The 117,763-nt window shown below is 34.2% G+C and overlaps 15 non-coding genes across 15 annotated transcripts; all 15 read right to left on the bottom strand.

The window, feature by feature from the left end:
• Positions 1–5,391: 5,391 nt before the first annotated feature.
• On the bottom strand, positions 5,392–5,507 carry LOC149777054 (U5 spliceosomal RNA). Its single transcript, XR_016416328.1, has one exon. It is a non-coding gene; the product is annotated as a U5 spliceosomal RNA (small nuclear RNA).
• An 18,248-nt stretch (positions 5,508–23,755) lies between these two features.
• LOC149777053 (U5 spliceosomal RNA) lies at positions 23,756–23,871 on the bottom strand. Its single transcript, XR_016416327.1, has one exon. It is a non-coding gene; the product is annotated as a U5 spliceosomal RNA (small nuclear RNA).
• A 6,101-nt stretch (positions 23,872–29,972) lies between these two features.
• LOC149777052 (U5 spliceosomal RNA) lies at positions 29,973–30,088 on the bottom strand. The gene has a single exon (XR_016416326.1). It is a non-coding gene; the product is annotated as a U5 spliceosomal RNA (small nuclear RNA).
• Positions 30,089–36,227: 6,139 nt separating this feature from the next.
• LOC149777051 (U5 spliceosomal RNA) lies at positions 36,228–36,343 on the bottom strand. The gene has a single exon (XR_016416325.1). It is a non-coding gene; the product is annotated as a U5 spliceosomal RNA (small nuclear RNA).
• Positions 36,344–42,474: 6,131 nt separating this feature from the next.
• LOC149777050 (U5 spliceosomal RNA) lies at positions 42,475–42,590 on the bottom strand. Its single transcript, XR_016416324.1, has one exon. It is a non-coding gene; the product is annotated as a U5 spliceosomal RNA (small nuclear RNA).
• Positions 42,591–48,725: 6,135 nt separating this feature from the next.
• Positions 48,726–48,841, bottom strand: LOC149777049 (U5 spliceosomal RNA). The gene has a single exon (XR_016416323.1). It is a non-coding gene; the product is annotated as a U5 spliceosomal RNA (small nuclear RNA).
• A 6,119-nt stretch (positions 48,842–54,960) lies between these two features.
• LOC149777048 (U5 spliceosomal RNA) lies at positions 54,961–55,076 on the bottom strand. Its single transcript, XR_016416322.1, has one exon. It is a non-coding gene; the product is annotated as a U5 spliceosomal RNA (small nuclear RNA).
• Positions 55,077–61,211: 6,135 nt separating this feature from the next.
• LOC149777047 (U5 spliceosomal RNA) lies at positions 61,212–61,327 on the bottom strand. The gene has a single exon (XR_016416321.1). It is a non-coding gene; the product is annotated as a U5 spliceosomal RNA (small nuclear RNA).
• Positions 61,328–79,890: 18,563 nt separating this feature from the next.
• Positions 79,891–80,006, bottom strand: LOC149777046 (U5 spliceosomal RNA). Its single transcript, XR_016416320.1, has one exon. It is a non-coding gene; the product is annotated as a U5 spliceosomal RNA (small nuclear RNA).
• A 6,119-nt stretch (positions 80,007–86,125) lies between these two features.
• On the bottom strand, positions 86,126–86,241 carry LOC149777045 (U5 spliceosomal RNA). The gene has a single exon (XR_016416319.1). It is a non-coding gene; the product is annotated as a U5 spliceosomal RNA (small nuclear RNA).
• A 6,123-nt stretch (positions 86,242–92,364) lies between these two features.
• Positions 92,365–92,480, bottom strand: LOC149777044 (U5 spliceosomal RNA). Its single transcript, XR_016416318.1, has one exon. It is a non-coding gene; the product is annotated as a U5 spliceosomal RNA (small nuclear RNA).
• A 6,123-nt stretch (positions 92,481–98,603) lies between these two features.
• Positions 98,604–98,719, bottom strand: LOC149777043 (U5 spliceosomal RNA). The gene has a single exon (XR_016416317.1). It is a non-coding gene; the product is annotated as a U5 spliceosomal RNA (small nuclear RNA).
• A 6,121-nt stretch (positions 98,720–104,840) lies between these two features.
• LOC149777042 (U5 spliceosomal RNA) lies at positions 104,841–104,956 on the bottom strand. Its single transcript, XR_016416316.1, has one exon. It is a non-coding gene; the product is annotated as a U5 spliceosomal RNA (small nuclear RNA).
• Positions 104,957–111,085: 6,129 nt separating this feature from the next.
• On the bottom strand, positions 111,086–111,201 carry LOC149777041 (U5 spliceosomal RNA). The gene has a single exon (XR_016416315.1). It is a non-coding gene; the product is annotated as a U5 spliceosomal RNA (small nuclear RNA).
• A 6,121-nt stretch (positions 111,202–117,322) lies between these two features.
• LOC149777040 (U5 spliceosomal RNA) lies at positions 117,323–117,438 on the bottom strand. Its single transcript, XR_016416314.1, has one exon. It is a non-coding gene; the product is annotated as a U5 spliceosomal RNA (small nuclear RNA).
• Positions 117,439–117,763: the final 325 nt, after the last annotated feature.

The raw sequence follows: 117,763 nt of genomic DNA, 5'->3' as shown, positions 1-117,763 counted from the left end.
TCCTCTCTCGTTTCGGTAGTGGTACGCAGCTTAGATTTCGGCTTTTGAGGTATAGATTTCAGGAAAATTAAATTGAAAACTCTTTGTAAAATGAGCATCAATGAGTTTCTCTTCCTACTGCTAAAACTGCTTCTCTGTTAGATCCAACTCGCGAAAAAGGCGCATAACATATTCCCATGTTGTTGTTGTGGGAATAACGCCATTTTTCAGCACGTGATAGGCTATACATGGCGGCCAGTATAAATAGTGGCATAAGAAACTGGAGAAAACCTCGGGAAGAGCCACCGACTCACGAGAGGCTAATGGCAACCTTTCTCATATACACACATAGACCGACCCCGAGACCCGAACCACGTGGATCGAGATGAGATGGCAGTGATTGGTAAAGTCGAGCGCTTTAGAACACTCGGCCATCCGGGTTCCCGTTTAATTCCATGTAGTTTAAAATTAGCATTTAAAACCTTAATACTTACGTGTAAATTCTTCATTTCTTTTAAGATATGTCACCTGCTGTGATACATCGCCAGCATTGAAAATTATTTTCTGTCGGAAACGTGTCATGCCGTTTTCATAGATTTGTATGTTTTGAGTTTAAATGAATGCAGCCGGTGTTACTATCCATCAAAAATAATAGTAATACAAAGTTTATGTAAGTAACAACTCAGATTTCGTTAGAGATTTTCAATCACAAATACATAAAAGTAGCTAGAAATACGAGGCCTCCAAAGTTGCATATTAAAACTTGCTGGTACTCTGTGACATGTGAATGGTTTTAAGATTGTTCTTTTTGAATTATTTTTAGGCAGCCATAGTCAAAAAAATTTCCTTAATGTTATTTCGTCTGTTTTGCTTTAATTTGGTTTCGTTAGATGCCTCAAGGAGCAAATCTGAGCAGCTTTGATCATTAATGAAATTGTAAAGCCGATGTAATAAGCCTTTCCCAAAGAATTTCTTAATTTCTTAGAATTAGTTCGAAGATGAAATATACCATGGCACATGCTCATAGGTAGAGAAAAAAATAATGAACAGATCACAACAAACAAACAAAAAACCCCAACCATGTTGCCACTTGCACATGGACGTAAGCTTATGGTGCTTTAGGTTCGTTGATATTAGACACACACACACACACACACTGTTTACTCATATTCAGCGTGATGTTGTGAGTTTGACGCCATTTTCCAACAATAACAAGAAAAAAACAACTTGCATCTTTCAAATGCAATTAATATTACAGTACCTTCGGTTCTTTGATTTTCAGTCAAAACACACACACACTCGTGCATGTATATACACAGGGCGTTTTTACTGCAGACGAGTTTCAAATATACACTTAACAGATCTTAATTTCCAAAACTTTGATACATCTAGTCCACAATCGTTAGATCACGCCTCTTTTTATTAGCGGATTGATTATTCAGATTGGTTTTACTGGGTTTAATGCCATTTTGCAGCACATGATTGGTATATATATGAACGCTAAATTGATACACTTTGGATGACCATATGCAAATATAATACTTGTACATACATTTGCATACATATTCCACGCAAACTAGACCAGCAAGTAGATCATCGCTTCTTTTGTTTTTTTCTGACACTACCGGTAATGTCAGGGGAGAAAAAAGAAGAAAAGGCGGAGATCTACTTGTTGGTCTAAAAAGCAAACGTGCATCTACATACATGTATTTGAATAAGATCACATCAAATGCTAAATTCATAAACATAAGATAATGTTACTTACTTCCAAACACACATGCATACCATATACATGTGAGATAAAGAGGACAAAATAGAAGGTATGATGCGAGAAAGTGACGTGATAACTAACATACTTCTGGTCCAGTAATATTCAGGGAACATAATATTCCTGATAAACTCCATTTGTCAATAAATCGAACAAGGTCAGATCCATAAGGACATAGAACACAATTAATTTTACTCTATGTTCTCTACATTTGTTTCTCAATACTTCTTAAATCCCTAAAAAATGCATAAATATAACTCTTCTGTCACCACCAAAATGAGAGGAAGAAATATTCTAAAAATAGACTTGAACTACATCTATTGGTACTGAACTGGATGTACTAATTGTGACCTGATTCCTGACAGGCCCAATTTGTTATGGCCAATTTTAGTCAAACTTTTATATTTGCATGCCACACCTATTTCAATTTTATACATGAAGTCTTTTTGAATTTTATTACAAACAAGACACGTGACACCTTTCAGAAAGTGTGTAGTGCTGGTGTTCCACAGGGTGCAAGTTTTGGTCCAAGTGCTCTTGAGAAACCAAAACTTAATTTGCTATATCTTCCTTAATTATAAGAATTTTTCAATGCAATGAAAACCTGAATGTACAAGGCCTCTCTGAGAATATGTTTACAATTTGAAATTATTGATAAAGGAAATTTAAATAAACATTTAAATTTTAAAAACTACATTTTATTGAAAATATAAATTTTCCTACAAGTTTTAAAATTCAGTTTGACAAATTTTAGACAGCAAAGTTGACTAATACATGGTATTTAAAACAAATGGTAGCTTAAGTCTGTACAAGTGATATCATTTTTCCCAGGGTTAGTGAAGCAACACAGCTCATAGTGATTTTGGCAGCAAACCGCAATATGCCTGTCCAGATGCATATAGGTGTAGACACTAAAGAAACAGTGACAGGTGCTATGTTCCACATATTGTGTCAGGTACGTAGGCAGTTGTTTGTATAAGTAATAGCGCACTCAGATTTAAAGTTCGGATGGGACCACTACCATGTTGTATAGCAAAAATGCATTCCATTTCAATGTCAATAACTACAAAAGGTGACAATGGGATAGGAAAATACAGTTTCTAGGGAGGCTCTACCTTACCGAAAAATGGTGTTATTCTCTCTCATGAAGACCTAAGCCATGTCTTTGTGGTGCTATATATCAGTGTGGTGATATGAACTAATCATGGTCACTTATGACAGTACACTTCACATGTCCTTATGAAACCTTGCTATCACCACCGGACTACTGGAGAGCTTCCAAACTGATCCAACTCTAACATTTTGTTCCAGATACAATGTTAGACCTGAAAAGATATAACATGTCTCACTTGATTCTAGAAAACAGTAAGATGTAGGTAAATGAATTTAAAATGTGTTCGATATGGTGATTTCAAAATAACATTAAGGTTGCAAGCATGGGAAAAATATTAAACATGACAGACTGACACTCAAAAAGGTGAAGCGATGACCATGTATTAAAGTGATAAATTCATCCTAAAAATATATGGGGTTTCTAGAAGCATATTTAGCCATTTACAGGTTAAATAGCAAATCAGGTAGACTATGTATCATACAGTTTAAGGCAATGTTGGGGCGGTGAGGTTTGATCATTGGTGCAAACATTAGTACATACCAGTATACAGGAAGGTCAATCGACAATGTAATAAATTAAAATATATGACTATAAGCGATCTTATTCATGAGGGAAATAACAATTTTGGATATTGCAGATGAATACAGCAAAATGTGGCCACACAGATCAACTATAGATACCAATAAATCCTATATCGTCAACTAAATGTGAAATTCTGATCCCCAAAACGTGAAAACCAGGATGGACATTTACATATGTGGGACATATACAATGTACTTGTTAAGATCAAATGTGCAAACAAAATTCAAATGATCTGTTTCAACATTTATCATTAAGAGTGTTGGTTACCAATTATTAAACTCAATGATTCAATGGAATCAGATATCAGCTGATGCTACAATACTGCACACTGTCATAGTACTAAATTGAAATATGTTATCATACATAGGCCTACTCATGATGAAAATAACATTTTGGGATATTTTCAGCGCACACAGCCAGAAATGGGCCTTACAGATTCACTATATGTACAATGTCAGCCTATATGATGTACTGAATGTGAACGTTTGATCCCAAACATTCTAAAATATATGAATATTTGTTCATGTGGGATATGTAGCTATCGCAAAATCAGTTGTACAAAGTTAAATTCAAATAATCTGTTTGAATATTTCTTATGCAATCTTTAGAGTGTCAGTTAACAAATATTATTAGTAATTAATAATGCATAAAGCAAGATGGATCATCAGCATTCCCATAACATCATATAGGCCACAATGCTGCACTACACCAATCAATATCGTAACCAAACTGAACAATACAATGGAATGCATTTTGTGTTCAGCTTATATTATTTTGCTGTTTTCTTACATCCAAGGGTAATATACATGGGGAAAGTATATTTTATCCCTTTGAACTGTATTTCATTCTGGGACAGTTTAAAATGATTTAGTAGAGAACTTGACTAGGTTCTAGTATAAAGTTTTCATCTCTGTCCTCTCACTAAATACCCTATAACTATGTTTGTAAAAAATTACTGAAGGCCATACAAGCAGATATGTGTTACTCAGGAAGTGACCCCATGATAAACACATAAATTAACTGCTTGGACCCCTAATAATTACTTTGAATGACCAATACAAATTGGAATTTTGTCTTCGTGTATTTTAAATGATGGTCTCATTTTGACTTACAAAGATATTTTCTCTGACAAAATTTGACAAATATCCAACATTGGAACTTATATATGGTGTAGGAATATTTACATGCTGATATCATTTAATATCATTTCAACAAATATTATATATTTTGGAGTAAATGTTTTAATTTTTTATACTTCTTTTTAAATTTCATTTAAATTTTTCAAAATAAAACTTAACTTTTTATTTCTAATTTCATTCTACTGTTTTTCAAAGTCAATATACATAACATATTGAAATTTCATGTGTCGTTCATTAATAATAAAGATTTAATACCAGTTTAATCTTTACTCAAATACTGCACTGACAGGACATAGCACAATTAATTTTGTTATATGTTCTCTACATTTGGTTCTCGAGACTGACATTTCCACTGTGTGACAATCAGTACAAATCATATGTTAATCTAAAAATACCTTCACGGTGAAGTTCTTGCCAAAGGTTTTTTTGAGAGGCTGGACTGTCAACAGAGCAGTATGTAAACAGAACACATATTTCACTTCCGGATCATCACCATGGCCTTATTACTGACTATGCACTATCGCCGAAATACACATGGAAAACCACACCTGAGCTCATATTCTCAAGAATAAACAATGACCTTTAAATCCCTATCAAAATCGCATAAATATAACTCTTCTATCACCATGACAATGAGAGAGGAATAAATGTTCTAACAATAGACTAGAACTACCTTTGTGAGTACCGAACTGGAAGTACTGAGACCTGATTATATAATCATCGGTTACTATCTTCCATTTGGATCTGGTTAGAAGAAAAGAGAACAAAATGCTAAATTTGAACTAGAGGTTTACTTTAATTGAATTGGTACCTCACCAAAGTGAGGCTTCAAAGAATGGTCTATAGACTCATTAAATGTTCCTCTCCACGGTAATCTTTAGTAAAAGGCGAAAGATTAATACGATGTGAAGAGAAACCAGAGTAATCATTATACTTTCACGCTTTATTTTGAAGAGAAATAGTTTGAACTTTCCAAATGCTTTTGTAAAGACGATAGTGGAATGGTTATGTCTACAAAGATCCAAAAGGGTCATAGTTTTCAATATACAGTGTCATTTTGCTATTGGCTATTTTGAATTTCAGTGAAACCCATTTATTTTCTTTATACTGGTAGAAAGGATACTAATGAATATTTCTATATTTCTTGTCGTGGAAAAGGCAGGGGGAGTTAATTTGACAGTAAAAGGGATGTAATCCACATTCGTTAGATGTTCGAGTTATCGAGATGGATTATAACTACCTATTTATACATCAGGAAAAGATTACTAATTTGGAAAAAAATAACAGGTGTTTTATTCATATAGGAAATCAAAATTTACTTGAAGAAAAAAAATTCCATTTTAGATTAATGCAACGTGTGGATGTTTCAGATGTTTGGGATATCATCTGTCTTCTCCGAGGAGAGCAATGTAGACCTTAAACCTGGCATATGTACTAGCAAACTAGGGTATGTTATACCAAGCTTAGACCATTAACTGTCTTTATTGCGTTTGGTACAATTCCAATAGGTGGTCCACACATGGTTAAGTAAAGATTCAGACATGTTTAGGCTGCCGTTAATGAAATTGAGTCGCAATTATTACTTCCGGATCAGTACCCACAAAAGTAGTCCCAGTCTATTTTTAGAGCATTGTTTCCTCTCTCGTTTCGGTAGTGGTACGCAGCTTAGATTTCGGCTTTTGAGGTATAGATTTCAGGAAAATTAAATTGAAAACTCTTTGTAAAATGAGCATCAATGAGTTTCTCTTCCTACTGCTAAAACTGCTTCTCTGTTAGATCCAACTCGCGAAAAAGGCGCATAACATATTCCCATGTTGTTGTTGTGGGAATAACGCCATTTTTCAGCACGTGATAGGCTATACATGGCGGCCAGTATAAATAGTGGCATAAGAAACTGGAGAAAACCTCGGGAAGAGCCACCGACTCACGAGAGGCTAATGGCAACCTTTCTCATATACACACATAGACCGACCCCGAGACCCGAACCACGTGGATCGAGATGAGATGGCAGTGATTGGTAAAGTCGAGCGCTTTAGAACACTCGGCCATCCGGGTTCCCGTTTAATTCCATGTAGTTTAAAATTAGCATTTAAAACCTTAATACTTACGTGTAAATTCTTCATTTCTTTTAAGATATGTCACCTGCTGTGATACATCGCCAGCATTGAAAATTATTTTCTGTCGGAAACGTGTCATGCCGTTTTCATAGATTTGTATGTTTTGAGTTTAAATGAATGCAGCCGGTGTTACTATCCATCAAAAATAATAGTAATACAAAGTTTATGTAAGTAACAACTCAGATTTCGTTAGAGATTTTCAATCACAAATACATAAAAGTAGCTAGAAATACGAGGCCTCCAAAGTTGCATATTAAAACTTGCTGGTACTCTGTGACATGTGAATGGTTTTAAGATTGTTCTTTTTGAATTATTTTTAGGCAGCCATAGTCAAAAAAATTTCCTTAATGTTATTTCGTCTGTTTTGCTTTAATTTGGTTTCGTTAGATGCCTCAAGGAGCAAATCTGAGCAGCTTTGATCATTAATGAAATTGTAAAGCCGATGTAATAAGCCTTTCCCAAAGAATTTATTAATTTCTTAGAATTAGTTCGAAGATGAAATATACCATGGCACATGCTCATAGGTAGAGAAAAAAATAATGAACAGATCACAACAAACAAACAAAAAACCCCAACCATGTTGCCACTTGCACATGGACGTAAGCTTATGGTGCTTTAGGTTCGTTGATATTAGACACACACACACACACACACTGTTTACTCATATTCAGCGTGATGTTGTGAGTTTGACGCCATTTTCCAACAATAACAAGAAAAAAACAACTTGCATCTTTCAAATGCAATTAATATTACAGTACCTTCGGTTCTTTGATTTTCAGTCAAAACACACACACACACACACACACACACACACTCGTGCATGTATATACACAGGGCGTTTTTACTGCAGACGAGTTTCAAATATACACTTAACAGATCTTAATTTCCAAAACTTTGATACATCTAGTCCACAATCGTTAGATCACGCCTCTTTTTATTAGCGGATTGATTATTCAGATTGGTTTTACTGGGTTTAATGCCATTTTGCAGCACATGATTGGTATATATATGAACGCTAAATTGATACACTTTGGATGACCATATGCAAATATAATACTTGTACATACATTTGCATACATATTCCACGCAAACTAGACCAGCAAGTAGATCATCGCTTCTTTTGTTTTTTTCTGACACTACCGGTAATGTCAGGGGAGAAAAAAGAAGAAAAGGCGGAGATCTACTTGTTGGTCTAAAAAGCAAACGTGCATCTACATACATGTATTTGAATAAGATCACATCAAATGCTAAATTCATAAACATAAGATAATGTTACTTACTTCCAAACACACATGCATACCATATACATGTGAGATAAAGAGGACAAAATAGAAGGTATGATGCGAGAAAGTGACGTGATAACTAACATACTTCTGGTCCAGTAATATTCAGGGAACATAATATTCCTGATAAACTCCATTTGTCAATAAATCGAACAAGGTCAGATCCATAAGGACATAGAACACAATTAATTTTACTCTATGTTCTCTACATTTGTTTCTCAATACTTCTTAAATCCCTAAAAAATGCATAAATATAACTCTTCTGTCACCACCAAAATGAGAGGAAGAAATATTCTAAAAATAGACTTGAACTACATCTATTGGTACTGAACTGGATGTACTAATTGTGACCTGATTCCTGACAGGCCCAATTTGTTATGGCCAATTTTAGTCAAACTTTTATATTTGCATGCCACACCTATTTCAATTTTATACATGAAGTCTTTTTGAATTTTATTACAAACAAGACACGTGACACCTTTCAGAAAGTGTGTAGTGCTGGTGTTCCACAGGGTGCAAGTTTTGGTCCAAGTGCTCTTGAGAAACCAAAACTTAATTTGCTATATCTTCCTTAATTATAAGAATTTTTCAATGCAATGAAAACCTGAATGTACAAGGCCTCTCTGAGAATATGTTTACAATTTGAAATTATTGATAAAGGAAATTTAAATAAACATTTAAATTTTAAAAACTACATTTTATTGAAAATATAAATTTTCCTACAAGTTTTAAAATTCAGTTTGACAAATTTTAGACAGCAAAGTTGACTAATACATGGTATTTAAAACAAATGGTAGCTTAAGTCTGTACAAGTGATATCATTTTTCCCAGGGTTAGTGAAGCAACACAGCTCATAGTGATTTTGGCAGCAAACCGCAATATGCCTGTCCAGATGCATATAGGTGTAGACACTAAAGAAACAGTGACAGGTGCTATGTTCCACATATTGTGTCAGGTACGTAGGCAGTTGTTTGTATAAGTAATAGCGCACTCAGATTTAAAGTTCGGATGGGACCACTACCATGTTGTATAGCAAAAATGCATTCCATTTCAATGTCAATAACTACAAAAGGTGACAATGGGATAGGAAAATACAGTTTCTAGGGAGGCTCTACCTTACCGAAAAATGGTGTTATTCTCTCTCATGAAGACCTAAGCCATGTCTTTGTGGTGCTATATATCAGTGTGGTGATATGAACTAATCATGGTCACTTATGACAGTACACTTCACATGTCCTTATGAAACCTTGCTATCACCACCGGACTACTGGAGAGCTTCCAAACTGATCCAACTCTAACATTTTGTTCCAGATACAATGTTAGACCTGAAAAGATATAACATGTCTCACTTGATTCTAGAAAACAGTAAGATGTAGGTAAATGAATTTAAAATGTGTTCGATATGGTGATTTCAAAATAACATTAAGGTTGCAAGCATGGGAAAAATATTAAACATGACAGACTGACACTCAAAAAGGTGAAGCGATGACCATGTATTAAAGTGATAAATTCATCCTAAAAATATATGGGGTTTCTAGAAGCATATTTAGCCATTTACAGGTTAAATAGCAAATCAGGTAGACTATGTATCATACAGTTTAAGGCAATGTTGGGGCGGTGAGGTTTGATCATTGGTGCAAACATTAGTACATACCAGTATACAGGAAGGTCAATCGACAATGTAATAAATTAAAATATATGACTATAAGCGATCTTATTCATGAGGGAAATAACAATTTTGGATATTGCAGATGAATACAGCAAAATGTGGCCACACAGATCAACTATAGATACCAATAAATCCTATATCGTCAACTAAATGTGAAATTCTGATCCCCAAAACGTGAAAACCAGGATGGACATTTACATATGTGGGACATATACAATGTACTTGTTAAGATCAAATGTGCAAACAAAATTCAAATGATCTGTTTCAACATTTATCATTAAGAGTGTTGGTTACCAATTATTAAACTCAATGATTCAATGGAATCAGATATCAGCTGATGCTACAATACTGCACACTGTCATAGTACTAAATTGAAATATGTTATCATACATAGGCCTACTCATGATGAAAATAACATTTTGGGATATTTTCAGCGCACACAGCCAGAAATGGGCCTTACAGATTCACTATATGTACAATGTCAGCCTATATGATGTACTGAATGTGAACGTTTGATCCCAAACATTCTAAAATATATGAATATTTGTTCATGTGGGATATGTAGCTATCGCAAAATCAGTTGTACAAAGTTAAATTCAAATAATCTGTTTGAATATTTCTTATGCAATCTTTAGAGTGTCAGTTAACAAATATTATTAGTAATTAATAATGCATAAAGCAAGATGGATCATCAGCATTCCCATAACATCATATAGGCCACAATGCTGCACTACACCAATCAATATCGTAACCAAACTGAACAATACAATGGAATGCATTTTGTGTTCAGCTTATATTATTTTGCTGTTTTCTTACATCCAAGGGTAATATACATGGGGAAAGTATATTTTATCCCTTTGAACTGTATTTCATTCTGGGACAGTTTAAAATGATTTAGTAGAGAACTTGACTAGGTTCTAGTATAAAGTTTTCATCTCTGTCCTCTCACTAAATACCCTATAACTATGTTTGTAAAAAATTACTGAAGGCCATACAAGCAGATATGTGTTACTCAGGAAGTGACCCCATGATAAACACATAAATTAACTGCTTGGACCCCTAATAAATACTTTGAATGACCAATACAAATTGGAATTTTGTCTTCGTGTATTTTAAATGATGGTCTCATTTTGACTTACAAAGATATTTTCTCTGACAAAATTTGACAAATATCCAACATTGGAACTTATATATGGTGTAGGAATATTTACATGCTGATATCATTTAATATCATTTCAACAAATATTATATATTTTGGAGTAAATGTTTTAATTTTTTATACTTCTTTTTAAATTTCATTTAAATTTTTCAAAATAAAACTTAACTTTTTATTTCTAATTTCATTCTACTGTTTTTCAAAGTCAATATACATAACATATTGAAATTTCATGTGTCGTTCATTAATAATAAAGATTTAATACCAGTTTAATCTTTACTCAAATACTGCACTGACAGGACATAGCACAATTAATTTTGTTATATGTTCTCTACATTTGGTTCTCGAGACTGACATTTCCACTGTGTGACAATCAGTACAAATCATATGTTAATCTAAAAATACCTTCACGGTGAAGTTCTTGCCAAAGGTTTTTTTGAGAGGCTGGACTGTCAACAGAGCAGTATGTAAACAGAACACATATTTCACTTCCGGATCATCACCATGGCCTTATTACTGACTATGCACTATCGCCGAAATACACATGGAAAACCACACCTGAGCTCATATTCTCAAGAATAAACAATGACCTTTAAATCCCTATCAAAATCGCATAAATATAACTCTTCTATCACCATGACAATGAGAGAGGAATAAATGTTCTAACAATAGACTAGAACTACCTTTGTGAGTACCGAACTGGAAGTACTGAGACCTGATTATATAATCATCGGTTACTATCTTCCATTTGGATCTGGTTAGAAGAAAAGAGAACAAAATGCTAAATTTGAACTAGAGGTTTACTTTAATTGAATTGGTACCTCACCAAAGTGAGGCTTCAAAGAATGGTCTATAGACTCATTAAATGTTCCTCTCCACGGTAATCTTTAGTAAATTTTTTTTTTTTTTTTTTTTTTTTTGGGGCACCAGACAGATGCCCCCCCTATCCTAATTACTTAAAATGTTTATGTGTTTGGGTATTCCCCCTGATATGTTGTTTTGTTTTATTCCATATTTTTGGAAGGTGAACTTAGGAATTCGGGTATTTGTTTGGTCCTTAGTGTATCTACAGAGGAGTCTACCCGAGAGTGATTTAGTTTATCCTCTCGGTTTAACTTCCTCTTTCAGTTTGTTCAGTGACCTTGCTAGGGTCTCCTACTTCCCGTGTATGCTATATGTTTGTGCTATGTGTTTTGTATGTTATAATATCTTTCTGTTGGGATAGCTGTTAATCAAATTCTTGTAGTGTATAAGTTTTCCTACTATATTCCGTTTTGAATATCACGGAAAAGTTTGTATGTAATTTTGAATTTCGAAGAAAGGTGATTTCCCCTTAGTTTTGAATCATAAAGATTCTTATATATGTCATATATCTCCTTTCTTAATAAGATAAGACTGAGCTCCAGGGAGGGTTCACATTTTTTTTTAATTAATTATGCTTCTCCTCCCTGGAGTGGTCTATCTTGTATTTATAAATGTGTCTAATTAAGTTCCAAAAAAAAAAAAAAAAAAAAAAAAAAAAAAAAAAAAAACTTTATAAATTAAAGAGTGTTAGTGATAGGATCGAAGGATTTTATTTAAAGTTTTATATTTCTAAGAGGGGATCTTTTCCAGATTCTGCCATGGGCCTGTTCACTTCGCGTAGCGCCATGTGACATAGCCCCATGGCCTCATCATCTGTACTTTCCCTCTTGAAATTTATCTAATCTATGTTTGAAATTTAATGGGTCCGCATATTTTAATAGTATTCACTATAAAGCTAGTTATTTTGTATAAGGTTTCTTTATTACAGTCTCCGTCTAAGTATAATAGGTTTTGCGGCTTAAAAGAACTATTTTTATTTATTTCATTTATTATTGTAGTTCTTTCCTTTAATGTTTCTTTACAATTTAGAATTATATGTTTTTTACTATATACCCCTATTTTGCACAGCGGACATTTTGGCGGTACTCTGACCATACGCCGTCTCGCTGCCACCTCTCCTGTCAACCATGCATCGTGCATGTATTTGAAGGCGAGGCTTTGTACTTTTAGAGACCCTAGTCTAGACCAGTGCCCCCAGGCTTTTTTCCAGTTTACATATAGATTTTCTTTTTCTACTTTTGGTATAATATTTTTGGTCATGTCATTTCTAATCCAATCGTATGAAAGTTTTTCGTCCATGTCCCAAAATTCTTTTTTATCCCTATACTTCATTAATAATTCTTTAATACTTCTATATTTCCTTGGTACTTCTAGCAGTTTCATAACATTATTATTTTTGTATATTCCCTCCCTGTTTCTTAATACAAATCCAAACCAATATATGTATATCCCTTCCCATGGTAATTTTGGAGCGTCGCTCAGTCTTTTAAATCTATTTAATATATTAGTTGTTTTTAGTATTAAAGGACTTGGTAGTCCTAAACCCCCTAATTCTCTATTTTTGTATAAAATTTCTTTTATTACATAGTGAAGTTTAAAATCCCATATATAGTCTATTATTGGTTTATCTATATCATTTAATATTACATTATTTATGTTTGTTGATTTCATTATATAATTGAGATTACTGTACATATAAGTTCTGGCTACTTGTGCTCGTTCCATTAAACAAAACGGCGTAAGTGCCCAGATGTCAATATTCCGTTTAATCTCCCTTTCCATTTTTTTACAGTTACCTTTCTCTTCATTTTTGCCAAAGCACACTCCAAGTGCTTTAACGGTATCTTTGAATATGTAGGCAGGTATGCTTGAGTGCATGCCCCGCCAGTTACCTATCTCTAATATTTCTGTTTTGTCATGATTTATTTTTGATCCGGATGCTTGTCCAAATTTCTCATATTCCTTTATTAGGTGTTCAAAGGATTTTGGATCATCTATAAAGTTTGTGCAATCGTCTGCATGTTGCAGCATTTTCACTTCATCTGTAATATTTGGAACTTTTATACCTTTAATATTTTTGTTTAGTTTTATACTAATACTCAGCATTTCAATCGCTATTACGTATAATAGCATCGATAGTGGGCACCCCTGCCGCACTGATCGCTTTATGTCGAATTTATCTGTCATGGTTCCATTATTTTGTACCCTCGACGTTATGTTTTCATATAATATCTTTGTCCAGTTTCGGAAAGGCTCTCCGAATCCAAATTTTTCTAGGACTTTTTGTATGTAATTATGCTCTATTCTATCAAAAGCTTTTTCTTGGTCAAAAAGTACCATAGCAGCTTTTTGGTTCCTATTCTGTAGATGGTCTATTATTGTACTAATATTTAGGATATTGTGTTGTATATCTCTATTTTTGGGCCCGCAGGTTTGGTTTACGTTTATAATTTCCCCTATCCCCTTCTTAATTCTATTACATAGTACTCTACTCAGTATCTTATAGTCTGTATTGAGGAGGGAGATGGGCCTCCAATTTTTTAAATCCTCCCTATCCCCTTTCCCCTTATATATTAAAATAATAATTCCCTCCTTCATTGTATCTGTCATCCCTTTATTCCGTAGATAAATGTTGTTATATAACCATTCAAGAATGGGCAACAACTCTCCGCAGAATGTCATATAGAACTCTGCGGAGAGTCCATCTCCTCCTGGTGATTTCCCCTTGTTCATTGAGTTTATACTTTCTAGTATTTCCTCTTGCAATATAAACTCATCACATTGTTTTTTAAATTCAGGATTGATTTTATCACAGGGTATTTGGCTTAAGTAATTATCTATTTCATTATCTGTTATCTGCTGGGATTCATAGAGTTTGGTATAATAGTATTTAATTTGGTCCATTACTTCTTCTTTCCCGGTCAAAGTTGTTGTTGTTGTTGTTGTACTATTCTTAATTTTATTCATATTTTTATCTCCCCCCATTCTTTTTTCCTCCCTTTTATATAGTCCTTCTGCCTTTTTGTAAATTCCCGTATATTTCCCTGCCCTAATTTCTCTACCCCTATTTTCTATTTTATTTATGTCCTCCAATCTGTTTTTTAATCTAGTTTCGGTATCATAGGTATTATTTAAATTTCCCATTTGGTATCTAATCGCTTCTTTTTCCATTTTTAGTTTCCTACTTTTTATTCTACTGTAATCGATCGCAATTTCTTTAGCTTTTCTTTTAAATTTCTCCCACTCTATAATTATATCCGCATTTTCTATACTTTTAATTTTATTTATTTCAGTTTGTATAAGTTGTATAAATTCGTCATCTTTTAAAATTGAGTTATTTAACATCCATCTCCCTTTTCCCCATACTTCCCTAGTTTTAATTTCTATTATCATATTAATAAGTTTATGGTCAGAAATTTTAAAATCAATGATGTTAGTTTCTTTATATACGTCTTTATCATAATTGTTGCAATAAAATTTGTCTATGCGACTCCCTTTGTTTGTTTTGTATTCATATGTATATTGTTTTCTTAATAAATTTTGTATCCTATATACATCTATCAATTTATATTTTTTTATAAAGAAATCCATTTCCGGTTTTATCCTAATATCATTCGGCGCTAAATTCCCTTCTCTATCTATATTTTCGCCTACCCAGTTAAAATCCCCCCCTATAATTATGTTTTCTGTAGAGAATTTCTCTATATATTTACTAAAATGTTCCAAAAATATTTTCTTTTGATCCCTATTCGCTGGCATATAAACATTGATTATATGTATTTCATCCACTACCACATGCATCATCCTTCCCTTAAAAACATTCCCTACTTCCATTATATCCCATGCTAGTCCCTTTTTGTTTTTAAATAGAATTGCCACCCCCCCTCTTACATCACTGTATACATAATCACTATTTATTAAAACTCCATTCAACCTACTCTCAATTAATGTTTTCATGTTACCTTTAAACCCGTTGTGTGTTTCTTGTATAAGTAACACATCATATTTAAGATCTTTTTCAAATTTTAATATTTTTTCTTTACTTATGCCATTTACATTTATTGACAGGAGCTGCAAGTTTTTTCCCTCCATTCCTGTCATATACCAGGGTGTTGCTTTCCATATCTTTCTGGTTATTTATATGTTATAATTTATTTGTTTTATTGAGAAAATTCGCTAGAGGGGGCACTGGTTTCCCCACCCCCCTGTGTTGATCCCATAGTGCTACCACTCTCGGCCGTAGTGTTGCTTGTGTTTTGTAATGTGCTCTCTGTGTTAGTGCTCTCTGTGTTAGTCGTTTGAATTGTTTGGGTTGATCCTTGTATCTCCATGTCCGTGTCCATGTCCGTGTCCGCTTCCATTTCGTTTGTCATCTCTCCACTATTCCCCTTCTCATCTCCTTCTGGTTTTGTGTTATCCTTTTCTTCTTCCTCACTATCCTCTCCTGACTCGGTTTCTACTATTCCTTCTTTCCTCTCTTCTTTATTTTGTTTCTTCTTTGAGGTTGATCTCTCTTGCGGTGATATTGTGTCTGTCTTTCTCTTTCGTCTCCCTCTCTTTGGCATTGGCGTTGAGGTTAGTTGTATTGGGGTCTCTTCTTGTTGTGTGTGCTCTATCTCCAGGGCTGTAAACCTGTTGGTTATAGGTATCCCTTCTTCTGGTTGTATTTCTGCTTTCCCAGTTTTGTTTGGACTTAGGTACCCCTCCCAGCCCAGGGTCTTATGGTGTTCTATTTTTGTGATATCTAGATCAGGAAGTGTTTGGATTGTTTCTTCTCTTTCTCTGACCGTTCTTATGAGATTTAAGATCTCCTCTTGGTGTTGTTGTTGATTAGGTGGTTGTTGTTGTTGTGTTTGCTTTCCTGCTGTTTCTTCTTGCTGCCCTCCAGGGCAGTCTCTAGGGCCATGCCCTGTGTAATGGCAGAGGGGACACGCTCTGTCATGTTCTGATCCTTTGTACCATGTTTTCAACCTGAATCCCAGCACATAGAAGAAGATTGGTACTTTCTTCGCGTCGGCTTTGCTGACGTATATAAGTCTGATTCCCGACTTAATTGGGGCAAAACCCCAGATAGTGGCCATCTTATGAGTAATAACTTTGATTCCCATCTTCTTTTGTAGCTTTTCTATCAATTCTTCAGAGCTCACTTCTAGAGGCAATCCCATCACGTGTACCTCTATCGCCCTTGGTTCGATGGTTCTGATGAAGGGCACTGTTTTATAAATTTTTGCCTTCATCCCCTTTACGGTGATTTCTTCTCCTTCCAACAGCGGCTCATCCTTTTTGGGGTATATTACATATTTTTTCAACCCTCCGTTTTGTAAAGCCTCAATTTTCCCTATATCTATTCCGGCGGTGTGCAGCGCCATGAGCACTTCGCTTTGTCTAGGTGCACTCTCCGCCTCTTCAAAGTCAATCGTCTGACACCCGGCTGGGTGATTGACTATCATCCTATTTTCCTCAATCACCGTCTGAAAGTACTTCTTGATCTTGGATCCTGGTCTGTCCATTTTGGTTGTTGTGTGCGCAACCGAGAATGGGTCGCACTCTACTGTTAATTTTTATATTTACTCCTAACAGGTTTTCAATGTTAGCAAGCTGGTCAATGGTCAAAATATATTTAATTATCCTATGATGTATCCTATTTGGCTACTATCTAAACATATACAGGTGCAAAGGCTTGCCCCTATTTATGTATATGTTGAAAATCGCTCACTCTGTCTTACTGCTCTTAATCCCAGCCGGGACTATGTAGGCAGCAATGCAGAATAAGTTCAGATGTTATGAAAAACTATTTCAATATCAATAATCCAAAAGTTGTTAGTATAAACCTTTTACCTTTCTTCTCTACTCTTGCTTTGTACGCGCCATTGCTATAAGTGACTGTACTTCTCAACAAGGAGTGTAAGAATCTTTAGTAAAAGGCGAAAGATTAATACGATGTGAAGAGAAACCAGAGTAATCATTATACTTTCACGCTTTATTTTGAAGAGAAATAGTTTGAACTTTCCAAATGCTTTTGTAAAGACGATAGTGGAATGGTTATGTCTACAAAGATCCAAAAGGGTCATAGTTTTCAATATACAGTGTCATTTTGCTATTGGCTATTTTGAATTTCAGTGAAACCCATTTATTTTCTTTATACTGGTAGAAAGGATACTAATTAATATTTCTATATTTCTTGTCGTGGAAAAGGCAGGGGGAGTTAATTTGACAGTAAAAGGGATGTAATCCACATTCGTTAGATGTTCGAGTTATCGAGATGGATTATAACTACCTATTTATACATCAGGAAAAGATTACTAATTTGGAAAAAAATAACAGGTGTTTTATTCATATAGGAAATCAAAATTTACTTGAAGAAAAAAAATTCCATTTTAGATTAATGCAACGTGTGGATGTTTCAGATGTTTGGGATATCATCTGTCTTCTCCGAGGAGAGCAATGTAGACCTTAAACCTGGCATATGTACTAGCAAACTAGGGTATGTTATACCAAGCTTAGACCATTAACTGTCTTTATTGCGTTTGGTACAATTCCAATAGGTGGTCCACACATGGTTAAGTAAAGATTCAGACATGTTTAGGCTGCCGTTAATGAAATTGAGTCGCAATTATTACTTCCGGATCAGTACCCACAAAAGTAGTCCCAGTCTATTTTTAGAGCATTGTTTCCTCTCTCGTTTCGGTAGTGGTACGCAGCTTAGATTTCGGCTTTTGAGGTATAGATTTCAGGAAAATTAAATTGAAAACTCTTTGTAAAATGAGCATCAATGAGTTTCTCTTCCTACTGCTAAAACTGCTTCTCTGTTAGATCCAACTCGCGAAAAAGGCGCATAACATATTCCCATGTTGTTGTTGTGGGAATAACGCCATTTTTCAGCACGTGATAGGCTATACATGGCGGCCAGTATAAATAGTGGCATAAGAAACTGGAGAAAACCTCGGGAAGAGCCACCGACTCACGAGAGGCTAATGGCAACCTTTCTCATATACACACATAGACCGACCCCGAGACCCGAACCACGTGGATCGAGATGAGATGGCAGTGATTGGTAAAGTCGAGCGCTTTAGAACACTCGGCCATCCGGGTTCCCGTTTAATTCCATGTAGTTTAAAATTAGCATTTAAAACCTTAATACTTACGTGTAAATTCTTCATTTCTTTTAAGATATGTCACCTGCTGTGATACATCGCCAGCATTGAAAATTATTTTCTGTCGGAAACGTGTCATGCCGTTTTCATAGATTTGTATGTTTTGAGTTTAAATGAATGCAGCCGGTGTTACTATCCATCAAAAATAATAGTAATACAAAGTTTATGTAAGTAACAACTCAGATTTCGTTAGAGATTTTCAATCACAAATACATAAAAGTAGCTAGAAATACGAGGCCTCCAAAGTTGCATATTAAAACTTGCTGGTACTCTGTGACATGTGAATGGTTTTAAGATTGTTCTTTTTGAATTATTTTTAGGCAGCCATAGTCAAAAAAATTTCCTTAATGTTATTTCGTCTGTTTTGCTTTAATTTGGTTTCGTTAGATGCCTCAAGGAGCAAATCTGAGCAGCTTTGATCATTAATGAAATTGTAAAGCCGATGTAATAAGCCTTTCCCAAAGAATTTATTAATTTCTTAGAATTAGTTCGAAGATGAAATATACCATGGCACATGCTCATAGGTAGAGAAAAAAATAATGAACAGATCACAACAAACAAACAAAAAAACCCCAACCATGTTGCCACTTGCACATGGACGTAAGCTTATGGTGCTTTAGGTTCGTTGATATTAGACACACACACACACACACACTGTTTACTCATATTCAGCGTGATGTTGTGAGTTTGACGCTATTTTCCAACAATAACAAGAAAAAAACAACTTGCATCTTTCAAATGCAATTAATATTACAGTACCTTCGGTTCTTTGATTTTCAGTCAAAACACACACACACACACACACACACACACACACTCGTGCATGTATATACACAGGGCGTTTTTACTGCAGACGAGTTTCAAATATACACTTAACAGATCTTAATTTCCAAAACTTTGATACATCTAGTCCACAATCGTTAGATCACGCCTCTTTTTATTAGCGGATTGATTATTCAGATTGGTTTTACTGGGTTTAATGCCATTTTGCAGCACATGATTGGTATATATATGAACGCTAAATTGATACACTTTGGATGACCATATGCAAATATAATACTTGTACATACATTTGCATACATATTCCACGCAAACTAGACCAGCAAGTAGATCATCGCTTCTTTTGTTTTTTTCTGACACTACCGGTAATGTCAGGGGAGAAAAAAGAAGAAAAGGCGGAGATCTACTTGTTGGTCTAAAAAGCAAACGTGCATCTACATACATGTATTTGAATAAGATCACATCAAATGCTAAATTCATAAACATAAGATAATGTTACTTACTTCCAAACACACATGCATACCATATACATGTGAGATAAAGAGGACAAAATAGAAGGTATGATGCGAGAAAGTGACGTGATAACTAACATACTTCTGGTCCAGTAATATTCAGGGAACATAATATTCCTGATAAACTCCATTTGTCAATAAATCGAACAAGGTCAGATCCATAAGGACATAGAACACAATTAATTTTACTCTATGTTCTCTACATTTGTTTCTCAATACTTCTTAAATCCCTAAAAAATGCATAAATATAACTCTTCTGTCACCACCAAAATGAGAGGAAGAAATATTCTAAAAATAGACTTGAACTACATCTATTGGTACTGAACTGGATGTACTAATTGTGACCTGATTCCTGACAGGCCCAATTTGTTATGGCCAATTTTAGTCAAACTTTTATATTTGCATGCCACACCTATTTCAATTTTATACATGAAGTCTTTTTGAATTTTATTACAAACAAGACACGTGACACCTTTCAGAAAGTGTGTAGTGCTGGTGTTCCACAGGGTGCAAGTTTTGGTCCAAGTGCTCTTGAGAAACCAAAACTTAATTTGCTATATCTTCCTTAATTATAAGAATTTTTCAATGCAATGAAAACCTGAATGTACAAGGCCTCTCTGAGAATATGTTTACAATTTGAAATTATTGATAAAGGAAATTTAAATAAACATTTAAATTTTAAAAACTACATTTTATTGAAAATATAAATTTTCCTACAAGTTTTAAAATTCAGTTTGACAAATTTTAGACAGCAAAGTTGACTAATACATGGTATTTAAAACAAATGGTAGCTTAAGTCTGTACAAGTGATATCATTTTTCCCAGGGTTAGTGAAGCAACACAGCTCATAGTGATTTTGGCAGCAAACCGCAATATGCCTGTCCAGATGCATATAGGTGTAGACACTAAAGAAACAGTGACAGGTGCTATGTTCCACATATTGTGTCAGGTACGTAGGCAGTTGTTTGTATAAGTAATAGCGCACTCAGATTTAAAGTTCGGATGGGACCACTACCATGTTGTATAGCAAAAATGCATTCCATTTCAATGTCAATAACTACAAAAGGTGACAATGGGATAGGAAAATACAGTTTCTAGGGAGGCTCTACCTTACCGAAAAATGGTGTTATTCTCTCTCATGAAGACCTAAGCCATGTCTTTGTGGTGCTATATATCAGTGTGGTGATATGAACTAATCATGGTCACTTATGACAGTACACTTCACATGTCCTTATGAAACCTTGCTATCACCACCGGACTACTGGAGAGCTTCCAAACTGATCCAACTCTAACATTTTGTTCCAGATACAATGTTAGACCTGAAAAGATATAACATGTCTCACTTGATTCTAGAAAACAGTAAGATGTAGGTAAATGAATTTAAAATGTGTTCGATATGGTGATTTCAAAATAACATTAAGGTTGCAAGCATGGGAAAAATATTAAACATGACAGACTGACACTCAAAAAGGTGAAGCGATGACCATGTATTAAAGTGATAAATTCATCCTAAAAATATATGGGGTTTCTAGAAGCATATTTAGCCATTTACAGGTTAAATAGCAAATCAGGTAGACTATGTATCATACAGTTTAAGGCAATGTTGGGGCGGTGAGGTTTGATCATTGGTGCAAACATTAGTACATACCAGTATACAGGAAGGTCAATCGACAATGTAATAAATTAAAATATATGACTATAAGCGATCTTATTCATGAGGGAAATAACAATTTTGGATATTGCAGATGAATACAGCAAAATGTGGCCACACAGATCAACTATAGATACCAATAAATCCTATATCGTCAACTAAATGTGAAATTCTGATCCCCAAAACGTGAAAACCAGGATGGACATTTACATATGTGGGACATATACAATGTACTTGTTAAGATCAAATGTGCAAACAAAATTCAAATGATCTGTTTCAACATTTATCATTAAGAGTGTTGGTTACCAATTATTAAACTCAATGATTCAATGGAATCAGATATCAGCTGATGCTACAATACTGCACACTGTCATAGTACTAAATTGAAATATGTTATCATACATAGGCCTACTCATGATGAAAATAACATTTTGGGATATTTTCAGCGCACACAGCCAGAAATGGGCCTTACAGATTCACTATATGTACAATGTCAGCCTATATGATGTACTGAATGTGAACGTTTGATCCCAAACATTCTAAAATATATGAATATTTGTTCATGTGGGATATGTAGCTATCGCAAAATCAGTTGTACAAAGTTAAATTCAAATAATCTGTTTGAATATTTCTTATGCAATCTTTAGAGTGTCAGTTAACAAATATTATTAGTAATTAATAATGCATAAAGCAAGATGGATCATCAGCATTCCCATAACATCATATAGGCCACAATGCTGCACTACACCAATCAATATCGTAACCAAACTGAACAATACAATGGAATGCATTTTGTGTTCAGCTTATATTATTTTGCTGTTTTCTTACATCCAAGGGTAATATACATGGGGAAAGTATATTTTATCCCTTTGAACTGTATTTCATTCTGGGACAGTTTAAAATGATTTAGTAGAGAACTTGACTAGGTTCTAGTATAAAGTTTTCATCTCTGTCCTCTCACTAAATACCCTATAACTATGTTTGTAAAAAATTACTGAAGGCCATACAAGCAGATATGTGTTACTCAGGAAGTGACCCCATGATAAACACATAAATTAACTGCTTGGACCCCTAATAAATACTTTGAATGACCAATACAAATTGGAATTTTGTCTTCGTGTATTTTAAATGATGGTCTCATTTTGACTTACAAAGATATTTTCTCTGACAAAATTTGACAAATATCCAACATTGGAACTTATATATGGTGTAGGAATATTTACATGCTGATATCATTTAATATCATTTCAACAAATATTATATATTTTGGAGTAAATGTTTTAATTTTTTATACTTCTTTTTAAATTTCATTTAAATTTTTCAAAATAAAACTTAACTTTTTATTTCTAATTTCATTCTACTGTTTTTCAAAGTCAATATACATAACATATTGAAATTTCATGTGTCGTTCATTAATAATAAAGATTTAATACCAGTTTAATCTTTACTCAAATACTGCACTGACAGGACATAGCACAATTAATTTTGTTATATGTTCTCTACATTTGGTTCTCGAGACTGACATTTCCACTGTGTGACAATCAGTACAAATCATATGTTAATCTAAAAATACCTTCACGGTGAAGTTCTTGCCAAAGGTTTTTTTGAGAGGCTGGACTGTCAACAGAGCAGTATGTAAACAGAACACATATTTCACTTCCGGATCATCACCATGGCCTTATTACTGACTATGCACTATCGCCGAAATACACATGGAAAACCACACCTGAGCTCATATTCTCAAGAATAAACAATGACCTTTAAATCCCTATCAAAATCGCATAAATATAACTCTTCTATCACCATGACAATGAGAGAGGAATAAATGTTCTAACAATAGACTAGAACTACCTTTGTGAGTACCGAACTGGAAGTACTGAGACCTGATTATATAATCATCGGTTACTATCTTCCATTTGGATCTGGTTAGAAGAAAAGAGAACAAAATGCTAAATTTGAACTAGAGGTTTACTTTAATTGAATTGGTACCTCACCAAAGTGAGGCTTCAAAGAATGGTCTATAGACTCATTAAATGTTCCTCTCCACGGTAATCTTTAGTAAAAGGCGAAAGATTAATACGATGTGAAGAGAAACCAGAGTAATCATTATACTTTCACGCTTTATTTTGAAGAGAAATAGTTTGAACTTTCCAAATGCTTTTGTAAAGACGATAGTGGAATGGTTATGTCTACAAAGATCCAAAAGGGTCATAGTTTTCAATATACAGTGTCATTTTGCTATTGGCTATTTTGAATTTCAGTGAAACCCATTTATTTTCTTTATACTGGTAGAAAGGATACTAATGAATATTTCTATATTTCTTGTCGTGGAAAAGGCAGGGGGAGTTAATTTGACAGTAAAAGGGATGTAATCCACATTCGTTAGATGTTCGAGTTATCGAGATGGATTATAACTACCTATTTATACATCAGGAAAAGATTACTAATTTGGAAAAAAATAACAGGTGTTTTATTCATATAGGAAATCAAAATTTACTTGAAGAAAAAAAATTCCATTTTAGATTAATGCAACGTGTGGATGTTTCAGATGTTTGGGATATCATCTGTCTTCTCCGAGGAGAGCAATGTAGACCTTAAACCTGGCATATGTACTAGCAAACTAGGGTATGTTATACCAAGCTTAGACCATTAACTGTCTTTATTGCGTTTGGTACAATTCCAATAGGTGGTCCACACATGGTTAAGTAAAGATTCAGACATGTTTAGGCTGCCGTTAATGAAATTGAGTCGCAATTATTACTTCCGGATCAGTACCCACAAAAGTAGTCCCAGTCTATATTTAGAGCATTGTTTCCTCTCTCGTTTCGGTAGTGGTACGCAGCTTAGATTTCGGCTTTTGAGGTATAGATTTCAGGAAAATTAAATTGAAAACTCTTTGTAAAATGAGCATCAATGAGTTTCTCTTCCTACTGCTAAAACTGCTTCTCTGTTAGATCCAACTCGCGAAAAAGGCGCATAACATATTCCCATGTTGTTGTTGTGGGAATAACGCCATTTTTCAGCACGTGATAGGCTATACATGGCGGCCAGTATAAATAGTGGCATAAGAAACTGGAGAAAACCTCGGGAAGAGCCACCGACTCACGAGAGGCTAATGGCAACCTTTCTCATATACACACATAGACCGACCCCGAGACCCGAACCACGTGGATCGAGATGAGATGGCAGTGATTGGTAAAGTCGAGCGCTTTAGAACACTCGGCCATCCGGGTTCCCGTTTAATTCCATGTAGTTTAAAATTAGCATTTAAAACCTTAATACTTACGTGTAAATTCTTCATTTCTTTTAAGATATGTCACCTGCTGTGATACATCGCCAGCATTGAAAATTATTTTCTGTCGGAAACGTGTCATGCCGTTTTCATAGATTTGTATGTTTTGAGTTTAAATGAATGCAGCCGGTGTTACTATCCATCAAAAATAATAGTAATACAAAGTTTATGTAAGTAACAACTCAGATTTCGTTAGAGATTTTCAATCACAAATACATAAAAGTAGCTAGAAATACGAGGCCTCCAAAGTTGCATATTAAAACTTGCTGGTACTCTGTGACATGTGAATGGTTTTAAGATTGTTCTTTTTGAATTATTTTTAGGCAGCCATAGTCAAAAAAATTTCCTTAATGTTATTTCGTCTGTTTTGCTTTAATTTGGTTTCGTTAGATGCCTCAAGGAGCAAATCTGAGCAGCTTTGATCATTAATGAAATTGTAAAGCCGATGTAATAAGCCTTTCCCAAAGAATTTATTAATTTCTTAGAATTAGTTCGAAGATGAAATATACCATGGCACATGCTCATAGGTAGAGAAAAAAATAATGAACAGATCACAACAAACAAACAAAAAACCCCAACCATGTTGCCACTTGCACATGGACGTAAGCTTATGGTGCTTTAGGTTCGTTGATATTAGACACACACACACACACACACTGTTTACTCATATTCAGCGTGATGTTGTGAGTTTGACGCTATTTTCCAACAATAACAAGAAAAAAACAACTTGCATCTTTCAAATGCAATTAATATTACAGTACCTTCGGTTCTTTGATTTTCAGTCAAAACACACACACACTCGTGCATGTATATACACAGGGCGTTTTTACTGCAGACGAGTTTCAAATATACACTTAACAGATCTTAATTTCCAAAACTTTGATACATCTAGTCCACAATCGTTAGATCACGCCTCTTTTTATTAGCGGATTGATTATTCAGATTGGTTTTACTGGGTTTAATGCCATTTTGCAGCACATGATTGGTATATATATGAACGCTAAATTGATACACTTTGGATGACCATATGCAAATATAATACTTGTACATACATTTGCATACATATTCCACGCAAACTAGACCAGCAAGTAGATCATCGCTTCTTTTGTTTTTTTCTGACACTACCGGTAATGTCAGGGGAGAAAAAAGAAGAAAAGGCGGAGATCTACTTGTTGGTCTAAAAAGCAAACGTGCATCTACATACATGTATTTGAATAAGATCACATCAAATGCTAAATTCATAAACATAAGATAATGTTACTTACTTCCAAACACACATGCATACCATATACATGTGAGATAAAGAGGACAAAATAGAAGGTATGATGCGAGAAAGTGACGTGATAACTAACATACTTCTGGTCCAGTAATATTCAGGGAACATAATATTCCTGATAAACTCCATTTGTCAATAAATCGAACAAGGTCAGATCCATAAGGACATAGAACACAATTAATTTTACTCTATGTTCTCTACATTTGTTTCTCAATACTTCTTAAATCCCTAAAAAATGCATAAATATAACTCTTCTGTCACCACCAAAATGAGAGGAAGAAATATTCTAAAAATAGACTTGAACTACATCTATTGGTACTGAACTGGATGTACTAATTGTGACCTGATTCCTGACAGGCCCAATTTGTTATGGCCAATTTTAGTCAAACTTTTATATTTGCATGCCACACCTATTTCAATTTTATACATGAAGTCTTTTTGAATTTTATTACAAACAAGACACGTGACACCTTTCAGAAAGTGTGTAGTGCTGGTGTTCCACAGGGTGCAAGTTTTGGTCCAAGTGCTCTTGAGAAACCAAAACTTAATTTGCTATATCTTCCTTAATTATAAGAATTTTTCAATGCAATGAAAACCTGAATGTACAAGGCCTCTCTGAGAATATGTTTACAATTTGAAATTATTGATAAAGGAAATTTAAATAAACATTTAAATTTTAAAAACTACATTTTATTGAAAATATAAATTTTCCTACAAGTTTTAAAATTCAGTTTGACAAATTTTAGACAGCAAAGTTGACTAATACATGGTATTTAAAACAAATGGTAGCTTAAGTCTGTACAAGTGATATCATTTTTCCCAGGGTTAGTGAAGCAACACAGCTCATAGTGATTTTGGCAGCAAACCGCAATATGCCTGTCCAGATGCATATAGGTGTAGACACTAAAGAAACAGTGACAGGTGCTATGTTCCACATATTGTGTCAGGTACGTAGGCAGTTGTTTGTATAAGTAATAGCGCACTCAGATTTAAAGTTCGGATGGGACCACTACCATGTTGTATAGCAAAAATGCATTCCATTTCAATGTCAATAACTACAAAAGGTGACAATGGGATAGGAAAATACAGTTTCTAGGGAGGCTCTACCTTACTGAAAAATGGTGTTATTCTCTCTCATGAAGACCTAAGCCATGTCTTTGTGGTGCTATATATCAGTGTGGTGATATGAACTAATCATGGTCACTTATGACAGTACACTTCACATGTCCTTATGAAACCTTGCTATCACCACCGGACTACTGGAGAGCTTCCAAACTGATCCAACTCTAACATTTTGTTCCAGATACAATGTTAGACCTGAAAAGATATAACATGTCTCACTTGATTCTAGAAAACAGTAAGATGTAGGTAAATGAATTTAAAATGTGTTCGATATGGTGATTTCAAAATAACATTAAGGTTGCAAGCATGGGAAAAATATTAAACATGACAGACTGACACTCAAAAAGGTGAAGCGATGACCATGTATTAAAGTGATAAATTCATCCTAAAAATATATGGGGTTTCTAGAAGCATATTTAGCCATTTACAGGTTAAATAGCAAATCAGGTAGACTATGTATCATACAGTTTAAGGCAATGTTGGGGCGGTGAGGTTTGATCATTGGTGCAAACATTAGTACATACCAGTATACAGGAAGGTCAATCGACAATGTAATAAATTAAAATATATGACTATAAGCGATCTTATTCATGAGGGAAATAACAATTTTGGATATTGCAGATGAATACAGCAAAATGTGGCCACACAGATCAACTATAGATACCAATAAATCCTATATCGTCAACTAAATGTGAAATTCTGATCCCCAAAACGTGAAAACCAGGATGGACATTTACATATGTGGGACATATACAATGTACTTGTTAAGATCAAATGTGCAAACAAAATTCAAATGATCTGTTTCAACATTTATCATTAAGAGTGTTGGTTACCAATTATTAAACTCAATGATTCAATGGAATCAGATATCAGCTGATGCTACAATACTGCACACTGTCATAGTACTAAATTGAAATATGTTATCATACATAGGCCTACTCATGATGAAAATAACATTTTGGGATATTTTCAGCGCACACAGCCAGAAATGGGCCTTACAGATTCACTATATGTACAATGTCAGCCTATATGATGTACTGAATGTGAACGTTTGATCCCAAACATTCTAAAATATATGAATATTTGTTCATGTGGGATATGTAGCTATCGCAAAATCAGTTGTACAAAGTTAAATTCAAATAATCTGTTTGAATATTTCTTATGCAATCTTTAGAGTGTCAGTTAACAAATATTATTAGTAATTAATAATGCATAAAGCAAGATGGATCATCAGCATTCCCATAACATCATATAGGCCACAATGCTGCACTACACCAATCAATATCGTAACCAAACTGAACAATACAATGGAATGCATTTTGTGTTCAGCTTATATTATTTTGCTGTTTTCTTACATCCAAGGGTAATATACATGGGGAAAGTATATTTTATCCCTTTGAACTGTATTTCATTCTGGGACAGTTTAAAATGATTTAGTAGAGAACTTGACTAGGTTCTAGTATAAAGTTTTCATCTCTGTCCTCTCACTAAATACCCTATAACTATGTTTGTAAAAAATTACTGAAGGCCATACAAGCAGATATGTGTTACTCAGGAAGTGACCCCATGATAAACACATAAATTAACTGCTTGGACCCCTAATAATTACTTTGAATGACCAATACAAATTGGAATTTTGTCTTCGTGTATTTTAAATGATGGTCTCATTTTGACTTACAAAGATATTTTCTCTGACAAAATTTGACAAATATCCAACATTGGAACTTATATATGGTGTAGGAATATTTACATGCTGATATCATTTAATATCATTTCAACAAATATTATATATTTTGGAGTAAATGTTTTAATTTTTTATACTTCTTTTTAAATTTCATTTAAATTTTTCAAAATAAAACTTAACTTTTTATTTCTAATTTCATTCTACTGTTTTTCAAAGTCAATATACATAACATATTGAAATTTCATGTGTCGTTCATTAATAATAAAGATTTAATACCAGTTTAATCTTTACTCAAATACTGCACTGACAGGACATAGCACAATTAATTTTGTTATATGTTCTCTACATTTGGTTCTCGAGACTGACATTTCCACTGTGTGACAATCAGTACAAATCATATGTTAATCTAAAAATACCTTCACGGTGAAGTTCTTGCCAAAGGTTTTTTTGAGAGGCTGGACTGTCAACAGAGCAGTATGTAAACAGAACACATATTTCACTTCCGGATCATCACCATGGCCTTATTACTGACTATGCACTATCGCCGAAATACACATGGAAAACCACACCTGAGCTCATATTCTCAAGAATAAACAATGACCTTTAAATCCCTATCAAAATCGCATAAATATAACTCTTCTATCACCATGACAATGAGAGAGGAATAAATGTTCTAACAATAGACTAGAACTACCTTTGTGAGTACCGAACTGGAAGTACTGAGACCTGATTATATAATCATCGGTTACTATCTTCCATTTGGATCTGGTTAGAAGAAAAGAGAACAAAATGCTAAATTTGAACTAGAGGTTTACTTTAATTGAATTGGTACCTCACCAAAGTGAGGCTTCAAAGAATGGTCTATAGACTCATTAAATGTTCCTCTCCACGGTAATCTTTAGTAAAAGGCGAAAGATTAATACGATGTGAAGAGAAACCAGAGTAATCATTATACTTTCACGCTTTATTTTGAAGAGAAATAGTTTGAACTTTCCAAATGCTTTTGTAAAGACGATAGTGGAATGGTTATGTCTACAAAGATCCAAAAGGGTCATAGTTTTCAATATACAGTGTCATTTTGCTATTGGCTATTTTGAATTTCAGTGAAACCCATTTATTTTCTTTATACTGGTAGAAAGGATACTAATTAATATTTCTATATTTCTTGTCGTGGAAAAGGCAGGGGGAGTTAATTTGACAGTAAAAGGGATGTAATCCACATTCGTTAGATGTTCGAGTTATCGAGATGGATTATAACTACCTATTTATACATCAGGAAAAGATTACTAATTTGGAAAAAAATAACAGGTGTTTTATTCATATAGGAAATCAAAATTTACTTGAAGAAAAAAAATTCCATTTTAGATTAATGCAACGTGTGGATGTTTCAGATGTTTGGGATATCATCTGTCTTCTCCGAGGAGAGCAATGTAGACCTTAAACCTGGCATATGTACTAGCAAACTAGGGTATGTTATACCAAGCTTAGACCATTAACTGTCTTTATTGCGTTTGGTACAATTCCAATAGGTGGTCCACACATGGTTAAGTAAAGATTCAGACATGTTTAGGCTGCCGTTAATGAAATTGAGTCGCAATTATTACTTCCGGATCAGTACCCACAAAAGTAGTCCCAGTCTATATTTAGAGCATTGTTTCCTCTCTCGTTTCGGTAGTGGTACGCAGCTTAGATTTCGGCTTTTGAGGTATAGATTTCAGGAAAATTAAATTGAAAACTCTTTGTAAAATGAGCATCAATGAGTTTCTCTTCCTACTGCTAAAACTGCTTCTCTGTTAGATCCAACTCGCGAAAAAGGCGCATAACATATTCCCATGTTGTTGTTGTGGGAATAACGCCATTTTTCAGCACGTGATAGGCTATACATGGCGGCCAGTATAAATAGTGGCATAAGAAACTGGAGAAAACCTCGGGAAGAGCCACCGACTCACGAGAGGCTAATGGCAACCTTTCTCATATACACACATAGACCGACCCCGAGACCCGAACCACGTGGATCGAGATGAGATGGCAGTGATTGGTAAAGTCGAGCGCTTTAGAACACTCGGCCATCCGGGTTCCCGTTTAATTCCATGTAGTTTAAAATTAGCATTTAAAACCTTAATACTTACGTGTAAATTCTTCATTTCTTTTAAGATATGTCACCTGCTGTGATACATCGCCAGCATTGAAAATTATTTTCTGTCGGAAACGTGTCATGCCGTTTTCATAGATTTGTATGTTTTGAGTTTAAATGAATGCAGCCGGTGTTACTATCCATCAAAAATAATAGTAATACAAAGTTTATGTAAGTAACAACTCAGATTTCGTTAGAGATTTTCAATCACAAATACATAAAAGTAGCTAGAAATACGAGGCCTCCAAAGTTGCATATTAAAACTTGCTGGTACTCTGTGACATGTGAATGGTTTTAAGATTGTTCTTTTTGAATTATTTTTAGGCAGCCATAGTCAAAAAAATTTCCTTAATGTTATTTCGTCTGTTTTGCTTTAATTTGGTTTCGTTAGATGCCTCAAGGAGCAAATCTGAGCAGCTTTGATCATTAATGAAATTGTAAAGCCGATGTAATAAGCCTTTCCCAAAGAATTTATTAATTTCTTAGAATTAGTTCGAAGATGAAATATACCATGGCACATGCTCATAGGTAGAGAAAAAAAGAATGAACAGATCACAACAAACAAACAAAAAACCCCAACCATGTTGCCACTTGCACATGGACGTAAGCTTATGGTGCTTTAGGTTCGTTGATATTAGACACACACACACACACACACACACACTGTTTACTCATATTCAGCGTGATGTTGTGAGTTTGACGCTATTTTCCAACAATAACAAGAAAAAAACAACTTGCATCTTTCAAATGCAATTAATATTACAGTACCTTCGGTTCTTTGATTTTCAGTCAAAACACACACACACACACACACACACACACACACACACACACACACTCGTGCATGTATATACACAGGGCGTTTTTACTGCAGACGAGTTTCAAATATACACTTAACAGATCTTAATTTCCAAAACTTTGATACATCTAGTCCACAATCGTTAGATCACGCCTCTTTTTATTAGCGGATTGATTATTCAGATTGGTTTTACTGGGTTTAATGCCATTTTGCAGCACATGATTGGTATATATATGAACGCTAAATTGATACACTTTGGATGACCATATGCAAATATAATACTTGTACATACATTTGCATACATATTCCACGCAAACTAGACCAGCAAGTAGATCATCGCTTCTTTTGTTTTTTTCTGACACTACCGGTAATGTCAGGGGAGAAAAAAGAAGAAAAGGCGGAGATCTACTTGTTGGTCTAAAAAGCAAACGTGCATCTACATACATGTATTTGAATAAGATCACATCAAATGCTAAATTCATAAACATAAGATAATGTTACTTACTTCCAAACACACATGCATACCATATACATGTGAGATAAAGAGGACAAAATAGAAGGTATGATGCGAGAAAGTGACGTGATAACTAACATACTTCTGGTCCAGTAATATTCAGGGAACATAATATTCCTGATAAACTCCATTTGTCAATAAATCGAACAAGGTCAGATCCATAAGGACATAGAACACAATTAATTTTACTCTATGTTCTCTACATTTGTTTCTCAATACTTCTTAAATCCCTAAAAAATGCATAAATATAACTCTTCTGTCACCACCAAAATGAGAGGAAAAAATATTCTAAAAATAGACTTGAACTACATCTATTGGTACTGAACTGGATGTACTAATTGTGACCTGATTCCTGACAGGCCCAATTTGTTATGGCCAATTTTAGTCAAACTTTTATATTTGCATGCCACACCTATTTCAATTTTATACATGAAGTCTTTTTGAATTTTATTACAAACAAGACACGTGACACCTTTCAGAAAGTGTGTAGTGCTGGTGTTCCACAGGGTGCAAGTTTTGGTCCAAGTGCTCTTGAGAAACCAAAACTTAATTTGCTATATCTTCCTTAATTATAAGAATTTTTCAATGCAATGAAAACCTGAATGTACAAGGCCTCTCTGAGAATATGTTTACAATTTGAAATTATTGATAAAGGAAATTTAAATAAACATTTAAATTTTAAAAACTACATTTTATTGAAAATATAAATTTTCCTACAAGTTTTAAAATTCAGTTTGACAAATTTTAGACAGCAAAGTTGACTAATACATGGTATTTAAAACAAATGGTAGCTTAAGTCTGTACAAGTGATATCATTTTTCCCAGGGTTAGTGAAGCAACACAGCTCATAGTGATTTTGGCAGCAAACCGCAATATGCCTGTCCAGATGCATATAGGTGTAGACACTAAAGAAACAGTGACAGGTGCTATGTTCCACATATTGTGTCAGGTACGTAGGCAGTTGTTTGTATAAGTAATAGCGCACTCAGATTTAAAGTTCGGATGGGACCACTACCATGTTGTATAGCAAAAATGCATTCCATTTCAATGTCAATAACTACAAAAGGTGACAATGGGATAGGAAAATACAGTTTCTAGGGAGGCTCTACCTTACTGAAAAATGGTGTTATTCTCTCTCATGAAGACCTAAGCCATGTCTTTGTGGTGCTATATATCAGTGTGGTGATATGAACTAATCATGGTCACTTATGACAGTACACTTCACATGTCCTTATGAAACCTTGCTATCACCACCGGACTACTGGAGAGCTTCCAAACTGATCCAACTCTAACATTTTGTTCCAGATACAATGTTAGACCTGAAAAGATATAACATGTCTCACTTGATTCTAGAAAACAGTAAGATGTAGGTAAATGAATTTAAAATGTGTTCGATATGGTGATTTCAAAATAACATTAAGGTTGCAAGCATGGGAAAAATATTAAACATGACAGACTGACACTCAAAAAGGTGAAGCGATGACCATGTATTAAAGTGATAAATTCATCCTAAAAATATATGGGGTTTCTAGAAGCATATTTAGCCATTTACAGGTTAAATAGCAAATCAGGTAGACTATGTATCATACAGTTTAAGGCAATGTTGGGGCGGTGAGGTTTGATCATTGGTGCAAACATTAGTACATACCAGTATACAGGAAGGTCAATCGACAATGTAATAAATTAAAATATATGACTATAAGCGATCTTATTCATGAGGGAAATAACAATTTTGGATATTGCAGATGAATACAGCAAAATGTGGCCACACAGATCAACTATAGATACCAATAAATCCTATATCGTCAACTAAATGTGAAATTCTGATCCCCAAAACGTGAAAACCAGGATGGACATTTACATATGTGGGACATATACAATGTACTTGTTAAGATCAAATGTGCAAACAAAATTCAAATGATCTGTTTCAACATTTATCATTAAGAGTGTTGGTTACCAATTATTAAACTCAATGATTCAATGGAATCAGATATCAGCTGATGCTACAATACTGCACACTGTCATAGTACTAAATTGAAATATGTTATCATACATAGGCCTACTCATGATGAAAATAACATTTTGGGATATTTTCAGCGCACACAGCCAGAAATGGGCCTTACAGATTCACTATATGTACAATGTCAGCCTATATGATGTACTGAATGTGAACGTTTGATCCCAAACATTCTAAAATATATGAATATTTGTTCATGTGGGATATGTAGCTATCGCAAAATCAGTTGTACAAAGTTAAATTCAAATAATCTGTTTGAATATTTCTTATGCAATCTTTAGAGTGTCAGTTAACAAATATTATTAGTAATTAATAATGCATAAAGCAAGATGGATCATCAGCATTCCCATAACATCATATAGGCCACAATGCTGCACTACACCAATCAATATCGTAACCAAACTGAACAATACAATGGAATGCATTTTGTGTTCAGCTTATATTATTTTGCTGTTTTCTTACATCCAAGGGTAATATACATGGGGAAAGTATATTTTATCCCTTTGAACTGTATTTCATTCTGGGACAGTTTAAAATGATTTAGTAGAGAACTTGACTAGGTTCTAGTATAAAGTTTTCATCTCTGTCCTCTCACTAAATACCCTATAACTATGTTTGTAAAAAATTACTGAAGGCCATACAAGCAGATATGTGTTACTCAGGAAGTGACCCCATGATAAACACATAAATTAACTGCTTGGACCCCTAATAATTACTTTGAATGACCAATACAAATTGGAATTTTGTCTTCGTGTATTTTAAATGATGGTCTCATTTTGACTTACAAAGATATTTTCTCTGACAAAATTTGACAAATATCCAACATTGGAACTTATATATGGTGTAGGAATATTTACATGCTGATATCATTTAATATCATTTCAACAAATATTATATATTTTGGAGTAAATGTTTTAATTTTTTATACTTCTTTTTAAATTTCATTTAAATTTTTCAAAATAAAACTTAACTTTTTATTTCTAATTTCATTCTACTGTTTTTCAAAGTCAATATACATAACATATTGAAATTTCATGTGTCGTTCATTAATAATAAAGATTTAATACCAGTTTAATCTTTACTCAAATACTGCACTGACAGGACATAGCACAATTAATTTTGTTATATGTTCTCTACATTTGGTTCTCGAGACTGACATTTCCACTGTGTGACAATCAGTACAAATCATATGTTAATCTAAAAATACCTTCACGGTGAAGTTCTTGCCAAAGGTTTTTTTGAGAGGCTGGACTGTCAACAGAGCAGTATGTAAACAGAACACATATTTCACTTCCGGATCATCACCATGGCCTTATTACTGACTATGCACTATCGCCGAAATACACATGGAAAACCACACCTGAGCTCATATTCTCAAGAATAAACAATGACCTTTAAATCCCTATCAAAATCGCATAAATATAACTCTTCTATCACCATGACAATGAGAGAGGAATAAATGTTCTAACAATAGACTAGAACTACCTTTGTGAGTACCGAACTGGAAGTACTGAGACCTGATTATATAATCATCGGTTACTATCTTCCATTTGGATCTGGTTAGAAGAAAAGAGAACAAAATGCTAAATTTGAACTAGAGGTTTACTTTAATTGAATTGGTACCTCACCAAAGTGAGGCTTCAAAGAATGGTCTATAGACTCATTAAATGTTCCTCTCCACGGTAATCTTTAGTAAAAGGCGAAAGATTAATACGATGTGAAGAGAAACCAGAGTAATCATTATACTTTCACGCTTTATTTTGAAGAGAAATAGTTTGAACTTTCCAAATGCTTTTGTAAAGACGATAGTGGAATGGTTATGTCTACAAAGATCCAAAAGGGTCATAGTTTTCAATATACAGTGTCATTTTGCTATTGGCTATTTTGAATTTCAGTGAAACCCATTTATTTTCTTTATACTGGTAGAAAGGATACTAATTAATATTTCTATATTTCTTGTCGTGGAAAAGGCAGGGGGAGTTAATTTGACAGTAAAAGGGATGTAATCCACATTCGTTAGATGTTCGAGTTATCGAGATGGATTATAACTACCTATTTATACATCAGGAAAAGATTACTAATTTGGAAAAAAATAACAGGTGTTTTATTCATATAGGAAATCAAAATTTACTTGAAGAAAAAAAATTCCATTTTAGATTAATGCAACGTGTGGATGTTTCAGATGTTTGGGATATCATCTGTCTTCTCCGAGGAGAGCAATGTAGACCTTAAACCTGGCATATGTACTAGCAAACTAGGGTATGTTATACCAAGCTTAGACCATTAACTGTCTTTATTGCGTTTGGTACAATTCCAATAGGTGGTCCACACATGGTTAAGTAAAGATTCAGACATGTTTAGGCTGCCGTTAATGAAATTGAGTCGCAATTATTACTTCCGGATCAGTACCCACAAAAGTAGTCCCAGTCTATATTTAGAGCATTGTTTCCTCTCTCGTTTCGGTAGTGGTACGCAGCTTAGATTTCGGCTTTTGAGGTATAGATTTCAGGAAAATTAAATTGAAAACTCTTTGTAAAATGAGCATCAATGAGTTTCTCTTCCTACTGCTAAAACTGCTTCTCTGTTAGATCCAACTCGCGAAAAAGGCGCATAACATATTCCCATGTTGTTGTTGTGGGAATAACGCCATTTTTCAGCACGTGATAGGCTATACATGGCGGCCAGTATAAATAGTGGCATAAGAAACTGGAGAAAACCTCGGGAAGAGCCACCGACTCACGAGAGGCTAATGGCAACCTTTCTCATATACACACATAGACCGACCCCGAGACCCGAACCACGTGGATCGAGATGAGATGGCAGTGATTGGTAAAGTCGAGCGCTTTAGAACACTCGGCCATCCGGGTTCCCGTTTAATTCCATGTAGTTTAAAATTAGCATTTAAAACCTTAATACTTACGTGTAAATTCTTCATTTCTTTTAAGATATGTCACCTGCTGTGATACATCGCCAGCATTGAAAATTATTTTCTGTCGGAAACGTGTCATGCCGTTTTCATAGATTTGTATGTTTTGAGTTTAAATGAATGCAGCCGGTGTTACTATCCATCAAAAATAATAGTAATACAAAGTTTATGTAAGTAACAACTCAGATTTCGTTAGAGATTTTCAATCACAAATACATAAAAGTAGCTAGAAATACGAGGCCTCCAAAGTTGCATATTAAAACTTGCTGGTACTCTGTGACATGTGAATGGTTTTAAGATTGTTCTTTTTGAATTATTTTTAGGCAGCCATAGTCAAAAAAATTTCCTTAATGTTATTTCGTCTGTTTTGCTTTAATTTGGTTTCGTTAGATGCCTCAAGGAGCAAATCTGAGCAGCTTTGATCATTAATGAAATTGTAAAGCCGATGTAATAAGCCTTTCCCAAAGAATTTATTAATTTCTTAGAATTAGTTCGAAGATGAAATATACCATGGCACATGCTCATAGGTAGAGAAAAAAAGAATGAACAGATCACAACAAACAAACAAAAAACCCCAACCATGTTGCCACTTGCACATGGACGTAAGCTTATGGTGCTTTAGGTTCGTTGATATTAGACACACACACACACACACACACACACTGTTTACTCATATTCAGCGTGATGTTGTGAGTTTGACGCTATTTTCCAACAATAACAAGAAAAAAACAACTTGCATCTTTCAAATGCAATTAATATTACAGTACCTTCGGTTCTTTGATTTTCAGTCAAAACACACACACACACACACACACACACACACACACACTCGTGCATGTATATACACAGGGCGTTTTTACTGCAGACGAGTTTCAAATATACACTTAACAGATCTTAATTTCCAAAACTTTGATACATCTAGTCCACAATCGTTAGATCACGCCTCTTTTTATTAGCGGATTGATTATTCAGATTGGTTTTACTGGGTTTAATGCCATTTTGCAGCACATGATTGGTATATATATGAACGCTAAATTGATACACTTTGGATGACCATATGCAAATATAATACTTGTACATACATTTGCATACATATTCCACGCAAACTAGACCAGCAAGTAGATCATCGCTTCTTTTGTTTTTTTCTGACACTACCGGTAATGTCAGGGGAGAAAAAAGAAGAAAAGGCGGAGATCTACTTGTTGGTCTAAAAAGCAAACGTGCATCTACATACATGTATTTGAATAAGATCACATCAAATGCTAAATTCATAAACATAAGATAATGTTACTTACTTCCAAACACACATGCATACCATATACATGTGAGATAAAGAGGACAAAATAGAAGGTATGATGCGAGAAAGTGACGTGATAACTAACATACTTCTGGTCCAGTAATATTCAGGGAACATAATATTCCTGATAAACTCCATTTGTCAATAAATCGAACAAGGTCAGATCCATAAGGACATAGAACACAATTAATTTTACTCTATGTTCTCTACATTTGTTTCTCAATACTTCTTAAATCCCTAAAAAATGCATAAATATAACTCTTCTGTCACCACCAAAATGAGAGGAAGAAATATTCTAAAAATAGACTTGAACTACATCTATTGGTACTGAACTGGATGTACTAATTGTGACCTGATTCCTGACAGGCCCAATTTGTTATGGCCAATTTTAGTCAAACTTTTATATTTGCATGCCACACCTATTTCAATTTTATACATGAAGTCTTTTTGAATTTTATTACAAACAAGACACGTGACACCTTTCAGAAAGTGTGTAGTGCTGGTGTTCCACAGGGTGCAAGTTTTGGTCCAAGTGCTCTTGAGAAACCAAAACTTAATTTGCTATATCTTCCTTAATTATAAGAATTTTTCAATGCAATGAAAACCTGAATGTACAAGGCCTCTCTGAGAATATGTTTACAATTTGAAATTATTGATAAAGGAAATTTAAATAAACATTTAAATTTTAAAAACTACATTTTATTGAAAATATAAATTTTCCTACAAGTTTTAAAATTCAGTTTGACAAATTTTAGACAGCAAAGTTGACTAATACATGGTATTTAAAACAAATGGTAGCTTAAGTCTGTACAAGTGATATCATTTTTCCCAGGGTTAGTGAAGCAACACAGCTCATAGTGATTTTGGCAGCAAACCGCAATATGCCTGTCCAGATGCATATAGGTGTAGACACTAAAGAAACAGTGACAGGTGCTATGTTCCACATATTGTGTCAGGTACGTAGGCAGTTGTTTGTATAAGTAATAGCGCACTCAGATTTAAAGTTCGGATGGGACCACTACCATGTTGTATAGCAAAAATGCATTCCATTTCAATGTCAATAACTACAAAAGGTGACAATGGGATAGGAAAATACAGTTTCTAGGGAGGCTCTACCTTACTGAAAAATGGTGTTATTCTCTCTCATGAAGACCTAAGCCATGTCTTTGTGGTGCTATATATCAGTGTGGTGATATGAACTAATCATGGTCACTTATGACAGTACACTTCACATGTCCTTATGAAACCTTGCTATCACCACCGGACTACTGGAGAGCTTCCAAACTGATCCAACTCTAACATTTTGTTCCAGATACAATGTTAGACCTGAAAAGATATAACATGTCTCACTTGATTCTAGAAAACAGTAAGATGTAGGTAAATGAATTTAAAATGTGTTCGATATGGTGATTTCAAAATAACATTAAGGTTGCAAGCATGGGAAAAATATTAAACATGACAGACTGACACTCAAAAAGGTGAAGCGATGACCATGTATTAAAGTGATAAATTCATCCTAAAAATATATGGGGTTTCTAGAAGCATATTTAGCCATTTACAGGTTAAATAGCAAATCAGGTAGACTATGTATCATACAGTTTAAGGCAATGTTGGGGCGGTGAGGTTTGATCATTGGTGCAAACATTAGTACATACCAGTATACAGGAAGGTCAATCGACAATGTAATAAATTAAAATATATGACTATAAGCGATCTTATTCATGAGGGAAATAACAATTTTGGATATTGCAGATGAATACAGCAAAATGTGGCCACACAGATCAACTATAGATACCAATAAATCCTATATCGTCAACTAAATGTGAAATTCTGATCCCCAAAACGTGAAAACCAGGATGGACATTTACATATGTGGGACATATACAATGTACTTGTTAAGATCAAATGTGCAAACAAAATTCAAATGATCTGTTTCAACATTTATCATTAAGAGTGTTGGTTACCAATTATTAAACTAAATGATTCAATGGAATCAGATATCAGCTGATGCTACAATACTGCACACTGTCATAGTACTAAATTGAAATATGTTATCATACATAGGCCTACTCATGATGAAAATAACATTTTGGGATATTTTCAGCGCACACAGCCAGAAATGGGCCTTACAGATTCACTATATGTACAATGTCAGCCTATATGATGTACTGAATGTGAACGTTTGATCCCAAACATTCTAAAATATATGAATATTTGTTCATGTGGGATATGTAGCTATCGCAAAATCAGTTGTACAAAGTTAAATTCAAATAATCTGTTTGAATATTTCTTATGCAATCTTTAGAGTGTCAGTTAACAAATATTATTAGTAATTAATAATGCATAAAGCAAGATGGATCATCAGCATTCCCATAACATCATATAGGCCACAATGCTGCACTACACCAATCAATATCGTAACCAAACTGAACAATACAATGGAATGCATTTTGTGTTCAGCTTATATTATTTTGCTGTTTTCTTACATCCAAGGGTAATATACATGGGGAAAGTATATTTTATCCCTTTGAACTGTATTTCATTCTGGGACAGTTTAAAATGATTTAGTAGAGAACTTGACTAGGTTCTAGTATAAAGTTTTCATCTCTGTCCTCTCACTAAATACCCTATAACTATGTTTGTAAAAAATTACTGAAGGCCATACAAGCAGATATGTGTTACTCAGGAAGTGACCCCATGATAAACACATAAATTAACTGCTTGGACCCCTAATAATTACTTTGAATGACCAATACAAATTGGAATTTTGTCTTCGTGTATTTTAAATGATGGTCTCATTTTGACTTACAAAGATATTTTCTCTGACAAAATTTGACAAATATCCAACATTGGAACTTATATATGGTGTAGGAATATTTACATGCTGATATCATTTAATATCATTTCAACAAATATTATATATTTTGGAGTAAATGTTTTAATTTTTTATACTTCTTTTTAAATTTCATTTAAATTTTTCAAAATAAAACTTAACTTTTTATTTCTAATTTCATTCTACTGTTTTTCAAAGTCAATATACATAACATATTGAAATTTCATGTGTCGTTCATTAATAATAAAGATTTAATACCAGTTTAATCTTTACTCAAATACTGCACTGACAGGACATAGCACAATTAATTTTGTTATATGTTCTCTACATTTGGTTCTCGAGACTGACATTTCCACTGTGTGACAATCAGTACAAATCATATGTTAATCTAAAAATACCTTCACGGTGAAGTTCTTGCCAAAGGTTTTTTTGAGAGGCTGGACTGTCAACAGAGCAGTATGTAAACAGAACACATATTTCACTTCCGGATCATCACCATGGCCTTATTACTGACTATGCACTATCGCCGAAATACACATGGAAAACCACACCTGAGCTCATATTCTCAAGAATAAACAATGACCTTTAAATCCCTATCAAAATCGCATAAATATAACTCTTCTATCACCATGACAATGAGAGAGGAATAAATGTTCTAACAATAGACTAGAACTACCTTTGTGAGTACCGAACTGGAAGTACTGAGACCTGATTATATAATCATCGGTTACTATCTTCCATTTGGATCTGGTTAGAAGAAAAGAGAACAAAATGCTAAATTTGAACTAGAGGTTTACTTTAATTGAATTGGTACCTCACCAAAGTGAGGCTTCAAAGAATGGTCTATAGACTCATTAAATGTTCCTCTCCACGGTAATCTTTAGTAAAAGGCGAAAGATTAATACGATGTGAAGAGAAACCAGAGTAATCATTATACTTTCACGCTTTATTTTGAAGAGAAATAGTTTGAACTTTCCAAATGCTTTTGTAAAGACGATAGTGGAATGGTTATGTCTACAAAGATCCAAAAGGGTCATAGTTTTCAATATACAGTGTCATTTTGCTATTGGCTATTTTGAATTTCAGTGAAACCCATTTATTTTCTTTATACTGGTAGAAAGGATACTAATTAATATTTCTATATTTCTTGTCGTGGAAAAGGCAGGGGGAGTTAATTTGACAGTAAAAGGGATGTAATCCACATTCGTTAGATGTTCGAGTTATCGAGATGGATTATAACTACCTATTTATACATCAGGAAAAGATTACTAATTTGGAAAAAAATAACAGGTGTTTTATTCATATAGGAAATCAAAATTTACTTGAAGAAAAAAAATTCCATTTTAGATTAATGCAACGTGTGGATGTTTCAGATGTTTGGGATATCATCTGTCTTCTCCGAGGAGAGCAATGTAGACCTTAAACCTGGCATATGTACTAGCAAACTAGGGTATGTTATACCAAGCTTAGACCATTAACTGTCTTTATTGCGTTTGGTACAATTCCAATAGGTGGTCCACACATGGTTAAGTAAAGATTCAGACATGTTTAGGCTGCCGTTAATGAAATTGAGTCGCAATTATTACTTCCGGATCAGTACCCACAAAAGTAGTCCCAGTCTATATTTAGAGCATTGTTTCCTCTCTCGTTTCGGTAGTGGTACGCAGCTTAGATTTCGGCTTTTGAGGTATAGATTTCAGGAAAATTAAATTGAAAACTCTTTGTAAAATGAGCATCAATGAGTTTCTCTTCCTACTGCTAAAACTGCTTCTCTGTTAGATCCAACTCGCGAAAAAGGCGCATAACATATTCCCATGTTGTTGTTGTGGGAATAACGCCATTTTTCAGCACGTGATAGGCTATACATGGCGGCCAGTATAAATAGTGGCATAAGAAACTGGAGAAAACCTCGGGAAGAGCCACCGACTCACGAGAGGCTAATGGCAACCTTTCTCATATACACACATAGACCGACCCCGAGACCCGAACCACGTGGATCGAGATGAGATGGCAGTGATTGGTAAAGTCGAGCGCTTTAGAACACTCGGCCATCCGGGTTCCCGTTTAATTCCATGTAGTTTAAAATTAGCATTTAAAACCTTAATACTTACGTGTAAATTCTTCATTTCTTTTAAGATATGTCACCTGCTGTGATACATCGCCAGCATTGAAAATTATTTTCTGTCGGAAACGTGTCATGCCGTTTTCATAGATTTGTATGTTTTGAGTTTAAATGAATGCAGCCGGTGTTACTATCCATCAAAAATAATAGTAATACAAAGTTTATGTAAGTAACAACTCAGATTTCGTTAGAGATTTTCAATCACAAATACATAAAAGTAGCTAGAAATACGAGGCCTCCAAAGTTGCATATTAAAACTTGCTGGTACTCTGTGACATGTGAATGGTTTTAAGATTGTTCTTTTTGAATTATTTTTAGGCAGCCATAGTCAAAAAAATTTCCTTAATGTTATTTCGTCTGTTTTGCTTTAATTTGGTTTCGTTAGATGCCTCAAGGAGCAAATCTGAGCAGCTTTGATCATTAATGAAATTGTAAAGCCGATGTAATAAGCCTTTCCCAAAGAATTTATTAATTTCTTAGAATTAGTTCGAAGATGAAATATACCATGGCACATGCTCATAGGTAGAGAAAAAAAGAATGAACAGATCACAACAAACAAACAAAAAACCCCAACCATGTTGCCACTTGCACATGGACGTAAGCTTATGGTGCTTTAGGTTCGTTGATATTAGACACACACACACACACACACACACACTGTTTACTCATATTCAGCGTGATGTTGTGAGTTTGACGCTATTTTCCAACAATAACAAGAAAAAAACAACTTGCATCTTTCAAATGCAATTAATATTACAGTACCTTCGGTTCTTTGATTTTCAGTCAAAACACACACACACACACACACACACACACACACACACACACTCGTGCATGTATATACACAGGGCGTTTTTACTGCAGACGAGTTTCAAATATACACTTAACAGATCTTAATTTCCAAAACTTTGATACATCTAGTCCACAATCGTTAGATCACGCCTCTTTTTATTAGCGGATTGATTATTCAGATTGGTTTTACTGGGTTTAATGCCATTTTGCAGCACATGATTGGTATATATATGAACGCTAAATTGATACACTTTGGATGACCATATGCAAATATAATACTTGTACATACATTTGCATACATATTCCACGCAAACTAGACCAGCAAGTAGATCATCGCTTCTTTTGTTTTTTTCTGACACTACCGGTAATGTCAGGGGAGAAAAAAGAAGAAAAGGCGGAGATCTACTTGTTGGTCTAAAAAGCAAACGTGCATCTACATACATGTATTTGAATAAGATCACATCAAATGCTAAATTCATAAACATAAGATAATGTTACTTACTTCCAAACACACATGCATACCATATACATGTGAGATAAAGAGGACAAAATAGAAGGTATGATGCGAGAAAGTGACGTGATAACTAACATACTTCTGGTCCAGTAATATTCAGGGAACATAATATTCCTGATAAACTCCATTTGTCAATAAATCGAACAAGGTCAGATCCATAAGGACATAGAACACAATTAATTTTACTCTATGTTCTCTACATTTGTTTCTCAATACTTCTTAAATCCCTAAAAAATGCATAAATATAACTCTTCTGTCACCACCAAAATGAGAGGAAAAAATATTCTAAAAATAGACTTGAACTACATCTATTGGTACTGAACTGGATGTACTAATTGTGACCTGATTCCTGACAGGCCCAATTTGTTATGGCCAATTTTAGTCAAACTTTTATATTTGCATGCCACACCTATTTCAATTTTATACATGAAGTCTTTTTGAATTTTATTACAAACAAGACACGTGACACCTTTCAGAAAGTGTGTAGTGCTGGTGTTCCACAGGGTGCAAGTTTTGGTCCAAGTGCTCTTGAGAAACCAAAACTTAATTTGCTATATCTTCCTTAATTATAAGAATTTTTCAATGCAATGAAAACCTGAATGTACAAGGCCTCTCTGAGAATATGTTTACAATTTGAAATTATTGATAAAGGAAATTTAAATAAACATTTAAATTTTAAAAACTACATTTTATTGAAAATATAAATTTTCCTACAAGTTTTAAAATTCAGTTTGACAAATTTTAGACAGCAAAGTTGACTAATACATGGTATTTAAAACAAATGGTAGCTTAAGTCTGTACAAGTGATATCATTTTTCCCAGGGTTAGTGAAGCAACACAGCTCATAGTGATTTTGGCAGCAAACCGCAATATGCCTGTCCAGATGCATATAGGTGTAGACACTAAAGAAACAGTGACAGGTGCTATGTTCCACATATTGTGTCAGGTACGTAGGCAGTTGTTTGTATAAGTAATAGCGCACTCAGATTTAAAGTTCGGATGGGACCACTACCATGTTGTATAGCAAAAATGCATTCCATTTCAATGTCAATAACTACAAAAGGTGACAATGGGATAGGAAAATACAGTTTCTAGGGAGGCTCTACCTTACTGAAAAATGGTGTTATTCTCTCTCATGAAGACCTAAGCCATGTCTTTGTGGTGCTATATATCAGTGTGGTGATATGAACTAATCATGGTCACTTATGACAGTACACTTCACATGTCCTTATGAAACCTTGCTATCACCACCGGACTACTGGAGAGCTTCCAAACTGATCCAACTCTAACATTTTGTTCCAGATACAATGTTAGACCTGAAAAGATATAACATGTCTCACTTGATTCTAGAAAACAGTAAGATGTAGGTAAATGAATTTAAAATGTGTTCGATATGGTGATTTCAAAATAACATTAAGGTTGCAAGCATGGGAAAAATATTAAACATGACAGACTGACACTCAAAAAGGTGAAGCGATGACCATGTATTAAAGTGATAAATTCATCCTAAAAATATATGGGGTTTCTAGAAGCATATTTAGCCATTTACAGGTTAAATAGCAAATCAGGTAGACTATGTATCATACAGTTTAAGGCAATGTTGGGGCGGTGAGGTTTGATCATTGGTGCAAACATTAGTACATACCAGTATACAGGAAGGTCAATCGACAATGTAATAAATTAAAATATATGACTATAAGCGATCTTATTCATGAGGGAAATAACAATTTTGGATATTGCAGATGAATACAGCAAAATGTGGCCACACAGATCAACTATAGATACCAATAAATCCTATATCGTCAACTAAATGTGAAATTCTGATCCCCAAAACGTGAAAACCAGGATGGACATTTACATATGTGGGACATATACAATGTACTTGTTAAGATCAAATGTGCAAACAAAATTCAAATGATCTGTTTCAACATTTATCATTAAGAGTGTTGGTTACCAATTATTAAACTCAATGATTCAATGGAATCAGATATCAGCTGATGCTACAATACTGCACACTGTCATAGTACTAAATTGAAATATGTTATCATACATAGGCCTACTCATGATGAAAATAACATTTTGGGATATTTTCAGCGCACACAGCCAGAAATGGGCCTTACAGATTCACTATATGTACAATGTCAGCCTATATGATGTACTGAATGTGAACGTTTGATCCCAAACATTCTAAAATATATGAATATTTGTTCATGTGGGATATGTAGCTATCGCAAAATCAGTTGTACAAAGTTAAATTCAAATAATCTGTTTGAATATTTCTTATGCAATCTTTAGAGTGTCAGTTAACAAATATTATTAGTAATTAATAATGCATAAAGCAAGATGGATCATCAGCATTCCCATAACATCATATAGGCCACAATGCTGCACTACACCAATCAATATCGTAACCAAACTGAACAATACAATGGAATGCATTTTGTGTTCAGCTTATATTATTTTGCTGTTTTCTTACATCCAAGGGTAATATACATGGGGAAAGTATATTTTATCCCTTTGAACTGTATTTCATTCTGGGACAGTTTAAAATGATTTAGTAGAGAACTTGACTAGGTTCTAGTATAAAGTTTTCATCTCTGTCCTCTCACTAAATACCCTATAACTATGTTTGTAAAAAATTACTGAAGGCCATACAAGCAGATATGTGTTACTCAGGAAGTGACCCCATGATAAACACATAAATTAACTGCTTGGACCCCTAATAATTACTTTGAATGACCAATACAAATTGGAATTTTGTCTTCGTGTATTTTAAATGATGGTCTCATTTTGACTTACAAAGATATTTTCTCTGACAAAATTTGACAAATATCCAACATTGGAACTTATATATGGTGTAGGAATATTTACATGCTGATATCATTTAATATCATTTCAACAAATATTATATATTTTGGAGTAAATGTTTTAATTTTTTATACTTCTTTTTAAATTTCATTTAAATTTTTCAAAATAAAACTTAACTTTTTATTTCTAATTTCATTCTACTGTTTTTCAAAGTCAATATACATAACATATTGAAATTTCATGTGTCGTTCATTAATAATAAAGATTTAATACCAGTTTAATCTTTACTCAAATACTGCACTGACAGGACATAGCACAATTAATTTTGTTATATGTTCTCTACATTTGGTTCTCGAGACTGACATTTCCACTGTGTGACAATCAGTACAAATCATATGTTAATCTAAAAATACCTTCACGGTGAAGTTCTTGCCAAAGGTTTTTTTGAGAGGCTGGACTGTCAACAGAGCAGTATGTAAACAGAACACATATTTCACTTCCGGATCATCACCATGGCCTTATTACTGACTATGCACTATCGCCGAAATACACATGGAAAACCACACCTGAGCTCATATTCTCAAGAATAAACAATGACCTTTAAATCCCTATCAAAATCGCATAAATATAACTCTTCTATCACCATGACAATGAGAGAGGAATAAATGTTCTAACAATAGACTAGAACTACCTTTGTGAGTACCGAACTGGAAGTACTGAGACCTGATTATATAATCATCGGTTACTATCTTCCATTTGGATCTGGTTAGAAGAAAAGAGAACAAAATGCTAAATTTGAACTAGAGGTTTACTTTAATTGAATTGGTACCTCACCAAAGTGAGGCTTCAAAGAATGGTCTATAGACTCATTAAATGTTCCTCTCCACGGTAATCTTTAGTAAAAGGCGAAAGATTAATACGATGTGAAGAGAAACCAGAGTAATCATTATACTTTCACGCTTTATTTTGAAGAGAAATAGTTTGAACTTTCCAAATGCTTTTGTAAAGACGATAGTGGAATGGTTATGTCTACAAAGATCCAAAAGGGTCATAGTTTTCAATATACAGTGTCATTTTGCTATTGGCTATTTTGAATTTCAGTGAAACCCATTTATTTTCTTTATACTGGTAGAAAGGATACTAATTAATATTTCTATATTTCTTGTCGTGGAAAAGGCAGGGGGAGTTAATTTGACAGTAAAAGGGATGTAATCCACATTCGTTAGATGTTCGAGTTATCGAGATGGATTATAACTACCTATTTATACATCAGGAAAAGATTACTAATTTGGAAAAAAATAACAGGTGTTTTATTCATATAGGAAATCAAAATTTACTTGAAGAAAAAAAATTCCATTTTAGATTAATGCAACGTGTGGATGTTTCAGATGTTTGGGATATCATCTGTCTTCTCCGAGGAGAGCAATGTAGACCTTAAACCTGGCATATGTACTAGCAAACTAGGGTATGTTATACCAAGCTTAGACCATTAACTGTCTTTATTGCGTTTGGTACAATTCCAATAGGTGGTCCACACATGGTTAAGTAAAGATTCAGACATGTTTAGGCTGCCGTTAATGAAATTGAGTCGCAATTATTACTTCCGGATCAGTACCCACAAAAGTAGTCCCAGTCTATATTTAGAGCATTGTTTCCTCTCTCGTTTCGGTAGTGGTACGCAGCTTAGATTTCGGCTTTTGAGGTATAGATTTCAGGAAAATTAAATTGAAAACTCTTTGTAAAATGAGCATCAATGAGTTTCTCTTCCTACTGCTAAAACTGCTTCTCTGTTAGATCCAACTCGCGAAAAAGGCGCATAACATATTCCCATGTTGTTGTTGTGGGAATAACGCCATTTTTCAGCACGTGATAGGCTATACATGGCGGCCAGTATAAATAGTGGCATAAGAAACTGGAGAAAACCTCGGGAAGAGCCACCGACTCACGAGAGGCTAATGGCAACCTTTCTCATATACACACATAGACCGACCCCGAGACCCGAACCACGTGGATCGAGATGAGATGGCAGTGATTGGTAAAGTCGAGCGCTTTAGAACACTCGGCCATCCGGGTTCCCGTTTAATTCCATGTAGTTTAAAATTAGCATTTAAAACCTTAATACTTACGTGTAAATTCTTCATTTCTTTTAAGATATGTCACCTGCTGTGATACATCGCCAGCATTGAAAATTATTTTCTGTCGGAAACGTGTCATGCCGTTTTCATAGATTTGTATGTTTTGAGTTTAAATGAATGCAGCCGGTGTTACTATCCATCAAAAATAATAGTAATACAAAGTTTATGTAAGTAACAACTCAGATTTCGTTAGAGATTTTCAATCACAAATACATAAAAGTAGCTAGAAATACGAGGCCTCCAAAGTTGCATATTAAAACTTGCTGGTACTCTGTGACATGTGAATGGTTTTAAGATTGTTCTTTTTGAATTATTTTTAGGCAGCCATAGTCAAAAAAATTTCCTTAATGTTATTTCGTCTGTTTTGCTTTAATTTGGTTTCGTTAGATGCCTCAAGGAGCAAATCTGAGCAGCTTTGATCATTAATGAAATTGTAAAGCCGATGTAATAAGCCTTTCCCAAAGAATTTATTAATTTCTTAGAATTAGTTCGAAGATGAAATATACCATGGCACATGCTCATAGGTAGAGAAAAAAAGAATGAACAGATCACAACAAACAAACAAAAAACCCCAACCATGTTGCCACTTGCACATGGACGTAAGCTTATGGTGCTTTAGGTTCGTTGATATTAGACACACACACACACACACACACACACACTGTTTACTCATATTCAGCGTGATGTTGTGAGTTTGACGCTATTTTCCAACAATAACAAGAAAAAAACAACTTGCATCTTTCAAATGCAATTAATATTACAGTACCTTCGGTTCTTTGATTTTCAGTCAAAACACACACACACACACACACACTCGTGCATGTATATACACAGGGCGTTTTTACTGCAGACGAGTTTCAAATATACACTTAACAGATCTTAATTTCCAAAACTTTGATACATCTAGTCCACAATCGTTAGATCACGCCTCTTTTTATTAGCGGATTGATTATTCAGATTGGTTTTACTGGGTTTAATGCCATTTTGCAGCACATGATTGGTATATATATGAACGCTAAATTGATACACTTTGGATGACCATATGCAAATATAATACTTGTACATACATTTGCATACATATTCCACGCAAACTAGACCAGCAAGTAGATCATCGCTTCTTTTGTTTTTTTCTGACACTACCGGTAATGTCAGGGGAGAAAAAAGAAGAAAAGGCGGAGATCTACTTGTTGGTCTAAAAAGCAAACGTGCATCTACATACATGTATTTGAATAAGATCACATCAAATGCTAAATTCATAAACATAAGATAATGTTACTTACTTCCAAACACACATGCATACCATATACATGTGAGATAAAGAGGACAAAATAGAAGGTATGATGCGAGAAAGTGACGTGATAACTAACATACTTCTGGTCCAGTAATATTCAGGGAACATAATATTCCTGATAAACTCCATTTGTCAATAAATCGAACAAGGTCAGATCCATAAGGACATAGAACACAATTAATTTTACTCTATGTTCTCTACATTTGTTTCTCAATACTTCTTAAATCCCTAAAAAATGCATAAATATAACTCTTCTGTCACCACCAAAATGAGAGGAAAAAATATTCTAAAAATAGACTTGAACTACATCTATTGGTACTGAACTGGATGTACTAATTGTGACCTGATTCCTGACAGGCCCAATTTGTTATGGCCAATTTTAGTCAAACTTTTATATTTGCATGCCACACCTGTTTCAATTTTATACATGAAGTCTTTTTGAATTTTATTACAAACAAGACACGTGACACCTTTCAGAAAGTGTGTAGTGCTGGTGTTCCACAGGGTGCAAGTTTTGGTCCAAGTGCTCTTGAGAAACCAAAACTTAATTTGCTATATCTTCCTTAATTATAAGAATTTTTCAATGCAATGAAAACCTGAATGTACAAGGCCTCTCTGAGAATATGTTTACAATTTGAAATTATTGATAAAGGAAATTTAAATAAACATTTAAATTTTAAAAACTACATTTTATTGAAAATATAAATTTTCCTACAAGTTTTAAAATTCAGTTTGACAAATTTTAGACAGCAAAGTTGACTAATACATGGTATTTAAAACAAATGGTAGCTTAAGTCTGTACAAGTGATATCATTTTTCCCAGGGTTAGTGAAGCAACACAGCTCATAGTGATTTTGGCAGCAAACCGCAATATGCCTGTCCAGATGCATATAGGTGTAGACACTAAAGAAACAGTGACAGGTGCTATGTTCCACATATTGTGTCAGGTACGTAGGCAGTTGTTTGTATAAGTAATAGCGCACTCAGATTTAAAGTTCGGATGGGACCACTACCATGTTGTATAGCAAAAATGCATTCCATTTCAATGTCAATAACTACAAAAGGTGACAATGGGATAGGAAAATACAGTTTCTAGGGAGGCTCTACCTTACTGAAAAATGGTGTTATTCTCTCTCATGAAGACCTAAGCCATGTCTTTGTGGTGCTATATATCAGTGTGGTGATATGAACTAATCATGGTCACTTATGACAGTACACTTCACATGTCCTTATGAAACCTTGCTATCACCACCGGACTACTGGAGAGCTTCCAAACTGATCCAACTCTAACATTTTGTTCCAGATACAATGTTAGACCTGAAAAGATATAACATGTCTCACTTGATTCTAGAAAACAGTAAGATGTAGGTAAATGAATTTAAAATGTGTTCGATATGGTGATTTCAAAATAACATTAAGGTTGCAAGCATGGGAAAAATATTAAACATGACAGACTGACACTCAAAAAGGTGAAGCGATGACCATGTATTAAAGTGATAAATTCATCCTAAAAATATATGGGGTTTCTAGAAGCATATTTAGCCATTTACAGGTTAAATAGCAAATCAGGTAGACTATGTATCATACAGTTTAAGGCAATGTTGGGGCGGTGAGGTTTGATCATTGGTGCAAACATTAGTACATACCAGTATACAGGAAGGTCAATCGACAATGTAATAAATTAAAATATATGACTATAAGCGATCTTATTCATGAGGGAAATAACAATTTTGGATATTGCAGATGAATACAGCAAAATGTGGCCACACAGATCAACTATAGATACCAATAAATCCTATATCGTCAACTAAATGTGAAATTCTGATCCCCAAAACGTGAAAACCAGGATGGACATTTACATATGTGGGACATATACAATGTACTTGTTAAGATCAAATGTGCAAACAAAATTCAAATGATCTGTTTCAACATTTATCATTAAGAGTGTTGGTTACCAATTATTAAACTCAATGATTCAATGGAATCAGATATCAGCTGATGCTACAATACTGCACACTGTCATAGTACTAAATTGAAATATGTTATCATACATAGGCCTACTCATGATGAAAATAACATTTTGGGATATTTTCAGCGCACACAGCCAGAAATGGGCCTTACAGATTCACTATATGTACAATGTCAGCCTATATGATGTACTGAATGTGAACGTTTGATCCCAAACATTCTAAAATATATGAATATTTGTTCATGTGGGATATGTAGCTATCGCAAAATCAGTTGTACAAAGTTAAATTCAAATAATCTGTTTGAATATTTCTTATGCAATCTTTAGAGTGTCAGTTAACAAATATTATTAGTAATTAATAATGCATAAAGCAAGATGGATCATCAGCATTCCCATAACATCATATAGGCCACAATGCTGCACTACACCAATCAATATCGTAACCAAACTGAACAATACAATGGAATGCATTTTGTGTTCAGCTTATATTATTTTGCTGTTTTCTTACATCCAAGGGTAATATACATGGGGAAAGTATATTTTATCCCTTTGAACTGTATTTCATTCTGGGACAGTTTAAAATGATTTAGTAGAGAACTTGACTAGGTTCTAGTATAAAGTTTTCATCTCTGTCCTCTCACTAAATACCCTATAACTATGTTTGTAAAAAATTACTGAAGGCCATACAAGCAGATATGTGTTACTCAGGAAGTGACCCCATGATAAACACATAAATTAACTGCTTGGACCCCTAATAATTACTTTGAATGACCAATACAAATTGGAATTTTGTCTTCGTGTATTTTAAATGATGGTCTCATTTTGACTTACAAAGATATTTTCTCTGACAAAATTTGACAAATATCCAACATTGGAACTTATATATGGTGTAGGAATATTTACATGCTGATATCATTTAATATCATTTCAACAAATATTATATATTTTGGAGTAAATGTTTTAATTTTTTATACTTCTTTTTAAATTTCATTTAAATTTTTCAAAATAAAACTTAACTTTTTATTTCTAATTTCATTCTACTGTTTTTCAAAGTCAATATACATAACATATTGAAATTTCATGTGTCGTTCATTAATAATAAAGATTTAATACCAGTTTAATCTTTACTCAAATACTGCACTGACAGGACATAGCACAATTAATTTTGTTATATGTTCTCTACATTTGGTTCTCGAGACTGACATTTCCACTGTGTGACAATCAGTACAAATCATATGTTAATCTAAAAATACCTTCACGGTGAAGTTCTTGCCAAAGGTTTTTTTGAGAGGCTGGACTGTCAACAGAGCAGTATGTAAACAGAACACATATTTCACTTCCGGATCATCACCATGGCCTTATTACTGACTATGCACTATCGCCGAAATACACATGGAAAACCACACCTGAGCTCATATTCTCAAGAATAAACAATGACCTTTAAATCCCTATCAAAATCGCATAAATATAACTCTTCTATCACCATGACAATGAGAGAGGAATAAATGTTCTAACAATAGACTAGAACTACCTTTGTGAGTACCGAACTGGAAGTACTGAGACCTGATTATATAATCATCGGTTACTATCTTCCATTTGGATCTGGTTAGAAGAAAAGAGAACAAAATGCTAAATTTGAACTAGAGGTTTACTTTAATTGAATTGGTACCTCACCAAAGTGAGGCTTCAAAGAATGGTCTATAGACTCATTAAATGTTCCTCTCCACGGTAATCTTTAGTAAAAGGCGAAAGATTAATACGATGTGAAGAGAAACCAGAGTAATCATTATACTTTCACGCTTTATTTTGAAGAGAAATAGTTTGAACTTTCCAAATGCTTTTGTAAAGACGATAGTGGAATGGTTATGTCTACAAAGATCCAAAAGGGTCATAGTTTTCAATATACAGTGTCATTTTGCTATTGGCTATTTTGAATTTCAGTGAAACCCATTTATTTTCTTTATACTGGTAGAAAGGATACTAATTAATATTTCTATATTTCTTGTCGTGGAAAAGGCAGGGGGAGTTAATTTGACAGTAAAAGGGATGTAATCCACATTCGTTAGATGTTCGAGTTATCGAGATGGATTATAACTACCTATTTATACATCAGGAAAAGATTACTAATTTGGAAAAAAATAACAGGTGTTTTATTCATATAGGAAATCAAAATTTACTTGAAGAAAAAAAATTCCATTTTAGATTAATGCAACGTGTGGATGTTTCAGATGTTTGGGATATCATCTGTCTTCTCCGAGGAGAGCAATGTAGACCTTAAACCTGGCATATGTACTAGCAAACTAGGGTATGTTATACCAAGCTTAGACCATTAACTGTCTTTATTGCGTTTGGTACAATTCCAATAGGTGGTCCACACATGGTTAAGTAAAGATTCAGACATGTTTAGGCTGCCGTTAATGAAATTGAGTCGCAATTATTACTTCCGGATCAGTACCCACAAAAGTAGTCCCAGTCTATATTTAGAGCATTGTTTCCTCTCTCGTTTCGGTAGTGGTACGCAGCTTAGATTTCGGCTTTTGAGGTATAGATTTCAGGAAAATTAAATTGAAAACTCTTTGTAAAATGAGCATCAATGAGTTTCTCTTCCTACTGCTAAAACTGCTTCTCTGTTAGATCCAACTCGCGAAAAAGGCGCATAACATATTCCCATGTTGTTGTTGTGGGAATAACGCCATTTTTCAGCACGTGATAGGCTATACATGGCGGCCAGTATAAATAGTGGCATAAGAAACTGGAGAAAACCTCGGGAAGAGCCACCGACTCACGAGAGGCTAATGGCAACCTTTCTCATATACACACATAGACCGACCCCGAGACCCGAACCACGTGGATCGAGATGAGATGGCAGTGATTGGTAAAGTCGAGCGCTTTAGAACACTCGGCCATCCGGGTTCCCGTTTAATTCCATGTAGTTTAAAATTAGCATTTAAAACCTTAATACTTACGTGTAAATTCTTCATTTCTTTTAAGATATGTCACCTGCTGTGATACATCGCCAGCATTGAAAATTATTTTCTGTCGGAAACGTGTCATGCCGTTTTCATAGATTTGTATGTTTTGAGTTTAAATGAATGCAGCCGGTGTTACTATCCATCAAAAATAATAGTAATACAAAGTTTATGTAAGTAACAACTCAGATTTCGTTAGAGATTTTCAATCACAAATACATAAAAGTAGCTAGAAATACGAGGCCTCCAAAGTTGCATATTAAAACTTGCTGGTACTCTGTGACATGTGAATGGTTTTAAGATTGTTCTTTTTGAATTATTTTTAGGCAGCCATAGTCAAAAAAATTTCCTTAATGTTATTTCGTCTGTTTTGCTTTAATTTGGTTTCGTTAGATGCCTCAAGGAGCAAATCTGAGCAGCTTTGATCATTAATGAAATTGTAAAGCCGATGTAATAAGCCTTTCCCAAAGAATTTATTAATTTCTTAGAATTAGTTCGAAGATGAAATATACCATGGCACATGCTCATAGGTAGAGAAAAAAAGAATGAACAGATCACAACAAACAAACAAAAAACCCCAACCATGTTGCCACTTGCACATGGACGTAAGCTTATGGTGCTTTAGGTTCGTTGATATTAGACACACACACACACACACACACACACTGTTTACTCATATTCAGCGTGATGTTGTGAGTTTGACGCTATTTTCCAACAATAACAAGAAAAAAACAACTTGCATCTTTCAAATGCAATTAATATTACAGTACCTTCGGTTCTTTGATTTTCAGTCAAAACACACACACACACACACACACACACACACACACACACACTCGTGCATGTATATACACAGGGCGTTTTTACTGCAGACGAGTTTCAAATATACACTTAACAGATCTTAATTTCCAAAACTTTGATACATCTAGTCCACAATCGTTAGATCACGCCTCTTTTTATTAGCGGATTGATTATTCAGATTGGTTTTACTGGGTTTAATGCCATTTTGCAGCACATGATTGGTATATATATGAACGCTAAATTGATACACTTTGGATGACCATATGCAAATATAATACTTGTACATACATTTGCATACATATTCCACGCAAACTAGACCAGCAAGTAGATCATCGCTTCTTTTGTTTTTTTCTGACACTACCGGTAATGTCAGGGGAGAAAAAAGAAGAAAAGGCGGAGATCTACTTGTTGGTCTAAAAAGCAAACGTGCATCTACATACATGTATTTGAATAAGATCACATCAAATGCTAAATTCATAAACATAAGATAATGTTACTTACTTCCAAACACACATGCATACCATATACATGTGAGATAAAGAGGACAAAATAGAAGGTATGATGCGAGAAAGTGACGTGATAACTAACATACTTCTGGTCCAGTAATATTCAGGGAACATAATATTCCTGATAAACTCCATTTGTCAATAAATCGAACAAGGTCAGATCCATAAGGACATAGAACACAATTAATTTTACTCTATGTTCTCTACATTTGTTTCTCAATACTTCTTAAATCCCTAAAAAATGCATAAATATAACTCTTCTGTCACCACCAAAATGAGAGGAAAAAATATTCTAAAAATAGACTTGAACTACATCTATTGGTACTGAACTGGATGTACTAATTGTGACCTGATTCCTGACAGGCCCAATTTGTTATGGCCAATTTTAGTCAAACTTTTATATTTGCATGCCACACCTATTTCAATTTTATACATGAAGTCTTTTTGAATTTTATTACAAACAAGACACGTGACACCTTTCAGAAAGTGTGTAGTGCTGGTGTTCCACAGGGTGCAAGTTTTGGTCCAAGTGCTCTTGAGAAACCAAAACTTAATTTGCTATATCTTCCTTAATTATAAGAATTTTTCAATGCAATGAAAACCTGAATGTACAAGGCCTCTCTGAGAATATGTTTACAATTTGAAATTATTGATAAAGGAAATTTAAATAAACATTTAAATTTTAAAAACTACATTTTATTGAAAATATAAATTTTCCTACAAGTTTTAAAATTCAGTTTGACAAATTTTAGACAGCAAAGTTGACTAATACATGGTATTTAAAACAAATGGTAGCTTAAGTCTGTACAAGTGATATCATTTTTCCCAGGGTTAGTGAAGCAACACAGCTCATAGTGATTTTGGCAGCAAACCGCAATATGCCTGTCCAGATGCATATAGGTGTAGACACTAAAGAAACAGTGACAGGTGCTATGTTCCACATATTGTGTCAGGTACGTAGGCAGTTGTTTGTATAAGTAATAGCGCACTCAGATTTAAAGTTCGGATGGGACCACTACCATGTTGTATAGCAAAAATGCATTCCATTTCAATGTCAATAACTACAAAAGGTGACAATGGGATAGGAAAATACAGTTTCTAGGGAGGCTCTACCTTACTGAAAAATGGTGTTATTCTCTCTCATGAAGACCTAAGCCATGTCTTTGTGGTGCTATATATCAGTGTGGTGATATGAACTAATCATGGTCACTTATGACAGTACACTTCACATGTCCTTATGAAACCTTGCTATCACCACCGGACTACTGGAGAGCTTCCAAACTGATCCAACTCTAACATTTTGTTCCAGATACAATGTTAGACCTGAAAAGATATAACATGTCTCACTTGATTCTAGAAAACAGTAAGATGTAGGTAAATGAATTTAAAATGTGTTCGATATGGTGATTTCAAAATAACATTAAGGTTGCAAGCATGGGAAAAATATTAAACATGACAGACTGACACTCAAAAAGGTGAAGCGATGACCATGTATTAAAGTGATAAATTCATCCTAAAAATATATGGGGTTTCTAGAAGCATATTTAGCCATTTACAGGTTAAATAGCAAATCAGGTAGACTATGTATCATACAGTTTAAGGCAATGTTGGGGCGGTGAGGTTTGATCATTGGTGCAAACATTAGTACATACCAGTATACAGGAAGGTCAATCGACAATGTAATAAATTAAAATATATGACTATAAGCGATCTTATTCATGAGGGAAATAACAATTTTGGATATTGCAGATGAATACAGCAAAATGTGGCCACACAGATCAACTATAGATACCAATAAATCCTATATCGTCAACTAAATGTGAAATTCTGATCCCCAAAACGTGAAAACCAGGATGGACATTTACATATGTGGGACATATACAATGTACTTGTTAAGATCAAATGTGCAAACAAAATTCAAATGATCTGTTTCAACATTTATCATTAAGAGTGTTGGTTACCAATTATTAAACTCAATGATTCAATGGAATCAGATATCAGCTGATGCTACAATACTGCACACTGTCATAGTACTAAATTGAAATATGTTATCATACATAGGCCTACTCATGATGAAAATAACATTTTGGGATATTTTCAGCGCACACAGCCAGAAATGGGCCTTACAGATTCACTATATGTACAATGTCAGCCTATATGATGTACTGAATGTGAACGTTTGATCCCAAACATTCTAAAATATATGAATATTTGTTCATGTGGGATATGTAGCTATCGCAAAATCAGTTGTACAAAGTTAAATTCAAATAATCTGTTTGAATATTTCTTATGCAATCTTTAGAGTGTCAGTTAACAAATATTATTAGTAATTAATAATGCATAAAGCAAGATGGATCATCAGCATTCCCATAACATCATATAGGCCACAATGCTGCACTACACCAATCAATATCGTAACCAAACTGAACAATACAATGGAATGCATTTTGTGTTCAGCTTATATTATTTTGCTGTTTTCTTACATCCAAGGGTAATATACATGGGGAAAGTATATTTTATCCCTTTGAACTGTATTTCATTCTGGGACAGTTTAAAATGATTTAGTAGAGAACTTGACTAGGTTCTAGTATAAAGTTTTCATCTCTGTCCTCTCACTAAATACCCTATAACTATGTTTGTAAAAAATTACTGAAGGCCATACAAGCAGATATGTGTTACTCAGGAAGTGACCCCATGATAAACACATAAATTAACTGCTTGGACCCCTAATAATTACTTTGAATGACCAATACAAATTGGAATTTTGTCTTCGTGTATTTTAAATGATGGTCTCATTTTGACTTACAAAGATATTTTCTCTGACAAAATTTGACAAATATCCAACATTGGAACTTATATATGGTGTAGGAATATTTACATGCTGATATCATTTAATATCATTTCAACAAATATTATATATTTTGGAGTAAATGTTTTAATTTTTTATACTTCTTTTTAAATTTCATTTAAATTTTTCAAAATAAAACTTAACTTTTTATTTCTAATTTCATTCTACTGTTTTTCAAAGTCAATATACATAACATATTGAAATTTCATGTGTCGTTCATTAATAATAAAGATTTAATACCAGTTTAATCTTTGCTCAAATACTGCACTGACAGGACATAGCACAATTAATTTTGTTATATGTTCTCTACATTTGGTTCTCGAGACTGACATTTCCACTGTGTGACAATCAGTACAAATCATATGTTAGTCTAAAAATACCTTCACGGTGAAGTTCTTGCCAAAGGTTTTTTTGAGAGGCTGGACTGTCAACAGAGCAGTATGTAAACAGAACACATATTTCACTTCCGGATCATCACCATGGCCTTATTACTGACTATGCACTATCGCCGAAATACACATGGAAAACCACACCTGAGCTCATATTCTCAAGAATAAACAATGACCTTTAAATCCCTATCAAAATCGCATAAATATAACTCTTCTATCACCATGACAATGAGAGAGGAATAAATGTTCTAACAATAGACTAGAACTACCTTTGTGAGTACCGAACTGGAAGTACTGAGACCTGATTATATAATCATCGGTTACTATCTTCCATTTGGATCTGGTTAGAAGAAAAGAGAACAAAATGCTAAATTTGAACTAGAGGTTTACTTTAATTGAATTGGTACCTCACCAAAGTGAGGCTTCAAAGAATGGTCTATAGACTCATTAAATGTTCCTCTCCACGGTAATCTTTAGTAAAAGGCGAAAGATTAATACGATGTGAAGAGAAACCAGAGTAATCATTATACTTTCACGCTTTATTTTGAAGAGAAATAGTTTGAACTTTCCAAATGCTTTTGTAAAGACGATAGTGGAATGGTTATGTCTACAAAGATCCAAAAGGGTCATAGTTTTCAATATACAGTGTCATTTTGCTATTGGCTATTTTGAATTTCAGTGAAACCCATTTATTTTCTTTATACTGGTAGAAAGGATACTAATTAATATTTCTATATTTCTTGTCGTGGAAAAGGCAGGGGGAGTTAATTTGACAGTAAAAGGGATGTAATCCACATTCGTTAGATGTTCGAGTTATCGAGATGGATTATAACTACCTATTTATACATCAGGAAAAGATTACTAATTTGGAAAAAAATAACAGGTGTTTTATTCATATAGGAAATCAAAATTTACTTGAAGAAAAAAAATTCCATTTTAGATTAATGCAACGTGTGGATGTTTCAGATGTTTGGGATATCATCTGTCTTCTCCGAGGAGAGCAATGTAGACCTTAAACCTGGCATATGTACTAGCAAACTAGGGTATGTTATACCAAGCTTAGACCATTAACTGTCTTTATTGCGTTTGGTACAATTCCAATAGGTGGTCCACACATGGTTAAGTAAAGATTCAGACATGTTTAGGCTGCCGTTAATGAAATTGAGTCGCAATTATTACTTCCGGATCAGTACCCACAAAAGTAGTCCCAGTCTATATTTAGAGCATTGTTTCCTCTCTCGTTTCGGTAGTGGTACGCAGCTTAGATTTCGGCTTTTGAGGTATAGATTTCAGGAAAATTAAATTGAAAACTCTTTGTAAAATGAGCATCAATGAGTTTCTCTTCCTACTGCTAAAACTGCTTCTCTGTTAGATCCAACTCGCGAAAAAGGCGCATAACATATTCCCATGTTGTTGTTGTGGGAATAACGCCATTTTTCAGCACGTGATAGGCTATACATGGCGGCCAGTATAAATAGTGGCATAAGAAACTGGAGAAAACCTCGGGAAGAGCCACCGACTCACGAGAGGCTAATGGCAACCTTTCTCATATACACACATAGACCGACCCCGAGACCCGAACCACGTGGATCGAGATGAGATGGCAGTGATTGGTAAAGTCGAGCGCTTTAGAACACTCGGCCATCCGGGTTCCCGTTTAATTCCATGTAGTTTAAAATTAGCATTTAAAACCTTAATACTTACGTGTAAATTCTTCATTTCTTTTAAGATATGTCACCTGCTGTGATACATCGCCAGCATTGAAAATTATTTTCTGTCGGAAACGTGTCATGCCGTTTTCATAGATTTGTATGTTTTGAGTTTAAATGAATGCAGCCGGTGTTACTATCCATCAAAAATAATAGTAATACAAAGTTTATGTAAGTAACAACTCAGATTTCGTTAGAGATTTTCAATCACAAATACATAAAAGTAGCTAGAAATACGAGGCCTCCAAAGTTGCATATTAAAACTTGCTGGTACTCTGTGACATGTGAATGGTTTTAAGATTGTTCTTTTTGAATTATTTTTAGGCAGCCATAGTCAAAAAAATTTCCTTAATGTTATTTCGTCTGTTTTGCTTTAATTTGGTTTCGTTAGATGCCTCAAGGAGCAAATCTGAGCAGCTTTGATCATTAATGAAATTGTAAAGCCGATGTAATAAGCCTTTCCCAAAGAATTTATTAATTTCTTAGAATTAGTTCGAAGATGAAATATACCATGGCACATGCTCATAGGTAGAGAAAAAAAGAATGAACAGATCACAACAAACAAACAAAAAACCCCAACCATGTTGCCACTTGCACATGGACGTAAGCTTATGGTGCTTTAGGTTCGTTGATATTAGACACACACACACACACACACACACACTGTTTACTCATATTCAGCGTGATGTTGTGAGTTTGACGCTATTTTCCAACAATAACAAGAAAAAAACAACTTGCATCTTTCAAATGCAATTAATATTACAGTACCTTCGGTTCTTTGATTTTCAGTCAAAACACACACACACACACACACACACACACACACACTCGTGCATGTATATACACAGGGCGTTTTTACTGCAGACGAGTTTCAAATATACACTTAACAGATCTTAATTTCCAAAACTTTGATACATCTAGTCCACAATCGTTAGATCACGCCTCTTTTTATTAGCGGATTGATTATTCAGATTGGTTTTACTGGGTTTAATGCCATTTTGCAGCACATGATTGGTATATATATGAACGCTAAATTGATACACTTTGGATGACCATATGCAAATATAATACTTGTACATACATTTGCATACATATTCCACGCAAACTAGACCAGCAAGTAGATCATCGCTTCTTTTGTTTTTTTCTGACACTACCGGTAATGTCAGGGGAGAAAAAAGAAGAAAAGGCGGAGATCTACTTGTTGGTCTAAAAAGCAAACGTGCATCTACATACATGTATTTGAATAAGATCACATCAAATGCTAAATTCATAAACATAAGATAATGTTACTTACTTCCAAACACACATGCATACCATATACATGTGAGATAAAGAGGACAAAATAGAAGGTATGATGCGAGAAAGTGACGTGATAACTAACATACTTCTGGTCCAGTAATATTCAGGGAACATAATATTCCTGATAAACTCCATTTGTCAATAAATCGAACAAGGTCAGATCCATAAGGACATAGAACACAATTAATTTTACTCTATGTTCTCTACATTTGTTTCTCAATACTTCTTAAATCCCTAAAAAATGCATAAATATAACTCTTCTGTCACCACCAAAATGAGAGGAAAAAATATTCTAAAAATAGACTTGAACTACATCTATTGGTACTGAACTGGATGTACTAATTGTGACCTGATTCCTGACAGGCCCAATTTGTTATGGCCAATTTTAGTCAAACTTTTATATTTGCATGCCACACCTATTTCAATTTTATACATGAAGTCTTTTTGAATTTTATTACAAACAAGACACGTGACACCTTTCAGAAAGTGTGTAGTGCTGGTGTTCCACAGGGTGCAAGTTTTGGTCCAAGTGCTCTTGAGAAACCAAAACTTAATTTGCTATATCTTCCTTAATTATAAGAATTTTTCAATGCAATGAAAACCTGAATGTACAAGGCCTCTCTGAGAATATGTTTACAATTTGAAATTATTGATAAAGGAAATTTAAATAAACATTTAAATTTTAAAAACTACATTTTATTGAAAATATAAATTTTCCTACAAGTTTTAAAATTCAGTTTGACAAATTTTAGACAGCAAAGTTGACTAATACATGGTATTTAAAACAAATGGTAGCTTAAGTCTGTACAAGTGATATCATTTTTCCCAGGGTTAGTGAAGCAACACAGCTCATAGTGATTTTGGCAGCAAACCGCAATATGCCTGTCCAGATGCATATAGGTGTAGACACTAAAGAAACAGTGACAGGTGCTATGTTCCACATATTGTGTCAGGTACGTAGGCAGTTGTTTGTATAAGTAATAGCGCACTCAGATTTAAAGTTCGGATGGGACCACTACCATGTTGTATAGCAAAAATGCATTCCATTTCAATGTCAATAACTACAAAAGGTGACAATGGGATAGGAAAATACAGTTTCTAGGGAGGCTCTACCTTACTGAAAAATGGTGTTATTCTCTCTCATGAAGACCTAAGCCATGTCTTTGTGGTGCTATATATCAGTGTGGTGATATGAACTAATCATGGTCACTTATGACAGTACACTTCACATGTCCTTATGAAACCTTGCTATCACCACCGGACTACTGGAGAGCTTCCAAACTGATCCAACTCTAACATTTTGTTCCAGATACAATGTTAGACCTGAAAAGATATAACATGTCTCACTTGATTCTAGAAAACAGTAAGATGTAGGTAAATGAATTTAAAATGTGTTCGATATGGTGATTTCAAAATAACATTAAGGTTGCAAGCATGGGAAAAATATTAAACATGACAGACTGACACTCAAAAAGGTGAAGCGATGACCATGTATTAAAGTGATAAATTCATCCTAAAAATATATGGGGTTTCTAGAAGCATATTTAGCCATTTACAGGTTAAATAGCAAATCAGGTAGACTATGTATCATACAGTTTAAGGCAATGTTGGGGCGGTGAGGTTTGATCATTGGTGCAAACATTAGTACATACCAGTATACAGGAAGGTCAATCGACAATGTAATAAATTAAAATATATGACTATAAGCGATCTTATTCATGAGGGAAATAACAATTTTGGATATTGCAGATGAATACAGCAAAATGTGGCCACACAGATCAACTATAGATACCAATAAATCCTATATCGTCAACTAAATGTGAAATTCTGATCCCCAAAACGTGAAAACCAGGATGGACATTTACATATGTGGGACATATACAATGTACTTGTTAAGATCAAATGTGCAAACAAAATTCAAATGATCTGTTTCAACATTTATCATTAAGAGTGTTGGTTACCAATTATTAAACTCAATGATTCAATGGAATCAGATATCAGCTGATGCTACAATACTGCACACTGTCATAGTACTAAATTGAAATATGTTATCATACATAGGCCTACTCATGATGAAAATAACATTTTGGGATATTTTCAGCGCACACAGCCAGAAATGGGCCTTACAGATTCACTATATGTACAATGTCAGCCTATATGATGTACTGAATGTGAACGTTTGATCCCAAACATTCTAAAATATATGAATATTTGTTCATGTGGGATATGTAGCTATCGCAAAATCAGTTGTACAAAGTTAAATTCAAATAATCTGTTTGAATATTTCTTATGCAATCTTTAGAGTGTCAGTTAACAAATATTATTAGTAATTAATAATGCATAAAGCAAGATGGATCATCAGCATTCCCATAACATCATATAGGCCACAATGCTGCACTACACCAATCAATATCGTAACCAAACTGAACAATACAATGGAATGCATTTTGTGTTCAGCTTATATTATTTTGCTGTTTTCTTACATCCAAGGGTAATATACATGGGGAAAGTATATTTTATCCCTTTGAACTGTATTTCATTCTGGGACAGTTTAAAATGATTTAGTAGAGAACTTGACTAGGTTCTAGTATAAAGTTTTCATCTCTGTCCTCTCACTAAATACCCTATAACTATGTTTGTAAAAAATTACTGAAGGCCATACAAGCAGATATGTGTTACTCAGGAAGTGACCCCATGATAAACACATAAATTAACTGCTTGGACCCCTAATAATTACTTTGAATGACCAATACAAATTGAAATTTTGTCTTCGTGTATTTTAAATGATGGTCTCATTTTGACTTACAAAGATATTTTCTCTGACAAAATTTGACAAATATCCAACATTGGAACTTATATATGGTGTAGGAATATTTACATGCTGATATCATTTAATATCATTTCAACAAATATTATATATTTTGGAGTAAATGTTTTAATTTTTTATACTTCTTTTTAAATTTCATTTAAATTTTTCAAAATAAAACTTAACTTTTTATTTCTAATTTCATTCTACTGTTTTTCAAAGTCAATATACATAACATATTGAAATTTCATGTGTCGTTCATTAATAATAAAGATTTAATACCAGTTTAATCTTTACTCAAATACTGCACTGACAGGACATAGCACAATTAATTTTGTTATATGTTCTCTACATTTGGTTCTCGAGACTGACATTTCCACTGTGTGACAATCAGTACAAATCATATGTTAATCTAAAAATACCTTCACGGTGAAGTTCTTGCCAAAGGTTTTTTTGAGAGGCTGGACTGTCAACAGAGCAGTATGTAAACAGAACACATATTTCACTTCCGGATCATCACCATGGCCTTATTACTGACTATGCACTATCGCCGAAATACACATGGAAAACCACACCTGAGCTCATATTCTCAAGAATAAACAATGACCTTTAAATCCCTATCAAAATCGCATAAATATAACTCTTCTATCACCATGACAATGAGAGAGGAATAAATGTTCTAACAATAGACTAGAACTACCTTTGTGAGTACCGAACTGGAAGTACTGAGACCTGATTATATAATCATCGGTTACTATCTTCCATTTGGATCTGGTTAGAAGAAAAGAGAACAAAATGCTAAATTTGAACTAGAGGTTTACTTTAATTGAATTGGTACCTCACCAAAGTGAGGCTTCAAAGAATGGTCTATAGACTCATTAAATGTTCCTCTCCACGGTAATCTTTAGTAACTTATGTTGGCACCCCATGACTCCGTTCCAGCAGATGCTGGTAAAGAGTTGGAGGTGTCACCCTGTTTTTCGTTTCTAAAAGTCATGGTTTGTGATTTTTGTATCCCCCGTCCTCCCATATGTAGATTCCATGTGATATTGCTTTTTTTGTATTCATTTCGTTTTATATAAAAGTTTTAATTTTATTATTTTTTTTTATTTTATTTGTATATTTTTTTTTTCTTTTTTTTTTGTTTTTGTTTTTTATTTATTTATTTATCTCTTTTTTTCGTCAGGGTTGATCTTTGTTTCGTTTCGCCATATATCTCGAGTTGTCCCTGCATGCGGGTTCTTGGTTGTACTGCGTTCCCACTCGGTAGGCAGGTCGGTTTCCATTCTCAGGTCAATACTTGCAAACACTAGTGCTCGTGATTGTTTTCTTGCCTTGAACCCGACATGCATGAAACTTAGGATCGTACTCGTTTTCCCTTTACGAAAGTTCAGGGTAAAAGTTTCCGTTCCCATCCCCATTTCGTTATCGTTATTATTTTTGAGTGACTTGCCATAGTCATTAAAGTCCGGTGTGGTGCTGTTTGTGTGTGTTGTGTTGTAACTGCATTTGATTTTGTGTATAGACTGGCAATATCTAGATCATATCTTAAGAGTTTTGGGTTAACTATCTAGTTTTCAGTAGTGGCACGGTAGTCTTGGTTTTAGTCCCTGTGGTGTAGGTCTATCTGTACTTGGAGAATTGTTTGATTGATATCCCGGCTGGGGTGTAATTAATCATTGGTAGTCATTGTTCCAAGATTCGTGTGAACATCAGCTAGAAAGGATTTTACTGGGATAGTTTGGATTCAGGTTCATTATATGATGTATTGTTTAGGAGGTTAAACATATTTAGTTATAATTTCTTCCTTTTTTGTTTGATTTTCTTATATATAAAAATGAAAATAGATGTATTTTTTTAAAAAAAATTTGACTTTTTATTTTTGTTTTATTTTTATTTTGTGTGGATTTGTGTGTTTGTGTATGCATGTACGCAGTTTACTTTGTTGTTGTGCATACTTATCTGCTTATTGTTGGGTTCCTATAGATAGAAATGATGTGTGTGGGCTGGTTAGGTTATTGTATTGTTGTTTTCGGTGGGATTTTGTACAGACAGGACCTTCATGGACTCTATTTAGACAGTCTCTTTCCTCGACTTTATCCAGCAGGCCATATCTGTTTAGCGAGCGTTGCATATTCTGGTGGGTCTTTGTTTATTTTGTGTTTGGGGGGAGGGGGTATCAGTTACAGATGTGTTGACTAAGATTCCCTTGGGATAAACTCTTGAAGAGAGTTAATTCTCTAGCCCTCACATCTGTTTCTGTTATATGCCTATAGCTATATTCGCTAGTCGGGATGAAATAGTTGTTTTTGTAGTATGGCCAGGTTTACCGTACATGTATAGGTGGAGGGATTGGATCTGCACAAAATAAGACAGTCACAGCTGGAGATGGTGGGTTTCCATTGGGATAAACTCCTTAATAGGGTTTTTGCCTACCGCCTCCTCTGTGTACTGTTTCTGTGTTGTTTAATTTCGTAATTGGTTAAATGGTTTTGGTGGTGAATTTTATATATAATGGTAGACAGTCCTGATTATGGTTAGTTTGTGATCGCAGGATGGGGTTTTGGGTTTCCGTTGGGATAAACTCTTTAATAGAGTTATGCCCGCTGCCCCTTCTGCCTACTGTTTTAATGTATGCGTGTGTGTATGTGTTAGTTCTTTGTACATGTTGGATGTTATTCGGATGGCTTGGTAGTCCATATTTTATCGTTTCTAATTTGCACGATATTATTTATGTATTGAATTATCTCATCATATAAGTTTTTATCCTCTATGTTGTCCGTGTACAATAATTGTTTTGTCTGGAAATTCCCTATTGAATTTTTTATTTCCTGTTTAATGGCATCCCTTTGTGTTTTTGTATTTGGACAATATAAAATTAGATGTCGTTTGCTATCGTATTGAGTGTTGCATAAGATACATTGTGGTATGGATGGGACGATTTTCCTAAAGAAGGCCTTTTCTCCTGTCCACCATGCATCGTGTAGGTATAGATATAATCTTGTTTGAGTGTTGGTGTTTTTTATTTTACCCCATTTCTCCCAGATTGGTTTCCAGTTTAGGTCTGGGTGTAGATGTTCTATTTGTGTTTTGTGTTGGTTTGTATAAATGTTATGTAAGTATCCGTATGTTTTTTCTTCCTGTAAGCTCCATATTTCTTTGTTAATTCTGTATTCTATGATTGTGTTTTTTATTTTATATGCGATGTTTGGGGGTTTGAGTTTCTTTGTTAGTTTGTTATTTTTATATATTTCTGGGAAATTATTTAAGATATATCCAAAGAAATAAACATATATGTTTTTCCATGGTCTTCCGTCCAGGTTTTGTAATTTTTGTATTCTGTTAATGATGTTTGCCGTTTGTTTGATAGCAAGAATAGGGATGTTAAGCCCCCCTTTCTTGTTTTCTCTTTGCAGTGTCTGTTTACTTAGTTTGTGTATTTTCCCATTCCATATGAACTGGTATATTACCTTTTCGAATTTCCTAATGTACTGCATATCAAAGTCTATAACACTAAACTCATACCATATGTTACTAAAAAGGTATGTTTTAGCTATGTGGGCTCTGTCGATTAGGTTAAAATACAGCGAGCTCCACAAAAGTAATTGTCTTTTTAGTTTGTTTAGTACATTTAGGTAGTTTAAGTGTTTCGCGTTTTTTCCAAAAAAAATGCCGAGTGTTTTAACGTGTTTCTTTATTTTGTCAGGTGGTAAACCTGGATAGTTTCCACGCCAGTTCCCGAGTAACAAGATTTCGGTTTTCCCATCGTTTATCTGGGATCCGGATGCTTTTCCATAGTTGTAGTATTCTTGCATTAGATGTTTATATGAGGTTGTGTCTTTTATAAAATTGGTACAGTCATCCGCGTGCTGTAGCATCTTTATTTCTTCTTTTAGGTTAGGAATATGTATCCCTCTGATGTTTTCATTGCTCTGTATTTTGATTCTTAGCGCTTCGATGCCCATTACATAGAGTAACATGGATAAAGGGCATCCCTGTCTCACCGATCTCTCTATCGGGAATTTGTTTGTAATCGCGCCATTAGTTTGTACTACTGCTGATATGTTGTTATACAGGATTTCTATCCACTCTTTATAAATCGGTCCAAAATTAAAACGCTTTAGGATTTCAGTTATGTAATTTTTTTCAACCCTATCGAAAGCCTTTTCTTGATCTATTAGGATCATCGCTCCGGTATCCTTTTGGCTCTCAATAAAGTCTATAATGGTTTTGATTGATAAGGTGTTGTCTAGAATATTTTTGTCATCACCTCCGCATGTTTGATTTATATTGATTATATCGTTAAGTGTAGTGGTGGTTCTACTGGCCAGTATTTTACTTAGTACTTTATAATCTGTGTTTAGTAGAGTGATTGGTCGCCAATTTGTTAATTCATTGGCATTCCCTTTGTTTTTGTAAATTAGCGTGATTAGTCCTTGTTTCATGCTTGGGGACATTCTTTTTGTTTGAAAATTTCCTTGAAGATCTTACATAATAATGGTGCTAGTAGTTTTTGGAAAGTCTTATAGAATTCAGCGGTTAGGCCGTCTAATCCCGGGGATTTATCCTTGTTTAGTTGGTTGATTGCGTTTATTATTTCTTGTTCCGTGATGGGGTTTTCGCATAGGTCTGTATTCTCCTGGCTTAGTTTCGGAAAGTTTACATTTTCCATGTAATGTGTTATATTAGATGTTGGTATTTTTTGTGATTGGTATAGATTTACATAAAATTGATGTATATAGTCTAGTATTTCTGTTTTATGTTTTAGCACTTTTTCTCCTTCTTTTAATTCTGTGATGCTTCGTTCCAACCCTTTTCTAATCTCCTCTTTCCTATATAGGTGCCTCCCTTCTTTGTAAATGTAGTGGAATTTACCAGCTCTGAGTCTATTTCCTATTTCTTCTTTTTCTTTCAGTGTATGTAGGACGCTTTTTGCCGTTTGTATATCTTTGTTTGTGGATTCAGGGTGGTGGATAATATAATGACATTCCCTCTCAATGTACATTTTGTTTTTTGCTATGGAGAGTGCATATGATTGGGAGATATTTTTAATATCCTTTTTTTTTTGTTCCCATTCTTCTATTATATTATTGCAGTGTATATCGTGGTTGGTCAAAATATGGGCAATTTCCTGCTGGTATGTTTCCAACTGTAGTAACTGATTGTTTAATTTCCATTGTCCCCTTCCCCACTTGTGTGGGTTTCGGGTTTTTATTACTACAGAAGTAGCATTATGGTCCGCTAGTTTAAAAGGGAGGATTTCAGAGTTTATTATATTTTCCTTGTTTTGGTCATCTACATATATTCTGTCTAGTCTCGAGGCTCCATCGTTTTTATAGTGATATGTAAATTGATTCCCTTTTGGATTTTTGAATCTGTATGAATCTGTTAGTGAGTGTTCCTCTATCAGGTTGGATACGGTGGGGGCAAGTTCTTTGTCAAATTCAGACATTCCTCCCTTCCGGTCCAGGTCTGATATAGTGCAGTTAAAATCTCCAGCTATCAACATGTGTTCGAGGTTGAATTCTCTTAGGTATTCTTGTAAGGTTTGGTAGTAGTGTCTCCTATGTGTTTTATTTCCTGGTGCATATATGTTAATTATGTGTATGCTGTTAATAAAAATGTGTAATACCCTACCTTTTAGTGTGTCGGGTATGTTGTAGTTTTTCCATTTATTATTTTTTATGTTCTTATTTAATATAACAGCTACCCCTGATCTTGGGTTAATTAGGTCTTTTTGTACTATGAGTGTAGCATCCAAATTGTTTTCCAGGTATTGTATTACTTGAATGTTTATGTCGTGTATTTCCTGTAATAGGATAATGTGATAATTTCTTGCAAAATGTACGAGTTGTTTGGCTTTATCATGGTTTAGTCCATTACAATTTAGAGATAGAATGCGTATTTCTTGCTCCATTTCCATAGAAAAAGAATATAAGGGTTACTGAGTGTTTATTCTGCATTATGAGTTTTGGCAGTGGTTGTGTGTGGTGGCTTGTTAGCGGTTATGGCTTTTGGTTGGTGTTTTAGTTATTGTTTTGTATTTTGTTGGTGTAGTGTTTGGGTGATCCTTGTTTTTGGTGGTTGTTGTATTTATGTGCTTGGTTGATAGTGCTGCTTCTTGTTGTTGGTGCTGCTTCTTGCTCTTGTGCGGGCATATGAGTTTTGCTGGTTGTTGCACGCTGATTTCGCGTGAGGCTGCTTTTGACGATTTTGGTGGGGTCTGATATAGGTTGTTTTCCTCTTTGTTGTTCCTTGTCATTGTTTTTTGGGGGCCTGGTTCCATTTAATTCGGATTGCTTGGTTTTCTGATTCTTTCTTTTCTTTCGTGGTTCTACAGTTTGGTAATCTGTTTCGGTTACACTTTCACTGCCCGACTCCGCCCGTTTACCATCGTGCTCGTCCTCCAGCGCCGCCTCCTCCTCACTCTGTATAGCCTCCTCCTCCTCCTTTTCTGGAGCTGCTGGGGGCTGGGGCTGCTCCATGCTGACAGCCTCCTGGTCCGGCTCATGATCAGAATCGCCACCATCGTCGGAGATGTGTCCGAACAGATCATCACTTCTTGACACCGCCGTCGCATATGTACCACGTATGTTTGTCTCTCTGCAATCTCTCCTCACGTGACCCTTTTTTCCGCAAGTGAGGCAGGGGCGTGTGACATTGCACCCTGGGTACCACGAGTGTACCACGAAACCATGTACCTTAAAAAACTCTGGCACCCTATCTACGTCTGCAGCATCAATCTGCACTATTCTCTTTCCAGTTCTCACTGTCGGGAACCCCCGCAATGTCTCCCACCTAACCTTACAAATTCCGACACCCAGTCTGGCTTCAACTCCCTCCTTAAACAAGTCCATAGGGAACTCATTTGGGTATCTGGTAATGTGTATGTCTATGAATTTTCTTTTTGTAAACCTAGTTATGGGTGGTGCTGTTGTGATCAGGACTGTCTTCCCTTTTATAGTAAAACTCTCAAAATTAATTATTTTGGTTTTGTTTTTAGGATAGATCAGCATAATCCCTCTTCCTATATTTGTGATAAAATCGATGTTTTCGAGGGTTACTCCCCTGGCGGCTAGTGCTCCGAGGATTTCGGGGGTTGCAAAAAGGCGAAAGATTAATACGATGTGAAGAGAAACCAGAGTAATCATTATACTTTCACGCTTTATTTTGAAGAGAAATAGTTTGAACTTTCCAAATGCTTTTGTAAAGACGATAGTGGAATGGTTATGTCTACAAAGATCCAAAAGGGTCATAGTTTTCAATATACAGTGTCATTTTGCTATTGGCTATTTTGAATTTCAGTGAAACCCATTTATTTTCTTTATACTGGTAGAAAGGATACTAATTAATATTTCTATATTTCTTGTCGTGGAAAAGGCAGGGGGAGTTAATTTGACAGTAAAAGGGATGTAATCCACATTCGTTAGATGTTCGAGTTATCGAGATGGATTATAACTACCTATTTATACATCAGGAAAAGATTACTAATTTGGAAAAAAATAACAGGTGTTTTATTCATATAGGAAATCAAAATTTACTTGAAGAAAAAAAATTCCATTTTAGATTAATGCAACGTGTGGATGTTTCAGATGTTTGGGATATCATCTGTCTTCTCCGAGGAGAGCAATGTAGACCTTAAACCTGGCATATGTACTAGCAAACTAGGGTATGTTATACCAAGCTTAGACCATTAACTGTCTTTATTGCGTTTGGTACAATTCCAATAGGTGGTCCACACATGGTTAAGTAAAGATTCAGACATGTTTAGGCTGCCGTTAATGAAATTGAGTCGCAATTATTACTTCCGGATCAGTACCCACAAAAGTAGTCCCAGTCTATATTTAGAGCATTGTTTCCTCTCTCGTTTCGGTAGTGGTACGCAGCTTAGATTTCGGCTTTTGAGGTATAGATTTCAGGAAAATTAAATTGAAAACTCTTTGTAAAATGAGCATCAATGAGTTTCTCTTCCTACTGCTAAAACTGCTTCTCTGTTAGATCCAACTCGCGAAAAAGGCGCATAACATATTCCCATGTTGTTGTTGTGGGAATAACGCCATTTTTCAGCACGTGATAGGCTATACATGGCGGCCAGTATAAATAGTGGCATAAGAAACTGGAGAAAACCTCGGGAAGAGCCACCGACTCACGAGAGGCTAATGGCAACCTTTCTCATATACACACATAGACCGACCCCGAGACCCGAACCACGTGGATCGAGATGAGATGGCAGTGATTGGTAAAGTCGAGCGCTTTAGAACACTCGGCCATCCGGGTTCCCGTTTAATTCCATGTAGTTTAAAATTAGCATTTAAAACCTTAATACTTACGTGTAAATTCTTCATTTCTTTTAAGATATGTCACCTGCTGTGATACATCGCCAGCATTGAAAATTATTTTCTGTCGGAAACGTGTCATGCCGTTTTCATAGATTTGTATGTTTTGAGTTTAAATGAATGCAGCCGGTGTTACTATCCATCAAAAATAATAGTAATACAAAGTTTATGTAAGTAACAACTCAGATTTCGTTAGAGATTTTCAATCACAAATACATAAAAGTAGCTAGAAATACGAGGCCTCCAAAGTTGCATATTAAAACTTGCTGGTACTCTGTGACATGTGAATGGTTTTAAGATTGTTCTTTTTGAATTATTTTTAGGCAGCCATAGTCAAAAAAATTTCCTTAATGTTATTTCGTCTGTTTTGCTTTAATTTGGTTTCGTTAGATGCCTCAAGGAGCAAATCTGAGCAGCTTTGATCATTAATGAAATTGTAAAGCCGATGTAATAAGCCTTTCCCAAAGAATTTATTAATTTCTTAGAATTAGTTCGAAGATGAAATATACCATGGCACATGCTCATAGGTAGAGAAAAAAAGAATGAACAGATCACAACAAACAAACAAAAAACCCCAACCATGTTGCCACTTGCACATGGACGTAAGCTTATGGTGCTTTAGGTTCGTTGATATTAGACACACACACACACACACACTGTTTACTCATATTCAGCGTGATGTTGTGAGTTTGACGCTATTTTCCAACAATAACAAGAAAAAAACAACTTGCATCTTTCAAATGCAATTAATATTACAGTACCTTCGGTTCTTTGATTTTCAGTCAAAACACACACACACACACACACACACACACACACACTCGTGCATGTATATACACAGGGCGTTTTTACTGCAGACGAGTTTCAAATATACACTTAACAGATCTTAATTTCCAAAACTTTGATACATCTAGTCCACAATCGTTAGATCACGCCTCTTTTTATTAGCGGATTGATTATTCAGATTGGTTTTACTGGGTTTAATGCCATTTTGCAGCACATGATTGGTATATATATGAACGCTAAATTGATACACTTTGGATGACCATATGCAAATATAATACTTGTACATACATTTGCATACATATTCCACGCAAACTAGACCAGCAAGTAGATCATCGCTTCTTTTGTTTTTTTCTGACACTACCGGTAATGTCAGGGGAGAAAAAAGAAGAAAAGGCGGAGATCTACTTGTTGGTCTAAAAAGCAAACGTGCATCTACATACATGTATTTGAATAAGATCACATCAAATGCTAAATTCATAAACATAAGATAATGTTACTTACTTCCAAACACACATGCATACCATATACATGTGAGATAAAGAGGACAAAATAGAAGGTATGATGCGAGAAAGTGACGTGATAACTAACATACTTCTGGTCCAGTAATATTCAGGGAACATAATATTCCTGATAAACTCCATTTGTCAATAAATCGAACAAGGTCAGATCCATAAGGACATAGAACACAATTAATTTTACTCTATGTTCTCTACATTTGTTTCTCAATACTTCTTAAATCCCTAAAAAATGCATAAATATAACTCTTCTGTCACCACCAAAATGAGAGGAAAAAATATTCTAAAAATAGACTTGAACTACATCTATTGGTACTGAACTGGATGTACTAATTGTGACCTGATTCCTGACAGGCCCAATTTGTTATGGCCAATTTTAGTCAAACTTTTATATTTGCATGCCACACCTATTTCAATTTTATACATGAAGTCTTTTTGAATTTTATTACAAACAAGACACGTGACACCTTTCAGAAAGTGTGTAGTGCTGGTGTTCCACAGGGTGCAAGTTTTGGTCCAAGTGCTCTTGAGAAACCAAAACTTAATTTGCTATATCTTCCTTAATTATAAGAATTTTTCAATGCAATGAAAACCTGAATGTACAAGGCCTCTCTGAGAATATGTTTACAATTTGAAATTATTGATAAAGGAAATTTAAATAAACATTTAAATTTTAAAAACTACATTTTATTGAAAATATAAATTTTCCTACAAGTTTTAAAATTCAGTTTGACAAATTTTAGACAGCAAAGTTGACTAATACATGGTATTTAAAACAAATGGTAGCTTAAGTCTGTACAAGTGATATCATTTTTCCCAGGGTTAGTGAAGCAACACAGCTCATAGTGATTTTGGCAGCAAACCGCAATATGCCTGTCCAGATGCATATAGGTGTAGACACTAAAGAAACAGTGACAGGTGCTATGTTCCACCTATTGTGTCAGGTACGTAGGCAGTTGTTTGTATAAGTAATAGCGCACTCAGATTTAAAGTTCGGATGGGACCACTACCATGTTGTATAGCAAAAATGCATTCCATTTCAATGTCAATAACTACAAAAGGTGACAATGGGATAGGAAAATACAGTTTCTAGGGAGGCTCTACCTTACTGAAAAATGGTGTTATTCTCTCTCATGAAGACCTAAGCCATGTCTTTGTGGTGCTATATATCAGTGTGGTGATATGAACTAATCATGGTCACTTATGACAGTACACTTCACATGTCCTTATGAAACCTTGCTATCACCACCGGACTACTGGAGAGCTTCCAAACTGATCCAACTCTAACATTTTGTTCCAGATACAATGTTAGACCTGAAAAGATATAACATGTCTCACTTGATTCTAGAAAACAGTAAGATGTAGGTAAATGAATTTAAAATGTGTTCGATATGGTGATTTCAAAATAACATTAAGGTTGCAAGCATGGGAAAAATATTAAACATGACAGACTGACACTCAAAAAGGTGAAGCGATGACCATGTATTAAAGTGATAAATTCATCCTAAAAATATATGGGGTTTCTAGAAGCATATTTAGCCATTTACAGGTTAAATAGCAAATCAGGTAGACTATGTATCATACAGTTTAAGGCAATGTTGGGGCGGTGAGGTTTGATCATTGGTGCAAACATTAGTACATACCAGTATACAGGAAGGTCAATCGACAATGTAATAAATTAAAATATATGACTATAAGCGATCTTATTCATGAGGGAAATAACAATTTTGGATATTGCAGATGAATACAGCAAAATGTGGCCACACAGATCAACTATAGATACCAATAAATCCTATATCGTCAACTAAATGTGAAATTCTGATCCCCAAAACGTGAAAACCAGGATGGACATTTACATATGTGGGACATATACAATGTACTTGTTAAGATCAAATGTGCAAACAAAATTCAAATGATCTGTTTCAACATTTATCATTAAGAGTGTTGGTTACCAATTATTAAACTCAATGATTCAATGGAATCAGATATCAGCTGATGCTACAATACTGCACACTGTCATAGTACTAAATTGAAATATGTTATCATACATAGGCCTACTCATGATGAAAATAACATTTTGGGATATTTTCAGCGCACACAGCCAGAAATGGGCCTTACAGATTCACTATATGTACAATGTCAGCCTATATGATGTACTGAATGTGAACGTTTGATCCCAAACATTCTAAAATATATGAATATTTGTTCATGTGGGATATGTAGCTATCGCAAAATCAGTTGTACAAAGTTAAATTCAAATAATCTGTTTGAATATTTCTTATGCAATCTTTAGAGTGTCAGTTAACAAATATTATTAGTAATTAATAATGCATAAAGCAAGATGGATCATCAGCATTCCCATAACATCATATAGGCCACAATGCTGCACTACACCAATCAATATCGTAACCAAACTGAACAATACAATGGAATGCATTTTGTGTTCAGCTTATATTATTTTGCTGTTTTCTTACATCCAAGGGTAATATACATGGGGAAAGTATATTTTATCCCTTTGAACTGTATTTCATTCTGGGACAGTTTAAAATGATTTAGTAGAGAACTTGACTAGGTTCTAGTATAAAGTTTTCATCTCTGTCCTCTCACTAAATACCCTATAACTATGTTTGTAAAAAATTACTGAAGGCCATACAAGCAGATATGTGTTACTCAGGAAGTGACCCCATGATAAACACATAAATTAACTGCTTGGACCCCTAATAAATACTTTGAATGACCAATACAAATTGGAATTTTGTCTTCGTGTATTTTAAATGATGGTCTCATTTTGACTTACAAAGATATTTTCTCTGACAAAATTTGACAAATATCCAACATTGGAACTTATATATGGTGTAGGAATATTTACATGCTGATATCATTTAATATCATTTCAACAAATATTATATATTTTGGAGTAAATGTTTTAATTTTTTATACTTCTTTTTAAATTTCATTTAAATTTTTCAAAATAAAACTTAACTTTTTATTTCTAATTTCATTCTACTGTTTTTCAAAGTCAATATACATAACATATTGAAATTTCATGTGTCGTTCATTAATAATAAAGATTTAATACCAGTTTAATCTTTACTCAAATACTGCACTGACAGGACATAGCACAATTAATTTTGTTATATGTTCTCTACATTTGGTTCTCGAGACTGACATTTCCACTGTGTGACAATCAGTACAAATCATATGTTAATCTAAAAATACCTTCACGGTGAAGTTCTTGCCAAAGGTTTTTTTGAGAGGCTGGACTGTCAACAGAGCAGTATGTAAACAGAACACATATTTCACTTCCGGATCATCACCATGGCCTTATTACTGACTATGCACTATCGCCGAAATACACATGGAAAACCACACCTGAGCTCATATTCTCAAGAATAAACAATGACCTTTAAATCCCTATCAAAATCGCATAAATATAACTCTTCTATCACCATGACAATGAGAGAGGAATAAATGTTCTAACAATAGACTAGAACTACCTTTGTGAGTACCGAACTGGAAGTACTGAGACCTGATTATATAATCATCGGTTACTATCTTCCATTTGGATCTGGTTAGAAGAAAAGAGAACAAAATGCTAAATTTGAACTAGAGGTTTACTTTAATTGAATTGGTACCTCACCAAAGTGAGGCTTCAAAGAATGGTCTATAGACTCATTAAATGTTCCTCTCCACGGTAATCTTTAGTAAAAGGCGAAAGATTAATACGATGTGAAGAGAAACCAGAGTAATCATTATACTTTCACGCTTTATTTTGAAGAGAAATAGTTTGAACTTTCCAAATGCTTTTGTAAAGACGATAGTGGAATGGTTATGTCTACAAAGATCCAAAAGGGTCATAGTTTTCAATATACAGTGTCATTTTGCTATTGGCTATTTTGAATTTCAGTGAAACCCATTTATTTTCTTTATACTGGTAGAAAGGATACTAATGAATATTTCTATATTTCTTGTCGTGGAAAAGGCAGGGGGAGTTAATTTGACAGTAAAAGGGATGTAATCCACATTCGTTAGATGTTCGAGTTATCGAGATGGATTATAACTACCTATTTATACATCAGGAAAAGATTACTAATTTGGAAAAAAATAACAGGTGTTTTATTCATATAGGAAATCAAAATTTACTTGAAGAAAAAAAATTCCATTTTAGATTAATGCAACGTGTGGATGTTTCAGATGTTTGGGATATCATCTGTCTTCTCCGAGGAGAGCAATGTAGACCTTAAACCTGGCATATGTACTAGCAAACTAGGGTATGTTATACCAAGCTTAGACCATTAACTGTCTTTATTGCGTTTGGTACAATTCCAATAGGTGGTCCACACATGGTTAAGTAAAGATTCAGACATGTTTAGGCTGCCGTTAATGAAATTGAGTCGCAATTATTACTTCCGGATCAGTACCCACAAAAGTAGTCCCAGTCTATATTTAGAGCATTGTTTCCTCTCTCGTTTCGGTAGTGGTACGCAGCTTAGATTTCGGCTTTTGAGGTATAGATTTCAGGAAAATTAAATTGAAAACTCTTTGTAAAATGAGCATCAATGAGTTTCTCTTCCTACTGCTAAAACTGCTTCTCTGTTAGATCCAACTCGCGAAAAAGGCGCATAACATATTCCCATGTTGTTGTTGTGGGAATAACGCCATTTTTCAGCACGTGATAGGCTATACATGGCGGCCAGTATAAATAGTGGCATAAGAAACTGGAGAAAACCTCGGGAAGAGCCACCGACTCACGAGAGGCTAATGGCAACCTTTCTCATATACACACATAGACCGACCCCGAGACCCGAACCACGTGGATCGAGATGAGATGGCAGTGATTGGTAAAGTCGAGCGCTTTAGAACACTCGGCCATCCGGGTTCCCGTTTAATTCCATGTAGTTTAAAATTAGCATTTAAAACCTTAATACTTACGTGTAAATTCTTCATTTCTTTTAAGATATGTCACCTGCTGTGATACATCGCCAGCATTGAAAATTATTTTCTGTCGGAAACGTGTCATGCCGTTTTCATAGATTTGTATGTTTTGAGTTTAAATGAATGCAGCCGGTGTTACTATCCATCAAAAATAATAGTAATACAAAGTTTATGTAAGTAACAACTCAGATTTCGTTAGAGATTTTCAATCACAAATACATAAAAGTAGCTAGAAATACGAGGCCTCCAAAGTTGCATATTAAAACTTGCTGGTACTCTGTGACATGTGAATGGTTTTAAGATTGTTCTTTTTGAATTATTTTTAGGCAGCCATAGTCAAAAAAATTTCCTTAATGTTATTTCGTCTGTTTTGCTTTAATTTGGTTTCGTTAGATGCCTCAAGGAGCAAATCTGAGCAGCTTTGATCATTAATGAAATTGTAAAGCCGATGTAATAAGCCTTTCCCAAAGAATTTATTAATTTCTTAGAATTAGTTCGAAGATGAAATATACCATGGCACATGCTCATAGGTAGAGAAAAAAATAATGAACAGATCACAACAAACAAACAAAAAACCCCAACCATGTTGCCACTTGCACATGGACGTAAGCTTATGGTGCTTTAGGTTCGTTGATATTAGACACACACACACACACACACACACACTGTTTACTCATATTCAGCGTGATGTTGTGAGTTTGACGCCATTTTCCAACAATAACAAGAAAAAAACAACTTGCATCTTTCAAATGCAATTAATATTACAGTACCTTCGGTTCTTTGATTTTCAGTCAAAACACACACACACACACACACACACTCGTGCATGTATATACACAGGGCGTTTTTACTGCAGACGAGTTTCAAATATACACTTAACAGATCTTAATTTCCAAAACTTTGATACATCTAGTCCACAATCGTTAGATCACGCCTCTTTTTATTAGCGGATTGATTATTCAGATTGGTTTTACTGGGTTTAATGCCATTTTGCAGCACATGATTGGTATATATATGAACGCTAAATTGATACACTTTGGATGACCATATGCAAATATAATACTTGTACATACATTTGCATACATATTCCACGCAAACTAGACCAGCAAGTAGATCATCGCTTCTTTTGTTTTTTTCTGACACTACCGGTAATGTCAGGGGAGAAAAAAGAAGAAAAGGCGGAGATCTACTTGTTGGTCTAAAAAGCAAACGTGCATCTACATACATGTATTTGAATAAGATCACATCAAATGCTAAATTCATAAACATAAGATAATGTTACTTACTTCCAAACACACATGCATACCATATACATGTGAGATAAAGAGGACAAAATAGAAGGTATGATGCGAGAAAGTGACGTGATAACTAACATACTTCTGGTCCAGTAATATTCAGGGAACATAATATTCCTGATAAACTCCATTTGTCAATAAATCGAACAAGGTCAGATCCATAAGGACATAGAACACAATTAATTTTACTCTATGTTCTCTACATTTGTTTCTCAATACTTCTTAAATCCCTAAAAAATGCATAAATATAACTCTTCTGTCACCACCAAAATGAGAGGAAGAAATATTCTAAAAATAGACTTGAACTACATCTATTGGTACTGAACTGGATGTACTAATTGTGACCTGATTCCTGACAGGCCCAATTTGTTATGGCCAATTTTAGTCAAACTTTTATATTTGCATGCCACACCTATTTCAATTTTATACATGAAGTCTTTTTGAATTTTATTACAAACAAGACACGTGACACCTTTCAGAAAGTGTGTAGTGCTGGTGTTCCACAGGGTGCAAGTTTTGGTCCAAGTGCTCTTGAGAAACCAAAACTTAATTTGCTATATCTTCCTTAATTATAAGAATTTTTCAATGCAATGAAAACCTGAATGTACAAGGCCTCTCTGAGAATATGTTTACAATTTGAAATTATTGATAAAGGAAATTTAAATAAACATTTAAATTTTAAAAACTACATTTTATTGAAAATATAAATTTTCCTACAAGTTTTAAAATTCAGTTTGACAAATTTTAGACAGCAAAGTTGACTAATACATGGTATTTAAAACAAATGGTAGCTTAAGTCTGTACAAGTGATATCATTTTTCCCAGGGTTAGTGAAGCAACACAGCTCATAGTGATTTTGGCAGCAAACCGCAATATGCCTGTCCAGATGCATATAGGTGTAGACACTAAAGAAACAGTGACAGGTGCTATGTTCCACATATTGTGTCAGGTACGTAGGCAGTTGTTTGTATAAGTAATAGCGCACTCAGATTTAAAGTTCGGATGGGACCACTACCATGTTGTATAGCAAAAATGCATTCCATTTCAATGTCAATAACTACAAAAGGTGACAATGGGATAGGAAAATACAGTTTCTAGGGAGGCTCTACCTTACTGAAAAATGGTGTTATTCTCTCTCATGAAGACCTAAGCCATGTCTTTGTGGTGCTATATATCAGTGTGGTGATATGAACTAATCATGGTCACTTATGACAGTACACTTCACATGTCCTTATGAAACCTTGCTATCACCACCGGACTACTGGAGAGCTTCCAAACTGATCCAACTCTAACATTTTGTTCCAGATACAATGTTAGACCTGAAAAGATATAACATGTCTCACTTGATTCTAGAAAACAGTAAGATGTAGGTAAATGAATTTAAAATGTGTTCGATATGGTGATTTCAAAATAACATTAAGGTTGCAAGCATGGGAAAAATATTAAACATGACAGACTGACACTCAAAAAGGTGAAGCGATGACCATGTATTAAAGTGATAAATTCATCCTAAAAATATATGGGGTTTCTAGAAGCATATTTAGCCATTTACAGGTTAAATAGCAAATCAGGTAGACTATGTATCATACAGTTTAAGGCAATGTTGGGGCGGTGAGGTTTGATCATTGGTGCAAACATTAGTACATACCAGTATACAGGAAGGTCAATCGACAATGTAATAAATTAAAATATATGACTATAAGCGATCTTATTCATGAGGGAAATAACAATTTTGGATATTGCAGATGAATACAGCAAAATGTGGCCACACAGATCAACTATAGATACCAATAAATCCTATATCGTCAACTAAATGTGAAATTCTGATCCCCAAAACGTGAAAACCAGGATGGACATTTACATATGTGGGACATATACAATGTACTTGTTAAGATCAAATGTGCAAACAAAATTCAAATGATCTGTTTCAACATTTATCATTAAGAGTGTTGGTTACCAATTATTAAACTCAATGATTCAATGGAATCAGATATCAGCTGATGCTACAATACTGCACACTGTCATAGTACTAAATTGAAATATGTTATCATACATAGGCCTACTCATGATGAAAATAACATTTTGGGATATTTTCAGCGCACACAGCCAGAAATGGGCCTTACAGATTCACTATATGTACAATGTCAGCCTATATGATGTACTGAATGTGAACGTTTGATCCCAAACATTCTAAAATATATGAATATTTGTTCATGTGGGATATGTAGCTATCGCAAAATCAGTTGTACAAAGTTAAATTCAAATAATCTGTTTGAATATTTCTTATGCAATCTTTAGAGTGTCAGTTAACAAATATTATTAGTAATTAATAATGCATAAAGCAAGATGGATCATCAGCATTCCCATAACATCATATAGGCCACAATGCTGCACTACACCAATCAATATCGTAACCAAACTGAACAATACAATGGAATGCATTTTGTGTTCAGCTTATATTATTTTGCTGTTTTCTTACATCCAAGGGTAATATACATGGGGAAAGTATATTTTATCCCTTTGAACTGTATTTCATTCTGGGACAGTTTAAAATGATTTAGTAGAGAACTTGACTAGGTTCTAGTATAAAGTTTTCATCTCTGTCCTCTCACTAAATACCCTATAACTATGTTTGTAAAAAATTACTGAAGGCCATACAAGCAGATATGTGTTACTCAGGAAGTGACCCCATGATAAACACATAAATTAACTGCTTGGACCCCTAATAAATACTTTGAATGACCAATACAAATTGGAATTTTGTCTTCGTGTATTTTAAATGATGGTCTCATTTTGACTTACAAAGATATTTTCTCTGACAAAATTTGACAAATATCCAACATTGGAACTTATATATGGTGTAGGAATATTTACATGCTGATATCATTTAATATCATTTCAACAAATATTATATATTTTGGAGTAAATGTTTTAATTTTTTATACTTCTTTTTAAATTTCATTTAAATTTTTCAAAATAAAACTTAACTTTTTATTTCTAATTTCATTCTACTGTTTTTCAAAGTCAATATACATAACATATTGAAATTTCATGTGTCGTTCATTAATAATAAAGATTTAATACCAGTTTAATCTTTACTCAAATACTGCACTGACAGGACATAGCACAATTAATTTTGTTATATGTTCTCTACATTTGGTTCTCGAGACTGACATTTCCACTGTGTGACAATCAGTACAAATCATATGTTAATCTAAAAATACCTTCACGGTGAAGTTCTTGCCAAAGGTTTTTTTGAGAGGCTGGACTGTCAACAGAGCAGTATGTAAACAGAACACATATTTCACTTCCGGATCATCACCATGGCCTTATTACTGACTATGCACTATCGCCGAAATACACATGGAAAACCACACCTGAGCTCATATTCTCAAGAATAAACAATGACCTTTAAATCCCTATCAAAATCGCATAAATATAACTCTTCTATCACCATGACAATGAGAGAGGAATAAATGTTCTAACAATAGACTAGAACTACCTTTGTGAGTACCGAACTGGAAGTACTGAGACCTGATTATATAATCATCGGTTACTATCTTCCATTTGGATCTGGTTAGAAGAAAAGAGAACAAAATGCTAAATTTGAACTTGAGGTTTACTTTAATTGAATTGGTACCTCACCAAAGTGAGGCTTCAAAGAATGGTCTATAGACTCATTAAATGTTCCTCTCCACGGTAATCTTTAGTAAAAGGCGAAAGATTAATACGATGTGAAGAGAAACCAGAGTAATCATTATACTTTCACGCTTTATTTTGAAGAGAAATAGTTTGAACTTTCCAAATGCTTTTGTAAAGACGATAGTGGAATGGTTATGTCTACAAAGATCCAAAAGGGTCATAGTTTTCAATATACAGTGTCATTTTGCTATTGGCTATTTTGAATTTCAGTGAAACCCATTTATTTTCTTTATACTGGTAGAAAGGATACTAATTAATATTTCTATATTTCTTGTCGTGGAAAAGGCAGGGGGAGTTAATTTGACAGTAAAAGGGATGTAATCCACATTCGTTAGATGTTCGAGTTATCGAGATGGATTATAACTACCTATTTATACATCAGGAAAAGATTACTAATTTGGAAAAAAATAACAGGTGTTTTATTCATATAGGAAATCAAAATTTACTTGAAGAAAAAAAATTCCATTTTAGATTAATGCAACGTGTGGATGTTTCAGATGTTTGGGATATCATCTGTCTTCTCCGAGGAGAGCAATGTAGACCTTAAACCTGGCATATGTACTAGCAAACTAGGGTATGTTATACCAAGCTTAGACCATTAACTGTCTTTATTGCGTTTGGTACAATTCCAATAGGTGGTCCACACATGGTTAAGTAAAGATTCAGACATGTTTAGGCTGCCGTTAATGAAATTGAGTCGCAATTATTACTTCCGGATCAGTACCCACAAAAGTAGTCCCAGTCTATATTTAGAGCATTGTTTCCTCTCTCGTTTCGGTAGTGGTACGCAGCTTAGATTTCGGCTTTTGAGGTATAGATTTCAGGAAAATTAAATTGAAAACTCTTTGTAAAATGAGCATCAATGAGTTTCTCTTCCTACTGCTAAAACTGCTTCTCTGTTAGATCCAACTCGCGAAAAAGGCGCATAACATATTCCCATGTTGTTGTTGTGGGAATAACGCCATTTTTCAGCACGTGATAGGCTATACATGGCGGCCAGTATAAATAGTGGCATAAGAAACTGGAGAAAACCTCGGGAAGAGCCACCGACTCACGAGAGGCTAATGGCAACCTTTCTCATATACACACATAGACCGACCCCGAGACCCGAACCACGTGGATCGAGATGAGATGGCAGTGATTGGTAAAGTCGAGCGCTTTAGAACACTCGGCCATCCGGGTTCCCGTTTAATTCCATGTAGTTTAAAATTAGCATTTAAAACCTTAATACTTACGTGTAAATTCTTCATTTCTTTTAAGATATGTCACCTGCTGTGATACATCGCCAGCATTGAAAATTATTTTCTGTCGGAAACGTGTCATGCCGTTTTCATAGATTTGTATGTTTTGAGTTTAAATGAATGCAGCCGGTGTTACTATCCATCAAAAATAATAGTAATACAAAGTTTATGTAAGTAACAACTCAGATTTCGTTAGAGATTTTCAATCACAAATACATAAAAGTAGCTAGAAATACGAGGCCTCCAAAGTTGCATATTAAAACTTGCTGGTACTCTGTGACATGTGAATGGTTTTAAGATTGTTCTTTTTGAATTATTTTTAGGCAGCCATAGTCAAAAAAATTTCCTTAATGTTATTTCGTCTGTTTTGCTTTAATTTGGTTTCGTTAGATGCCTCAAGGAGCAAATCTGAGCAGCTTTGATCATTAATGAAATTGTAAAGCCGATGTAATAAGCCTTTCCCAAAGAATTTATTAATTTCTTAGAATTAGTTCGAAGATGAAATATACCATGGCACATGCTCATAGGTAGAGAAAAAAATAATGAACAGATCACAACAAACAAACAAAAAACCCCAACCATGTTGCCACTTGCACATGGACGTAAGCTTATGGTGCTTTAGGTTCGTTGATATTAGACACACACACACACACACACACTGTTTACTCATATTCAGCGTGATGTTGTGAGTTTGACGCCATTTTCCAACAATAACAAGAAAAAAACAACTTGCATCTTTCAAATGCAATTAATATTACAGTACCTTCGGTTCTTTGATTTTCAGTCAAAACACACACACACACACACACACACACACACACTCGTGCATGTATATACACAGGGCGTTTTTACTGCAGACGAGTTTCAAATATACACTTAACAGATCTTAATTTCCAAAACTTTGATACATCTAGTCCACAATCGTTAGATCACGCCTCTTTTTATTAGCGGATTGATTATTCAGATTGGTTTTACTGGGTTTAATGCCATTTTGCAGCACATGATTGGTATATATATGAACGCTAAATTGATACACTTTGGATGACCATATGCAAATATAATACTTGTACATACATTTGCATACATATTCCACGCAAACTAGACCAGCAAGTAGATCATCGCTTCTTTTGTTTTTTTCTGACACTACCGGTAATGTCAGGGGAGAAAAAAGAAGAAAAGGCGGAGATCTACTTGTTGGTCTAAAAAGCAAACGTGCATCTACATACATGTATTTGAATAAGATCACATCAAATGCTAAATTCATAAACATAAGATAATGTTACTTACTTCCAAACACACATGCATACCATATACATGTGAGATAAAGAGGACAAAATAGAAGGTATGATGCGAGAAAGTGACGTGATAACTAACATACTTCTGGTCCAGTAATATTCAGGGAACATAATATTCCTGATAAACTCCATTTGTCAATAAATCGAACAAGGTCAGATCCATAAGGACATAGAACACAATTAATTTTACTCTATGTTCTCTACATTTGTTTCTCAATACTTCTTAAATCCCTAAAAAATGCATAAATATAACTCTTCTGTCACCACCAAAATGAGAGGAAGAAATATTCTAAAAATAGACTTGAACTACATCTATTGGTACTGAACTGGATGTACTAATTGTGACCTGATTCCTGACAGGCCCAATTTGTTATGGCCAATTTTAGTCAAACTTTTATATTTGCATGCCACACCTATTTCAATTTTATACATGAAGTCTTTTTGAATTTTATTACAAACAAGACACGTGACACCTTTCAGAAAGTGTGTAGTGCTGGTGTTCCACAGGGTGCAAGTTTTGGTCCAAGTGCTCTTGAGAAACCAAAACTTAATTTGCTATATCTTCCTTAATTATAAGAATTTTTCAATGCAATGAAAACCTGAATGTACAAGGCCTCTCTGAGAATATGTTTACAATTTGAAATTATTGATAAAGGAAATTTAAATAAACATTTAAATTTTAAAAACTACATTTTATTGAAAATATAAATTTTCCTACAAGTTTTAAAATTCAGTTTGACAAATTTTAGACAGCAAAGTTGACTAATACATGGTATTTAAAACAAATGGTAGCTTAAGTCTGTACAAGTGATATCATTTTTCCCAGGGTTAGTGAAGCAACACAGCTCATAGTGATTTTGGCAGCAAACCGCAATATGCCTGTCCAGATGCATATAGGTGTAGACACTAAAGAAACAGTGACAGGTGCTATGTTCCACATATTGTGTCAGGTACGTAGGCAGTTGTTTGTATAAGTAATAGCGCACTCAGATTTAAAGTTCGGATGGGACCACTACCATGTTGTATAGCAAAAATGCATTCCATTTCAATGTCAATAACTACAAAAGGTGACAATGGGATAGGAAAATACAGTTTCTAGGGAGGCTCTACCTTACTGAAAAATGGTGTTATTCTCTCTCATGAAGACCTAAGCCATGTCTTTGTGGTGCTATATATCAGTGTGGTGATATGAACTAATCATGGTCACTTATGACAGTACACTTCACATGTCCTTATGAAACCTTGCTATCACCACCGGACTACTGGAGAGCTTCCAAACTGATCCAACTCTAACATTTTGTTCCAGATACAATGTTAGACCTGAAAAGATATAACATGTCTCACTTGATTCTAGAAAACAGTAAGATGTAGGTAAATGAATTTAAAATGTGTTCGATATGGTGATTTCAAAATAACATTAAGGTTGCAAGCATGGGAAAAATATTAAACATGACAGACTGACACTCAAAAAGGTGAAGCGATGACCATGTATTAAAGTGATAAATTCATCCTAAAAATATATGGGGTTTCTAGAAGCATATTTAGCCATTTACAGGTTAAATAGCAAATCAGGTAGACTATGTATCATACAGTTTAAGGCAATGTTGGGGCGGTGAGGTTTGATCATTGGTGCAAACATTAGTACATACCAGTATACAGGAAGGTCAATCGACAATGTAATAAATTAAAATATATGACTATAAGCGATCTTATTCATGAGGGAAATAACAATTTTGGATATTGCAGATGAATACAGCAAAATGTGGCCACACAGATCAACTATAGATACCAATAAATCCTATATCGTCAACTAAATGTGAAATTCTGATCCCCAAAACGTGAAAACCAGGATGGACATTTACATATGTGGGACATATACAATGTACTTGTTAAGATCAAATGTGCAAACAAAATTCAAATGATCTGTTTCAACATTTATCATTAAGAGTGTTGGTTACCAATTATTAAACTCAATGATTCAATGGAATCAGATATCAGCTGATGCTACAATACTGCACACTGTCATAGTACTAAATTGAAATATGTTATCATACATAGGCCTACTCATGATGAAAATAACATTTTGGGATATTTTCAGCGCACACAGCCAGAAATGGGCCTTACAGATTCACTATATGTACAATGTCAGCCTATATGATGTACTGAATGTGAACGTTTGATCCCAAACATTCTAAAATATATGAATATTTGTTCATGTGGGATATGTAGCTATCGCAAAATCAGTTGTACAAAGTTAAATTCAAATAATCTGTTTGAATATTTCTTATGCAATCTTTAGAGTGTCAGTTAACAAATATTATTAGTAATTAATAATGCATAAAGCAAGATGGATCATCAGCATTCCCATAACATCATATAGGCCACAATGCTGCACTACACCAATCAATATCGTAACCAAACTGAACAATACAATGGAATGCATTTTGTGTTCAGCTTATATTATTTTGCTGTTTTCTTACATCCAAGGGTAATATACATGGGGAAAGTATATTTTATCCCTTTGAACTGTATTTCATTCTGGGACAGTTTAAAATGATTTAGTAGAGAACTTGACTAGGTTCTAGTATAAAGTTTTCATCTCTGTCCTCTCACTAAATACCCTATAACTATGTTTGTAAAAAATTACTGAAGGCCATACAAGCAGATATGTGTTACTCAGGAAGTGACCCCATGATAAACACATAAATTAACTGCTTGGACCCCTAATAAATACTTTGAATGACCAATACAAATTGGAATTTTGTCTTCGTGTATTTTAAATGATGGTCTCATTTTGACTTACAAAGATATTTTCTCTGACAAAATTTGACAAATATCCAACATTGGAACTTATATATGGTGTAGGAATATTTACATGCTGATATCATTTAATATCATTTCAACAAATATTATATATTTTGGAGTAAATGTTTTAATTTTTTATACTTCTTTTTAAATTTCATTTAAATTTTTCAAAATAAAACTTAACTTTTTATTTCTAATTTCATTCTACTGTTTTTCAAAGTCAATATACATAACATATTGAAATTTCATGTGTCGTTCATTAATAATAAAGATTTAATACCAGTTTAATCTTTACTCAAATACTGCACTGACAGGACATAGCACAATTAATTTTGTTATATGTTCTCTACATTTGGTTCTCGAGACTGACATTTCCACTGTGTGACAATCAGTACAAATCATATGTTAATCTAAAAATACCTTCACGGTGAAGTTCTTGCCAAAGGTTTTTTTGAGAGGCTGGACTGTCAACAGAGCAGTATGTAAACAGAACACATATTTCACTTCCGGATCATCACCATGGCCTTATTACTGACTATGCACTATCGCCGAAATACACATGGAAAACCACACCTGAGCTCATATTCTCAAGAATAAACAATGACCTTTAAATCCCTATCAAAATCGCATAAATATAACTCTTCTATCACCATGACAATGAGAGAGGAATAAATGTTCTAACAATAGACTAGAACTACCTTTGTGAGTACCGAACTGGAAGTACTGAGACCTGATTATATAATCATCGGTTACTATCTTCCATTTGGATCTGGTTAGAAGAAAAGAGAACAAAATGCTAAATTTGAACTTGAGGTTTACTTTAATTGAATTGGTACCTCACCAAAGTGAGGCTTCAAAGAATGGTCTATAGACTCATTAAATGTTCCTCTCCACGGTAATCTTTAGTAAAAGGCGAAAGATTAATACGATGTGAAGAGAAACCAGAGTAATCATTATACTTTCACGCTTTATTTTGAAGAGAAATAGTTTGAACTTTCCAAATGCTTTTGTAAAGACGATAGTGGAATGGTTATGTCTACAAAGATCCAAAAGGGTCATAGTTTTCAATATACAGTGTCATTTTGCTATTGGCTATTTTGAATTTCAGTGAAACCCATTTATTTTCTTTATACTGGTAGAAAGGATACTAATTAATATTTCTATATTTCTTGTCGTGGAAAAGGCAGGGGGAGTTAATTTGACAGTAAAAGGGATGTAATCCACATTCGTTAGATGTTCGAGTTATCGAGATGGATTATAACTACCTATTTATACATCAGGAAAAGATTACTAATTTGGAAAAAAATAACAGGTGTTTTATTCATATAGGAAATCAAAATTTACTTGAAGAAAAAAAATTCCATTTTAGATTAATGCAACGTGTGGATGTTTCAGATGTTTGGGATATCATCTGTCTTCTCCGAGGAGAGCAATGTAGACCTTAAACCTGGCATATGTACTAGCAAACTAGGGTATGTTATACCAAGCTTAGACCATTAACTGTCTTTATTGCGTTTGGTACAATTCCAATAGGTGGTCCACACATGGTTAAGTAAAGATTCAGACATGTTTAGGCTGCCGTTAATGAAATTGAGTCGCAATTATTACTTCCGGATCAGTACCCACAAAAGTAGTCCCAGTCTATATTTAGAGCATTGTTTCCTCTCTCGTTTCGGTAGTGGTACGCAGCTTAGATTTCGGCTTTTGAGGTATAGATTTCAGGAAAATTAAATTGAAAACTCTTTGTAAAATGAGCATCAATGAGTTTCTCTTCCTACTGCTAAAACTGCTTCTCTGTTAGATCCAACTCGCGAAAAAGGCGCATAACATATTCCCATGTTGTTGTTGTGGGAATAACGCCATTTTTCAGCACGTGATAGGCTATACATGGCGGCCAGTATAAATAGTGGCATAAGAAACTGGAGAAAACCTCGGGAAGAGCCACCGACTCACGAGAGGCTAATGGCAACCTTTCTCATATACACACATAGACCGACCCCGAGACCCGAACCACGTGGATCGAGATGAGATGGCAGTGATTGGTAAAGTCGAGCGCTTTAGAACACTCGGCCATCCGGGTTCCCGTTTAATTCCATGTAGTTTAAAATTAGCATTTAAAACCTTAATACTTACGTGTAAATTCTTCATTTCTTTTAAGATATGTCACCTGCTGTGATACATCGCCAGCATTGAAAATTATTTTCTGTCGGAAACGTGTCATGCCGTTTTCATAGATTTGTATGTTTTGAGTTTAAATGAATGCAGCCGGTGTTACTATCCATCAAAAATAATAGTAATACAAAGTTTATGTAAGTAACAACTCAGATTTCGTTAGAGATTTTCAATCACAAATACATAAAAGTAGCTAGAAATACGAGGCCTCCAAAGTTGCATATTAAAACTTGCTGGTACTCTGTGACATGTGAATGGTTTTAAGATTGTTCTTTTTGAATTATTTTTAGGCAGCCATAGTCAAAAAAATTTCCTTAATGTTATTTCGTCTGTTTTGCTTTAATTTGGTTTCGTTAGATGCCTCAAGGAGCAAATCTGAGCAGCTTTGATCATTAATGAAATTGTAAAGCCGATGTAATAAGCCTTTCCCAAAGAATTTATTAATTTCTTAGAATTAGTTCGAAGATGAAATATACCATGGCACATGCTCATAGGTAGAGAAAAAAATAATGAACAGATCACAACAAACAAACAAAAAACCCCAACCATGTTGCCACTTGCACATGGACGTAAGCTTATGGTGCTTTAGGTTCGTTGATATTAGACACACACACACACACACACACTGTTTACTCATATTCAGCGTGATGTTGTGAGTTTGACGCCATTTTCCAACAATAACAAGAAAAAAACAACTTGCATCTTTCAAATGCAATTAATATTACAGTACCTTCGGTTCTTTGATTTTCAGTCAAAACACACACACACACACACACACACACACACACTCGTGCATGTATATACACAGGGCGTTTTTACTGCAGACGAGTTTCAAATATACACTTAACAGATCTTAATTTCCAAAACTTTGATACATCTAGTCCACAATCGTTAGATCACGCCTCTTTTTATTAGCGGATTGATTATTCAGATTGGTTTTACTGGGTTTAATGCCATTTTGCAGCACATGATTGGTATATATATGAACGCTAAATTGATACACTTTGGATGACCATATGCAAATATAATACTTGTACATACATTTGCATACATATTCCACGCAAACTAGACCAGCAAGTAGATCATCGCTTCTTTTGTTTTTTTCTGACACTACCGGTAATGTCAGGGGAGAAAAAAGAAGAAAAGGCGGAGATCTACTTGTTGGTCTAAAAAGCAAACGTGCATCTACATACATGTATTTGAATAAGATCACATCAAATGCTAAATTCATAAACATAAGATAATGTTACTTACTTCCAAACACACATGCATACCATATACATGTGAGATAAAGAGGACAAAATAGAAGGTATGATGCGAGAAAGTGACGTGATAACTAACATACTTCTGGTCCAGTAATATTCAGGGAACATAATATTCCTGATAAACTCCATTTGTCAATAAATCGAACAAGGTCAGATCCATAAGGACATAGAACACAATTAATTTTACTCTATGTTCTCTACATTTGTTTCTCAATACTTCTTAAATCCCTAAAAAATGCATAAATATAACTCTTCTGTCACCACCAAAATGAGAGGAAGAAATATTCTAAAAATAGACTTGAACTACATCTATTGGTACTGAACTGGATGTACTAATTGTGACCTGATTCCTGACAGGCCCAATTTGTTATGGCCAATTTTAGTCAAACTTTTATATTTGCATGCCACACCTATTTCAATTTTATACATGAAGTCTTTTTGAATTTTATTACAAACAAGACACGTGACACCTTTCAGAAAGTGTGTAGTGCTGGTGTTCCACAGGGTGCAAGTTTTGGTCCAAGTGCTCTTGAGAAACCAAAACTTAATTTGCTATATCTTCCTTAATTATAAGAATTTTTCAATGCAATGAAAACCTGAATGTACAAGGCCTCTCTGAGAATATGTTTACAATTTGAAATTATTGATAAAGGAAATTTAAATAAACATTTAAATTTTAAAAACTACATTTTATTGAAAATATAAATTTTCCTACAAGTTTTAAAATTCAGTTTGACAAATTTTAGACAGCAAAGTTGACTAATACATGGTATTTAAAACAAATGGTAGCTTAAGTCTGTACAAGTGATATCATTTTTCCCAGGGTTAGTGAAGCAACACAGCTCATAGTGATTTTGGCAGCAAACCGCAATATGCCTGTCCAGATGCATATAGGTGTAGACACTAAAGAAACAGTGACAGGTGCTATGTTCCACATATTGTGTCAGGTACGTAGGCAGTTGTTTGTATAAGTAATAGCGCACTCAGATTTAAAGTTCGGATGGGACCACTACCATGTTGTATAGCAAAAATGCATTCCATTTCAATGTCAATAACTACAAAAGGTGACAATGGGATAGGAAAATACAGTTTCTAGGGAGGCTCTACCTTACTGAAAAATGGTGTTATTCTCTCTCATGAAGACCTAAGCCATGTCTTTGTGGTGCTATATATCAGTGTGGTGATATGAACTAATCATGGTCACTTATGACAGTACACTTCACATGTCCTTATGAAACCTTGCTATCACCACCGGACTACTGGAGAGCTTCCAAACTGATCCAACTCTAACATTTTGTTCCAGATACAATGTTAGACCTGAAAAGATATAACATGTCTCACTTGATTCTAGAAAACAGTAAGATGTAGGTAAATGAATTTAAAATGTGTTCGATATGGTGATTTCAAAATAACATTAAGGTTGCAAGCATGGGAAAAATATTAAACATGACAGACTGACACTCAAAAAGGTGAAGCGATGACCATGTATTAAAGTGATAAATTCATCCTAAAAATATATGGGGTTTCTAGAAGCATATTTAGCCATTTACAGGTTAAATAGCAAATCAGGTAGACTATGTATCATACAGTTTAAGGCAATGTTGGGGCGGTGAGGTTTGATCATTGGTGCAAACATTAGTACATACCAGTATACAGGAAGGTCAATCGACAATGTAATAAATTAAAATATATGACTATAAGCGATCTTATTCATGAGGGAAATAACAATTTTGGATATTGCAGATGAATACAGCAAAATGTGGCCACACAGATCAACTATAGATACCAATAAATCCTATATCGTCAACTAAATGTGAAATTCTGATCCCCAAAACGTGAAAACCAGGATGGACATTTACATATGTGGGACATATACAATGTACTTGTTAAGATCAAATGTGCAAACAAAATTCAAATGATCTGTTTCAACATTTATCATTAAGAGTGTTGGTTACCAATTATTAAACTCAATGATTCAATGGAATCAGATATCAGCTGATGCTACAATACTGCACACTGTCATAGTACTAAATTGAAATATGTTATCATACATAGGCCTACTCATGATGAAAATAACATTTTGGGATATTTTCAGCGCACACAGCCAGAAATGGGCCTTACAGATTCACTATATGTACAATGTCAGCCTATATGATGTACTGAATGTGAACGTTTGATCCCAAACATTCTAAAATATATGAATATTTGTTCATGTGGGATATGTAGCTATCGCAAAATCAGTTGTACAAAGTTAAATTCAAATAATCTGTTTGAATATTTCTTATGCAATCTTTAGAGTGTCAGTTAACAAATATTATTAGTAATTAATAATGCATAAAGCAAGATGGATCATCAGCATTCCCATAACATCATATAGGCCACAATGCTGCACTACACCAATCAATATCGTAACCAAACTGAACAATACAATGGAATGCATTTTGTGTTCAGCTTATATTATTTTGCTGTTTTCTTACATCCAAGGGTAATATACATGGGGAAAGTATATTTTATCCCTTTGAACTGTATTTCATTCTGGGACAGTTTAAAATGATTTAGTAGAGAACTTGACTAGGTTCTAGTATAAAGTTTTCATCTCTGTCCTCTCACTAAATACCCTATAACTATGTTTGTAAAAAATTACTGAAGGCCATACAAGCAGATATGTGTTACTCAGGAAGTGACCCCATGATAAACACATAAATTAACTGCTTGGACCCCTAATAAATACTTTGAATGACCAATACAAATTGGAATTTTGTCTTCGTGTATTTTAAATGATGGTCTCATTTTGACTTACAAAGATATTTTCTCTGACAAAATTTGACAAATATCCAACATTGGAACTTATATATGGTGTAGGAATATTTACATGCTGATATCATTTAATATCATTTCAACAAATATTATATATTTTGGAGTAAATGTTTTAATTTTTTATACTTCTTTTTAAATTTCATTTAAATTTTTCAAAATAAAACTTAACTTTTTATTTCTAATTTCATTCTACTGTTTTTCAAAGTCAATATACATAACATATTGAAATTTCATGTGTCGTTCATTAATAATAAAGATTTAATACCAGTTTAATCTTTACTCAAATACTGCACTGACAGGACATAGCACAATTAATTTTGTTATATGTTCTCTACATTTGGTTCTCGAGACTGACATTTCCACTGTGTGACAATCAGTACAAATCATATGTTAATCTAAAAATACCTTCACGGTGAAGTTCTTGCCAAAGGTTTTTTTGAGAGGCTGGACTGTCAACAGAGCAGTATGTAAACAGAACACATATTTCACTTCCGGATCATCACCATGGCCTTATTACTGACTATGCACTATCGCCGAAATACACATGGAAAACCACACCTGAGCTCATATTCTCAAGAATAAACAATGACCTTTAAATCCCTATCAAAATCGCATAAATATAACTCTTCTATCACCATGACAATGAGAGAGGAATAAATGTTCTAACAATAGACTAGAACTACCTTTGTGAGTACCGAACTGGAAGTACTGAGACCTGATTATATAATCATCGGTTACTATCTTCCATTTGGATCTGGTTAGAAGAAAAGAGAACAAAATGCTAAATTTGAACTAGAGGTTTACTTTAATTGAATTGGTACCTCACCAAAGTGAGGCTTCAAAGAATGGTCTATAGACTCATTAAATGTTCCTCTCCACGGTAATCTTTAGTAAAAGGCGAAAGATTAATACGATGTGAAGAGAAACCAGAGTAATCATTATACTTTCACGCTTTATTTTGAAGAGAAATAGTTTGAACTTTCCAAATGCTTTTGTAAAGACGATAGTGGAATGGTTATGTCTACAAAGATCCAAAAGGGTCATAGTTTTCAATATACAGTGTCATTTTGCTATTGGCTATTTTGAATTTCAGTGAAACCCATTTATTTTCTTTATACTGGTAGAAAGGATACTAATTAATATTTCTATATTTCTTGTCGTGGAAAAGGCAGGGGGAGTTAATTTGACAGTAAAAGGGATGTAATCCACATTCGTTAGATGTTCGAGTTATCGAGATGGATTATAACTACCTATTTATACATCAGGAAAAGATTACTAATTTGGAAAAAAATAACAGGTGTTTTATTCATATAGGAAATCAAAATTTACTTGAAGAAAAAAAATTCCATTTTAGATTAATGCAACGTGTGGATGTTTCAGATGTTTGGGATATCATCTGTCTTCTCCGAGGAGAGCAATGTAGACCTTAAACCTGGCATATGTACTAGCAAACTAGGGTATGTTATACCAAGCTTAGACCATTAACTGTCTTTATTGCGTTTGGTACAATTCCAATAGGTGGTCCACACATGGTTAAGTAAAGATTCAGACATGTTTAGGCTGCCGTTAATGAAATTGAGTCGCAATTATTACTTCCGGATCAGTACCCACAAAAGTAGTCCCAGTCTATATTTAGAGCATTGTTTCCTCTCTCGTTTCGGTAGTGGTACGCAGCTTAGATTTCGGCTTTTGAGGTATAGATTTCAGGAAAATTAAATTGAAAACTCTTTGTAAAATGAGCATCAATGAGTTTCTCTTCCTACTGCTAAAACTGCTTCTCTGTTAGATCCAACTCGCGAAAAAGGCGCATAACATATTCCCATGTTGTTGTTGTGGGAATAACGCCATTTTTCAGCACGTGATAGGCTATACATGGCGGCCAGTATAAATAGTGGCATAAGAAACTGGAGAAAACCTCGGGAAGAGCCACCGACTCACGAGAGGCTAATGGCAACCTTTCTCATATACACACATAGACCGACCCCGAGACCCGAACCACGTGGATCGAGATGAGATGGCAGTGATTGGTAAAGTCGAGCGCTTTAGAACACTCGGCCATCCGGGTTCCCGTTTAATTCCATGTAGTTTAAAATTAGCATTTAAAACCTTAATACTTACGTGTAAATTCTTCATTTCTTTTAAGATATGTCACCTGCTGTGATACATCGCCAGCATTGAAAATTATTTTCTGTCGGAAACGTGTCATGCCGTTTTCATAGATTTGTATGTTTTGAGTTTAAATGAATGCAGCCGGTGTTACTATCCATCAAAAATAATAGTAATACAAAGTTTATGTAAGTAACAACTCAGATTTCGTTAGAGATTTTCAATCACAAATACATAAAAGTAGCTAGAAATACGAGGCCTCCAAAGTTGCATATTAAAACTTGCTGGTACTCTGTGACATGTGAATGGTTTTAAGATTGTTCTTTTTGAATTATTTTTAGGCAGCCATAGTCAAAAAAATTTCCTTAATGTTATTTCGTCTGTTTTGCTTTAATTTGGTTTCGTTAGATGCCTCAAGGAGCAAATCTGAGCAGCTTTGATCATTAATGAAATTGTAAAGCCGATGTAATAAGCCTTTCCCAAAGAATTTATTAATTTCTTAGAATTAGTTCGAAGATGAAATATACCATGGCACATGCTCATAGGTAGAGAAAAAAATAATGAACAGATCACAACAAACAAACAAAAAACCCCAACCATGTTGCCACTTGCACATGGACGTAAGCTTATGGTGCTTTAGGTTCGTTGATATTAGACACACACACACACACACACTGTTTACTCATATTCAGCGTGATGTTGTGAGTTTGACGCCATTTTCCAACAATAACAAGAAAAAAACAACTTGCATCTTTCAAATGCAATTAATATTACAGTACCTTCGGTTCTTTGATTTTCAGTCAAAACACACACACACACACACACACACACACACACTCGTGCATGTATATACACAGGGCGTTTTTACTGCAGACGAGTTTCAAATATACACTTAACAGATCTTAATTTCCAAAACTTTGATACATCTAGTCCACAATCGTTAGATCACGCCTCTTTTTATTAGCGGATTGATTATTCAGATTGGTTTTACTGGGTTTAATGCCATTTTGCAGCACATGATTGGTATATATATGAACGCTAAATTGATACACTTTGGATGACCATATGCAAATATAATACTTGTACATACATTTGCATACATATTCCACGCAAACTAGACCAGCAAGTAGATCATCGCTTCTTTTGTTTTTTTCTGACACTACCGGTAATGTCAGGGGAGAAAAAAGAAGAAAAGGCGGAGATCTACTTGTTGGTCTAAAAAGCAAACGTGCATCTACATACATGTATTTGAATAAGATCACATCAAATGCTAAATTCATAAACATAAGATAATGTTACTTACTTCCAAACACACATGCATACCATATACATGTGAGATAAAGAGGACAAAATAGAAGGTATGATGCGAGAAAGTGACGTGATAACTAACATACTTCTGGTCCAGTAATATTCAGGGAACATAATATTCCTGATAAACTCCATTTGTCAATAAATCGAACAAGGTCAGATCCATAAGGACATAGAACACAATTAATTTTACTCTATGTTCTCTACATTTGTTTCTCAATACTTCTTAAATCCCTAAAAAATGCATAAATATAACTCTTCTGTCACCACCAAAATGAGAGGAAGAAATATTCTAAAAATAGACTTGAACTACATCTATTGGTACTGAACTGGATGTACTAATTGTGACCTGATTCCTGACAGGCCCAATTTGTTATGGCCAATTTTAGTCAAACTTTTATATTTGCATGCCACACCTATTTCAATTTTATACATGAAGTCTTTTTGAATTTTATTACAAACAAGACACGTGACACCTTTCAGAAAGTGTGTAGTGCTGGTGTTCCACAGGGTGCAAGTTTTGGTCCAAGTGCTCTTGAGAAACCAAAACTTAATTTGCTATATCTTCCTTAATTATAAGAATTTTTCAATGCAATGAAAACCTGAATGTACAAGGCCTCTCTGAGAATATGTTTACAATTTGAAATTATTGATAAAGGAAATTTAAATAAACATTTAAATTTTAAAAACTACATTTTATTGAAAATATAAATTTTCCTACAAGTTTTAAAATTCAGTTTGACAAATTTTAGACAGCAAAGTTGACTAATACATGGTATTTAAAACAAATGGTAGCTTAAGTCTGTACAAGTGATATCATTTTTCCCAGGGTTAGTGAAGCAACACAGCTCATAGTGATTTTGGCAGCAAACCGCAATATGCCTGTCCAGATGCATATAGGTGTAGACACTAAAGAAACAGTGACAGGTGCTATGTTCCACATATTGTGTCAGGTACGTAGGCAGTTGTTTGTATAAGTAATAGCGCACTCAGATTTAAAGTTCGGATGGGACCACTACCATGTTGTATAGCAAAAATGCATTCCATTTCAATGTCAATAACTACAAAAGGTGACAATGGGATAGGAAAATACAGTTTCTAGGGAGGCTCTACCTTACTGAAAAATGGTGTTATTCTCTCTCATGAAGACCTAAGCCATGTCTTTGTGGTGCTATATATCAGTGTGGTGATATGAACTAATCATGGTCACTTATGACAGTACACTTCACATGTCCTTATGAAACCTTGCTATCACCACCGGACTACTGGAGAGCTTCCAAACTGATCCAACTCTAACATTTTGTTCCAGATACAATGTTAGACCTGAAAAGATATAACATGTCTCACTTGATTCTAGAAAACAGTAAGATGTAGGTAAATGAATTTAAAATGTGTTCGATATGGTGATTTCAAAATAACATTAAGGTTGCAAGCATGGGAAAAATATTAAACATGACAGACTGACACTCAAAAAGGTGAAGCGATGACCATGTATTAAAGTGATAAATTCATCCTAAAAATATATGGGGTTTCTAGAAGCATATTTAGCCATTTACAGGTTAAATAGCAAATCAGGTAGACTATGTATCATACAGTTTAAGGCAATGTTGGGGCGGTGAGGTTTGATCATTGGTGCAAACATTAGTACATACCAGTATACAGGAAGGTCAATCGACAATGTAATAAATTAAAATATATGACTATAAGCGATCTTATTCATGAGGGAAATAACAATTTTGGATATTGCAGATGAATACAGCAAAATGTGGCCACACAGATCAACTATAGATACCAATAAATCCTATATCGTCAACTAAATGTGAAATTCTGATCCCCAAAACGTGAAAACCAGGATGGACATTTACATATGTGGGACATATACAATGTACTTGTTAAGATCAAATGTGCAAACAAAATTCAAATGATCTGTTTCAACATTTATCATTAAGAGTGTTGGTTACCAATTATTAAACTCAATGATTCAATGGAATCAGATATCAGCTGATGCTACAATACTGCACACTGTCATAGTACTAAATTGAAATATGTTATCATACATAGGCCTACTCATGATGAAAATAACATTTTGGGATATTTTCAGCGCACACAGCCAGAAATGGGCCTTACAGATTCACTATATGTACAATGTCAGCCTATATGATGTACTGAATGTGAACGTTTGATCCCAAACATTCTAAAATATATGAATATTTGTTCATGTGGGATATGTAGCTATCGCAAAATCAGTTGTACAAAGTTAAATTCAAATAATCTGTTTGAATATTTCTTATGCAATCTTTAGAGTGTCAGTTAACAAATATTATTAGTAATTAATAATGCATAAAGCAAGATGGATCATCAGCATTCCCATAACATCATATAGGCCACAATGCTGCACTACACCAATCAATATCGTAACCAAACTGAACAATACAATGGAATGCATTTTGTGTTCAGCTTATATTATTTTGCTGTTTTCTTACATCCAAGGGTAATATACATGGGGAAAGTATATTTTATCCCTTTGAACTGTATTTCATTCTGGGACAGTTTAAAATGATTTAGTAGAGAACTTGACTAGGTTCTAGTATAAAGTTTTCATCTCTGTCCTCTCACTAAATACCCTATAACTATGTTTGTAAAAAATTACTGAAGGCCATACAAGCAGATATGTGTTACTCAGGAAGTGACCCCATGATAAACACATAAATTAACTGCTTGGACCCCTAATAATTACTTTGAATGACCAATACAAATTGGAATTTTGTCTTCGTGTATTTTAAATGATGGTCTCATTTTGACTTACAAAGATATTTTCTCTGACAAAATTTGACAAATATCCAACATTGGAACTTATATATGGTGTAGGAATATTTACATGCTGATATCATTTAATATCATTTCAACAAATATTATATATTTTGGAGTAAATGTTTTAATTTTTTATACTTCTTTTTAAATTTCATTTAAATTTTTCAAAATAAAACTTAACTTTTTATTTCTAATTTCATTCTACTGTTTTTCAAAGTCAATATACATAACATATTGAAATTTCATGTGTCGTTCATTAATAATAAAGATTTAATACCAGTTTAATCTTTACTCAAATACTGCACTGACAGGACATAGCACAATTAATTTTGTTATATGTTCTCTACATTTGGTTCTCGAGACTGACATTTCCACTGTGTGACAATCAGTACAAATCATATGTTAATCTAAAAATACCTTCACGGTGAAGTTCTTGCCAAAGGTTTTTTTGAGAGGCTGGACTGTCAACAGAGCAGTATGTAAACAGAACACATATTTCACTTCCGGATCATCACCATGGCCTTATTACTGACTATGCACTATCGCCGAAATACACATGGAAAACCACACCTGAGCTCATATTCTCAAGAATAAACAATGACCTTTAAATCCCTATCAAAATCGCATAAATATAACTCTTCTATCACCATGACAATGAGAGAGGAATAAATGTTCTAACAATAGACTAGAACTACCTTTGTGAGTACCGAACTGGAAGTACTGAGACCTGATTATATAATCATCGGTTACTATCTTCCATTTGGATCTGGTTAGAAGAAAAGAGAACAAAATGCTAAATTTGAACTAGAGGTTTACTTTAATTGAATTGGTACCTCACCAAAGTGAGGCTTCAAAGAATGGTCTATAGACTCATTAAATGTTCCTCTCCACGGTAATCTTTAGTAAAAGGCGAAAGATTAATACGATGTGAAGAGAAACCAGAGTAATCATTATACTTTCACGCTTTATTTTGAAGAGAAATAGTTTGAACTTTCCAAATGCTTTTGTAAAGACGATAGTGGAATGGTTATGTCTACAAAGATCCAAAAGGGTCATAGTTTTCAATATACAGTGTCATTTTGCTATTGGCTATTTTGAATTTCAGTGAAACCCATTTATTTTCTTTATACTGGTAGAAAGGATACTAATTAATATTTCTATATTTCTTGTCGTGGAAAAGGCAGGGGGAGTTAATTTGACAGTAAAAGGGATGTAATCCACATTCGTTAGATGTTCGAGTTATCGAGATGGATTATAACTACCTATTTATACATCAGGAAAAGATTACTAATTTGGAAAAAAATAACAGGTGTTTTATTCATATAGGAAATCAAAATTTACTTGAAGAAAAAAAATTCCATTTTAGATTAATGCAACGTGTGGATGTTTCAGATGTTTGGGATATCATCTGTCTTCTCCGAGGAGAGCAATGTAGACCTTAAACCTGGCATATGTACTAGCAAACTAGGGTATGTTATACCAAGCTTAGACCATTAACTGTCTTTATTGCGTTTGGTACAATTCCAATAGGTGGTCCACACATGGTTAAGTAAAGATTCAGACATGTTTAGGCTGCCGTTAATGAAATTGAGTCGCAATTATTACTTCCGGATCAGTACCCACAAAAGTAGTCCCAGTCTATATTTAGAGCATTGTTTCCTCTCTCGTTTCGGTAGTGGTACGCAGCTTAGATTTCGGCTTTTGAGGTATAGATTTCAGGAAAATTAAATTGAAAACTCTTTGTAAAATGAGCATCAATGAGTTTCTCTTCCTACTGCTAAAACTGCTTCTCTGTTAGATCCAACTCGCGAAAAAGGCGCATAACATATTCCCATGTTGTTGTTGTGGGAATAACGCCATTTTTCAGCACGTGATAGGCTATACATGGCGGCCAGTATAAATAGTGGCATAAGAAACTGGAGAAAACCTCGGGAAGAGCCACCGACTCACGAGAGGCTAATGGCAACCTTTCTCATATACACACATAGACCGACCCCGAGACCCGAACCACGTGGATCGAGATGAGATGGCAGTGATTGGTAAAGTCGAGCGCTTTAGAACACTCGGCCATCCGGGTTCCCGTTTAATTCCATGTAGTTTAAAATTAGCATTTAAAACCTTAATACTTACGTGTAAATTCTTCATTTCTTTTAAGATATGTCACCTGCTGTGATACATCGCCAGCATTGAAAATTATTTTCTGTCGGAAACGTGTCATGCCGTTTTCATAGATTTGTATGTTTTGAGTTTAAATGAATGCAGCCGGTGTTACTATCCATCAAAAATAATAGTAATACAAAGTTTATGTAAGTAACAACTCAGATTTCGTTAGAGATTTTCAATCACAAATACATAAAAGTAGCTAGAAATACGAGGCCTCCAAAGTTGCATATTAAAACTTGCTGGTACTCTGTGACATGTGAATGGTTTTAAGATTGTTCTTTTTGAATTATTTTTAGGCAGCCATAGTCAAAAAAATTTCCTTAATGTTATTTCGTCTGTTTTGCTTTAATTTGGTTTCGTTAGATGCCTCAAGGAGCAAATCTGAGCAGCTTTGATCATTAATGAAATTGTAAAGCCGATGTAATAAGCCTTTCCCAAAGAATTTATTAATTTCTTAGAATTAGTTCGAAGATGAAATATACCATGGCACACGCTCATAGGTAGAGAAAAAAAGAATGAACAGATCACAACAAACAAACAAAAAACCCCAACCATGTTGCCACTTGCACATGGACGTAAGCTTATGGTGCTTTAGGTTCGTTGATATTAGACACACACACACACACACACACACACTGTTTACTCATATTCAGCGTGATGTTGTGAGTTTGACGCTATTTTCCAACAATAACAAGAAAAAAACAACTTGCATCTTTCAAATGCAATTAATATTACAGTACCTTCGGTTCTTTGATTTTCAGTCAAAACACACACACACACACACACACACACACACACACTCGTGCATGTATATACACAGGGCGTTTTTACTGCAGACGAGTTTCAAATATACACTTAACAGATCTTAATTTCCAAAACTTTGATACATCTAGTCCACAATCGTTAGATCACGCCTCTTTTTATTAGCGGATTGATTATTCAGATTGGTTTTACTGGGTTTAATGCCATTTTGCAGCACATGATTGGTATATATATGAACGCTAAATTGATACACTTTGGATGACCATATGCAAATATAATACTTGTACATACATTTGCATACATATTCCACGCAAACTAGACCAGCAAGTAGATCATCGCTTCTTTTGTTTTTTTCTGACACTACCGGTAATGTCAGGGGAGAAAAAAGAAGAAAAGGCGGAGATCTACTTGTTGGTCTAAAAAGCAAACGTGCATCTACATACATGTATTTGAATAAGATCACATCAAATGCTAAATTCATAAACATAAGATAATGTTACTTACTTCCAAACACACATGCATACCATATACATGTGAGATAAAGAGGACAAAATAGAAGGTATGATGCGAGAAAGTGACGTGATAACTAACATACTTCTGGTCCAGTAATATTCAGGGAACATAATATTCCTGATAAACTCCATTTGTCAATAAATCGAACAAGGTCAGATCCATAAGGACATAGAACACAATTAATTTTACTCTATGTTCTCTACATTTGTTTCTCAATACTTCTTAAATCCCTAAAAAATGCATAAATATAACTCTTCTGTCACCACCAAAATGAGAGGAAGAAATATTCTAAAAATAGACTTGAACTACATCTATTGGTACTGAACTGGATGTACTAATTGTGACCTGATTCCTGACAGGCCCAATTTGTTATGGCCAATTTTAGTCAAACTTTTATATTTGCATGCCACACCTATTTCAATTTTATACATGAAGTCTTTTTGAATTTTATTACAAACAAGACACGTGACACCTTTCAGAAAGTGTGTAGTGCTGGTGTTCCACAGGGTGCAAGTTTTGGTCCAAGTGCTCTTGAGAAACCAAAACTTAATTTGCTATATCTTCCTTAATTATAAGAATTTTTCAATGCAATGAAAACCTGAATGTACAAGGCCTCTCTGAGAATATGTTTACAATTTGAAATTATTGATAAAGGAAATTTAAATAAACATTTAAATTTTAAAAACTACATTTTATTGAAAATATAAATTTTCCTACAAGTTTTAAAATTCAGTTTGACAAATTTTAGACAGCAAAGTTGACTAATACATGGTATTTAAAACAAATGGTAGCTTAAGTCTGTACAAGTGATATCATTTTTCCCAGGGTTAGTGAAGCAACACAGCTCATAGTGATTTTGGCAGCAAACCGCAATATGCCTGTCCAGATGCATATAGGTGTAGACACTAAAGAAACAGTGACAGGTGCTATGTTCCACATATTGTGTCAGGTACGTAGGCAGTTGTTTGTATAAGTAATAGCGCACTCAGATTTAAAGTTCGGATGGGACCACTACCATGTTGTATAGCAAAAATGCATTCCATTTCAATGTCAATAACTACAAAAGGTGACAATGGGATAGGAAAATACAGTTTCTAGGGAGGCTCTACCTTACTGAAAAATGGTGTTATTCTCTCTCATGAAGACCTAAGCCATGTCTTTGTGGTGCTATATATCAGTGTGGTGATATGAACTAATCATGGTCACTTATGACAGTACACTTCACATGTCCTTATGAAACCTTGCTATCACCACCGGACTACTGGAGAGCTTCCAAACTGATCCAACTCTAACATTTTGTTCCAGATACAATGTTAGACCTGAAAAGATATAACATGTCTCACTTGATTCTAGAAAACAGTAAGATGTAGGTAAATGAATTTAAAATGTGTTCGATATGGTGATTTCAAAATAACATTAAGGTTGCAAGCATGGGAAAAATATTAAACATGACAGACTGACACTCAAAAAGGTGAAGCGATGACCATGTATTAAAGTGATAAATTCATCCTAAAAATATATGGGGTTTCTAGAAGCATATTTAGCCATTTACAGGTTAAATAGCAAATCAGGTAGACTATGTATCATACAGTTTAAGGCAATGTTGGGGCGGTGAGGTTTGATCATTGGTGCAAACATTAGTACATACCAGTATACAGGAAGGTCAATCGACAATGTAATAAATTAAAATATATGACTATAAGCGATCTTATTCATGAGGGAAATAACAATTTTGGATATTGCAGATGAATACAGCAAAATGTGGCCACACAGATCAACTATAGATACCAATAAATCCTATATCGTCAACTAAATGTGAAATTCTGATCCCCAAAACGTGAAAACCAGGATGGACATTTACATATGTGGGACATATACAATGTACTTGTTAAGATCAAATGTGCAAACAAAATTCAAATGATCTGTTTCAACATTTATCATTAAGAGTGTTGGTTACCAATTATTAAACTCAATGATTCAATGGAATCAGATATCAGCTGATGCTACAATACTGCACACTGTCATAGTACTAAATTGAAATATGTTATCATACATAGGCCTACTCATGATGAAAATAACATTTTGGGATATTTTCAGCGCACACAGCCAGAAATGGGCCTTACAGATTCACTATATGTACAATGTCAGCCTATATGATGTACTGAATGTGAACGTTTGATCCCAAACATTCTAAAATATATGAATATTTGTTCATGTGGGATATGTAGCTATCGCAAAATCAGTTGTACAAAGTTAAATTCAAATAATCTGTTTGAATATTTCTTATGCAATCTTTAGAGTGTCAGTTAACAAATATTATTAGTAATTAATAATGCATAAAGCAAGATGGATCATCAGCATTCCCATAACATCATATAGGCCACAATGCTGCACTACACCAATCAATATCGTAACCAAACTGAACAATACAATGGAATGCATTTTGTGTTCAGCTTATATTATTTTGCTGTTTTCTTACATCCAAGGGTAATATACATGGGGAAAGTATATTTTATCCCTTTGAACTGTATTTCATTCTGGGACAGTTTAAAATGATTTAGTAGAGAACTTGACTAGGTTCTAGTATAAAGTTTTCATCTCTGTCCTCTCACTAAATACCCTATAACTATGTTTGTAAAAAATTACTGAAGGCCATACAAGCAGATATGTGTTACTCAGGAAGTGACCCCATGATAAACACATAAATTAACTGCTTGGACCCCTAATAAATACTTTGAATGACCAATACAAATTGGAATTTTGTCTTCGTGTATTTTAAATGATGGTCTCATTTTGACTTACAAAGATATTTTCTCTGACAAAATTTGACAAATATCCAACATTGGAACTTATATATGGTGTAGGAATATTTACATGCTGATATCATTTAATATCATTTCAACAAATATTATATATTTTGGAGTAAATGTTTTAATTTTTTATACTTCTTTTTAAATTTCATTTAAATTTTTCAAAATAAAACTTAACTTTTTATTTCTAATTTCATTCTACTGTTTTTCAAAGTCAATATACATAACATATTGAAATTTCATGTGTCGTTCATTAATAATAAAGATTTAATACCAGTTTAATCTTTACTCAAATACTGCACTGACAGGACATAGCACAATTAATTTTGTTATATGTTCTCTACATTTGGTTCTCGAGACTGACATTTCCACTGTGTGACAATCAGTACAAATCATATGTTAATCTAAAAATACCTTCACGGTGAAGTTCTTGCCAAAGGTTTTTTTGAGAGGCTGGACTGTCAACAGAGCAGTATGTAAACAGAACACATATTTCACTTCCGGATCATCACCATGGCCTTATTACTGACTATGCACTATCGCCGAAATACACATGGAAAACCACACCTGAGCTCATATTCTCAAGAATAAACAATGACCTTTAAATCCCTATCAAAATCGCATAAATATAACTCTTCTATCACCATGACAATGAGAGAGGAATAAATGTTCTAACAATAGACTAGAACTACCTTTGTGAGTACCGAACTGGAAGTACTGAGACCTGATTATATAATCATCGGTTACTATCTTCCATTTGGATCTGGTTAGAAGAAAAGAGAACAAAATGCTAAATTTGAACTAGAGGTTTACTTTAATTGAATTGGTACCTCACCAAAGTGAGGCTTCAAAGAATGGTCTATAGACTCATTAAATGTTCCTCTCCACGGTAATCTTTAGTAAAAGGCGAAAGATTAATACGATGTGAAGAGAAACCAGAGTAATCATTATACTTTCACGCTTTATTTTGAAGAGAAATAGTTTGAACTTTCCAAATGCTTTTGTAAAGACGATAGTGGAATGGTTATGTCTACAAAGATCCAAAAGGGTCATAGTTTTCAATATACAGTGTCATTTTGCTATTGGCTATTTTGAATTTCAGTGAAACCCATTTATTTTCTTTATACTGGTAGAAAGGATACTAATTAATATTTCTATATTTCTTGTCGTGGAAAAGGCAGGGGGAGTTAATTTGACAGTAAAAGGGATGTAATCCACATTCGTTAGATGTTCGAGTTATCGAGATGGATTATAACTACCTATTTATACATCAGGAAAAGATTACTAATTTGGAAAAAAATAACAGGTGTTTTATTCATATAGGAAATCAAAATTTACTTGAAGAAAAAAAATTCCATTTTAGATTAATGCAACGTGTGGATGTTTCAGATGTTTGGGATATCATCTGTCTTCTCCGAGGAGAGCAATGTAGACCTTAAACCTGGCATATGTACTAGCAAACTAGGGTATGTTATACCAAGCTTAGACCATTAACTGTCTTTATTGCGTTTGGTACAATTCCAATAGGTGGTCCACACATGGTTAAGTAAAGATTCAGACATGTTTAGGCTGCCGTTAATGAAATTGAGTCGCAATTATTACTTCCGGATCAGTACCCACAAAAGTAGTCCCAGTCTATATTTAGAGCATTGTTTCCTCTCTCGTTTCGGTAGTGGTACGCAGCTTAGATTTCGGCTTTTGAGGTATAGATTTCAGGAAAATTAAATTGAAAACTCTTTGTAAAATGAGCATCAATGAGTTTCTCTTCCTACTGCTAAAACTGCTTCTCTGTTAGATCCAACTCGCGAAAAAGGCGCATAACATATTCCCATGTTGTTGTTGTGGGAATAACGCCATTTTTCAGCACGTGATAGGCTATACATGGCGGCCAGTATAAATAGTGGCATAAGAAACTGGAGAAAACCTCGGGAAGAGCCACCGACTCACGAGAGGCTAATGGCAACCTTTCTCATATACACACATAGACCGACCCCGAGACCCGAACCACGTGGATCGAGATGAGATGGCAGTGATTGGTAAAGTCGAGCGCTTTAGAACACTCGGCCATCCGGGTTCCCGTTTAATTCCATGTAGTTTAAAATTAGCATTTAAAACCTTAATACTTACGTGTAAATTCTTCATTTCTTTTAAGATATGTCACCTGCTGTGATACATCGCCAGCATTGAAAATTATTTTCTGTCGGAAACGTGTCATGCCGTTTTCATAGATTTGTATGTTTTGAGTTTAAATGAATGCAGCCGGTGTTACTATCCATCAAAAATAATAGTAATACAAAGTTTATGTAAGTAACAACTCAGATTTCGTTAGAGATTTTCAATCACAAATACATAAAAGTAGCTAGAAATACGAGGCCTCCAAAGTTGCATATTAAAACTTGCTGGTACTCTGTGACATGTGAATGGTTTTAAGATTGTTCTTTTTGAATTATTTTTAGGCAGCCATAGTCAAAAAAATTTCCTTAATGTTATTTCGTCTGTTTTGCTTTAATTTGGTTTCGTTAGATGCCTCAAGGAGCAAATCTGAGCAGCTTTGATCATTAATGAAATTGTAAAGCCGATGTAATAAGCCTTTCCCAAAGAATTTATTAATTTCTTAGAATTAGTTCGAAGATGAAATATACCATGGCACATGCTCATAGGTAGAGAAAAAAATAATGAACAGATCACAACAAACAAACAAAAAACCCCAACCATGTTGCCACTTGCACATGGACGTAAGCTTATGGTGCTTTAGGTTCGTTGATATTAGACACACACACACACACACACACTGTTTACTCATATTCAGCGTGATGTTGTGAGTTTGACGCCATTTTCCAACAATAACAAGAAAAAAACAACTTGCATCTTTCAAATGCAATTAATATTACAGTACCTTCGGTTCTTTGATTTTCAGTCAAAACACACACACACACACACACACACACACACTCGTGCATGTATATACACAGGGCGTTTTTACTGCAGACGAGTTTCAAATATACACTTAACAGATCTTAATTTCCAAAACTTTGATACATCTAGTCCACAATCGTTAGATCACGCCTCTTTTTATTAGCGGATTGATTATTCAGATTGGTTTTACTGGGTTTAATGCCATTTTGCAGCACATGATTGGTATATATATGAACGCTAAATTGATACACTTTGGATGACCATATGCAAATATAATACTTGTACATACATTTGCATACATATTCCACGCAAACTAGACCAGCAAGTAGATCATCGCTTCTTTTGTTTTTTTCTGACACTACCGGTAATGTCAGGGGAGAAAAAAGAAGAAAAGGCGGAGATCTACTTGTTGGTCTAAAAAGCAAACGTGCATCTACATACATGTATTTGAATAAGATCACATCAAATGCTAAATTCATAAACATAAGATAATGTTACTTACTTCCAAACACACATGCATACCATATACATGTGAGATAAAGAGGACAAAATAGAAGGTATGATGCGAGAAAGTGACGTGATAACTAACATACTTCTGGTCCAGTAATATTCAGGGAACATAATATTCCTGATAAACTCCATTTGTCAATAAATCGAACAAGGTCAGATCCATAAGGACATAGAACACAATTAATTTTACTCTATGTTCTCTACATTTGTTTCTCAATACTTCTTAAATCCCTAAAAAATGCATAAATATAACTCTTCTGTCACCACCAAAATGAGAGGAAGAAATATTCTAAAAATAGACTTGAACTACATCTATTGGTACTGAACTGGATGTACTAATTGTGACCTGATTCCTGACAGGCCCAATTTGTTATGGCCAATTTTAGTCAAACTTTTATATTTGCATGCCACACCTATTTCAATTTTATACATGAAGTCTTTTTGAATTTTATTACAAACAAGACACGTGACACCTTTCAGAAAGTGTGTAGTGCTGGTGTTCCACAGGGTGCAAGTTTTGGTCCAAGTGCTCTTGAGAAACCAAAACTTAATTTGCTATATCTTCCTTAATTATAAGAATTTTTCAATGCAATGAAAACCTGAATGTACAAGGCCTCTCTGAGAATATGTTTACAATTTGAAATTATTGATAAAGGAAATTTAAATAAACATTTAAATTTTAAAAACTACATTTTATTGAAAATATAAATTTTCCTACAAGTTTTAAAATTCAGTTTGACAAATTTTAGACAGCAAAGTTGACTAATACATGGTATTTAAAACAAATGGTAGCTTAAGTCTGTACAAGTGATATCATTTTTCCCAGGGTTAGTGAAGCAACACAGCTCATAGTGATTTTGGCAGCAAACCGCAATATGCCTGTCCAGATGCATATAGGTGTAGACACTAAAGAAACAGTGACAGGTGCTATGTTCCACATATTGTGTCAGGTACGTAGGCAGTTGTTTGTATAAGTAATAGCGCACTCAGATTTAAAGTTCGGATGGGACCACTACCATGTTGTATAGCAAAAATGCATTCCATTTCAATGTCAATAACTACAAAAGGTGACAATGGGATAGGAAAATACAGTTTCTAGGGAGGCTCTACCTTACTGAAAAATGGTGTTATTCTCTCTCATGAAGACCTAAGCCATGTCTTTGTGGTGCTATATATCAGTGTGGTGATATGAACTAATCATGGTCACTTATGACAGTACACTTCACATGTCCTTATGAAACCTTGCTATCACCACCGGACTACTGGAGAGCTTCCAAACTGATCCAACTCTAACATTTTGTTCCAGATACAATGTTAGACCTGAAAAGATATAACATGTCTCACTTGATTCTAGAAAACAGTAAGATGTAGGTAAATGAATTTAAAATGTGTTCGATATGGTGATTTCAAAATAACATTAAGGTTGCAAGCATGGGAAAAATATTAAACATGACAGACTGACACTCAAAAAGGTGAAGCGATGACCATGTATTAAAGTGATAAATTCATCCTAAAAATATATGGGGTTTCTAGAAGCATATTTAGCCATTTACAGGTTAAATAGCAAATCAGGTAGACTATGTATCATACAGTTTAAGGCAATGTTGGGGCGGTGAGGTTTGATCATTGGTGCAAACATTAGTACATACCAGTATACAGGAAGGTCAATCGACAATGTAATAAATTAAAATATATGACTATAAGCGATCTTATTCATGAGGGAAATAACAATTTTGGATATTGCAGATGAATACAGCAAAATGTGGCCACACAGATCAACTATAGATACCAATAAATCCTATATCGTCAACTAAATGTGAAATTCTGATCCCCAAAACGTGAAAACCAGGATGGACATTTACATATGTGGGACATATACAATGTACTTGTTAAGATCAAATGTGCAAACAAAATTCAAATGATCTGTTTCAACATTTATCATTAAGAGTGTTGGTTACCAATTATTAAACTCAATGATTCAATGGAATCAGATATCAGCTGATGCTACAATACTGCACACTGTCATAGTACTAAATTGAAATATGTTATCATACATAGGCCTACTCATGATGAAAATAACATTTTGGGATATTTTCAGCGCACACAGCCAGAAATGGGCCTTACAGATTCACTATATGTACAATGTCAGCCTATATGATGTACTGAATGTGAACGTTTGATCCCAAACATTCTAAAATATATGAATATTTGTTCATGTGGGATATGTAGCTATCGCAAAATCAGTTGTACAAAGTTAAATTCAAATAATCTGTTTGAATATTTCTTATGCAATCTTTAGAGTGTCAGTTAACAAATATTATTAGTAATTAATAATGCATAAAGCAAGATGGATCATCAGCATTCCCATAACATCATATAGGCCACAATGCTGCACTACACCAATCAATATCGTAACCAAACTGAACAATACAATGGAATGCATTTTGTGTTCAGCTTATATTATTTTGCTGTTTTCTTACATCCAAGGGTAATATACATGGGGAAAGTATATTTTATCCCTTTGAACTGTATTTCATTCTGGGACAGTTTAAAATGATTTAGTAGAGAACTTGACTAGGTTCTAGTATAAAGTTTTCATCTCTGTCCTCTCACTAAATACCCTATAACTATGTTTGTAAAAAATTACTGAAGGCCATACAAGCAGATATGTGTTACTCAGGAAGTGACCCCATGATAAACACATAAATTAACTGCTTGGACCCCTAATAATTACTTTGAATGACCAATACAAATTGGAATTTTGTCTTCGTGTATTTTAAATGATGGTCTCATTTTGACTTACAAAGATATTTTCTCTGACAAAATTTGACAAATATCCAACATTGGAACTTATATATGGTGTAGGAATATTTACATGCTGATATCATTTAATATCATTTCAACAAATATTATATATTTTGGAGTAAATGTTTTAATTTTTTATACTTCTTTTTAAATTTCATTTAAATTTTTCAAAATAAAACTTAACTTTTTATTTCTAATTTCATTCTACTGTTTTTCAAAGTCAATATACATAACATATTGAAATTTCATGTGTCGTTCATTAATAATAAAGATTTAATACCAGTTTAATCTTTACTCAAATACTGCACTGACAGGACATAGCACAATTAATTTTGTTATATGTTCTCTACATTTGGTTCTCGAGACTGACATTTCCACTGTGTGACAATCAGTACAAATCATATGTTAATCTAAAAATACCTTCACGGTGAAGTTCTTGCCAAAGGTTTTTTTGAGAGGCTGGACTGTCAACAGAGCAGTATGTAAACAGAACACATATTTCACTTCCGGATCATCACCATGGCCTTATTACTGACTATGCACTATCGCCGAAATACACATGGAAAACCACACCTGAGCTCATATTCTCAAGAATAAACAATGACCTTTAAATCCCTATCAAAATCGCATAAATATAACTCTTCTATCACCATGACAATGAGAGAGGAATAAATGTTCTAACAATAGACTAGAACTACCTTTGTGAGTACCGAACTGGAAGTACTGAGACCTGATTATATAATCATCGGTTACTATCTTCCATTTGGATCTGGTTAGAAGAAAAGAGAACAAAATGCTAAATTTGAACTAGAGGTTTACTTTAATTGAATTGGTACCTCACCAAAGTGAGGCTTCAAAGAATGGTCTATAGACTCATTAAATGTTCCTCTCCACGGTAATCTTTAGTAAAAGGCGAAAGATTAATACGATGTGAAGAGAAACCAGAGTAATCATTATACTTTCACGCTTTATTTTGAAGAGAAATAGTTTGAACTTTCCAAATGCTTTTGTAAAGACGATAGTGGAATGGTTATGTCTACAAAGATCCAAAAGGGTCATAGTTTTCAATATACAGTGTCATTTTGCTATTGGCTATTTTGAATTTCAGTGAAACCCATTTATTTTCTTTATACTGGTAGAAAGGATACTAATTAATATTTCTATATTTCTTGTCGTGGAAAAGGCAGGGGGAGTTAATTTGACAGTAAAAGGGATGTAATCCACATTCGTTAGATGTTCGAGTTATCGAGATGGATTATAACTACCTATTTATAC

This window comes from Sinohyriopsis cumingii, chromosome 18 (assembly GCF_028554795.1).
Source record: "Sinohyriopsis cumingii isolate HCF-2022 chromosome 18, ASM2855479v2, whole genome shotgun sequence".
NCBI lineage: Eukaryota > Metazoa > Mollusca > Bivalvia > Unionida > Unionidae > Sinohyriopsis > Sinohyriopsis cumingii.
This window is presented reverse-complemented; position numbering and strand designations above follow the sequence as displayed.